Consider the following 113,883-nt stretch of genomic DNA (forward strand, 5'->3'; position numbering starts at 1 on the left):
TATATATATATATATATATATATATATATATATATATATATATATAAGCATTAGGTAATTGAAACAATCTAAAATTAAAAATATTTTGGAAACGAAACGTAAATTATTTCGGAATCGTAACTAAAAAATTATTTCTGATTCAAACTAAAAAAAGGACAGAAAAAGCACCAATGTATGTAGAGAGCGCAAATGCAGCTACACAGATGAATCAAGACGATAGTAATAAAAACCAAGTTAATAAAGAAAAAAGTATCAAAATTAAACCAAATAAAATAAAAATCCGGCCTGAAGACTTTCACAAGGGTCACCCTCAGGCAGGGATTCAAAAAAAAGAGGTTTATAATTGGTTTGAGTGTTATTAGATGATTATTTTATTTTATTGTATTTTTGCTTATTAGTGGTCGTATTTTTCTAATTTATTGTTTTCTTTTCTTTTCTGTAAAAATGGTGTATCTCTTAGGCCTAATTTCAGGGGATTTTCGGGTCACGAGGAATCAATAAGTTGGACATTTTATATTACTCACAGAAAAAATCCTTTTTTTTTTTTTTTTTAATCCCTGCTTGAGGGTGACCCTTGAGAAAGTCTTCAGACTGGATTCTTATTTTATTTGGATTAATTTTGATCTTTTTTTCCTATTAACTTGGTTTTTATTACTATATATATATATATATATATATTCTTTAGTGTAAATAAGGATTCCATACTGAACAGATATCTTTTCTGTACTTATATTTAAAAAAAAATATTTCGTTTATAGAAAAAGATTTTTGTATTCATTGAATTTGCATAAAAAAAAGTAAATAATTTTATTTTGAAATGCACTTAATACTACTTACTAGCCGCCTTAGGCTACCGGTCAATTCGCTATGATTAAAACACGCGAAAATTTTCAATTAAGTATTTTATGTAATTTGGTCTTAATGGCTTTCTCAGTAAAATATTATTAAGCTTCTAATTTTGACAGTCATATAACTCATTGCATTGTAGAAACTTTACGCCTTTCTGCTCATTGAATAATGCATTCTCCCAGTTTTCTATCATCTCCCCTATAATTTGAACTTTGCTTCGTAATGGAAAGAATTTGATTTCAGTTAATACAAAACTTTTTTCTTAAATTAAACATTTTTTTAAAAATATCTGTAGAGAAAACAGAACATCGGTATCATTGTAGTCTTCGTACCGCAGAATATTTTTTAATAATTTATAGAATATTCCAAAGAATTATTCAGTATAATTTTTTTCAAATTCATCATAAAATTCAGTTTTACTTTCAAAGGTATTTAAATGGTGTAACTAATATTCCATTAGTTAATTATATTTTTGAAAAAAATATGAAATCTAGATTTTATACAATCTTTTGGTTCTTTGAATCATATTCCATATAATTCCAGAAACATATTTTTGGAAAAATATACATTTTCCAAAACATATTTTTGGAAAATGTCTATCGATCTGTGACTAATATTAGTGCAAAAAACTTCGAGCTGGGATGAAACTTGGTATACAGTCTTTACACCAAATTTGTAAATTCCTATCAAAATTTTGAGCAAAATCTATTAAGAGGCAGACAATCTGTTGGGCTTGGGTTGCTCGAATATGAGTCAATACTTTTATGAATACAAAACTAAGAGAGCTAGATGGTTAAATCTGTCATCTCATACATCTCTTATCAAGTTTTGAACCAAATTCAACAAGGAATTAAACGTTTGGTGGTCTGTACTTTTAGAAGCATGTAACCTTTGGTATGCGATTTTGTAATTGCAATTACAGTTCAGTGTCAAATTTTGGTTTCAAAATTGATAGTGGAAAAATGCATATAAAATGCAAATTCTCCTTTAATAGAAAGTATACAAGAAAGTTTTGGGAGCCCTTTCCCGTTGTGGATTTTTCCCTCCTTCTTCTTCTCATCACATTCCTATTAACAAAAATACCTAGACAGACAGACAATCAGAAATTATTACAAAACTGTGTTTTATGATCTTAGAAAAGTCTAATCCTCGAAGATTGGTACAATTCCCCAACTTTCGAAATATTGTGCAGATAACAATATTTCTTCTTATAAGAAAACGGAAGAAAGGTGTTTTGGTGTTAAATGCCTGGACACCAAAGTTCTTAGGTATTTCGCTTTAATTAGATTTTTAAAAATTTAGATATTTAAAAAACATAAAAATTTTAAATTCTTCTTCTTCTTCTTCTTAAGTATATCCATTTAAAAATGCTAATTAATTTATAACACGTCTGAAAATTATTTCTTATTCTTCATGCCATTAAATGCATTTCCGACACATAATTTTGATTGCTATTATAATCAATTAGCAGCACACAAACGGCTTTGTCAATGACATCATGATTGTAAACCAATCAAAAAATTACAGCATGAATTAAAATTTTTAAAAAATAGAATTGATTTTGTATGTTTTCTTTATCATAATAATGGTTTCTTACGATTGAAATAAATAATTGAAAATAAAAACAAATTTATAAGACAGACAGAAAGACATAAAATTAACAAGTTAGATGCAAATTATTCAATTAGAACTTAAGTTGTGCGAAATTAATATTCATGATTCTTAGAGCATTGATTCTCATTTTGTACTTGCCAGTTCAAGGTTAGGGAGACATGTGGTACACTGAGGCAATAGGAATTGAGTAAGAACGAAAATTTAAATTTTTTTTTTTTTTTTTTTTTTTTCTTTCTATATACGAAGTATGTAGAAAGTATTGTAATCTCAAAAAATTCGAACTTGTGATTTTGAAGAATCTTCATGTTTCAGACATTCTTGATTTCGAAAAACGCATTTTTGCCTTATATTTGTCTGTAAAAATGATTACTCGAAAACGCTTTGAGCTGGATGGATGAATTTTAGTATATGGTCTTTGCACCAAATTCTATAGTAGTTTTGTGTCAAATCTTGAGCAAACTCTATTTAGAGGAAGTCTGTCTGTCCGAATGTAAGTTAACGCGATAATTAGAAAACGAAGAGAACTGGATGAATAAAATTAGGTACACAGATTTAATATCTATAGTGTGAGTAACTATCGAATTTGAGCTTAATCCAACGAGGAGTTGACTTCTTTTGGTGTGTACTTTCTCATTCATGTAAACTCAGTGACCTAAATTAATGAAATTTGGTGTTTGATCATGGTGGGAGGAAATAAAGCTCCAGTTAAGCCTCAAAATATTTGAAAAATATAAGGAAATTAGAGTGAGTAATCAAAATTAATTTAAAATTTTTCAGAGAAATTGACTGTTTCTTAAAAGATTTCTCAAAATTCAGCTAAGCAAGTTAGACAATCGAAACGTATTTTAATTAGAAAGATAATTATTTGTTTCATTTGATAATGCATTTGGTGCTTTAATACTTTTATTAGCACTACTGCGGGAAAATGTTTAAACTAAAATCATAGAAAATAACACCAAATATTATACGAACGTTTTGCATTAAGTTTTTATATTTGGGTTCCAAATATGTTTTCAATCCTCTTTATGAATGCGCGTGTGCTAAATTTCATGACAGTAGGTGTGATAGAATTGTTTAAACACGCAGACATAGATACATGCTAGCATGCACATAAACATTCATAGTTTAAGATGAAAAGCAATTTTAGTACAAAGATTCAGTAAATATATCATTCAATTTTATATCATTTTTATTATTCATTTCAAATTTTCAGATGTCCATGTGTAAAAAAGTATAAAAACGAACAACACAAATACATGTACTGACAAAGTATATATACATTATGTGCGTCTGAAGAGACTATAGCCATATTCAGGAAACAAAAGCAAAGTAGCATCAATTAGGAATACCCGAAGGGCTTATCTTTTCCCTGATCCGCAATAGGAACGCAAGGTGGAGAAGCTGCAAGGTCGGTGGCAACACTCGTCGGCTACACCCCTCTGCACCCTCAATTGTCGGTCCAGAATATATTCCACTGGCCTGACGATTTTGTCATCGAATATGAGTTCATCTGAAACAAAAGTTCATCGGTCATGAATAATCAGAAATAAAAGTTGTCAACACAGATATCCATAAATTAAGCCTTTGGCGACCACCTCGTCCGTACAGTTTATAGACTTTACGGACTTTTTAGGTTGTTAAATGATTAATTTGTTATTTGAAACGACTGAAAAACATGAATTGAATGAGTACACTGCACATTAAAAAGTATATATATTACGAAAGGAAAGCAGAAGTGAAAATCCTAGTGCTGACTAGTAAAAATACGCGGTTGATGTATAGTCTGAATTCTTTCATGGCATTTAAAAACCTTTTTTTTTTTCAGATAATGTATCAAATTGAACTAAAAATATTATTTCTTTTAAAGAGGAAATTGTCCAGAAATAAAATTGATATCATCAGAAAAATAATTTTTTGAGTCTTAAGATAATACAAAGATAATTTTTTGTAAGATAGTTGTTTTTGAAAAGATGAATATCATTTTCAATAGGGAAATCATTGCGATAAGGGTAAACGCCAAAAGTGAAATATTTCGAGGCGATTTGTCGCCAATTTTTTGCGATCTTTAAAAGCCATTTATTACCATTTCTGTTAACCATCCAGAATAACAGTTTTTAGGCGTGATTTTAGACGAATGGCACGATTTTTATGTGCTTGTGGAGAAACCATTAATTAATCTGAAATTTTACCGTCATTACTTATCTCGAGATGGTTAAGCCTATTTATGTGCTCGATTAAACTTTTTAAAGTCTATTTCTTTATTTCATTTGTATGTGTTTTTTTAACCTGACTGAATGTACTTTTTGATGAGATGGCGAAACATCTCCAGAATATTTCTAGTAATATTTTGCAGCTCCATTAATTGTCTGGGCGAAGCATTGGATTTAATACATCTATAAAAATATTCATTTGTCAACCGATTCATGGAGAGGGAAGTGCAGCTTCTGTGAGTCAAAAGACTGGAGCACCAGGAGGCAGAAGACTGTCTTAGCTCCTTCTGTTAAAGCTGCCTAAGAAAAAACACCGTTTTCTTTCGCTTTTTATATTAAAATAGAAAAACGATATCCCACCGGTAAAAAATTCAAACTTTGTTTATTCCATCTTGGGATTGATCTACAAGTTGCCATCTACAAAATGAGACAGCAAAAAATATTTCTTAAATAACGTTGCCATTCTAAAATAAACAAATAAATAAAATAAAATATTAATACATTTTCAACATCCTCCCACCTTTTGATTATAAATAATAATCAAAATATAATACTATTAGTTAAACACAGTTAAGAGATTCAATAAATGGCAACGTTTTACAAATTTTCAATTAATATTTAAATATAAAAATGAAAATTAATGTGAAAATGTCCAATCAAAAACAAAATAAATCACAAGTTCAGTCTCTCTGGCAATTTAATTCTTCTTCCGGCTCTACTAAATTTCATCTCGTTGCCAGAAGTACTGTCAGAAGTTTTGGTGATGTCATTTGACTTATTCAAATCATCTGGTGTCATCGAAGTGGAGAAGTCATCAGAGGATGTTAACTCTAATGGATATATTCTTTGAATTGGTCGCAGGAAATTCTGCTGTGAAGTTTGCACTCGAACAAGTCGTACATGTCCATCTTTACCTGGTATGATTTCTGTGATACGACCTAAAGGCCAGACAAGTCTCTTTTTATTATCTGCTCCCACCATAACAATGTCACCAACAGTAACTGTACATTTTCTTGATTTTTTATTTCTCCGCTGTATGAGAGCACCCAAATACTCAGATCTGAAGCGATTTCTTAAGTCTTTAAGCACTGCTTGTCTGTATTTGAATCTATTGCTCACAGAATTTTGCTCTACAGCATCTATATCAGGAAGATTGCATTCATGCACATCTTGTATGAACATCGATGGAGAAATTGGTTTTATAGCTTCCTCTTCGCAAATGTAAGTTAGAGGTCTTGAGTTGATTACACGCTCGCAGTCTGCCAAAACCGTTATCATCTCCTCATAATTGAGACGTGCCTGTCCTAACACTTTCTTCAAAAGATCTTTTAAAATTCTAATTAATCTCTCCCACCATCCGCCCCACCAGGCAGCAGTTGGAGGATTAAACTTCCAGTCAATAGAGTTTATTGCTCCATATTTTTGGATGCGGTTCCAATCCAGTTGTTTTAAATAGTTGGCTGCTCCAACAAAATTGGAGCCATTATCGCAGTATATTGTTGTGCATCTTCCTCTGCGAGAAACAAATCTCCTAAAGGCCATTAAAAAAACATCAGTCGATGCAGCAGTAACAAGCTCGAAATGAACTGCTCTGTACACTGCACAAGTAAAAATCAGAACCCAGCTCTTCTTGTCTTTAAGGAATAAAGGTCCAGCCATATCAACGCCAGTTATCTGAAACACCGCAGCATCCTTTACTCTATTTTCTGGAAGGGGGGGACTTATAACTTCTATGTTCTTTGAGCTATATCTTTTACACGTAATGCAATTGGCCACCACATGTTTCACCGCTTTTCTTCCATTTAGGATCCAGTACTTTTCTCTAAGTGCATTCAATAGTATCTGGACTCCAGCATGACAGTTCTTAACGTGAGCATTATAGATTAACCGCTTTACCACTTCATGATTCGGAGGAAGAACAATAGGTTTAAGAAAATCTTCACTGTCCTTGCGATAAATAATTTTAGTTTTCAAACGGATGATGCCAAGATCGTCTTTAAATACTTGTAGGGTTTTAATCTCTTTTCTTCTTCTGGGAGAAAAGACTCATTCTGTATCATAAATAAAACCTTCATTTCTGCTTCCTGAAATTCTGTAGCGGTTAATTCACCATGCTTCTTCTCAGTTATATTTTTGCAGTTGTTCATGAAGCGGAGGATCCATGCAACAAGACGAACTATTCTATCATAGTTCGAAAAATATCTGTAGTACCAGTTTGCAACACCACAGGCTTCATTATTTGATAATATAAAAGTCGTCTTAGACTTTTCCTTTCTAATCTCTTCTTCATTCCAATCATGGTTGGTGGAACCCATAATGTTTTGAAATTCAAAAGCATTTTTCATCCATTGTGGACCCTCCCACCATCTTAGGGAGACTAGATGTTTTGCCTTGCAGCCCCTGGAAGGTAAATCTGCCGGATTCTTATCACCAGGTATGTGTCTCCATGATGTAGGATTACTCAACTTCCTTATCTCTTGGACTCTGTTCCTAACGAAGACAGACCAATTTTCTTCTCGTAATATCCATGCAAGCACTGTTGTAGAATCACTCCAGTAATATATCGTAACATTTTTCCAACCAAGAGCTTCAACAACTGAATTCGCTAGCCTCGCTCCAATCACCGCCGCAAGAAGTTCCATTCTTGGGATAGTTGTGCCTCTTAAAGGAGCCACTCGAGATTTCGCTGCAAGTAGAAATAGCTCGATTCGACCATTATTTTCTATTCTAAGGAATGTAACAGCAGCATATGCATCTTTGCTTCCATCAACAAACGTATGAATAGTGCAGTTGCTTATATCTTTTGAAGATGCTTGAACACACCTAGGAATCTGTATGTCAGACAAATGCTTAAGTTCTTGAAACCACTGTAGAAATTCTTTACGAAGCTCACCAGTTACTTCTTCATCCCAACTTGTACCTAATGTCCATGCCTTTTGTAGCATTATTTTTGGACAGAGCATCACTGGTGCAGTGAATCCAAAAGGATCAAATACTTTATGTACTGTAGATAACATACTCCTTTTAGTTACTTTTTCCACATTAATGCCATCCAGCCATTTCATGTTAATTTTCAAAGTGTCTAATTTCTTATTCCAAATAAGACCTAATACCTGAGTTTCTTCCTTTGAATTAGTTTCACAGTCGCCAGACCATTCCCATTCTCTAAGATCAAAACCACCTTTTGCCATCAAGGTTTTAGAATTGTCAATGAATCGATCTAATTGGTCTTTACTGTCGACACTAGTAACGACATTATCAATGTAGAAACTCTCCAAAAGTCTTTTCTTCAAAGATTTTTCAAATCCTTCACATTTTTGAATATGGTACTCAATTACCGAAGCTAAAAGAAAAGGGCTACATTTTACCCCAAAAACAACTCTTGTGTGACGAAAAACTCTCAATTTCTTTTCTTCTCTATTTTCCCACCACAAAAACCGAAGGAAGTCTCTATCCTCTTTACGAATACTAATTTGCAGAAAAGCTTTCCTGATGTCAGCTATAACGCCAAGATGTCCCTCTCTGAATCGAAGAAGAATATTTGGAATAAGCTCAATGAGATTAGGACCACATTCCAAGCACTGATTCAAAGATGGATAATTTGCTAATCTCGCTGAAGCGTCAAACACCGGACGAATTGGAGTAGTGCTGCTGCTTAGTTTTATCACTGCACGGTGAGGTAAATAATTACCATAAGAGTTCATTTCGTTGGTAGGAACTTCCTCTATTATGTCTTCATCTAACCAATTTAGAAGAATATTTTCATATTTCTCATACATATTCATAGCTATAAGTTTTGAGGTAGTGTAGTCGAGCCTTTTCCTCGCCAAATCCAAGTTGTCGGGCAAAGGTGACTTATCATCAGACCATGGTAAACAAACCTCATATCGACCATCTTTATTAATTGTTACCGTTTCTAGAAAATGCTCCTTGGTCCGAAGATCAATCTCGTTCTTAGATTTTTTCTCAACAGGATCATTGATTCCGATTGAATCTAATTTCCATAAATTTGTGATTTCAGCTTCATTTACAAATAAGGACAGCACTGTTAAAGCCAGGTTTTCTTCCGAAGATTCTTCCTGTGGTACCTTACCCATTAAGGTCCATCCTAAGAAAGTTTCTACAGCGACAAGACCTGAAGATAAGACTTTTCTTTTGCCAGTTAACATTTTCCCCATAACGTCAGCTCCAATTAGAATATCAATGCCTTCACAAGTATCGCTAATATCAGTCAGATTAATCTGATTTTCCTCTAATTCTTTTATCCAGGGACCTTTAAAAACAGGTCTAATATTGTCACAAATGATAGATTGATCCAGAACTTCAAAATTACAGCCGAAATTTCCAATCAAATTTCTCAATTTTACTTTATAACAATTATGTTTAAATTCATTAGTGATAACGCCACCAAAAAGAGAATGTACCAATTTTTCACATCGAACGGGTGTATAATTCATTTCTTCAGCTACACTTTTCAAAATGTAAGATTTATGTGATGCAGAATCAAAAAGTAACCTCACAATTTTCTGTTTATTATCCGATACCACTTTAGCTTTGAGAGTTTGAAGAAATATCTTAGGGCTGTGTTTATTAAAATTAGCCATATTAACATCTAGTGCGGGTTTATCTTCTTTTCCCTCTACAGACATCTTTTGCGAATCAAGCACATCACACATTATAGGAAAATGTTTTTTAGAACATATCAGGCATTTTAAAACTGCTCGGCATCTTTTAACTGCGTGAAATGGCGATAAACATGCAAAGCAGCATCGTTTTTCCTTGACTATTTTTTGAACAACCTCTCTAGCACGAGAACCAGAAATTGTTGCTTGAACTAGGTACTGAAATTTGTCTTCTGGTGCGATATCCTCATCTTTATGTATTTGCTCAAATTGACTCCAAAATGGGAGCCAATCTTTAATATCGTCGCCAAATTGTCTAAATTCTAATCTAGGCAGTGTAAACTTTCTCTTATAATTATTTAAATCAGCAGTAGAATTAGCAGAAAATGACTCACCTCTATTTTGAGATTGTATTCTTGCCAATTCTATTTCTTTTTCAATTTCAAGCTGCAATCTTCTATCTTCCTTTTCAGCTTCAAGCTGCAATCTTCTATCTTCCTTTTCAGCTTCAAGCTGCAATCTTTTATCTTCTTTTTCGGTTTCTTCTTTTAATTTCCTTTCCGAAATAACATTACTTAAAAGTTCTTGAACGAATTCTGGATCATTCTTATATTCACAACTTTTTAAAATAAGATCTTTTAATCCAACTATCGTAATATTTTCTGATACGTCTTCTCCAATTTCAGACGCAACGTATTTCAGATCTTCTTTTTTAAAACCTTTTATTGCTTGAAACATCTTGATTTATTTTGTTTCGAGAAAGTCCTGTCGCGGACGCCAAAAAATGTTAAAGCTGCCTAAGAAAAAACACCGTTTTCTTTCGCTTTTTATATTAAAATAGAAAAACGATATCCCACCGGTAAAAAATTCAAACTTTGTTTATTCCATCTTGGGATTGATCTACAAGTTGCCATCTACAAAATGAGACAGCAAAAAATATTTCTTAAATAACGTTGCCATTCTAAAATAAACAAATAAATAAAATAAAATATTAATACATTTTCAACACCTTCGACTGCAGATTTTAGCTGGGCATAGTGGAATGGCCTTCACGCCTTGGGTGACGATTTTACAATGTACGCCAAATGGCAATCAACTCACTATGAATGAGAAAGATACTCCTTGTCTCTGCTAACGAAACGAAACTTCCTTGAGAAAAATGCTCATGACCTTACCACGTTTCAAACGAGTGTTGAATATAATAAATATAAAGTGTGAGAAATTTGCTTTAAAAATGTATTTATTAAAAGGAATACGTTTATAATTTTCCCACACGGAAGACATTTATAAAAATTATAATTCTGATGTGCATAATACAAATTTAATCTAATAAAATGGATTATAATTTTTACTTTTATGAGGATTTAATCTTTATATCTCTTACATTTTAACTTTATTTAACAAAATGAAAAAAAAATACATAGAAAGGGTTTTAAATTCAAATTTAAATGGATATCAATAATGTTTAATTCTTTCTATATGTATGTATGCTTTTATGTATATACATTCCACAAACTGATACTTGAAATGAGCTGATGTATTTTTTACATTAAAGCTGTTCAAATAAGCCTTTTTTTTTGGCTGGCTAAAATAAATGATAGGAATCATATTAATAATTTTAAAAACAGCTGCTGGTTAATTCTCGGGAGAAAAAAAACACATTTTCAATAAGAAAATGTTGATAATTAATTTAAATGCAACATCTAAACGTGCTACATTAAAACGCTTAATTCTTAAATACAGTATCATGAGCTTAAATTTTATTCGCAAGTAGTGTAGTAGCAAATTTCTGCCTATTTTCTTAAAAGCGCTGCCAATGATATATTACTAATTTTCAATTTGTCTTAAATCTATGCACGAAAGAAAGCTAAAAATAAAATATATTACTTTATATTTTATTCGTTCTTTTCTTTTTTTCGCCCCTGAATTTCTTGCCAAAAGTATAGACTTATATAGATTGGACCTTTATCGTAATCAAAATTGAAATTATAATGGTAAATATTTAAATATTAGGCCTTAAGATAAAAACTAATTTCACAACTATGTAAGCATGGTTTCTAAAGTCACTTTTTTTTTTTTAATATTGCATCTAAACATACTTCGAATTACAAAATTTCATTAAATAAGATAGGCAATTGTACAAAAATTGCAAAAATTAAATTTTTTTATATCCATCATAATATCAAGAGTGAATTAGTATATATTGATTCTTATTTTCATCTATACAAAATTTCACATTTCTATCTAGAACATTTGTAGGTATATGCTTAGTTTTAAATTTCGAAGGACTAGCCACAAATGTGGAAGAAAGCGTTTATTTCGGAATGCAATTAGTACATCATCAAGTCATTATGGCTTGAAAAAAATTTCATAATAATAACATTGTTCATTTTCACTCTTCGGCAGTTGCACTATCATCTTTATAAAGAAGGGAAGAGAAACTTGGGGAACTGAACATTTAAACCCTCTCAAAGACTTACTGGAATACTCAGCAAGAAAAGCATTGTTTTTGTTGCAATGCAAAATCAAAACTTTTTTTTTTCTGAAAAATGTTATTTGGAGAGACGAATGTTGTTTTAATCTAGATAGAAACATTAATTTGAAAAAATTTCACGTTTGGAAAAGTGAAGACTATTTTTCGTGCAAGAAATTCATCATCACTCGCAGTTTTCTGTTCATAAGTTACAACTGCCGTTTTTAGAAGTCCTTGAGTTGGTCTCATTTTCTACAAAAGTATATTGTATGGTAACCATAGATTCAGTTAATTTTTATTGGCACTATGTCTGAACTAAGAAATGAATTAACTTTATCAATAGATATTTGATAAATCTTTGCTGACTAACTCAAAAAGCCAGTCCTCATGTCACATGAACTCAATCACATATGCTCAAACATTATTAAGTTAATGTAATTCTGCATAGGTGTTGTAGGTGTTAATTTGGAACCAATTTTTAAGCACTTTAATTAATAGAATATCATTCTATTTTTTAAAAAAAATGTAATGAAAGTTAATAAATGTTATGTTTTATCAAAGGAAAGATAGAATTTCAACCGCTTGAAATTAAGCATGTTATATCCTTTGAGAGTAAATTTTATTGACCACAGTTTAGTACATATTATAGTATAATTTTATTCAAATACTTTAAAGATAATGTTAGGTTATTCTTTTTTTTTGGGGGGGGGGAGGTCCTCCTAAAAGGGCTTAAATTGGAATTAAAATTATTACCTGAATTTGAAGAGGTCTATCGTAGCTCTCAGAAAGCAGTTATAAACATTATCATTAATTGAAATTGGAAAATTCTAAAGCAAAAAAATAATAATTAATATAAAAAGCCACCAATCAATAGAAAAATTAAGGCTGTATTCTTTTATATCTTGAGGAACAAACGAATAAAAAAGGAAATGATATCGTTCATAAAATATCAAACTTGAGTTCAGATTTTATATGTTGATATGAGCTTGAAAATCAAAACCTATTTTCCATTATTGAGCTTAAAAAAATTAGTGATGTAATTTGTGGAATCATTTTCTTTAATTGATCCGATGAAACGATTTTAATAGGCTATATTTTTTTTCTACATTAAAGCGTATTTCTCAGAGTGTTTATTACATTTTTAAACGTAAAACTACAAAAAATTTACTGTTTTTCCTTTATTGAAATTATTTTTCTGTCAGATTTCATTAAAAACTATTTTGGCGATTCAAATATGACAAACTTCTCTTATTTCTACTATTTTGAAAATATTCCTATTAAAGTAAGCAATATCAAACTAATTTTTTTTCTTAACCAATAAATATAATTACGAAGGAAACAAATTCTATAAAATGATGTGGAACGCACTAATCATTCTATTTACTGGCCAATTACATTAGATTTTTTGTTTTTGTTGTTGTTAATTGATATAGTTGTATCACTAAAAACCGAATTTGAAGTCAAAACTTATGTCTTGTCGTAGCCTAAAAATTCAATTCCCTGTGTATTAGATATCCTATTCTATCCAAGATATAGTATTCAAATTTCGCATGTGAAAATGTTCTCTTTAGGCATCTATTTTCTTTATCTTTTTTTGTAAAACATAATTATTTATCAGATATAAGACATTTCTTTGCATAAAAGCAGAATTGATTGTGTAAATAGAATTTACATGATTTAAAATATTTTTTAAGAGAATATTTAACAAAAAAGGGAGTTGAAATAAACAAAAGTAGGTTTTTCCAAACTAATGTATTGAAAGAAAAAGGCAAAAGAATTCTTGAAATCTATAATATAAAACTGGCAGATAATTGGCAGAATCCTATGTTCAATTTAATCCACTTATGTACATTTTTTTTTTTTTTACTAAAATTTCTTTTCCATTACGAATCTAATTTCAATAAATGTTAAGACAATTTTACTTTATGACATAAAACATGAGTACTATTGAGATTAAAAAACATAAAATTGCTAAGTGAACTATTGTAATATATATACATACACATACATTTTTTCCCTTTTATGAGTAAAGATAATAGCAATTTTGAAGAAAATTCATTCAGAAATATGAGATTGTTCAAATATTAGTAAATAAAACAGCTATAGATTCTCTTATATCTTACTTCTTTTTAAATGCATTTCATTCCGCTATTTATTTTTCTGATAAAAACAGTCTTACTTTTCTATTAATAATAGAATTAATTATCATTTATTGCAAGATATATGAATAAGATAAATGTATGTACAAGATCTCATAAATGAAAGATCAAATAAAATTTTTACAAAAATTATCGCCATTCCATTATTACCAATAAGCCCGACCGGAAATGCAGCTATGGAAAACTAAAAACTGTCACCCACGCCAAGTTTTTTTGCCAAAGGTCTAAATCCCAGTAAACCTATGACAGCAACAGGGGTAGGGAATGATTTACCGAGCGCAAATGTTCCGATGCCCTTCACCCATTCCGCCCAGGGACACCCTCCCGCCACGATGAGGCAATCTAACACTTGCCTGTCGCGCCTTGCCAGTGGCCACCTTAAATGTCTTTTCTTTTCTCAGGGCGAAAAAGTTTACCCTCTTTGCCCAAATGCTACCAACATCAGGTCTCTGCTGAACATATTCTAGACTGTTTAAGACTTCATTGGGGAAAAATTTATTCTTCTCCCTTTCTCGTTTTTGACTTTCTTCTTGTCAACGGATTTTTGGATTTGTCTGACTAAATCAGACCATGGAGATTAGCAACAACAACAACAACGTCAATAAAAATATTCAATGAATAAAGCAGTCTGAACTTTGTAGGGTGGTTTGTTGAACGCTGCTATTCCACGGTAAGTAATAAGCGCGATTTCTGTGCCACGTACATTAGAGTTTTATGTGTATAAATTACAAATTTATTTTATATAGATAGATAGATATATTTTATATAGATAGATAAAAATATTTTATATAGATTTATATAGATAGATGGGTGAACCTGAGTTTAACCCCCTTCTTCGCCAAGTTAACTGATTGGCCATCTTTGGGTCATTATCGCTAACTTGGCGAAGAAGGGGGTTAAACTCCGGTTCACCCTCCAAATTTTTCTTGTAATCCACACATTCCATAGACATCGTAGTAGAGAGGCAAGAGATCGTTCGTAGAAGAGGCAACGAAAAGAAATGCTAGGCTTGATTTTGTTAGATAAGATTTGAAAAGATGAAATTTTTTTGAAAGAAAAATTTGTAGAAATGAAATTTTTGTAAGATTTGAAGTTTTGAAACTATCCAATCACAGAGTAGATGTCCAATCTTAGCTGACAGCGGATCACGGGAAAGATAACAGGGTTGCCAGAAGAAGGGCCATAGAAAACGGGAGGTTGCCATCCTTGGGTCATTATCGCTAACTTGGCGAAGAAGGGGGTTAAACGGGTTTTATACAGATGATTTATGTTTGTTCTTTCGATATGACTATTATGGTTAATGTGATTAATCATGTGATTATGTATACTAAACTTATTGGTGATTATGAATAATCACCGGTGATTGCACACAATCAACAGTTTATTACATTTACTGTGACATAGCAAATGAATCAATCAAAAAGCACGTTTAGATTATTTTACACAAGGCAGAATAAGGATTTAATTAAAAAGAAAAGAAAAAACATTCAAACAAAGACGTTTTCAACGTATCCAGAAATCGCCAAAAATGTTAGTGGACGATTGAATAAAGCATTTTATGGCATTGGAATGGTTACTAGATATTATAGTTCTGGTAACTGGTGAAAATTGTAACAATTCGGGATCTTTATTTACAAATAGGGCAAGAAAAATCAATTGCTGTTGGCTTGTTCATCCATCCACCGATTTTATGTATTTCAGGAAGTATTTTCAATAAAACGATGTGACATGAATGTTGGCTTGACGCCAACTAACTTTGTAGTGGAAAATGTCTGTTGGTGCAAGAAAATGAGTATTTATCATCAGATTAAATTCTTTAATACATTTTGCATGAGCTTGGACAAGCATATTTTTCCATCAACAGTTTGTACAGATGACGATTTACAGTTTGTGCATGTATAGTCTTAATATGGAGTAAATGACTTGAAAGGTGAACTATGAACTTATTCCCAGAATACTACAGTACCACTTTAGCGCAGTGTTTTAGACGCCATTGCTTAGTCAAATATTTAGGGCCCAATATTTGAATTTTGAACCTTATTTGATATGATAGTAACAGCTATTAAGCAGAGGTGATTTCCCGAAATTTACTCTCATACTCGCTAGTAAAGGTCATAAACTCGTATACAGCTCGTATGAATACCACGAGTGTACAAAATTCTCAAATGCAATGAGAGTCCCGCTCATGACAGTCACTTGTTATTAACTTCATGCAATGGCGAGGACTGGTTACGAATGGTCGGTCTTTGCCGAGAATCTAGAGATTTCACTAATTATAATTTGCAACATTTGGCAGTGTTTGGGAGGGGGAGGGCAAGTAACAGGAAATTAAATGTATTTCTTTCGATGTCTTTTTTTTTTTTTTTTTTTTTTTTGCCAACAAATTGAAACCAAAATTTAACTTACCACTACAATTATAGCCGAAAGATCAAATACCAAATTCCACTTATTTAAATCATTACATTTTCGAGTTATGCACATTTGTTGCACATTTTTAATTAGTTTTGAAAGTTTATTTAAATTTAAAATATATAATTGCAAATTAAAAAAATAGAATTATTGAATAGAAAAATTGCACAGAAATGTAACTGATATCACTAAAAAATGTAATGTGTTACCATACTAAATTTTCAGATATTAGTACTTTTTTTAATTTTAAGATGACTTGAAAATAATCTTCTTCTCTTTATCTTTTTTTAGAGGAAATTAGCTACTTTTTAATAATGTTATTAATTCTACCAGGTTCTAAGGAGCATACATGCTAATTTTTTTTTGTATCTATCAAAGGGAATAAAATTGCACATGGTTAAAGCAAAAAAAAAAAAAAAAAAAAAAAAAAAAGACATTCAATTCTATATAGAGATATAATTTAACTAAATTCGGATTTCATATCCGTAACGCCATCTAGTAGCAGAGTTGAAAAAATTTATTTCTAGATTTCATAATATTACTAATAATGGTTGACAGATTAAAAGTTAAAACATTGAAAATAACAAAAAAATTTTAAAAAATGCCTACATTTTAGCAAACTAATTAAAGTGTGTTTAAAAACGCTTTTTATTAAATTTATTCCTTCATTTTTATATTGCAAACTTTGAGGTATTAACTCAAGGATTTCCAGTAAGATGCATATATTTCGAATTATCATATTTTTAAAATTAAATCATTCGTAGACATTTCAAATTGATACAAAAAAAATGCATGAAATCCGAAATAAATGCGTATGTTCTCAAATGCTGTATAGTTTCTTCATCCCATTCTCAAAATGGAAATTATTACCTTATTGAATTTGGGGAAAATAAAATATTTTAGAAGCAATTTGCATTCTCTGTTGCTTAATATATTGAAAGTATTTTTTGATATATTTTTTATTTCACTCTTTTTTACTAATTTTTTAAGTTAATTTTTTAAAACATTCTTTTTTCTCTCTAAAATTCAACACCAGAATTTCTTAGAGGAAGAAATCTTATCTCTATCCTTTTTAATTTCTAAATAATTTTTATAACTGATATACAGCATCTTTTGAAAAAATAACGCTTCATTACATAGACCATATTCTGTTTAATCATTAGATAATATTTATGAAATATGCATGTTTAATTTTTGTTGATTTAAATTCTTGCTTTAAAAACAGTTTTTACTAATAGATCATATTTTAGTAAGCAAGACGATTTATCCTAAAGCTAATGAAATCAATCACAATGAAAAATTATAATTTTTCAATTAAAACCTGAACAGAAGATTTAATATAAAAGTAAAACAGCCCGAGAAAGCTTTACTTTTCTTTACAAGACTGTTGTTTCTGATAGCACTTGCCATAGACAAGCCGCTGATTTCGAATTCAGCGATTTTTAAGCCGGGAGAGAGCGTCTCTTGTCTGTAGTAGCTCCAACTAGGGCCAAGAGTACGATTTTGCTATTCACGCATCACATTCGCTTGCACAGACCCTTTTCACAGGGGGGCACATTCACACATCTCACAGATTTACAAGACTGTAAATCTAGGAAACAAATTAACGTATTTACGCAGAGAAATGCGGAAGCTTATGTATTTAATTAATAATAACATATTTTGTCTAATGTTATTCTCGAACACAAATCATTAGATGCTTCGGATTCAGTCTCATTTAAATTCCAAATCAAATATTTGAATTGTTACTTTTAAAGAATTTGTCTATTCAACTAAATCAATTTCATTTTTTTTCCTAGCAAAACAAATGTGTACAGAAATTTGGATGATGAATCCTTAAACACACTCAAGTACTTTTGAACTTCAGTTGAAAAATGTGACTTGAAATTTTTTTTATTATATTAAAATGAGGAAGAAAAATTAATAATTACCAATAGAATAGTTATCAGAATTAATTGGGGTTAACAACCCGAGAATTAAGCAAATCCAAGCAATTTAATAATTGAAAAAAAAAAAAAAGAGTAAATTTTAAGGGAGGAAGAAATTTGCTTAAAGCAAATGAATTTTATAATTGCAAAAACAATATTATTAACGTTTTGTGTATTCATATACTGCATTAAAATATCACAGCTTGAATATATTAGTCTAGGTCATTGACTTCGTTGTCTATATTCTTTATCACTCAGAAAGATTTCGTTTGCGTCCAACCCCCCTTCAAAGCGATACGGAATATAAGATCCGAATAATTTAAATTGATTATTGAAATTTTACTGTTTTGAAAAGAAATTCACAGCACTAAGTTGAACGCAATGTCACTATTCCGTATTTAATAAATAATTGGAACTCCATCCTCTGCTTGTTATTACTTATTAACAACTTAAGATTTGTTAGTGTTTTCTCTTCTTTTCGTTTGAGAATTACAAGCAAAGAGGACAGTAAATGATATCGCCGATAAAATATTTACACAAACCATTAATATCGATCATGTTTAACGGAGAATATTCTTACACACTAGAAGATGTTCTTATGTAGACGGGTTCTCATCTGGTCTACAGTATCGTGGACGGGATTGTCATAAATTAATAAATGAAAGTCGTAATTAATTTTAATTATAATTATCGCCATTAAATTTTAAAAAGTTGTTAATAACCAAATTTTTATTTTTATTCTATCAGTTTCGAATTGTCCAGATTCTACTATAATAAATGTTGGCTCTTCTCAAATTCTAAATTTTTTTTATTAAAACTGTAGAATAGTAAAAGAAAAATCATTGCTAACTTTTTTTAGTTCCAGAATTGACATTCTCTCTTGTTGAGTTGCTTTTTAGACCTAGCTTTCTTATTCGAGTTCTAGATAAATCAAAATTTTTATTTCAATCCTCTCGGCTTCGAATAATTAAATTCTTTAATAATAAATTCAAAATGAAAAGACTATTTGGAATATGAGACACTACGGAATCTCATATATCGAACTCCAAACATCGAAGATACCTTTCATTCAAATTTTATTCTGGAAACTTGAATTTTCAACCGTAAAACCCCTTCAGTATTTCAAATGAAATTTTGATATATCAAATTAGAATTTAAAAAAAAAAATTCTTCTACTTATTGTGATTAAAATGCGCCCATTCATTCCGTTCTTTAGGAGGAATATAAATTAAGTAAAAATTAAGTAAGAAAAAGCCCTGCTCCACTTTTTTTATTATAACAGATATTCTCCGAAGATTGGAGGTCGTTTATGATAAATTAATAAATATTTGCTAGGAGGTCACATTTTATTCTTTTCTTCTGTTCTACGAATTATTTTTCTGCGCGATTTTCTTTTAAAATTAATTTTAACTTCAACTTTTAATAGTTTATAGTTTAGGACTATACTTAGTCTTTAAATAAAAATATACAGTTAAAGAAAAGTTTAAAAGTGCGGATGAAAAAAGAATTTATGAAACTTTAAGTAAATTAATCTTTAATACTAGCTAACTCGGCAAACGTTTTTCTGCCTTATAAATTATTTCTATTGAATATTTTGGTTATTAACAAATGTATTGTACGTGTGTAGGGATGGGATCTATGACAGAAAGAGGAATGGAGCACTGTAGACGATGATCGCCGATAAAAACTAAAAAATACCAACCATCATTTTCTCAATACAATGTATTTCATTAACGTAACGAACATATACATTGTTTGATCTCTTAAAAGTTAAACGTAAAATGAAAAAAGCAATATATTTTTTGTCCTAAAGTTTAAAAATGAAATAAAGAAAATCAATATTCATTTCGAAGAGCAATTGAATGTACGATATTTTTTCTCAGTCCGCCTTTAGCCAACACAAATAAGCTCGATAGTTTGCCTACGCGAGAACATGTCACATGTGAAAAACATGGTGTGCCCAAATCTAAGCCGGAAACAGACATCGTTTGGCCTTGCGACTTATTGATTGTCACTGCGAATGCGAATCTAATAGGAAATTGAACGCGTTTGAATTCGATTGGCACGTCTGTGGGAATCACTGGAATTCGTGGCAGCAAAACATTTTCGGATCGGAATTTACCATTCAAAATGGTGGCTTGGATAACGTTTTTCATCCATTTTTTAATGACCAATCGCGTGTCATTGCACAGCCATGGTGGGTTCAAATTCCGAAGTAAAATAACCGGAGATCCAACTTTCAGTCGTAGAAGGTGTGGACATGCCTGGCAAATCGAGTAAGTTCAAAAACTCTGTTGGATAATTTACAGCTTCGTTAGCATCGCAAACTGTATCGATCCATTTGTATAATACCAAGTCGCTTGGCAACGATTGCTGTATCTTGAAGTTTAAATCGTCTACGTTCACATTTTTTGCAGCCAAAATGGCTCTTTCTGCCAGCCACGCATGTTTTATGTATTATGTGCATACATCGGGAAATATGCGGTCAATGAGAGCATTTTGAGAATCAATGATAGTGCAGAAATTAGTGAGCAATTTTATGCATCCAGTATTTTCATAGACAGCAACTTTTCCATCACCGATATTTAACAATTGGTCCGAGAATGTGTCAGCAGATGGATCTTGTAGCATTTGGACGTGCATGTTTATTTCTAGCTGGACTTTTTGAACATTACGTCACAGTGGCGATGATTTCAAGTAAGCGTTGATCTCCTCAGTATACGGTGAACATGGATAGGAACACCCTAATTAGCCAGCGTTGTGAATTATACTTTACGACCTATTCTCGTACCTACCAAATACACATAAAAAATTTCATGAAAATCGGTCGAGCCGTTTGGATGAGTTCGAACACAAACACCGTCGCATGAGATTTTTATACATTAGATAATCACTCACACCGCTTGAATCGCCGGACGGAGTTAAAAATGTTTCCACTCTTTTGCTCTACGTCTTTATTGAATACGAAACATTTTCTATTAACAGCTTGATAGTAATTCATAGCGTTTATAGTATCAGTAGTATATTCAAGCAAAATTTGCTCAAACATATTGCAAACTCAGCAGTTTTTCGCAAATTCATGATTCTGTTATTAAAACTTTTGTAAGTAGTGAAGAAAATCGTAAGCGTCCTTAAATTGCGATGAAGTCAGTGAAACAGTATTAAAACAAATAAGAGTGATCTGTCGAACATCTCTATGACTGGAATATTCAGTAAGGATAAAGCGACTGCATAAGCCATAAATTTAGGAATTTATAATTGGGGATGAGAAAATATTTGCAATATGTATTCTTGCGTATTGGACTATTTTATATAACGATTTTTTCCTGCTGATTAAATTCGATACATAGAAAATCGAATGTATTTTTCTGTTTAAAAATTTCGACAACAGAAAACAGAAGGAAAAAAAGAATCGCATTAAACGTTATTACGAAAGGTGCCTCGGCAAGTACTATATTCAGTTTTGGTTTACTCCTGCTCCTACATTCTGTTTTGTACTATATTCAGTTTTGGTTTACTTTACTCCTACATTCTGCTATATTTTAAACTGATATTATATTTTTAACAACAGGCCATTTTGAAAAAAGCCTTTAATAATCTTACAAAAGTCGAAAATTAAATGATGTTGAAAATTTTGCTTTTAATTATGTTTAAAATCAATTTTAAATTCTTCCATTGCTCTGTTATTTCCAAAACTACTAATCTATAACAAATATCTTATTGATAACAGCTGATACTACCCGCCATTATTAAAATGACTACGAAATAAATGCATTTGTATTAGAAACTCTTAGTTCCGTTTTTAAATTGTTTAGAATATTTATTTTGAAATGCTGAAAAAACAATTGATAGAGTGAAATTAGGGGAGGAGGTGATAAAAAAGTTATACTTACGATCACTTCTCTTCGTTCCGCTGGGTTCATTATAATTTCCATGGCAGACAAAACTGAGAAGCTCCGACAAAGACCGACCGCACGCCCTCACCGTCCCTTTAGTATCACCAACGGCATACCCTACGCACAGCAACAGGACAACCAAAACAGCGAACTGAAAATTAAAAACCTTATGTATTATTAAAGAACTCGCTATATTGAAAAAAAAATGTAACGTTTTTATTTTCGTCACCTTGGAATGAAATCGTCACTACTGGGAACACCAATGGAAATATGCAGTTTGTTTGTCTCCTTCAATAAGATTTGAATAACTTATTAACAAAAAATTCTGCTGGCTACCACCTCTCCTTCCCTTGGATTTTTTTTTTTTTTTTTTTTTTTTTTTTTTGTGGTTTGGTCGCATTTTTATAAAAAATAAATTTGAATCAAAGTGCTTCAAAAATTACTTGCTGAGTGAAGACAAAATGTCCTCAACTACTTCAAAGTTTATGGATAGTATAAAGTTTCACCTTCTTCTTGAATATGCGGGATATGGTGAAACACCATGTATTCACCTTTTTCACCATGAATTCACCATGGTTGATAAATGTTTATTTGGTTAAGTATGTCTTCTCTTCCCCATTTTCTTTCATAACAGTTAAGACTAAATAGTGAAAACTACTTATTTTGTGAATTTTTATCTCCTACACACTTTCAAATTAATATCTTAAAAAATTATTTTTCTCTATTTCTACTATAACAAATTGAAAGAGATAACTGGGAAATAGGAAAATCATATATTTCGAAATTTGCCCTACACATTTTCTAATTAATGTCTCTGTTTATTTACTTGTCTTCTGTTTTACCTCCCCTCATTTACTCTCTAAGAAATATGCCTGTGAAATGTTAATCGCATGACATTTTCAGCAATTACCACACAGTTACTAAAAAACCAAATATGTATTTTGGACTCTATTTCCCGAAAAATTAAAATTAAAATTTGACGCAGAATTACAACTGTAATTTTAAATCACATACTAAATTTCACTTATTTATGCCATTGCTTTTTTTAAATTGTCGCCTTCATAGGCATGCAAAAATACAAATCGACAGATGGTCAAAACCTTGACAGATTTGGTTGCAATTTTGACATAATCTAAACTTAAGATAATGAATCTATGCCTCAAATATTATCATTCCTATTTTTTTTTTTTTTTTATTGAATTGTACCAGGACAGCCAGGCAAACTTCCTGTGAATAAATTTCGTTGAATATATAACGGAAATAAAAAAAAATTTAATATAAAGATTACACATCGCATTTTGTTTGCGTAGCTTAAAGCGTTTCTGAATACTGACTGATTGTTCACAGACTGACTTCATCCCAAAAATGAGTTTTTCGAATTCAGGAAGGTCTGAATCATGGAGATGCGTTAAAATTGCAAGTTCGAAATTTTTGACAATTACAATATTTTATCTTTATGTACTTCGTATACGAAAAAAAGGCTTTAAAAATCTATTTTGCTATGAGTAAAATCCTAATATCGCAAAGTGCATTATCCTTTCTATAGACCTTCTCTTTATTTCTTACTATCTGCGAAAGTTATTGCGATAAATTTTTAGCTAAGTAACTGGTAATTCATTTTAAACTTTCAGATTTCAAAATAACAAAATATATTTCCATTATAGAGAACGAATTTCGCTGGTTAATGGGGAAGCAATGGAAATTAGCTGCTTCCTACAAGGAAAATTTTGCCATATGATAAGAATTATTAAGGGAGAAATGTACATAAATTAGTCTCTTTAGATTTTGAATATAATAGAAAATTATCATCTTTCTGTTGCTGAAAGCAAAGAGAAGGGGTAGAATTTAGGATCAAATTTTTATTGAGCTAAGTTAATCGTGATATCGTTTAAAAAATACAAATCTTGTTCTTGTACTTTGAAAACCAATTATCCGTTTTTATTCTCTTAAACCATTTACCGTTCACCGTTACCACCAACCCGGTTTTATTCTCTTCTCCATTTATCATTTGGATACTCTTTTTTCAATTCCTACCATTAGTTCATACTCTCCCTATATATATATATATATATATATATATATATATATATATATATATATATATATATATATATATATATATATATATATATAACTGGTAGTGAATGACACTTGATATTAATACAATTTTTTTCAAATATTAATTAATTAATTAAATATGTCCAGTAATTTCTATTTGGTCTCCAAAGTCGCCAAATCCGTTCCCATGTCACCAAATGGTCCCCAAGTTTGTTGCCAAGCTCTGAGATTACTGACGCGACATTTGATCATAAATAATATAAGATATATATAAATAATATAAGAAAATAAGAATAAATTGGTTAAAAAAAATTTTATATATATTATTTGTTTTTCAAACAACATACAGCTCATAGTAATATCTTTAAAAAAATCGAAATAATTATAAATTGAATGGGATTCAAGCAATATTATTCGATGCGGATAAAGGACCATCTTTAGTTCTCTATCAAAATAAGGAAATGCAAGAATAATTTTGATTAAGAAAGTCTTGGTTCAAGCGGTGTAGGATTTATCTGTTATGCTACGAACAGAAAATATTGTAAAAAGTGCAGTGAATCTCCATAAAAATTGATACTGTTACTGCTGCAAAGCAGAAACAAGAATATAAAGAAAAGTTAGCCGCAAAATAGTTTTTCTTTACTAGCTATCTATACTACGATATTTTTTTTTATAAAATATTACGAAGGAAAATAATTTGAAAGTAAAGTTAAAAAAATTTTAATTTTTGAGAATTTTATAATTTCTTGATTTAAAAAAATGTGTTGTTTGCTTAGTTCCGAAATGGTATCACTCGATATGGACGAAATTATAACAATTCAATGTTATTAGAAATTATGAATAGTTATTAAAATGTAATGAGTTACTTTAGGATGAAACATTGATAAATGAGGATGCAGTGTTTTACTTTGTGTTATAATATGAATACTTTTAAAATAAATAATTGAAATGAGAAGATTTACTTCTACATATACAAAGACGAGAGGTCAATGAAAAATAAACCTTCTTGCGAGAAAGTTACTACGATATATATACCTTTATTCTGAAAATACGAAACGCCAAAAATCGGAGAGGAGAAACTGTTAGATAATTTTAAAAATTAAATAGAATGTTACTTTCAGTTGGATATATTATCCTTCGACTTTGATAGGAAAGTGAAGAGGCCATTGATAGTTTGCAGCAAGTGAATGAATTTAACGATAAATTGTTAAAATGCAGAGAACAATGTTGGATACCTGTGCAAGTACTTTGTGACAATTTTTTTTTTTTTTTTTTTTACATTTATCTGCTCAATGGTACATTCTGAGTGTTCAAAATTCGCAGAATTCATTGAAGAACCGCCGTATAAATGTGCTTAGTTCGTGGTCAAGTGTCCTCTCATTTGCGAGGAGAAGAATGGTGAATAAAGGGCTGCTAACTCGGCCATCCTCGTCTTCTGATCATAATGCAAAATTGCAAGGTCTGCCATGAATCAATTGTCTTATAGCTTCAAAACGGAGTTAATCTAACAAATTGCTTTGTCAGTAACAACAGCAAAATGAGGTTAGATGCTTTCTTAAATAGTTTAAACGTCGTTGTTGTTCTTTTCTCAAAAGAAATTTGGAGAGCAAAATTTACTTATGTTGGTAGTTAGGTTCTGGTATGGAAACGTAATAAAAATAACGGTATCGCTGTACCCAAATATAAGCTAGACGGCACCGAAATCGCATTATTTATATTTGAACACAGCGTGTATATCTGTGTGATTGAATGACAGAGATGTTTTTAAAACTAACCTCAATTGCTTGTATTAAATTTTATTACTTTGGCCGAAAAATAATTGAAGAAGAGCACTGTTTCTAACATTTTACACACGGTGATTCCAAATCAAATTAGTTACCCTACTTTTCTGATAAATAAACAAATTTTTACTACAGAATTTTACAGATTACAGATTTTTGGACTAATGATAAGTGGTTTTCGGATTAAACCGAAAAACACTGCAAGTAAGAAGAATTGATTGATTCTTGATTTGAGGCTTTTGCATTAGTTTATAAATTATTTATAACATAAGTAAATTCTGCACCACTTTCCTTTATTATTATCTAAGTATCAATCCATCTCTAATCAATTACATACTAATCAATTCAAATATTGATATTATTAAGTAGAACTGAGCCAATATCAATCTCTCGAGCAGCATTTTGGTATAATATAATGACTAATCTTGATACAATAAAGAACTTAAATTTTTTCTTTAATATCTGGCGGAAACATCTGTATCTCAGAATGAATAATGAGGAATTTGCTCCTCGTCACCTAACTGCGTTAAGGAACAATTCAAAGGAGTTCAACCAAAATGTTACTTACTTTCATCATCCTGAGAAGTGAGAACAGATTTCGGTGGAATTCGGCGATTTCTTTCATCAGTATGAGATCTAGTGGCTTTTATAGAGAACGAACCCAGCAAAATGTCAGGAAGCATGACAACTTCCAATGTTTGGACGAAGGCTGATGAACTTTTAAGTTTCACCATCTGACGCTTTCAGGATTTAAAAGACTCCCCTCCTCTCAGACGAGATTAAAACAACTTTCCACCCCAGGAATTAAAGAGTGGACTTAATCTCTTTTTAAGAGTTGCGCGATCCCCCAAAACTCGCGCCTTCTGTTGATGAAAGTTCTTGTAGCAGATTTGACCAGCACTGACGTAAGCGGCAGAGACTCATCTTGGACAGATGGTTTTGACATCAGATGATAGATTTTTTGCTGCCGCTCTGATCGGATGTCGCAGGCTGGATTCGAAACAAATTCAAAAAAAAAAAAAAAACTTATTTTGATGTCAGTGTTCGGCCTGAATCCCAAGCCAACAAAGAAAAAATGAATTGTAACATTAAATTAAATCACTTTTTTTTTTCAGATTTTAAAAAATCTAATTCCAAACTAATGGATATCAGCACCTAATTTAAATTTTAATTGCTTTTATTTTGTTATTTTTATTATGAAGTGCAATAGATACAATTTTTCTATTTAAAAAATGATTTTAGATTAACAGATACAGATAGATTAGATTAATAGATAGATTCATATCCAATTCAACATTTAACAATTTTTAATTGCAATTAAAAGTAACGTTAATTTTAAAAGTTATTTAAAAAAAGCAAAAGTTGTCATTTGCGAACATTGAAAAACATTTCTCATCTTAAGCTTGGGAAAATCTTACGGCAGACTATCGTAATAGCTAATGAAGGGTCATTCTTTTAAAATAAATGGCGCAAATTGCCGATAAGAGGCTATATTAATAATGTATCCCATTTTTATACCAGTATTAGGTTTAATTTTCATTTACAATGAAGGAAAAAACTGCAAAAAATTATTCTATTATTAATTTTTATAATCAGTGTTAATAATTGAGATAATTAAATCAAAAGCAGTTGCACATTTTATTTAAATAAATGTGAAATTATTTGGAAGTGTCCATGATACATGAACATTATATCAAATTTTTACATTGCAAATGCATAAAAATTGTAGAGAATATATACAACTCATATCAGAATGCAATTGCATTCTTTTAGCATTTTAAAATTGCAAGGGACTTTAATTTTCTCTTCACTTAATCATGCTTTGAAATGTAGAAAATAAGTAGCTGCCATTTATATATTCATAAATCTTATGTTTCGTGAGCATACTTCATAAAAATTCAATCAATCAATTTCTCATAATCCTAAATCTTTATTAATGCATTTCGCGGAAGACAAATCGAGACCTGTATGTGTATGTGTGAATTTTTTGATAAAGATAGAAATTCGTTTAAATTTTTACACTTTCGCCATTACTATTCCAATGCATTATTTATCTTAGCAATATGAAGAAATACTAATATCAACTAAATTGAATTTTTTATAAACAACATTTCGCAATGTCAGTAACAAATACATGAATTTCTTTTCAGTTTACCTCCCAAAACATGCAGAATTTGAACAATTTTGTAGCGTTTATTATCTTTAAATTTGTAAAAAGAGTATGCCTAACTCATTTCTAAAATAGACGAATATCATCAGAGTGTTTTGATTTTTTATTTACATCACGAGCACAGTTCAATTTTTCCCTAGCCAAATCAAAACTTATTTGAATAAAAAATTACAAGTATATGTTTAAGGGCTTTCATTTAGTTTGAAATTTTAATATTACTGAATTAGCTATCAGACAAATATTGAATCATGTGTTTGTTACATAAAAAAATTTTGTTTTTGTTTTTTTGCAATCATTTCAGTGCTTTCTTCAAATTAAATGAAGCAAAGAGAAAACATTAGCGTAAAACTTAAAATAATCGTAAGTTAATTGTTTCCAGTAGGGGAAAAAAGCATTTAAATTAGAAATGAGAAATATTCAAAGATCTTGATGCGAATCTTCACTGACAAATCTGCATGAATAAGTGGTTATTCTAGCTAATTTGAAATTTATCTGTCTGAAGGATAATCTTAATATATATAAATTACGTGTCACGTTGTTTGTCCGCGATGGACTCCTAAAGTACTTGACCGACTTGAATCAAATTTGCACACCGTGTGCAGTTTGATCTAACTTAAAAGATAGGATAGCCCTTTTTTTGAATTTTTAATTAGAATTTTAATTATTAATTAAAAACTAACTTTCCCGCCAAAAAAATCGTTTCATTTTCCCCACCGCCAATCTTATCTTAATATATATAAATTACGTGTCACGTTGTTTGTCCGCGATGGACTCCTAAAGTACTTAACCGATTTTAATCAAATTTGCACACCGTGTGCAGTTTGATCTAACTTAAAAGATAGGATAGCCCTTTTTTTGAATTTTTAATTAGAATTTTAATTATTAATCAAAAACTAACTTTCCCGCCAAAAAATCGTTTCATTTTTCCCACCGCCAAATGAGTACGGCTTCAGCTTTTTTTTCCCAACAGTCATGAGGCTAGGCTTAAGATTTTTCGGCTGATTATTTAAAACGATTTTATTTATTTTTTTAATGTTTGATGCATTTAAAATTAAACATTGTTAATGAATCGATCTTTCAGATTTATTCTGAAGTACTTTTGAATTAAAATAAAACAGAATAAAGGAAATTAAAAATTTCTAATCTGCATAACGTTACCCCAACTGGCGTAGAAAAACTCACGCATTTGCGTTACGTTTCGAATCCGAATGTTCGAATTATTTATGATCCTATCCGAAAACGTTTCTCAGGAATAAGATATCATTTTCCACAATTATTTTTAATGCATACAATAAATTTGATACGTTGTAACGGATAAAGTATCACGATCTTATGTTTGAATTTTGTATTACTGTGCACGGTGGCAATTCTCAGAAATAAGATATTTTATTTGAAAATGATTAATTACAAACGTTTTAACTTATCACTTATTAATATAACATACCAAAATTCTGCTTTTTTTTAATTATAAAGAAGTTTGGAAAAATACTTGGAAGTGCACACGGATAATTATTACTTTTCGTTTTGAATGAATTCCGATTCTTTATTTGACTGTTTACTAAGAAAAATGTTGTACGGCAATAGCATTTGTTACCTTCATTGAATTTTCAATCAAATGATTTTATTTCTTTTGTTAAGCATATCGTAAAAAAGGTAAGTGAGCGAGCCAATAATAAGTTCCTCTAATCGGATAATAAAAAAATATTAACTCATTTGTATGCTAAATGAAATTTAATCTTTTTTATATAAATTATTGAAGATATGATAATAAAAAATGGTTACAATAATCGTTTCAGTTTTTCATTTCTTTACTAATAAACTGCATGTACGTATCAAGTTATGTCAGCTATCATCAACTCAGCTATCATTCACTTCAGCTACAATGCTTATCATTATTTAATAAATGTTTCTGAAACTGATTTCATTTTGTAAATGAATTCTGAATTATTGCAACAGACTAATGTATCAATGACGGAATAAATCTCATGGCAACTTCATGTGTGGAATATAGAACTTTTTTTTTTTTTAAATCTTTCCTTTAAGCTGAGGAAGCCAGAATCGGTATCACTGAAGTTAGAGGATTTATTATACATCATAAAGGGTTTATACTAAGAAGGAAGGTTTTAAGAAGGAACAAATTATTTGTTCATTATTTGACAGTCACAATTATCTGTTAGCTCCAAGCGATTCTAACAGATGGCGGTATCTGTTGACTGGATTGAGTAAGTATTCTAACAGATGGCGCTGTGTTAAAAGTACCAAACTTTCACATAAGCTACAATTTAATGGCATAACCACCACGTGTTGCTGAGGCTAAAGTATAAGTTAAATTTATTTCGTAGTAAACGCAATACAATGAAATTCAATTGTTCTTACTTTTTCAATTTTTGGTATTAGCATAGCCGACCACGTGTTATTTAGACTGAAGTATAAATTGAATTCATATTATAGTAAAAGTAATACAGTGCAATTCTTCTTGCTTTTTAATTATTAGTGCTTCATTGTTCAACAATCTTTAATTAAAATGCATGTTTAAAACAATCATTCTTATGGCGAAGTGTTGAAACACTTCGATTGGCCATAAACATGCGCGTACAATTGCAAAATGATCCATCAGCACAAATATTTTCTGAACAATTACTAGATATTGGGAACGGTAAAATAGAACTGCAACCAAATACGCAATGCATTAAACTGCCAGACAATTTCTGCACTGTTCTTGAGGGAAAAATGAATTGATTCAGAGTATTTTTCCGGATATACAGAGTAATTACTTGAATCATAACTGGCTCAGTTATCGGGCTATTTTGGCAGCCAAAAATGTGGATGTTGGCGAAATTAACCACATAACCTTCGATTAAAGATTGGCTCACCTATTATTCTCCTGCGTAATTTGAATCCATCTCGATTATGCAACGGTACGCTTTTAGTCATCAAAAAGATCACCGGAAATATACTTGAAGCTACCATTCTAACTGGAAAGTTTAAAGGAGAAGTGGTCCTGTTGCCACGTGTTCCGATGATACCATCAGAATCTACGATACCCTTCAAAAGGTTACAGTTTCCAATTCGTTTAGCTTTTGCCATGTCTATAAATAAGTCTCAAGGTCAAACAATGTCCATTTGTGGTTTAGATTTGGAAAATCCATGTTTTTTCATGGGCAACTATATGTTGCATGTTCACGTGTAGGAAAACCGTCAAATCTATTTGAGTTAGCTAAAGACAGGTTAACCAAAAATATTGTGCACCTATTAGTGCTAAATTAAATTGAAATTAAAAGTATTTATAATTCAAAATAATAAACATTAAGATAGTTTTAAATCTTTTATTAATAAACATTAATAAAAGATTTAAAACTATCTGCCCTACCTACCTCATTTATAAGTTTAAGTGTTACGTGTTTTTTACTAACAACTTTGTAATGTACTCATTTGTTACAAACTTGAAAACAAAAAAATAAAGAAATTTAAATTTATTTTTTTTGTATTGATTTTTGCTCAATATCAACGGTAGTAGAAAATCAATCATGGAGGTCCCCATGTTTTTTTACAAATGGCATCTGTGTAAAAAAGCATGGTGGTCCCCATGACTGGTGTTCTCCTACCGTTTCCCTTGAATAGTTTACTACTATGTAATATAACAAAAACCTTAGCCACAGCAACGAGTGGCCGGGTCTGCTAGTATATATATATGAAGACTTATTTTTTATCTCAACTTTTTAAAACTTACAAGGCATTTTACTGCAAGAAGTATGAAAAATTGCATTACGATTTCCATGTTCGTAATCATACCGGTGCGATTGAATTATACCATCCTAAAATTCTGGAGTACGTATTTGAAAATTTTAAATAGTTTAAATTTATTATATTTTAATATACTTGGATTCTGTAGTTATTCCAGAAAAATATTGTGTGTTATTCGTTTTTAAGGAGACAGTGAACTCTATCAAGACTTTCGCGAATTATTCACTTAGGGTTATGATATTTTTTATGCATTATATTAAAATATAAATACGTCAAGTTTCTTAAAAAAGGCTTTTCAAAACATAATATATTGGTTTTTTTTTAAATTAAATCTAATTTTTAGTAGTTTTGAAATATTTCAGTAGACTTAGTTTTTAATTTCTTCTGTTATTTTTCCCTATTACCTAATATAAATTTATTTAGAATAAATCTGTGTATGATTTTCCCAATTCCAGTTATATGCCATTTTTTAAGAAAATTTTTATGCACACTTACTGAATTTTAATAATTTTATTTTTTCTGAACTAAAATGCCTTTTAACTATCTAAAATAGCTCGAAATATAAAATGCATATCCTATTTTCTTTTAATGTTTAACCGAAATCTTTATTAAAAATTCTATTTTAATTTCTTCACAAATTAAGGCACCTGGAACATTTCAAAGATATTTAATACTAATTGCTATAAGAAGAAGAAAGAGAAGAAAGAAAGAAACACATCTTAAGAAAGAAACACATCTTAATGACTTTTAATAAAAGTCATTAAGATGTATTTTTCTTACCTCTAGGCCCTTCAAATACTTATTTTATTGTACAATGCATTTTATAAGCTTATTTTAGTTAAGTATATACATATATTTAAGTGATGAAATGATAAAAATAAAATTTCTTGTTTTTGAGTTCGTGTTCATTTCAGAGGTTCACTGTCTCCTTAATGTCGATTCTGGTATCTTCTGGAACTCAGGAACTGGAGGAATTATATCACAGCATTTTTATTTCTTTTCTCTAAGATGGTTAAGGTGGTTTCTCGGTGGTTTTAATATTTTTAATGTTGTTTTATTAATAAGTGACTATTATTTGCATTTGACTTAAGAACAGAGTATATACCTAAACCGCTTGATTGTTTCATGTTGCACGAGAAATAATTGGCAATGTTCGACTTAAAATCTGCAACAACCGATGTAAAATCTTTTTTTTTTAAATCAATTTTTGTTGAGACTTAACATTAGTAGACCATAAGTGAAAAGTGAATAAAAGGTTGTAAAATTTAACTTTAGATCAAGGTAGCGATATTGCAAATTCACATCACAGGAAACCGTTTCCCTAGCTTAGATTCCAGAAAATAAAATATTTCCTTATCACTGGTCTTATTTTCCAACGCGGCATCAGTCTGCATCTCTTTCAAAAAAGCGAGGCGTTAATTATTATTTTTTTTATGTCGTTATTTTCGAGCTGCAGAATGTGACACAAATTACAGACAGTGGCGCCACAAACACCACAGGCATTATCTCCCAGGCATTCGCTGGAGTTATGCCTTGCAATATCTTGATCCTGACCGATCAAATAAGAGAGTAGCATAACAAAACTTTTATTTACAGCCTTATATATGTACCAAAAAAACTTGTTATCATCTAAGTTAATATTATTTACTGAAATCAAATAACAGTTCAATCACGAAATAGTTCCTGATCAAATCGGTGAATAAACCACCAAAAAAAAAAAACGCTGTTAGTTCTAAAAGGTTACTCCAGGGCCACTCCAGAAATTCACCGACCTTTATCGAGAGGATCCTAACACAGAAGCTCGAATCACACGGAGCTTCTCAAAAAATCAGAAACAACTTCACCATACACCGATGTCTCTCCGAATCCCAATTCGAAGCTTTTCTCTCCTCTTCTCTGGAAAAAAATACCACATTTTATTTCCATCAGATATATGCCTCTGGTTTCTCATTGGTGAACTTGAGTTCCCTGTCACCCAATAGCTGCTCATCAATGCTTCCTCAATGGTCTCAACTCGATCGAGGGAGTGTCTGCTAAGGATCCATCTTTCTGGTCAATCCCTGTTGAGTACGTTTCAATTATAATAAATTCGCAGCTAACATTGGCTGCAATGCACTTGAGTTTGAGATTTAATAACAACGGTGGCTGGTGATTGATCACTTCTTGATGACTTGGGGAGTCTTTTTTTAAGGGAAAAAAAGTTTACCAAAAGTGAAAAGTGAAAATCAGAATCATTGGAGAACACAAAGAGAGAAAACAGATTATGATCGTTACCTCTAGAAGCTGGTAAGCTATTCGGAAAAATAAAGGACACTGCTTCATTTCTCGACTTATGTATTCAGTATGTAAATCTTGAAGTTATTCGTAAAAGATGTTAAGTAGCTGAACTTGTAATAAAAAATTGAGCACGTCATTGCAATTAAAGTGGGGAATATGTGTTGTCTTGTAAAAACCAAGAGCACGATACAGAACATAAGTGTGTCAAGATTAGTTTAGTTATATTAACGCCCCGTTTTAAAGTAACACTAGGGCTATTTTGGGACTGACCACGCAATTTCGAACCGCAGTCAGATGACGAGGACGTCATCTCAGCTGACACCCCTGTCTAAACTTCCACACCACGCCAGAGAGAGGACATTTCACCCCGACGTATTCAACGTGCACCAGACTCGCTTACACGACGGTTCTTCAGGGAAATGGGCTTTCGAGCCTGAAACCATCCAGTTCTGTAGCCGACCACCAGGCCACTGCGGCTGTCAATTGCCAAGAAGAAACCATAACAGCTTTTCATTATTTCATTTGTGGATATCCAAGCTACACAAAAAACAAAGGCAATCGTCGGTATTAAGATCCAAAACGTAAACATGAAATTAATTATTACATTTCTGATAGGCAATTCTCTCTCTCACTCACACTTTTTGAAAATTATTTATCTTCTGATGCTGAATAATCGAATTTCTGATGTGGTTTCTCTTCGCCACCGTGCCGTACCACAGTGGTAAAGAAAGAAGGTTTGCAAAGACATAGGCAAAGATTATTTCGGAATCTAGCATTCCACAGTAAAGAAGCATAACACCAATATATAGTAAATATATCTGAGAGAAAAATAGTAAAAATGGAAATAATTTTAGAGCGATTTTGAAAAATTGTGTCTTACAAACCCAACATTATCATGAAACTATACAGTTGTCTTTAACTATCAGGCAGAGAGTAGTAATCATCCATTATCCTTTTACTTTCTGGATAGCATAAAATTGAAGATACTCATTACAATTTTTGTCTTATAACAAACCAAGCTCAAAGCTTCTGAATGCTATCAGGCTGACTATTCCGTTTATTTCTTAATTTCTCCGTCCAATTCCAGATATTATAAATAATATGCTATCTTGCTCTAATTTTGGCTCTTTGTAAGTAACTAGATATTTAGTAAATTCCACATCTATATAAGAAACAGAATGTGAAATAACAGATAGTGAATATCAAATATACTCATACAAAAAAAAATATTGCCTTTAAAATTTTTTTGCTTTAAATCTATTATTTGAGCCATTTTTCCACAATTTTTCTCGAAATTTTAAAAAATTCTACGAATTTAATAACAAGAAACACATCAAAATTTAATTTTTTTATAAATATTCATGTTTAAAAGAAATTTGCGCAATCTTTCATCAAATGGGTTTTATAAATCTGATAAGTCTGTCCAGCAACTTCTACGAAAATCAAAAATATCGATTTGAATCTTTTAAGTAAAGTTTTTTTTTTTTTTTTGTCTTTTTCATTAAATAAAATAATGGTTTTTTTATATTTAGAAAGTATACTAATTTCTAATGCTTGAAAAACATGGCTAAAACCTTTTCACTGCTGTGGAGTGTGAATACGATTGCTCGATCTAACGTTATAACATAAAAAAAAGATTGTTTTGAGTTGTTTTTCAGTAAATTCTTAATAAACCCAATATTAATACTCATTAAAAACAAAAAAGAATGTTTATTGTTTCAATTTTTAATATATTTTATGTTAATTGAATGAAAATATTTATGTTTTTATGTATATTTGTATTGAATTAAACCTTCTCATGAAATTGTATTTTACATCGATTTACCCACTTATCAGCCTCCTAAATTGGTTAAGTGATCGATTTAAGAAAAGAAACGAAAATTAGATTTTTATTTTCTTATTCATCATAACATTTAATTAATGTGTTTAAATTATTCCATTCCATTCTGAAATTCCTGCAGAAAAAAAGAACAGCTCCGGCCTACTCTATAAAGGGGAATGAGTGCAAGAAACCATTTGAGGCCCTAAATTTTTTGTAAAGTAAAAAAAAAAAATTACAAACACGAACTTATATTACTAATGCATGTTTATTTAATGCGTGCTTTTGTTTTTGCTAATACATCAATTACTTCAGAAAAATTACAATTTTTTGCATTTTCTTTTTTGATACTTAATATAACAAGTGCATTTAAGCTTTCTGCACACATACTTGAATGGATAATTTTTTATTAATTTTCTAGGGCATTACAATTTTGTTCAAACTGTGTTCACATTGCTTTAACCGAATCTATTTTTACCTTCCCAACGAATCTCGTATAATGATTTCAGAATAATTTTTAAATACTTTTGTAGAATTTCCTATCTTTTTGCAGATGCAGAAAATATGGAATAAAAACACTGTAATATCTCAAAAAAAATTTACAGAATATATTACGGGAAGCGATATCACAAATTAGTAGATTAAAAGAGTGTAATAGGAAAGACATACAGTTTGCATGAAGGTGGTTTAGAGCAATTATTCTAGATTGTACATTTTTATGTCGTTTGCCTGTCCTTTACAGTCCATAACATCTAAATTAAGATCGCTTAATCTTTTCAATTGAGTTTTTGCTAGTCCTTCTTTAGTCGCATGAATTACTTAAATAAACCTTATAAATGACTCATTTATACTTAATTTTTTCTCTACTTACATAAAAATGATTGACGTTTGTTTCTTGTAGGAAATATCGGGAGTACAATCCATTTGGATACTATAGTACGTGGCTGCTTTTATATCGTCTTTAATTTTGTTAAGGATGTCCTAACGATATCAGAAGACGCTCAGCCGGCCACGTGGAAACAAATTAATATGCATACTTCCAGAACATTATTCTATTATTGTTCAGAACATAATTTTAGTTCTTAATAAAGTTGGGGGATTCGCAATCACGGGCCCCCGGTGCATTGCATCCGTCACACCCCTTAGTTGGCCGGCCCTGAAAAAGAAACAGACATTTATGAGTAACATTAGACGAAGTCGAACTGCGCTTTTTTCTGGGAGGTAGAACTGTTTTATTAAACTGATGAACCATCCATCCAAAGCTGGCCTCTAAGTTCGAACTCGATGTTACCGAATAAGAATTGCATAGACTTTTCGAGTTTAAATAAAGTGCTACTGAGCTTAGAGGGAAAGTGTTAACTAAAATGCTGCGTGCATTATAAAGTGAAGTATAAAATGTAATGATAACTAACTTAATAATGAGTAAATTTGAAATAATTGAAAAAAAAAAACATTTTTTAAGCTTTATTTTTAATCTGAATTTTTAATATTCCAGCGCGTTATATAGAAAAGAATAATTGATAAGAGTTTAAATCGGTATCTGCATCAGTTTTCAGGAAATTCAACTGTGATAAAGAAAAACAGGGTTGTAAGAAAATGCTTATAAATACTTTTTTTATCATTCGGGATCCGATGAAAAAAATTCCATTCTATTCTATTACAATTTGAAATAGTATCATAATGGGAAATTTTCATAATGTGGACAAAAAAGGAGCGAAAATTGAAAAAACTAATTAATGATTTAATGTTTAGGCAACAAAATAAATGGAGAAAAATTAAAATTCTTTTATTTTTACTGTTTATTGTTTGAGCTTCAGGTATCATAGATCGATAAAAATTCGAAATCAAGAACCCGCAAGAAAAAGAAAAGAAAAAAAAAGAAAAGAAAGAAAGAAAGCATAATAAGAATGTGTTTGCAGTTTCTTCTTTCTGGATATTTTATATAATTTATAATTCTACTTTTTTATGTATAATTCAGAAATTAATGCTACTTTATTTCCGTTTTTTTTTGTAAATATTTTATTTGTATGATTTTGTTTTTATGCGATTTGCTATATACGTTTATTTAAATATCTTATTCCTATATCTTGTAATAAATGGTAATTATTTCTATTCTTAATAGAAAAATAATATTGTTTTTATCAGAAAAAATATAGAAATTAAATACATTTAAAGAAAAATAAGGAATGAAAAAATCAATAGCTTCTTTTATTTAATATTATTTGAGTACTCTCATGTTTTTGAATGAATTTTCTTCAAAATCGAAATCATCGATACTTTTAAAAGCAATTGTTTGTGTGCATGTGTTACAATAGTACATTAAGCAATATACTTACCACAAAAAAAAAAACATGTAAAATCCTTATCTTTTAAGTGTTAATGATTGATATACTTTGATAGTTTAATCTTATGTCTTGTGGTTTTGATTTTGCTTACATTCACCGTCACTGAGAACGACGTGCAGATACTAATAGTAATCTATACTACTGATTTGGAAGCTATCTTAGAATACTTAAATAACGCGTTCATATAAATTTAGACATGTTGTAATTATCAGAATAAAATTTCAACAGAAATATTTTTGAGCAAGACAACGAAATAATGTTTTTTAATGTGCGTTAACATTTGTATACCAAAATATTTTACTGTTATTCTTCCCTGGAATTCGTGTATCTACATTGGTTATATTAGAGAAATCAGGAAATCATTGGGTTATAGGGAAAAGGAAAAACATGAAGGCAAGCTCATAATATCATTTCCAAGATTTAAAAAATATTAAAAGAATTAAAGCACATTCAACTTCTAGAATTTTCTGGCCAATTTTTACGTAATGTTGCGAATAAAAGTTACTGTTCCCTTATCTCTATTTATTTATCTATCTATTTCTATTTCTTTCAAACCATTAAATTTTCGTTAACGTGTGTTTAATAATACTTGAAATGATAAAATTCTATTATTTATTTCGTTATAGTTTTCATTTTTATTTTTTAACATGACAATACATACAGGATATCACTCTAATCGTTGCACAACATCTAATTCATAAAACATTAATAATAAGCTCACACATCTAATAAGAAGAATGGTATACATGAAGCAAATAATTATATTTTATATAGTTTGAGCCAATAAATATTCTGACCACTTACAAAACTTTTATTTTTATACAATTCCTTGGTCCCAAGAATCTTATTTAATTAATCATTCTTGAAACACTAATAAAAACAGGTTTTTTTTTTTTTTTTTTTTTTTTGTAAAAAAAAAAAAAAAAAAACTGATTTGAGTTATGAAAAACTGAGTATCACCATTTTATGAAAACTTTCGATTTCAAACCATTGCAAACATTGATATGAGTAAAAAAATAAGGGAAATTATTAAAAATTAATTAAGAAAAATTAAGGGATAGAAAATTAATAGAATCCATAAGATATTGAATAGAATGGTACAAAATGTTATAATAATACTAGTTACCTTTGGCAATCAGTCGGTTAGCCAGTATTAATGCTTGCTAAAATTTTTAATTAAATGTTTTATGTAACTTTGACTCATAACAGGTTTTTAAGCAAAATATTGTTAAGCTACAAATTTTGATAGTCTTTTTAATTCACTTATACTATTATATAAGACTTAATCGTTTTGTTCATTGTATTACATATCTCTCTCTGATTTTTCTATCAGCGCCCATAAATTCAATTTTAAATTAAAGTTGAAATGATTAAAACTGCAATTAATATAAAGACATTTTTTGCTGAAACCAAACATGTCTTAAAAAAAATATGAGAACTGAAAGCATAGTCGTGCGGCATTGAAGTCGCACTTGCACTACAGACTCATTTTCATAATTTATAATATCTCAAAAAATTATTCAACAAAAATTTCAGGGATTCAACGTAAAATTCAGTGTTTAGTTTTATTTTCAAAAGGATTTAATTGATGTCAATAGTAATATTTTATAGTCTATTATTTTTTATGGTCTATAAATATACTTCAAAAAATCACGAAGTTTAAATTTTAGACAGTTTTTTGGTCTTAAGGATTCATATTCTGCAAAATATTCTTGTCACTCCAACTTTTAAATAAATAAATGAACGTTCCTATTTTATGTGATCAAATTTTATTGATTTATGAAGCATTTATGAAATGAAATAATATAAAATATAATATTCAATAAAGAGTAAAATGCAAAGAAAAATTTTTTATGTTATTTTATAATACATATAAAAATAATTCAATAAAATAGTTTTATTTAAACTCAAATATGGTTTAATATATACATGATATCCATTATAATCAGAGTACAACAATTAATTTGTAAACCTTTTGTAATAGACATGCATCTGCTAACAAAATGGTCTACATGAAATAAATATTTTATATAATTTAAATCAATAAATGTCCTGATGAATTACGAATTAAAATTTTTACATATATCCTCTGCCCTGTGAATCATATTTAATAAAATATTCTTCAGACGCTAATATTTTAAATAAAAAGAGTTGCACTCCAACAACTAAATCAATCTCTAATACTGACCGATTTATGAAAGTTTCCTACATCACTATTCTGTAAAAAAGGGGATTTTTGACTATTTCAATGACCGTCAATCAATGGCAAGGTTTCTCAAGAATTATTCGCAAGGATTATGAAAATATTGATTGTTCTGTACTATTCTATTCAAACTTCATAAATTGATCATATTTGATAACAGAAGATAGTAACGTTTATTTATTTATTTAAAAGTTGCAGTGTCAAGAATATTTTGTAGAATATAATTTCTTACGATCAAAGACTGTATAAAATTTAGATTTCATAATTTTTGAAGTGTATTTATAGACCAAAACAAAATAAAATATTGTTTTAACGTTATTTAAATCCTTTTGAAAGAAAAAAAAATGAATTTTATGATGAATCTGAAAAATTTTTGAAGTATAATTCTTAAGATATTACATAAATTATGAAACTTATTCTGTAACGCACATAAAAGCTGAAAGATTCCGTTTTCAGTACTCAATTTTTTTAAAAAAATGCTTGGTTTCAATAAAAAAAAAAAATTTTATATTAATTGCAGTTTAATACTTTCACTTTAATTTTAAGTTGAAATTTTAAGGGAGCTGACAGAAAATTAGAGAGTTACATAGAACATTATGGCTTAACCCTTTCTAGGGCCGTGGGAAGCATGCTTCCCACCAAATTTATCAATCTTTGTATGAATTTATGTAGGTTGACATCAGTTCTGACAAATTTTTTTAGAAAGACAGAAACTTAGATGCTTCAGTTCTTTATCTTACACAAAATGATGTGTCTTGATTTTTTACTTAATTATTAATTAACCAAATTAATTAATCAATCAAATTAAATCTATATAATAAGCTAAATGAATCCCTTTTCTTATTCTAATTTCAAGCCTAAAAATATTTTAACTTAATATGACTAGAAAAAAATGGCCCTTTAAAGGGTTAAGGCCTTTATAATAGCATGAGTAAATTATATGACTATCAAAATTTGAAGCTTAAAAATATTTTGTTGAAGAAGATATTAAAAGACAAGTGACATAAAATATTTCATTGAAAATTTTCACGAGCATTAAGATTGGCGAACCGACTGGTCGCCAAAGGTGGCTAATATTCAATATGTTTAATTTCTTTTAGTTAATTTATTTTTTAATTTGAGCTTATGTCAATGTGATGGCAACACATTGATAAAAGCTATTTTTTCCCATTGATGCGTAACGTGCTCATACAACTGAAAATTTATTTATTTTTTGTGCGGAATAAATTGTTGAAGAATGTAACTAAATTATTTTTTAAAAATTCATTAAAAATAGAAATTTAATTTATATATTAAAACATTAGTATCAATGAAAATATTATTTTTTGAACTTCAATGTGAAGTAAAAATCAATTTTGTGCTGTAATATTTTTGGAAGTTATAGCGATGCCAAAATTTTGATTAGTTTTTAATTTATTAAAATTCTAATTAAAAATTCGAAAAAAATCACCCCGATATGCACATTTCCGACCTCCAAGGTATATATGTGCCAAATCTAGTAGCTGTAGGTCTAGCCTGCAGAACGCCAACACACACACACGCACATTCTGCTTTATTATAAGTATAGACATAGATATATATACTTAAAAATCAGCATTTGAAGTTTAAAAATATTTTGCTGAAGAAGGTATTAAGATACAGTTACATGAAGCATTTAATTGAAAATTTTAGCTACTCAGCAAACTGACTGATTGCCAAATTTTTCAAGCAAATAAATAAAGCAAAACTTATTCAAAAACAAGAACAGTTTCTGCTAGGAATAAATCAAAAGTGTCTTTTCATTTTATCGGCAGCATATGCAGGATGCAAATGTTGATGCGACTGCATCGCAATTGATAAGTACGCTAACTGGTATGATTCTAATTAGTATATCATTAAAAAAGGTGTAGTTTTTTTTCTTATATAGCCACATATATAAGATGGTTATAGTGATCTGTTAATATGTTGGATCTATTAACATGTTGAAGTTGAAGAATGTAATAGTATAGCAAACTGATACGCGTCTTTGTTTATTGATAAGTACTTTTTTGGCGATTTGACGTATATTCTCATTCCCTATTCACGAACGAAATCCCACTGTTTTACATTTGGCGGTGCATCTGGAGAATGAGCAACGAGTTTATTTCACCACGTCGAATGTTGCTCAACGAGCTGAAGCACCTCCAGCGACATCATTGACGAGTTTCTTTGCGACTTGCCAAAGCGATCTGTTTGTCCGAATGTTGTTTTATTCAGAGATACCACGTTATTACACTTGGAACACTTCATCGAAGATATTTCAACGTTGGAAGCAAGGCGATGCGGTTCCTGGTCATCCGGATGTGCTTCTACTGATGCTCTTCGCCGTATTTATACAGTTCATCCGAAGAATAATGAATGCTTCTGTTTGCGGTTGTTACTGGTGAATGTTCGAGGGCCAACATCATTCAAATAACTACAAACTGTTAATGGTATAGAGTGCCCAACATTTCGTGCTGCATGTCAAGAGCTCAATTTGTTTGAAAACGATAATCATTGGGACACGAAAATGGCTGAAGCAACTATTTCTGCATCTCCAAGTCAGATACGCACATTATTTGCTATCGTCCTTTTGATATGCTTCCCATCCAATCCACGTGACCTGTGGAACAAATACAAGGATAACATGTGAGAAAATATTTTACATCGAATTCGTGTAAAATATGCATAACCAGGCTTTGCTGTTGATTGAAGACATGTGTTACCTCATGTATTATTAGTGAAGTTGGGAATGCCAACTCCAAATCGTGAAATGAACAACGCATTTAATCTAGAATTGGAACCATGTTCCTATCGAGTGGATTAATTTCATTTCCTCGGAATTTTTGCAATTTCGTTTTATCGAAAGATGAGCTCATCAACAAAGTGTTACCGAACATCATTGATAACCACAAAAATCACAAATGGTTGAGTGAGCGAGTAATTTTGGCGGCTAAGAACAAAGATGTGGATGACTTAAAATTCGTAATTCAGAATCAAATCGTTGGTACTCTGCATTCATTCAAATCTATTGACTGTGTTACAAACAAAGACGAAGTCACCAACTATCCATCTGAATTTTTAAATTCCTTGGATGTGTCTGGCTTACCACCGAACAATTTACAGCTGAAGGTTGGCTCGGTGGTCATGATACTTCGAAACCTAAACCAACCGAAACTATGCAATAGAACGCGTTTGAAGATAAAAAAAAAAAACTGATGATCAGTGTGATTCATGCGCCTATACTCAAAGGAAAATTCAAAGATGAGGAAGTTCTCATTCCAAAGATTCCCATGATCCCAAGCGATATGCCCTTTGAGTTTAAACGAATTCAATTTCCAATTCGTGTTGCATTCGTGATGACGTTTAACAAATCACAAGGCCAGTCGTTGAGTGTTTGTGGTCTGAATCTAGAAAACCCATGTTTTTCTCATGGTCAGTTATATGTGGTATGTTCACGTGTTGGTAAACCATCCGCTTTATTTGTTCTTGTGCCAGATAACAAAACAAAAAATAATGTTGTATATCAGAAGGTGCTTGACTCAAGAGAAAAAACCCGAATGTATATATAGATTGAATAAAGAAAATATCTTTCTGACAAGCCATTGTAATACTTATTATTGTAGTTTTATTGAATTTTTTTTCCTTATATTATTATAACAAGTCAAATATAATTAAAATCGGAACAGCTGTTCTTAAATTATAAATGGTGTAACTAAACTGTTCATTGATTGTTAGGTGGTAAAAAATTCGCCGGGTCAGCTAGTCACGTTATAAAACAAAAACTCTATAACAAAGCTTTCTCAACTATCTATCTTAATATAGCCAAGGATCTTCGGTTTTTGATTGAAGACACAACAAAAGGAAAGATAGCATGGAAATAATTTAGAAATATTTTCACCCAGAAAGTAGAGCCCGTATAATAAGTTTAAGATCAGTTCTTTCTTGAGAATCTATGTAAATGAGAGAATTGGGCTTTACGCAGCCAGACTACGGAAGATCGTTGCTGATTTACTAGATTGTGATGGAAAAATCCCTTTGAAATGCCAAGCGTTTTAGCCAATCAGATTTTTAACAGATTGCTTCGTGGCAATTGTCCAAGCTATTTATAGATGGCCTGCTGATAAGTTTACATATGATAAAGTTCTGAATAAACTTATAGCCATAGAGGCACCTTTGGAGCAGTGTTAAAGGGATCACGAGCAATTTTCACTATAAAATGCCACCTTACCCCCTCGCTCAAAGGTAAATCATCCTCCCAACAAGGCTGTTAAATATAATATATCAGGGTAGTTTTTGAGCTGAGCCGGATCATTTTATGCGCAGTGAATAAAGTTGAAAAATTAAAATATGTTGTTTCATCTTTGTTCCAAATAAAAATTATTTTAAATAACATGTTATTTGCTTATAAGTAAAATTCAAGAAAATCGGGGACATTTAATTAAAATTCGCTAGTATTAACGAATTATTGAAAGGAAGAACTAAACCCGTAACAGGGTGCCAAACTAGGAGTGCAAAATTAATAAACACAGTTATAAAATCAAACTTATATCAAATAAAATATAATAAATGCTGAATTATTTGTTTATTCTTCCTAAATTATAACATCTTGTAAAAACAAATAAATTTTATAAAGAACAATTGAATGCATAAAAAAATTATAAACTTCAGTCATAGCTATAATTTTTATATTTTAAAGGCTCATCTTCTCTAGCATTTGTTGCAGGACAATTACAAATATTTTTCTGCGCAGTTAAAATACGAAGCATCAAATCAAAAAGTATCTTTTTTCAAAATATCTGCGTGATATATTGTTTACAAACAAAATGGCAACATTTTCCATGTATTGTTTTCTTTCAAGGATACATTAAAAATAATTGTAGGAAATGAAAGAGGACACGGATTGAGAAGAAATATCAACCTTTTTTCGGACGCATAGTTCCTGAGGAAATGGGACAAGCATATTTTGTTAGTTCTCGATGAGAAGCCATCCAAACGGCAACATTTAATATATCTCGTTTTCTATTAAAGGTACATTAAAAATGATAGCAGAAAACGAAAGGGCACTCAATTACGCGAGTTCGCAAATTGTACAGACTAAGTCTATGGCAAAGGATACCGACGTGCTCTGATTGGTTTAAGCCTTGGCATCTTTTTGGCAATGTTTTGCACTCATAATGGTGTAGTTTTCGCTTATTTGGCTCAAACCTTTTACCTTTCATTAGTTTTATGAAAGATACGAGTGAATATCAACACGCTTCAATTTTTATTAATATAATTGTTTTTTCCAAATATTATTAGTAATATTACTAATACTAATTATTATTATTAATAATAAATATTACTAGTAATGCAAGTAATTAATGTTGTTTATGTACAGAAGTATAAAAAGTAAATGAAAGTAATTACTCAACATATGATGCAGCAATTAAATAATTCTTATTTTTCTATGATTTGAGTGCCTTTATTAGATAATTTATGCAGTCATTGAAACTTGTTATTGAACATTTGTTACTTTCCCATCAACTAAATATGGGGAGATGATTACTTAATGCCCAAAACATATAAATATGTAAGCTTTAACGGAATATGTGATTTCGTAGCTAATTTTTTTAGTTATATCAAAATAATATTAAGAAGAAACACACAAAAAATATTTTAATAAATTGCAATTTTTATATTTCCTGAATTTAGCTTCCAGGATCAGCTGTATATGTGTTTCAGATTAATATTACATGTAAACCGTAAAAAATAGGGGGGGGATAATTTTATATATTTTATTTATTTTTATAAAAATATATTTCAGAGTAATAAATAATATTAAGAAATTTAATATAATTTTCAAAACTTTTATTAATTATTCCAAAATTTTTATTAAGAGATGTTAAAAAGAATTGTTTTAATATTTATTTTTCAATAACTAAAGTCGTATATCCCCAACTCCATTTGAAAACAATTTCTTTGGACATTCAAACAATTAAAATTTTATAAACATGTGTCTTTAGTATTTGTGACAAATATATTAGTTAAGTTCTTACAATATTTTTTCTATTTCGACAAGCGAATACAGTTTGAATTTTATCTAGAGCAAATAATATATCTTCATTCCCTCAACAATGAAAACAGTTTAATAAAATTACAAAAAATGGCATAACATGTCAAATCATTGCTATGTACTTTAAACTGAAAAATAAAATTTTTATTTTTTAGGAACTTTTTTAAAAACTCTTTTCAATTGGAAATTTTTTTATATTTTGCAATTTATTAATTTCAGTTGGAGTAATAGTAGATACTAACTATCAAAACAAAATAGATTTAGTACAGATTTTACTGTTCACATAAATTATTTTATTGAAAAAATATATGCTGACTTCAAACATGAAGATTCTAAATACTTAGTCTATTTTTGCCTCCTTTGTGAACTATATTTATGGAGTATATCTAAAAACCTCAAAATGAAAAACTTATTTAGGACATGATCTCTTTTTACAAATAAATTAAAACTTTCATTATAGTTTGAAGACTTTTGTACCCATTTATGTTTTTAAAAATGATTTTTTTTTTTGTATCTCTCAGTAAAAATAATTCATATGTATAAAATGTTGATGGTAGACTTACTTTTTAATATTTCATAATAATAGCATAATACTGATTATTTTTACAATTCTTAGAATGAAAGATTTTGTGGATTAGGAATACATTTTTCCTAATGCTTTTTCTCTCTTTGTTTAATTGATAGATTTATAAATGATATAGAAATACAGGTTTACAGAAGATAATAAAAACTATAAATACTTCATATATTTCTTTCTCTTATATTTGAAATTTTAAAAAAAATAATATTCTCGATATTCTAATATAAAATGTTCTTATCATTTTTAAGTTCAGGCACTGTGTTAAATCCCTTCTTCACTTCACTTTTCATCCGTTGGCATGACTAGTCAATTTAATTATATGGATAAAAATTTTTTTAAAAAAACTCTAACCAATTACATTAAATAGATTTTTAATTGTAAATATCTAGTGTTTTATATTTTAAATAAGTACAAACTATGTTTTATGTAAATAACTACTTCAATTTTCAGCAGGAAAGGAAGATGCAAATCCTTTGAGGCTATGTGCTTCCTAATGCTTTTTAATCCCTAGGAACTAATTTTTCAACTTCTATTTTTTATGATAAAAATTAGTCTTTTTTTTTCTTCTATACACTGCTTAAAATCATGTACTTAGAAAACAGTTTATTCCAGAAGTTTGAAGTATTGCAGAAAAAAATAAAAACTAAGGAAAAGAAAGTGCAGGAGAAGAATGAGTAAGTTTGTGAATGAGTTCAATACATAGGAGTAAGTTTTAGAATGCGTATGTAAACAATTACTTTATAAAAAGTTTGATATATAATAATTTTATGAAAAGTTTGATATATATGAATACATATAACATCAATAAAAAAATTCAGGACTCTTTGGTTTCAAAGGTATGTTTTATTCATCTTCTAAAAATGTTTCAATATACAACAGAGCAACTTGTAAATACTTTTTCAACTTCTTTAATTTTTAATATATAATAAGCTGAAAAATATTTAACATACAACAGTTTCATGGAAGTGCTATTTAAAACCATAATAGCATTAAAATTTTATATCATACTAATTATTTTAACACCATACAAATCCTGTTAAAATGTTCTAATACATTTTTAAAGCATGTACAAAAAAAAAACAAGGAACATATTTTTTTTAAATCATGATAGTAATAAAATAAATATAAATTAATTTGGAAGAGATACATTCTTTTCAACACAAGGCGTCAAACTATGTTTTGTTTTTCGATGTTTTTTCGGTAACTCAGAGAATTCTTTTAGGGCAGGTGGTAATGTTCGTTTAACTGGCCTTCCACCAACTTGAGTTTTCCTACCAGAATAAATAGATTTTCTTCTTGCAATTGCTGTAGGTTGAACAGGAATTTGATTGCCTCTCCTTCTGCTGCACTTCAAAACTCTGCTTGAGTAGTTAAGGTTTCTAAAAGGAAGGGGAAACAAAAGAAGACATCTAAGTAAATTTCTGCCAACATCACCATACAACCGAAGAGTTTAGTGGAAGAAAGTCCTACATGACATTTTAATAAATTAAAGAAATTTAACTTTAGAATGTATAAAAATACAAGAAAGCTACTTACAAAACCCCTTTTCATACTGAAACTCTCTTATTAAATTTTCTATAGAAAAATATCCTACCATATTATAAATGATGAATGTATAAGTTTTTAAATTGCTATTTGACACTTTCTTTCGCTAAACTCTTTAAATGTGGTGTAAAAAAAAGTTGTTAGTATTAACCCATAACATAAACATTAATTATACTTTAGAGAACATTAAAATAAAATTAATAAAAACCCATACACTGTTTAGCTAAAATTTTAACAATACATTTTTAGATTCTTTATTGAATGTATATTGTAGTAAATGTATCACTCTTTCAGTTTCAATTTTTACAGCAATAAAAATTAAAAGAAAAACATCAAACAATTAAGAAATCTAAAGCTAAACACACTTCAAAACTGGATTTAAAAAAGTTTAGTCTTTAAAAATAATAAAATTAATTTGCTACATTATAATATAAACATTAAATTGTTACACATTAAATCTTATTTTCTATCTTGCGAATTTTCTAATGTAAACTTAACAAGCCTACAAAAATAAGTTTAAAAAAGTACCTTCCAAAGTTATGCAAGGCAGAGACACCAATCCAGTTTCTTTTCCAAACTTGTTAGCATTCTTCACCATTTTTTTTTATTGCTGGCTTAAAAACATCAGGATTATTTTTGTAACCGGATTTAATCCGATTAATTATATCATCAAATGTTTGTAAATAATCACCATCATCATCATCTGTTTCACTGTCTGAGTTTTGACATGTAGCTGCAATGGGCTGTGAAGTAGTGCTTATAGTTGGTAGAACCATGTTGTTATCATTGCAAGGCTGTGAAAATGTATCAATATCTCTAGGTGAAAGCGTGTCATTTGAAGAATGTTTAAGTGTATTATTATTAAATTGCGAAAGTATATCGTTAGATGAATGTGGAAGTACCGTAGAAGAAAATTGTGGTTGTAGAGCATCATCAGATTGAGAAGAAGGAAAATTGTGTGATGGGTTAAAACTTAAAGGTAGCAAGAGGGTGCTATTTGAATCCAATTTTTTTCCCAGTAGCCACTTCATACATTAATTTTCTACTTTCTAGAGAATAGACAAATGTTGATTGTTTATTTTGTTTCAGAATCACAGCACTTAAATGCTTGCAAAGCTTTCCATTCATGCCAACAAAGCAAGTACAAATGGAACTTTCCAAATCAACAAAATGTTGATCAATTTCAAAATAAGTGTTATCTTTATTTAGTGATCTGATGTTCTGAATTATTCCTTTATCATCAGGCAAAAACCTTTTTACTAGTTTTTTGTTAGAACGACCAAAACTAAAATCTAAATATCTACTATGTAGATACTTCTCAAATTTTGTGACAATGAAGTCCAATAATTGAACTAAACTAAATGCTTTCACTCGTCCAAGTATGGTCTCTTTTAAAACTTTGATCAAACTTTCAACATAGTTTGTTGTATTGTTTCCCCTGGTTAAAAGCATTTTTCTATGACAAGTGCACCATAATTGCTTTTTGGAGAACAACTTGCTCAAATATATGATGAACTTGTCATATTTCCTGATTGTGCTATTCTCCAACATATTTTGAAGCAACTTTTTCAGTTGCATTTCAGTTTCTGCATACATCAATGATTTAAAGGAAAAATATAATTCTTGACGGTGCTCTTTTAGAATTTTATTTTCACTGTTCATAAGCCATCGCCACACTGCTTTTAGCACATGAAACTGACAGAGTAAGTAAGTAGAATTCGGCCATATTTCACTCAGAACTTCTCTTTCCTTCAGATCATCATCTATCATTACAATCAGTGGCCCATTTTGCAATAAACAGCATTTCTCAGGGAAACACTCACAAAGAAGTTTCACTCCTTCACGAAAAATATTAGTTTCTTCTGCATTTGTGATGATGCAGCCAATAGGTATTCCACCAGCTACACCTGGAGAAATAAAAAAATAAACACGATGATTTAATCTGTCCATGTGGCCAGATGCATCAAGCATTATCATTTCTTGAACGTTGCTAAGTAAATCTATACTTCATTATCGGCGTCACTACAGCAATCGCCAAACTGTTCTTTACTTTTGAAAAAGCAGCTTTACAGAATGGCTGTTGATTGTATGAGGAAATATATTTTTCAACTTCCCTGTCAATATCGCTTTCTCTTCGAGATCCATAGATTTTCCTAAATTCATTATTTAGCAAGTGATTTACGACAGATAATGAAGGTAGCTTAGAACTGTCCATGCATGCTTCTGCATAATCTTCATTACTCTGAAGTTACAATTCCATTTGCAACATCTGTCTTGCAGTAGCTGCAGTATGTCCCAATTCAAACAATTCTATCAGACGATTTTGTGTTAGGTTTGATAATGGCCTGAACTTTTTAACAGCAGCACTGTCAAGCAAATGATTATGCAAGTACAGAAGCTCACATAATGCAGGAAACTCTATAACTTCTGGGAGTGGATCTTTGTGTTTTGGCAGTGAAAAATACCTGTAATCAAAATAATTTGAATATTTTACCATGCATATATTAAACATCTAAAATAAAAACAAAGAAAATTTAAGCTTTCCAAAATATGATAATTCATAATAATATTAGAAATAAAAAATTATTATTGAAAATATAAGAAATAATTATTGATACTGAAAAATAAATAAGTAAATGAAGATATTAGGTATTGACACATATAAAGAAAAATGTAATCTATTTTTTAAATTAGTTTTATAAGTATGTAAGTGACAAATAAATCCAACAATCACACTAAATAAAAATATTTGATTACACATTATTATATATGTTATTTGTTATTATTATTAATCAAATTTAAATAATTAAAACTTACCTTTGAATAGTAATTTTAAGAACTGCAGGGCATCCAGTATTTTTACTTTCTTTCACATGTTTTGATACCTGTAAAAATAATCTTTATATAATTATCAATAATGAGAGCACTGTGCCGATGAATTTCAATAGAAGAGAATAAATATTATTTATAAAGCTATGAAGTACTGCTTTAAAAATTTTAAATAATAATAAACCAATCTAGTCTTTATTTTTTATTTGAACAATATTTAAAATGTGTTTAAAGATCATAAATTTATTAAAATTATAAAAAAAAACAATATTTTATTTCAATTCTTAACCCTTTATTGGGTGCAACTGGCTTATCAGGTACAGCTTTTAAATTCAAGTTAAATTAGTGCCAGAACTGTAATTTTTTTCTTAACATAAAATACGATCTTATTCATGGAATGTGTGTTATAAAGATCACAAATCAAATTACACACACACACATACAAAAAAAAGATTTTCTTTTGTTTATCAAACTGGTCAGAAGATTGAAAAGAGAATAAAAAGAACAGATATTTCTATACTAGGAAAATACATATAAACTATGCAATATTTGCTAAGTGCTTTGTAACAAGGCAGCCAAAAATATCAGTCTTGCCTTAAGCAAAATGAACTTTTAGATCACACCTTAGTTAAAAATACATGTCAATATATGATACAGAGTATGGAAGCTCTAAAACTTAGTAAAACAATTTAGCAAAACATGTATAATATAAATACTTATTATAATGGAATTTGATACAATTAAATATATTTGTAGCTAAATAGATATAAATATGTCTCTTGCCACATGCTAAATAAACTTTAAATCTAACCTTGTCATTATATAAATGATAAAACATAAAGTGTCTAAAATAACACACATAATGCATTTGAAGCAGTAAAATATAAAATATTAGTTATTACCTGTTGCACATTGTGCTGCCATCTAAAGTCACCTTTATAAACATTAAGGCGCCCAGTTGATTTATGTGTTCTCTGAACACGCCAAACTGTTTCTGATCTTATCATATTCTTTAATCCATTCCTAAAATATGTGTTACAGAAATGCAAGAAATAAGTATTCAAAAGAAATGTATAAACTATTTATATATTTATAAATCTTAATATTAAGTTAATAACAAATATCAAGATTAATAATTAGATTGTTAATAACTATATGAATCTAAATATCTTAACAAATATAGCACATTTCCAGATAGACATCTTATGGTAATAATTTGAATACAAAATTAAAAAATAAATATCTCCTTGTGTTATTTTATTTTACATGAATATTCAATAAGAATTATAATGATTTCTATTCTGTTTAATGTCATCTAAATATCTTAATAAATATAGTTTATTTGCATATAAATATTTTATGGTAATGATTTTAACATGAAAATTTAATTAAAAAATTGGCCAATCATTTCCCGTAAAATAAAAGCTTGATTTTCAAGTCTTATTTTAATAATACTTCACATAAAAATTGCTACCTGTGCTGATTCTTTATTTACAAGATCAGAAATGCGAAAAATAGCTCTATTCTCATCAATCTCAATTATTTTATAATTGTATTTCTCTGGAAGATTTAATTTCTCCATTTTGAAAAATGGCAGGCAAAAAAGTACGTACAAGTAAACAACAATGCAACAGGGTTACTACAGCATAGAAAGTCTGTGCGAAAGAAATCGACCAATCAGAGCACGGCGGTATCCTTTACCATAGACTTAGTCTGTACAATTTGCGAACTCGCCTCAATTACGTTTACAGAACAAATATCAACCTTCTCGAACACATTGATCTTAAGAAAATATGACAAGCACATTTCGTTAGTTTCGGCGAGAAGTGATCGAAGTGTGAACATCTAGCATATCTCGATTTTTAGGATGATGATGTCATGTCCGCTTTACAGAGGAAGAGGGGAGCAATAGCTTCTGAGGGTAAAGACCTCTCAGAACCCGAGAGCCGACGTTTGACTTCTACCTTCATATGAAGATGACACTCACACTGTCGTGTGCACAACCCCATTTTATAGGGGGCTCATTTACACATCTCACAGAATGAACACAAGGTAAGAAACAACCATAGTAGAAACCAGGACACGAACCCAGGATGCCCAGTTTACCGGGAAGACGTGCTATCCCTAGACCAGGACGCCGGCCTCGATTTAATGGTCAATGATACATTATCAAACATACATTAAAAAAATTATGGTAGAAAATGAAAGAGGATACTTAATTACGCTTACAGGACAAATATCGGTGAGATGATAGTGTGCACGAAAAAGAGACAAATATCGATTACTGAATTTATAAAAAGAATTATTATACTCTGTTTCACCCTAACTTGGCAGTATTGTAAAAGGTAGAAAATGTGACGCTCCGCGTTGGGAAAGAGTTCCCCATCAATTCCGACTTTAAAATAGTTAAAATGCGCAGAAATTTATCAAATAATATCATAAATTACAGAAATCCTTTTTTTATCAATATGTATTTAAAATTATTCTCAAGTTAGAAGTGCTTATTTGTTAAGTATTTTGTAAATAAAGCGAACGAATAAAACTAAAAGATTGACATAATGAATTCCACTTTGGTTAGAACCGGTCTTCAAGGTCAAATATTTGGCGCACTTTTCTTTTACATCTCCGCCAAACATTCAGGTGTTGTAAAATATGATGATTTTACATTATTCTGTATTTGACGAAAAATCCATGCATATTTTCGTAGAAATGAAATCCCAACATTAGATAAAGTTTTAAAAGATGTGAATGATTATACAGATATCTTTTCGAAAAACATTAGCCGAACTACGCTTTACCGAATATTGAAAGATTTAGGGTTTTCTTTTCAGAAACGATGAAACGAAATGAAATAACATTAATGATTTATTAAAATAATGTATCAATAATATTAAAAAAATAATGAAAATAAGGAAACAATTAATTCTCCGATAAAGTGATAATATAATAAAGTAAATAAATATTTACTATTTGGCGAAAAATTTGCGAGATAAAGTTTCGCCAGTGATTTGCATTTCTAGTAACTTTGTACTTTAAAGTAACCCAGTTCCCCTGATAACGACTGCGATTCGGCATCCCTAGAATATACACTACTGCCAAGTTATGGTGAAACAGAGTATAATGCTTAATTTTAGCCTGATAATATTTATAATCTGGACACTTCCTGTAAAATGCATCTTGTGTCTTGCGAATTTTTATTATTATGAATTTGGAATTCTAAATAATTCTAGTGCGACTATATTGAGAAACTTCTGCGTCACATGATCTTGAAATCCGACGCTTCAACCAATCAAATTTATACAGTTTTAACCTAACAGTGTGCAATCTGCGAACTCCAAGGTTAATAATAATAATAAAATAGGCGGCTTGTAAAATGAAAAGGATCAAATGCTGTCTATAACGAGAAGTGTAAAGTTGTAATCGCTATCGGCTACAGCTTGTATTTATCGTTTGCATGTGTTCGCGGGAAATTGTTAAAACGCGGTTTACATTTGATTATCACATAAATTTTGTAAATTGTTCATGCTTATTATAAAAAGTGATGATATTCAGAAAATCTGATGTAATTTTTTGTGTATATGTTTCATTTTGGATTTCTTTTAGTTCTCAAAGATATGTTCTGATTGGATTAGTGACTGATTCAGATAAGTAAAATGTAAGTACATTTCTGCAATTTTTTTAAGTTATTGTAATTATGTACTCTTCATAAAGATCATCATTTTTTATGTAAATTTGATGTTACTGGATAAATATAATAAATTGAATATGTGAAATAAAATAAATATTGTGAATTTTAAGAGGGATGTAAATATTCCCTCATGAATTAACCTTCGAACCTAATCTTAATAATGATAATTTAATTTTCGCAATTAAGTATTTTCACATACATAATTATTTTGTATCTAATGTCATGTTGATTTTGATGATTAATTCATATTAATGACCATTTCTTCAATCTCTGTATATAGATTTTCCTCTCTTAATGGATAGATAAATGTGGATAGTATGCCCTAAATGTGATTAGTTCTAATTATTCTCTTCGTGAAAATTGGTAGAAAGAAAGAAATTTGTTTTATCACCATTGCCATTTGTTAATAATTTTTCCAATATTATTAAAGTTGAGCGAATACTATAATTGGTAAATATTCATTACTTATTGGGATTAAAAGCGAGAAAAATTTCTTAAAATTTTCTTTGCGTAAAAAAACAAAACAAATGAAATGTGTTGATTTTTATTCGTTATAAAATTATCAAATTTTAGTGTATCTAAGTTAATAATAAAATTTCATTTCACTATTAGTGCATTTAAAATTGATAGCTAATTGCTGTCTTCTTAAAGATACAACATTGTTGGTTAATCTGTAACTAGAGACATGAATTTCTTTATGTGGTCAAAGACATGGTGTTTAAATGACTCCATTTTTATTTTTTGTCTTTTGTAATCAGCTTTGGAATTTATTTTGGAAACACATTATATTCTGAAAATCATGTAGTTATCAAAAATATTAATATTAAAAATGTTACATAACTGTTAGAATTTCACAAACAAAAATGAAGAATACAATGTTTTAAAATATTGTATTAAGAATATTTCTTTATTCTTTGTGAATTACTCAAACTAAAAGCAATTTCTGAGGCATGGAATTAATAACTCCATAAATAACAAAAAAATTTAAAAATTATATTTAATATAGGAGAAGTACAGAAAATTTTAAGTTCCCTAGTTCCATTTTTTTCTCTTCCATTTAAAAAAATTGACAATCTAAACTTTGCAAGAATAAAAGATTGTAATTGTAGCTCCAAAGATGAAACCATACCATTTGTAATTGATGTAATCACGGAAGTTCACCCTTTTTCTGCTTGCCTTTTTTTTTTTTTAATAGATCAGTCAAATTTCTATTTTAGAGACAATTCTTTTCCCATAAGATTCCCAAAATGCAGCTAATGAGCATAAATGAGACTACTGCTGCGTGAGAGGATAGAATACATTTCTCTGGCAGGAAGAGAAACATTAAATTTGCTGAGATATTGCTTAGTCATTTACTCATGAATTGATTGAATGGTTTGTTTATTATTTGAGAAACTGTGAGTTTTTCAGAATAGATAAGAATTATTTTAAACAATGGGTTGCTCAAAATCTGTATTTAATTTGAATTGGATGGATAAAAATATCCGTCCTGATTTTGCTGAAAGAATTAGAAAAGTTTTGCAAAAATCCATTTGCAGCATTTGTAAGAAGATAATAAGCTTTAGTAGTATGAGAAAACTAGTACTTACTAGTCAAGCAAAAAGAGAAAAACATGAAATTGTCTGACATTTCAAAAAAGTCATCATTGATATTTGATTTGTATCTAAAAGAAATACAGAACAGGACATATGAAATTTGTTGTTAAAATATAAACCAACTTTAAACTTTTGAATTCAAGAGCAATAATTCGAAGCTGATATTTTATGGGTGTTAAAACTTGCTGTGTCACATTCTTCCTTTAATGCATTCAGTAATAAATTGAAATATTTCCTCATATTCACTGATAGTGAAATAGCCAAAAAATGTATTTTAGGTTGTACAAAAATGCCATACATTATTTGTTATGGATTAGCTTAGTTTTTTTCAACAATCTCTTAAAAAATGTTTAAACAAACAAAAAAAAAACAAAAAAAAGAAATTTTGTATCATACTTTGATGAAACTTTGAGCTTCATTTCATTAAAAAACCAACTGGATTTTATTGTAAGATATTGATATGAATTAACCCTTTGAATCTCCACATGTTATTGGAATTCATTATCTTTAACGCATACCACTGATCAAGAATTTTAAATAAGTTTTATCAAATTTGGACATATAGTTACTTTTACAAATTAGTATGGATGGACCAAACATAAATTAAAAAATTTTAAAACACTTCAAAGAAGAACTTTTATGTGAAAATGTCTAAAATTTTAATTCTTTGTACTTGTAGTCTACACATAATCCATTGAGCATTTCAATATTACCATAAATTTACTGAATGGAAAATAAATATTATTCTAAGAGCAGTAAATATTTAAAGATTGTTCAGGTAGACATGCCGATTTCCTGGAAGTTAGTGGTTCTTCTGAATTAGAAAATGTCTATGTCTGCGAAAATACTTTAAAACTTTTTAATAACATAAAGAAATGCATAGATTTCAATTAAAAAAAAACTTTTTCTCTAGCTGTCGTAAGTGATAATATTTTAAATGCTTGTTTTAATAAATTGATTTTGATTAAAATTAACTTCTTTTATATTGTTAATATTCTTCAAACATTTTTTTAAAAATTTCAGACATCTGAACCAATAGTATCTTATCTGAAAATATTTTCATGCATGTTGAATAGTTATTGGAAACAATCAAAAGAATCATAATTGAAGAAGCAAAAATATGATAGAATTTATTTTTGATAGAGCTTGATGGTGCTAAAAATCTAAGGCTGAGAAGGTTCGTCTGATCATGAACTTTTGTGGAAGTGTTTTAAATATTCCGATTTTGAAAAATTTGCTTCAGCACACTAAATGAACATGTTCAAGGTATTATGAAGCTTTGGTAGAGCAGGAAAAAAAAAAAAAAAAAAAGGAGTTTAACAAACAGAATTTCAAATAAAATTATTGCAAAAGAAAAAAAAATTAAATTGATGCCTGGAAAATCTGTAGAAGTTGCGAAAGCTGATGCCCAAATATATGAATTGGGAAAAATAAATAAATAAGAAAAAAAAATAATCTTGTTTCTTAATGTTTTTAGTTGGGCAAACATTAAATGGGTTTGTATCATAATGGTAAAAATGTTATTTTGCGTTTTATTTCATCCAAGTCCTTAATTTTATGTGACTTACAATAAAGAGCATGGGAAATGATCAATATATTTCTCACCTTTAATGTGTAAATTTTGTCTTGCTAAATTCTGGACAATAAATAAAGAGACAATTTTTTTTCTATATTTAAATATAAACATTCTTTTAATATATCATTATTTTGAGTAAAAGTTAAATTGTTCAATCTTTTCCTTTGATTTTTCCACTCATTAAAACTATGGAGTATTGCTATTCTATTATAACTAGCACATAAGTGCTGTTCACACATTTTTTCTTATATTGCATGTATGTACAAGGAAAACATGGAAATCTTTTTAAAAATCTTGATTTGAGTGGCAACCCTGCTGCAGTAAGTCTAAAGAAAAAAAGAGAAGGCAAAATCAATTTTCAAAAAAGAGTTCAGTAATATTTCTTAACTGAAAGAAACTTAACATAGAATTTTTTCTTCATTTTATTTTTTTATTAAATTAAAAAAAATATGAGTGATTAATTGAATGCAATGAAAACTTATTTCTTCATGTATTTTTTGTAATCTCTTTTTTTCTCTATACTGTTTCAATTTTATGTGCTAAAGCACTGTCACTCTATATTAATATTATACTATTCTTATAAAATACTTTATTTTTACTTATAACTATTATACTTTATTATATATTATAATATCCTCTTTCAGAAAGTACTGGAAGATGTCTGAATCAGTGAATGTACAGCCAGACCTTTTCAAGGGTTTGAAATTCTGCTTAATTGATGAAGGGGATGTTGTGGATAAGGTTAGTTATTGTTACTCCAAATCTCTCTAATAAAATGAAATTTGCATTCCTGTCAACTTTCTTACAAATTTTATCTATGTTTGTTTATTTGAAATATGATTTAATTCCTATAGTTCATTATTGAACTGTAGGTATAAAAGCCATACAAAAATTGTATCTATTATGTGAAACAGATGTATTTTCTTAATTCAATTCACAATCATGAAGATCAAAAATAAATAAATTTGAAATTATATATATGTGTGTGTGTGTGCGTGTGTTGCAGTTATTTTGTTAAACGTTTGTAGTTTGTAAAACTCGCTATAACTTTCCACTTTCTTCATAGTAAAGTAGAATTAAAAGAAATTTTTAAAACGATTTAAAAAGGAAAATTGTTGTTCAGTTTATATATATATATATATATAAATTACGTGTCACGTTGTTTGTCCGCGGTGGACTCCTAAACTACTTAACCGATTTTAATCAAATTTGCACACCGTGTGCAGTTTGATTTAACCTAAAAGATAGGATAGCCCTTTTTTTGAATTTTTAATTAGAATTTTAATTATTAATTAAAATCTAACTTTCCCACCAAAAAAATCTTTTCATTTTCCCCACCGCCAAATGAGTACGGCTTCAGTTTTTTTCCCCAACAGTCATGAGGCTAGGCTTAAGATTTTTCGGCTGATTATTTGAAACGATTCTATTTATTTTCTTAATGTTTGAAGCACTTAAAATTAAACATTGTTAATTAATCAATCTTTCAAATTCATTCTTAAGTACTTTTGAATTAAAATAAAACAGAATAAAGGAAATTAAAAATTTCTAATCTGCATAGCGTTACTCCAACTGGCGTAGAAAAAGTCACGCATTTGAGTTACCGTAACTGGCGTTGAAAATTCACGCATGCGCATTGTGTTCTGATTGTTGACATGACAACCATTATCAACAGATGATTTAAATTATTTTTAGGTTAGTTGCATGTTTTTGTAATTAAATTGTATTTATGTTAGTTATATATTTTTTGTATACGCTTATAGTTTTAAGTACATCGTTTTTTTAGTTTTTTTTTAACCTGTTTTCGACCGATTATTTTAAACGATTTATTTTATTTTCTTAGTGTTTGATGCATTTAAAATTAAACATTGTTAATTGGTCATTCTGGTCATAATAAATCTGAGAAAATTTTGTTGACAAATTCTTGAAATATTACATAAATTAGGAAAGATATTCTTTAGTGCCCATAAAGTTTAAACGCTCAGTGACTGTTTTCAGTAATCATATTACAAAAAAATACTTTGTTTCAGTAAAAAATATTATTATATTAATTGCAGATTAATCCTTTCCACTTTAATTTATAGTATAAATTCTACGGGAACTAACAGAAAATTAGAGAGATACATATTACGTTATGACTGAAGATGTTTATAATATTATGAGAGAATTATATGACTATCAAAATCTGAAGTTTTAAAATATTTTGATGAAGAAGCTATTAAAGTAGGAATTGCATAAAATATTTAATTATTAAAATTTTAACGAACATAAAGATTGGCGAACCGGCTGGTCGCCAAAGGCGTCTAGTATATATATATATATATAAACCTTCTGCTATATGTAGAAAGCTTTATTAGTTTTCATATCAACCAGAGTAAACTATATTTACAAAAATATTAATAATAAAATATAAAATAACTTAAATAGTTGTCTAATATAGGGACTAAAACTTCTTTTGTTTCTAATCATCGTATTCATAATAGAAGATCAATTTGATATTGAGGCATTATACTCCAGTGTATGTGAAAGAAAAATATTTTTAATCTTTGGTTTCTTGATGATACTTAAAAATAATCTTTGGTTACTTGTTTATATATCAAGCAGATCTCTCTCTCTTCCTCTTAAAAAACATCTTTTTGTTTTTATTTTTGCATGTGTTTGTTAAATAGAATATTATACATCAATTTTGTGTTCTCTTTCATACTCTATGTCCTATAATTGTTTCTTCCTTACACACGCATTCAGATTAAAGCTATTCTGTTGGCTGGTGGAGGTACTCACAACAGCTACTTGTCTGACATGGTGACCCATGTGATTTGTGATAATCCAGATAATCCGGGTGTGAGTGAAGCACAAGAACTGTTTGAAAAACCAGTTGCCACAGTGAGTATAATTGAAATTATACCTTATTGCAATAATTTGATTATAGTTTCTCATATGAACAGAATTTTGAAACATTTTACTGTCCAGAAATATTGCTATTAACCATATTAATAACCCAAAATTCACCTCTATAGTTTATTTATAAGTCGATCATTTAAACTTTGTTTTGAAAAATTTTAATTTCCCCACTTTTTTTTAATTATTTGATAATTTTCTCCCTTCTTTTACTTCACTTAAAAAAAAATTACAATTTTTTTGTGATCATTAATGATTTAGTATTCAGACATGAAATTAAAAAATAAAATTTTCCACTTATTTATTAAAATAAGTTTTGCTGGTTTTGTTCAGGAATTAAAAATTTGATCTTTATATTATATTATTTCAGCAAAATAGGAGGGATCAGATCTTTTTAAGTTTATGTTTTGATCTCTTGTGTAGAGTCACACAGAAAGAACTATTAAGACTACTACTATTAAGAATGCACTATTAAGAATGCAAAAGTTCTAGCAGAATATTCTTCTTCAACTCGTAAGAAAACATAGTTTTAAAAAAGCCACTTCGTATTGATTTAAAAAAAAAAAAAATTAAATTATTAGCTTTGGTTGGATTTTTTTTTTTTTTTTTTTTTTTTTGTACTTTTCCATTATACCGGCGCAAATCTCGCCAAGTAGACTTTTTGGAGATAGCATGCAGTCACCAGAACAAATCGCAGCAAGCGGCAAAAGGTTACCAGCGGCAATATTCCATTTGGCATTGGTTGCATCATTATTGGCAACTTATATAATGCGGTATAATGGAAAAATATTTTTTTTTTTATAATTACTTACTATTTTCTTTTCTTTTCTAACTTTGAGATTCAGCAAAATTTAAATGAAAACAGAGTTATTATTCAAAAGGACTTGCCAAGTCCTTATTTTTTACTTACTGCCTTAGGTGACCAGCTAGTTCATTGTGATTAATGGCAACTAACATTATCAGCTAAATATTTTATGTCAATTAATCTTAATAACTTCTTTGGAAAAATATTTAAGATTATTTTATTGATTATGATTTATAAAATTGAAAGAATGTATAAAATGTTGACTTCAGAATTGTTTTCAGAATTATTATATTATTTTCAGAATATTATTTATCACATTTAAATCTGTTTGAAACTAAAACTGAAGTTTATGATAAATCAGATAAATTTTTATTAAATAATTCTTTGAAATATTGCATAAATTATATATATAAAAAAGGAGTATTCTGTTGTATACATAAGATAGCAATGCTGAAAGATTTAATTTTCTGTTGTCGTATTTTTAAAAAAAAAAAATGGTTTAGTTTCAGCAAAAAAAGTTTTCATATTTATTGATCTATTTCTTCCATTTCAAATATAAATTTTACAGCAGCTGATAGAAAATTAGAGAAATATTTAGTACAATGAACTAGATATCACAAGCTTCTAAAATAATATGAGTTATGTTACTATTGAAATTTGAAGCTTAAAAATATTTTGCTGAAAGAAGCTGTTAAGGAACAAAGATATATATGTATATTTAATTGAAAATCTTAGGGAGCATTACTCTTAGTGAACCAGTTGTCACAATAGCTGGCTAGTCGTTATCATAAATAAAAATATGTATTTTAATCAAAATTAAATCTCTTAAATTTTATGATGTAGTTATAAGCTGTACATAGAGTATTGACCTAAAAAAATATCTCCCCTATGAAAAATAAATATTTTTATTTTCTGTATAACATTAACTGTTTGTCAACTTACATATTATTTTGTTTTATCTCTGTCATTTTCTTATGAAAAAAAATTCATGAAACAAAATTTAAATGCTTGATTCTTCTGAGTGATAAAAGTTCAATGTGTATGTTCAGTGATCTTATATTTATTGAAATTGTAATCTATATAATCTTTACCATTTTCTTAAATTGATTCTTTTGTTAGCTATTAATAATTTTTTTACTTTATTGTATGTAATATTTGATTAATTAGAACAGAGAGATACAAATAAAAATGCATTTCAATATGGGTAATAATTGGATGCATAATAATGGATTATAATTGGATATATTTATGTAATGGAAAAAAATCTCTGAAATATAAACTTTGAAATTAGTCATTTTTATGAAACATATTGCAACCAATTCTTTGCGACATTTTTTAATTCTAAATTTATTACTGCAATATAAATAATATATCCAACTGCAAATTAAGATTGATTCAATTCTGCACAGCTAATTATACACAGTTAGGAATAATTTTTAATAATGAATCCCATATCCCATAACATAATTGTAGTCAATTATCCTCTACTTTATTTCTTTTTAGCATCTGAATTTCATGAGATATTGTTTTTCAGCTTCTGTTTAAAAGAAAGGCGAAAAAGTACAGTTTTAATTAAATATTGTATCATTAAGCCATATTATGTAAAATTCCAATTGTTTCTTTTTCTGAAAAGTCTGATCAAAACTATATTTTAAGTTTGTAAGAAAGTTTCTGGGCAAATGAACATAATTTTCATTAATTTTGTTTTCTTTTCATTGCAACATAAAGCATTTGTTAACTCATCTGGCTTTTAAAAAAAATTGATCTTGGATGCAAATATGTGTTAAATTGATAGATTACCATTGAACCTTCAAGTGAAACGTTTTGAATATTATCAGCATAAAACATTCAAAGGCAAAAAAAAAAAAAAAAAAAAAAAAAAAAATCATAGACATGTACATATGTTGGAATATATATATTTTCTAAATCAGTCATTTTTAATTGTGTTTGATCTAGTTCTAAAATTAGAGTAGAATCTATGTCATATATTTTACAGCAAATAGAAATAAATTTAGTGATGACTTTATGCTTTTTTGTTCTTAATTAATGAATAATTTATGTAAAATTTCATTTATTTATTCAAGCAATTTAAGCTTATTATTTTCATCTTCTTTCTTTTTCTTATCTTAGAGTCGCTGGGTTATTACATCTGCAAAATGCAATAAGCTGTTACCGTATCCTTTGTTATAAAATTGCTACTGTTCTGGGTGAATATTTTCTGTCTCTTTTGATCTTTTTTATTTCCCACATTATATAATATTTTTCTGATTATAATTAATTTTACATCAGAGTAATGGTCTTTCCTAAAAGCTCATATTAAAAAATGCAATGGCCTAATTGCTTTCTAATTATCTAGATTATAAATTGAACAATTTGTCGATGATATTTTCTTTAACTTTAATGTAGTTTATCAGGATTTTCAGCTGTTAAAAATCAGCTTTTTTATGGCCTAGTTTTCTGTGCTTCTCAGGTAAGTGGTTTATTTTTGAAATAGCATTCTGTATAATTATTTTTTGATATTATTAATCTTTAAATCATGAAATATATCTACCAAGATCTAATTACGGTAATTCTCAAGAATCAAAGTAAATTTTTATTTCTCAAAATATCAAAGCTTAGTTACCTAATGTTGATCTGAAATAATATACAAATTGAGATTGATCTAATCTATGAAATGAAAGAGGCTGGTAGAAGATTCCATGCCGAACATAAATCATTGTGGCAGTCTTGTCCTATCTCTTGCAATTTGCAAGTTATTTCAGACAAATGATTATGTTGCCATTCAGGGGAAAAAATCCCAATTTAAAAAACTTCTGACAAACCTATACATATTAAAAGCACATATTATGAAAGCACAAGAAAAATCCTATAACACTACTTTCATCAAAATATCTGGATTTAAAACAAATCTACATACTTCAAAATCTTGATAAAATGTACAATTAAATTTTCATCCAAATTTTTAATGTTGAATAAGGCAAATACCATTCTATCTACAATATGTCAAAATTACCAAAAACTTGTCTTTTTTCAGAAAAAAAAATTAAAAAGATATAGTTAATTAAAATTTGAGCAAGTTTCGCTTTAACATCATTGAAATGAAATTAATGCAGAATCATGGTATGACAAAAGCAAAACATTGACTATGAAATAAATATGCTAATTTTGTTTACAAATCTGATATTTCTTCTTTTGCAGTGGTTAACATATTAGTTTCTAATTGATTATTTTACCTTGCTTCTTGTTTTTAACAGATACATCATAAATAACATTTTCTTTACAAATGAATTTTTGCAAACTTTTTTCTTGGCCTTCATTATTTGAAAGAAATGTTTTCACTGTTTTCAAAGATACAATGGATTTTTTTGACAAAGGGAATCCCATTATCCTACTGTAGCCTTTTAATTTATTGTGTATATCCTCAGTTGCAGATGGCACAAATTTTTTCAGATTTAAATTTATATGTATGTATATATGAGTGTGTATGTTAATTCATCTGTCTGCTGTGAAACTTTTTTATGGTAACTCTTACTGCAAGATATCGAATGATTATTTATTTTTCTAGATAAGTGTTGCAGATAAGAAAAAATTATGGGCTATGGTCACATTTTTTGGGGGCTCCTTTCAGCTGAATTTCACCAGGTCCTGTACTCATTTAGTAGTAGGCAAGCCTGAAGGGGTAAGTAGTGTCAAATTGATAGTTTTGACATTTTTGTTTATAAATTATAAATTATTTTTTTAATTCAAAATGTCATTTGAAATAAAGTGTAGTATTTTTTATAGAGTTATTTTTGAAGTGATAATGTATTTAATTTGTATGGTAAATGTTTTTGGTCAATTCCATTTGTGTCTGAAAACATCAATTTTCAGATGACTTTCTTGCTCAATTTTAAATACTAAATATTATTGTATTTCAATGAAACTTGGGTATCTAATGTATTTATATCTTTGATTTATAAAGTAATATAAAACTTTTTACCCAAGAATGAATAATTTGCATTTATTAGATTAAAATTCACTGTGACAGACATGATTTTGAGTGATCTTCATATAATTGCACTAAATTGCAACATTTGAAATTCAAAAATTTTAACTTACACAAACAGAATTTCATGATATGAAATTTTTAAAAGAATAAAGAAATCATTAATAGTGTGACAGACATGTTGTGTGCAAAAATTTGAATCATCTTTGCATATTCTTTTCTTAAATCTTTCATTAATGATGTTCAAAGATAGATATATACCTAATGTGCTATATTTTTCGTATAAATTTTCAAACTTTATAAAATTAATTATGTGTACCACAGTTAAGTAAACCACACAAAATTGGCTTTGCTTTAACCATGCCCATAGAAATATTAATTAACAGTGTAAAAAAATAAATAATATTCGGTACTTTTCTGTTAGCCAGGTGCAAAAATGTCGCCAATTGTGAACCAAACTCGAATTTGGCGGCATTCTACATTATTTGGCAATTTTTCCCTTGCGCCCAGCTAACGGAAAAGTACCTAATATTCTTATCATTTCTATAAAATATTAGAATCAAAAATGATCAATCTGCTTGATGTGCAGAATAAATTTCAAAAATATAGCACAAATAAATTTAAAAGATGCAGTGTACAATTAATGTGGTGTTTGTATTTAATAAAAATTTTACCCTAGAATTTTTCTTTTAAATTATTTGGGAAGAAAAACAGAAACTCTTCTGTATATGAAATACTGACAGATGGAGAATATTGAAATGAATTAAGTTTTAACAATGGCCAGAATTTTAAATTATGCATTTGTGAGATTTGAAAAAAAATTATCATAAAAATTGGTAATAAATCTAATAGTATCTTCATATTTCTCTATATATGCTATGACTAAACAATGTGTATAGTTTGTGTTAAGTTCCCAAAGATGTTAGATGTGGTCTAGTAAATTCAATCATATTATTCATGAAAAATATTCACTACAGCTAGATATACTCTATTTGAAACATTCATATCCTATACAAATGAAATACAATATCAATATAATATCAATTTGTTTATTTAATATAAAATTATTATATCATAATAAAAAAAAAAACCAATGCCATGCTTGTTCGTTTGGAAAATGTGTGTGTTATTGTGAGGCTAAGGAGACAATTAATTTTAAACTTCCAGAAGTAAATTTTTTAATTGAAACACAAGGTATTAATGAAATTTGAACATTTTTTTTCTAAATATCTTATTTTTGTCACATTTTACAACAGAATCAAGAATAATCTATGTTCAGAACTTTTTCTAAAAATTTTGCAATGAATTTGTAGAGGAAAAAGTTATTTTATTGACATACTGTACTTAAAATGTATTATTATAATTTTCATAAACTAATTTTTGACTATTTTTCTGTGCTGTGTGTACACTTGTTTTCTTTCAAGCATTTATCATTTAGATTTGCTTTTTGTTTTCTATATAATTTTCCTTATCAATTTAAGTCACTTCATTCACCTGAATGCATTATAATTTGTTATTTTATTTGTATTTATGACACAATTATATATATTTAGTATTCCTTTTTATTTTGTATTTTATTCATTTTAAGGCAAAATATGAAAAGGCTCTTACTTGTGACTTAAAAATAGTAACTCCAGATTGGATTTTAGACTCAGTTCGAAATAAGTATCGTTGTGATGAAGACTTATATCATCCAAGGCTTCTAATTCTTCCAGAACCTGAAGTACCTGATATACCATCTCCTGGTTCTCCATCATTAACATCAGCCCTCATATCTCTTGATAAAATAAATATTGATCCAAGCATTGTTACTTCTTCTCAATCATCAGATCAAGTCTTCCTACAAAATTTTCCTCAACAGCTTAAACTCTCTGGCTTGGACAACAAAATTGCTGATGACATCCTCAGTAGTTTGCCTTCCGTAGAAAATATAAAAACAGAAGCAAATGCTCCTCAGTATTCTTCTGAACAAACATTTACTCCCAATAGAATAGTATCTTTGTCATCATCTTCATCTCAACAAATAAATATTGCTGTCAGACCTCAAACATCATCACCTGCTCAGCAAAATGCATTATATCAACAAAGCCTACAACATCAGCAGATGTTACAGCAAGGGGAACAAAAGCTACACCAAGCTCTTCAGCAAATACAGGCTCAACAACAACAGCAGCAGCAACATCAACAGCAGCAGCGACCTCCTCTACAGTCACCTCAAGCTCAGATTTTACAACAAAAAGCTCAGTGGCAGCAGCAACAACAACGCGTAACTTTTACTCAGCAGCAACAAATTCAACAGCATCTCCTTCAAGTACAGCGCTTACGTGCACTTCAACAGCAGCAACTGCGAAATAGACAAGCAATCCCAGCTGCTCAATTTGCCCAGTTGCAGCAGTTACAACAACAACAGCAGCAACAACAAACACAGCAGCAACCAAACCCTCAAGCTCATCTCCAAAGACAGCCATCCCCTGCAGCTTTATTACAAAAACAGGCACAAATCAATACTCAACAACTTCCTCTACAGCAGGCCATAACTCAACAAAATCAACAGTCTGTAATGCAATCACCACTTCTTCAACAGCAATCTGGAGCACAAAATCCTCCATCTCAAATACATATTCAGTTGCAGGCACAGATGAGACAGCAGCAGCAGCAACAACAACAGCAGCAGCAGCAAACTTTATCTCAGCTGCAACTTCAGCAACAGGCTTTACAAAAACATCAGTTACAACAACAGTTACAGCAGCAGCTTCTGAAACAGCAACATTTGCAACATCTTCAGCAACAGCAGCAATCACAGCTTAATCAGCAAAGAGCTTTAAGTCAGTCACCAAATATGCCTCCATCTCCTTTACACATTCAACAACAAAATATTTTGCAACCATCACCTCGACAATCACCTTTGCAGCATTCATCTCTTCAACACTCACCTCAGCAACAAGTTCAAAATCAATCTTCAGGTGTTCAGATACAGCACAACCAATCTCCACTTCCTTCTCAGCGTCCTCAAACACCGCTACAACAAGCATCTCCACAACAATCTCATCATTCCCAGCTCTCTGTTCCTCTTTCTCCTCTGCAGCAAGCTCAGCAGATAGCATTGGAAAAGGCTCAGCAGACTGCTGTTGAAAAACAGCAAACTGAATTGATCAAAGTTCAGTTAAAACAGGCTGCATTGGAGCGAGCTCAGGCCATTGAAAAGGCTAGGATTCAACAGACATTAGAAAAAGTACAATTGCATCAAGTTGCTATGGAAAAGGCTCAGTTACAGGCCGGAATAGAATCCGCCCATTTACCTCAAAATCTTCTGCAGCATGCACAACTTCAAAGAAGTGCAGGACATCAATTACAACTTCAACAACAGCTACACCAAATACAGTTACAAAAAGCAAGCCTACAACAATCTGTTCAGGCTCAGCAATCATCTCCAAAAGTAGAAATTCCTTCAAATCTTCAACAAACCCAAATATCTCATTCTGTTTCTCAATATACTGTCCAACAAACTCAAATCCAGGCTGCATCTAAACCCTCTCAGCTTCAAGGATCTGGACAACTTCAACAAACATCAGTGCAACGATTGCAGTTACAACAATTGTCAGTGCAGCAATTACAACAGCGATTACAAATGCAACAGAATGCTCAGAGGTTGCAAATGCAACAAGCATCTCAAACTCAGCAATTGCAACAGTCTGGAACATCTGTTCATCAGCTTCAACAATTGCAGTTACAACAAGGAGTTTCCCTTCAACAGTTACCACAATCATCTTCTTCTCAGCCTTTGCAGCATACAAACTCGCAACCTATGCAACAAGGTTCTCCTGCACCTCAGCTTCAGCAGTTACGAATGCAACAAGGTTCACCAGCACAGCAAATCCAACTTCAACAAGGATCTCCTGCACAGCTTTCACAGGGGTCTCCTGCTCAGCTGCAACAGGGATCTCCTGCTCATTCTTCTATACAGCTTCAAGGCTCACCATCTGCACAACATGTACAACTACAACAAGGTTCACCTGCGCAGCATTTACAACTTTCTCAAGGCTCTCCAGCATCACATGGGCAAACATCTGTTCAGGGATCTAGTCAATCTATTCAAGTTTCTACCCAACAAACTCAACTTTCACAAGTGCCTTCTCAACAAACTCAAATGCAAGTGCCTTCCCAACAAATAACACAGCATTCCCAGCTGCAATTACAGTCTCAAGCTCAGATGTCTCCACAGCAGAATCAAGTGCATCAGTCTTCTCAAATTCAGCAGATTGTTTCACAACAAGATTCTTCACAACAGGCTACAGTACAAGCTTCTCCTCAGGATGTGCATGCACAGTCTCAATTGCAACAAAATCTTAAACAGTTACCTTCTCAATCAACACAGTTATCACAAGTTTCATCACCATTGAGTCAGAATCAGCTGCAATTAACTCAGAACTCTTCCCAGCACTCAGAAATACAACAAAATCAATTACAGTTACAAATGTCACAGGCACAGAATCAAACATCATCTCTTGAAATGAATCAGTCATCTCCATCAAACTCCATCAGACAAACTTCTCCTGTCCAAATGCAGTTTCATTCTTCTCAAGCCCAGTTACAAAAGATACAACTCCAGAGAGTTCAGCAAGCTCAGTTGCAGCAATCTTCAGCCCAACAAGTTCTATTAAAACAAGTATCTTCTCAGTCACAATTACAGCAAGGAATTTCTTCTCTTCAACAGAGCTCATCTCAAAGTAGTGGCCAACAAATTCAATTGTCTCAGCCTGCAGTTCAACAAGTTCACTTGCATGTCTTACAGCAAGCCCGCTTACAAGCTCTACGTCAGCAACAAGCTCAATTGCAACAATCTATTACTCAAGGATCAAATACAGTTTCTCAGTCGACACCAGGGAACAGTACTCAGTCAAACAATTTACAACAAAACCAGATCCTGCAGACTTCACAAGATACTCAGATGCAACCTGGTCAAGCTGTTCGTCAGTCCTTGCAGTCTTCTCAAAACTTGCAAAGTCAACTTGCACAGAACAATTCTCAACCTGCAAGATTACCATCTCCGTTACAACAGGCTCAACTGCAGCAGTTAGCCCAATTACAACAAGCTCAGTTACAAAAGCCTGGATTACCTCAAACTGTTTTACAACAAAACCAATTACAGACACAGTTACAACAAATTCAGTTACGGCAATCAGCTTTGCAACAAGCACGGTTACAGCAACCTTCGGCTGGATCTGCACAACAAATTCTTTCTCAAGGCCATCTTGCAAGATCTCAGCAGCAACCTCAAGTACAGACTCAAATCGTTACTAAACAAATTCAGTTGCAACAGCAGTCTCCTCAGAGTGCTAGTACTCCTTCACAGACACCACCTTCTCCTCAGTTACAACAGCAACCTCGTTTTCCACATCAACTTACTCCTGCTCTACGAGCAGTGCAAAAACAGTTCCCTGCAAATGTACCAGCTGCAAATCAGCCTCCAATGCATGGTCAACCTCCAGTTCAAGGTATTCACCAACAACAGCTGTTACAGCAACGACAGTTGCAACAACAGTTGGCTTTGCAGCAGCAATTACGCCAAAGACAACTGCAGCAGCAACAACAACAACAAATTCAAAATCCCCAGCACCCACCTCAACAAGCAGTTCAACAACTTCTAACTAGTCAACCTCCCGTGATGATGAAACCCCCTCCACAGTATCCTTATGACCGCCAACAGCTTCAAGGTCAACCTCGTTTACAGTATCCTGCACAAACTAGACAAGTTTCACCTCAGCAGCAGCCTGCTCAAAGAGTACCATGGCCACAAGTTCCTAATAAGCCAGCCCAATTTCTTAGACGTTCCCCTGGAGCAAATCCACCACCTTCTCCCTCTCAGTGGCAACAGGCTTCTCCGAAAGAAGAATTGACTCAAAGCCCTCAACCAGCTCAACAGCAAGTTATGTGGGCTCAGAGACCAGTGTCTGCTGAAAATCGTGAAAATACTACTCCTGTTGCTCAGAGTGGATCTCAATCAGTTTTATGGCAACCAAATCAGCAACAATCTCAATTAAATCAACAAAGAGATCCTAATCAGGTTGTACAGCCAGCTCAATCTTTGCAATGGCAGCAACTGAAGCAATTGGAGTTGCGCAGACAGCAATTATTACAACAGCAGCAGCAGCAAGTTGCAGGACAACGACCCAATGCCCAATCCCAGTTTGCTGCTCAGGCTGATCCTCTAAATCAGGTTTCACCTCGATTGACAGTTCCAACTTCACCACATCAAACTTTAGCTGTTCCTGCTCAATATCAACCTCAGAATGCACCCAGTATATTGTCCCAGACATCTCCTGGGTCAGTTGCACATGGTCAACCACCTACACAAGTGACTCCAAAAACAAAAACTGCTTTGGCAAATTTATTAAATACACGTTTGCAGACAACAGGACGAGCAGTGGAGGGTGAAATTGTCCAACCGCCTCTAAGAACTTCTCAAGTTATTGCGGTAACTATTTCAGTTTTCTTTTACTAGGTCAGTTTGAATTATTAATTATTGAAAGGACAATTCAAATATATTTTTTCCATTCATAAACCTGTTACAGTCCTTAGAATCATCTTCCTAAAGTATGCATACTTATAGATGTATAATTAATGAAAAAATATTTAGCCTATTACACCAGATCAAAGTTTGTCTGTTGATAAATTGAATCTTATGCTGATATAAATTATAAATGAGTGCAACTATTTGCTGCCAGTTTGCAACTATTAATTTGAAAATCTTGTCATATTATTAAAATAAGTTGAAATAAAAAATACAATTATCTCTATAATTTGAGCCAAATAGGAGAAAACCAAAAAATAATTAAATAAAATTGAAAAATATCTATTTACGCAAAAAAAAGTATTTAAATTTCTTTAATTTGAAGCTCCATTATCCTTACCATTCTATTTATGTTAATCTAATTTAGTTAATTGAAAAATTGTTTCAGCTTATATTTTAAATCAGAACTTAAAAATTTGATGAAATCTCATAAAAAATGTCACATGATATTATGTTTAGTATCGGTAAAAAAGATTACTTTCTATACTTAACAGAATCCTAGAAAACTCTTTGAATTTTATTTTGCTATAATCAAGACCTCAAAAAAGTGTTTGATTTTTTTTCATTAGGTCCTTGAAGAACAAACAAACTGTGCATCCACTACTTTTAAGGAACATAAAAAATCATGCAACTTTGTTTTGTTTCAAATTATACCAACAGAAAAAAAGATGCTGATATATGAATGCTATTAATCATCAATTTTTCTGTCTGTATAGTTTAGAGGAAAGGGAAAGGTGGAAATAAGCAGGATTACTATCACAATTGCCAAGGAATATTCAGCTAGCCCAACTACTAGAGATAATACTACCATGCAATTTTTGTGTCCTTGCAAGGCTTAAGTGCAGAAATAAAGTTGTTTTTGGAGTGTTATTATTCATATAACTTGCTAGGACATGTCAAGCGAGCTCTAAGGAATGTTCCTATACAGATAGATTTGTTTAAATGCTCTCTGTGGGCATGCTCTTGCTAAATTTCTCTTCTTCATAAGGGCATTTTATATAAAATCCTTTCATTTTGATGTCATAGTCTAATTTTTGATGAAGAAATCAACATACCTTTGCAAACAAAGTAGATTGATTTAGATATTCAGAAATAAGTAAATTGGGATGAAAAAGAAAGAGTGGAGGTTATACCTAATGTGTAATTTTAGTTTTCAAGAGGCATTCTACTACCAAAATATTTCACAATAATTTTGTGATTCCATGGAAAAATTGGATTTAAGTAAGATTTTCTTTCTCTCTCTCTCTCTCTCTCTCTGGAAGAATTGAGTTGTTGAATGATGAAATGCAAAATTATTTTAAACATTTTTAGTGAATATGGGTAGTTGTAGCCTATATATTATCAATAATTCATATAGACACAGTAAGATAATTTCCAAATGAAATATTGATCATTTTTTTATATTTAGTGGGTACTGTCTGATCAAAGATTCAGTAGCGAGAAAGAAAAGCTACTTATAATTTTTAGAGTGTAGGATGTTTCCCAAAAATGTTTGCAAAACCAGATGCAGCTAGCACTGAACGAGCAGTCAATAATGTTGAATGATTTGAATATATCTGCATTGTCTTGGATATTATAAAGGATATTTTGAGAATGGTGAAGAAAAGTAAGTTTCTTACATCAGTATTTAGATCATATAAATTTTCTTTCTGGGATCCGATATTGTGAAATTGAGGCTTTTCCTGTCAATATCTTGCTCTGCTGGTACCTAACTGACTTTTTGCCATACGCAGGTTATGGAGGAAAAAAAGGAAGGGAAAAAAAAACTCTAAATGTCTAAAAAATCATGTTCTTGAAAATCTGTTGACTGTAACAAACATTTAAAATCAAATTTTTATTGCCCGTTTGCTAAACATAAAGAAAGGTTTCTTGATTTATATTTGCTTCTTGCAATTTTTCCTTCATTCTTGTAGGATTAAAAATATTTGTAGTGTATTTTGTTTTGATTAAAGTCTAAAATATGTTTGCAAACTGAGCACTCAGAAATAGTTTGTGCAAAGTTAGCTTCGTATTGTGGTTATGTGGTGGCTAATAATAAAAGTGCATTGGCACTGTGTTCCTATTTTAAATTGTAATTTTTAGTTTATCAACAGCAAGATTAACATAACAAGTATCCTTATTACTCTTCAGTTTAGTTTAGTTATATAAATGTCCCATTTTGAAGCAACACTAAGACTATTTAAGAATGGACCTTGTAATTTTGAACTCGGTTAGATAATAACTCTAGTACTGATGTCTTGTTCTACCCATACCACATCTTTTCCCTTATCAAGTTCCCACTCCATACCAGTAGGAAGACGTTGAATCTCCTATATGTTGCTTCTTCTGGGGAATTAGGCCTAGAACCTTCAGAACCTAGCTGAGACAACCTTGGTCTCCTGATATTCTTCATTTAAGTATCAAAAAGTTTTAAGCACGAAAGTAAAAATGCAGTTGAATATTAATGATATAAATTCTCAGTTTGAATTTATCATTTGTTATTATTTTTTTTTTTAATTCATTGAAAACTTAACAAATATTTGGGGAAAAAACTTTTTTCTGATTTTTGAATTTCTCCTCTTCAAACGTACATCCTGATTAGCACTGTATAACTTGTCTGTTTATTCTCTACCTTTCCCTTTATCAAGATGAACATAGCATAATATTTGTGGAATGATTTTGACTGCAGTTTGCAATAATTAAAAAATTTATGAAATGAAAATTAAAACCATAAATACTTAAAATAATATCATTAAAAGATTAATTTTTTTATATATATATTTCAAAATGGTATAGAAGCACATTTATATTAGAATTTTTGGAAGTAAATGACAAATTTAATTTTTCAATTTTATATAATTAAAAAAAATTGGCTCTAAAAATCTTGTCTTCATCATCCAAAATATACTTGTGCCAAAATTGTTGGTTCTATTTTCAATTCTATATTCTGTAGATCATTGATAGACAGGCATATACATCTTTATTAATATTAGAGATTAAGTAATAAGGAATATTTGGTCTGTGAAAGTTTTATGATTCTGAAATTATGCTATATCAACGAATACAAGATCAAACTATAGTTTAGTTAAAGCCATAAACTCATCTTGTGGTATATAATTAAAATGGAATTTTTCATGATTGGCTTGATATATTATCCCTTTGATTGTATAAGTTATTCCACAGTTATGTAGTTTTAAATTGTATATATTATCCTATGAGATATCAAATTATTTTTTGTGGGAACATGTTTTTAATAACTTACTATAATAATTAATAATTTACCCCAAATTTTTTTTTTTATTTCTATACAGTGAAAATTGTGAAAGTTAAAAATTGAAAATAAATAATAAAAAGTTAAATTTTATCTATTTGAATTTTAAAAAAATATAGCAAAAAGAAATTTAAAAAAACAGTCAATGTTACATAAGATTCAAAGGTAAGGGGAAGGGATTGACTCATTATTATCAGCAATAGTTAATATTTTTTGAGGAAAAGAAATCTGACACAATCTCAGTTTATGATAGCAACTTTAAATTGGTGCATTGAATATTGAAATTTTTTCAATGAATATGCACTGCATATGTGGACCTGAATATATTAATTTATTTAGGGTTCAGAAATTATCTTATTCTAATGGTGTGGAAATTTGAAGAGTGACATACTTGTTTATGCATCATCTGTTTGTTCTTTAGAATTATAATCTATAATCATTTATTATTAGTGAAATATGGTATTATAAACAAAATATGCATTTTTCAATAATATTTATTTACCTATAAAGCAACCTGCTCAAGCAGTCCAGAGAAGAGCCAGTTCTGATGGTATAGCTGTTATACATCCTCAAGCTCAGATGCCTGATCGGTCAGTTATACCACCAATTCCACAAATCATATTTTATGGACATGATCCAAAACTAAATAGTAAGTTTGTTTTTGTTGTTTTACTACCATCTTTTTTATATATATGATAAGTTTAAAATGAAAGCTTTTTAAATTTGCCTTTTATACTTGTTTTATACTTGTTGCCTTTTATACTGAATTTCTGAATGATAATATATAGTTATATACTTTGTTTATTTTCTATATTGTAAGCATTATTATGTACTGCAAGTGAAATATAAGGAAATTTTTAAGATTTTACTTAACAAATGTAAAACAAATTACTAGTTGTATAATATTTTTGTTTTTTGATTCTGTAAAAATTTGTATAAATAATTTAGTATTATCAAAAAAATTTAGAGAAATAGAAAATTATTGTCTTATTGTTATTGTTATTGTGTCTTTTTATATATTATTATTATTTTCTATTTTAAATTTTGTATGAGTAATTTTTTTAACAAACTATGCATATCTTTTCTTGTATATGAAAATTCAGTCATTATGAATGTTGTAGAATTCAGATTTATTATTATTTAATAATAGTATTATGAAATAAATAGAATTGACAATTTTAAAATCAAATTCCTAGTTAAAAGATAATAATAATTTTTTTTTTCTTTTAATACATGAATTTAAAATCTTATAAACTTTGTTCCCAGAATTTTTACTTGCTAATAATTTTTGAATAATAGATCATTTTGTTAATTGTAAATATATTAATTAAAGTAATAATTAAATTTTGCTGGATGTAAGTTAATTAAAAGCTTTTTTTTTTTTTCTAAATTTTTAGTTCCTCCTGATCTATGTCTTTTGGGTTGTATATTTTGTATTGTTGATTATGACAAATCAGAAGATTATGATCCAGCCGTGTGGATAAAAGTAAGTTTCTCTCTAATTGGAAATAATTAAACTATGAATATAGTCATTTCATGTGACATCACATTCATATGACAAATTTTTCTGTGTGTCATCTAGTGACGAACTTGACATTGTGTTACATATACTTCTTCCTTTTGCAAAATGTTAAATGGATTCTAAAATTAAATTAATATACCCAATTTGGCATGTAATTGATGACAAATCCACAATTTATATTAATGGCTAGGCCTTTTGAAGATAGGCTATGGACATTGGGAAGCCTGTAGTGCCTTTCTATCATGTTCATGTTTTTCTCTTATTTACGCAGTATATGAATTATTATACTTGTAACATGTTGTAAAATATTTCACTCTGTTTATTTTTTTGTCTTATGTATGTGTTCAATTTAAGATTGTGCAATGTTATTTTCAATGTCTGAATACAAACCGTCCACCTATAACCTAAGAATTATTTGTTTTGTTTTGATTTTGCTTGTACTGTATGGCAACATCTTGTAAATAGTGTAGTTTGTTTTGAATGTGTTTGTCCGTTAATAAAGAACTGTGATATGCAATCAGGGTTGTTAATTGCATTTAAGAACACTGATTAATACACTTTTCTGTGAGTATATCACTCATCTGGAGATCTTTTGATCATTTGAGTGAATTGTAATAGAAAAGGCGTCCACAACGATATTTTTACTGACATTGTTTACATTTCTGGCGTTACGCGACAGGACATTGTTTTTGAATACAAACATGTTTAAAACAGCTAAGGGCTTCTTGAAAGAGGACTTGTTGTTTGTAGCAGAAGAAATTGGAGAGACAGTGCCTGATAAGGTAAAAATTTCTGAACTGAAAGATATTATTTTGAATAGCAAAGAGTATTTGGATGATCCAGACTTTGTGACAAATATTTTAGTAACGGCCGTTAGCCAACGAAATCTAAAAGAAGAACAAAAACAAAAGCAAACAGAATTTGAAAAAGCGGAAAGATTAAAACAGCTAGAATACGAAGAAAGTGGAAAAATAAGAGAACACGAACTGGAATTGGCGAGAATCAGAGCAACGTTGCCAATTACAGGTGAGTCTCAAAATACTGTTATATCTGGTGCTAAAAAGAAATTTAATCTGCCAAAATTAGAATTTAGACAGTTTAATGGCGATATTAAAGATTGGCTACAATTCTGGAGCCAGTTTCAACACATTCATAACGATGATGAAATCGCGCCTGAGAACAAATTTCAATATCTTGTGCAAGCTACTGTAAATGGATCACGAGCCCGAGAAGTAGTAGAAAGCTTCCCGGCAACAGCAGCCAATTATGCCAAAGCAGTTGAAAGTTTAAAAGCACGATTTGGGAGAGATGAACTATTAGTAGAAGTTTATGTTCGGGAATTATTAAAGCTGATAATCTCAGTTCAGAAACATGAGAAAATATCGATGACATCTCTCTATGATAAACTCGAATCTTATTTGAGAGCCTTAGAGACTTTAGGAGTGACTACTGATAAATGTGCTTCAATTCTTTATCCCATGGTGGAGTCTTGTTTTCAAGAGGACTTTTTGAAAGCATGGAATAGAAGTGCTTCTTCAGCAGTCTCAACTGATGCTAAAGACCGTTTAACCAACTTGATGACTTTTCTTAAAGCAGAAACGGAGGGCGAAGAAAGAATTAATTTGGCTATGGCTGGTTTTGGCTTGGGTGCAGATGAAAATCGCCAATCTTTTAAGAAAAAAGTAAGAGATTTTCCAATGAAAAAGGTACCTACAGCTGCCAATTTATTTACTACAGCTTCAAAAGAAGTGAAGAAAGAATGTGTTTTCTGTACTGGGAAACACTCGAGCCCAGACTGTTTTCAAGCTCAGAAGATGAGTTTGGCTGAAAGGTATAATATTTTAAGAGAGAAGCAATGTTGTTTTGCTTGCTTAACACCAAAGCATACATCTCGTTCCTGTAAGGCATTTTTAAGATGTGTAATATGTGGGAAAAAGCATGTCCCACTTATGTGTGAGTCTCTAGAGGCTAAGAATCAAGATTCATTCAAGAGTGAGAATAAGAGTCCAAATGTTGAAATTAATATGGCCAACAACACTTCTAGTCCCAGGGTGTTCCTCCAAACGTTGAAATTAAAAATGGTGTGTGGTAACAAAGAAATCCCAGTTAGGGCAATTCTAGATTCTGGGTCACAAAAGACTTATGTATTAAAGAATGTTGTTGAGAAAATGGGATATATCCCACTCAGAAAGGAAATTCTGATGCACTCATTGTTTGGAGGCATTAAATCTGACAAGTGCGAACATAATTGCTATAGGATAAAACTGAGAAATCAAGACAACAGTGTTACATGCAACCTGGAAGCATTAGACCAGCCATCTATATGTGACAAAATTTCATCAGTCACTCCAGGTTCATGGATTACAGAGCTCCGTGAGATGAAGATCAGGCTATCAGATGTAGGGGAGGAGCCACAATCTGTTCAAGTGCTTCTTGGTTCAGATGTGATAGGGAAGCTCATGACTGGCCAGCGTAGAGTTCTATCCTGTGGGCTTGTTGCCATGGAGACACTACTTGGCTGGACTCTGTCAGGTAAAGTTCCTAAGAATGAGATGTCAACATGCAATGCTATGCTGGTGGCCTCCCTATTTGTGAAAGAGATGGATATCGCCCAATTATGGAGATTAGATTCCTTGGGGATCCAAGATCCTTCAGAACAAAAAACCAAAGAGGAGCTTCATAAAGCGTCGATGGAGCACTTCTTAAGAACTGTCAAGGTCGATGAAGAAGAGCGATTCCTTGTCTCCCTACCTTGGCTTGACGGTCATTTGCCTCTTCCAGACAACTTCAATTTGGCACTCAAAGGGTTGCAAGTGACAACCCATAAGCTGAAGAAGGAAAACTTATTTCAAGAATACGGTGATGTCTTTAAAGAATGGGAACGAGAAGGCATAATTGAAGAAGTTCCCCAGGAGGAAATAAAGTCTGCTTGTCACTATCTGCCCCATCGACATGTGGTGAAGCCAAACAGCACTACGAAAATTAGGCCCGTCTTTAACGCTTCATCAAAACAAAAGGGAGCGGTCAGCCTCAATGACTGTTTGGAAAAGGGATTAAACTTGATTGAATTGATCCCTTCCATGTTAACAAGGTTTCGACTGTATAGGTTTGGCATTTCGGCTGATATACGGAAGGCCTTCTTACAAATAAGTCTATATAAGGAGGATCGAAATTTCCTGCGATTTTTGTGGCACAGTGAAGAAGGAGAACTCATACATTGCCGAGTGGTGTTTGGTGTTTCCAGCAGCCCTTTCTTGCTTGGGTCAACAATCCAATACCACTTGGAGAGAAAGTTGGAAGAAGCGCAGCAAGGCCGTGGAAGATACCCTGAGTGCATTATTCAAAAGTTGATGAACAGCTTTTACGTGGACAATTGTTTAGCAAGCGTCAAAACCCAGTCGGAGCTAGAACGATTTATTGATGTAGCCACGGAGATCATGGTTGAAAGAAAATTCGACTTACGAGGGTGGGAGCACTCTAGCCCATCTGATCCAATAACAAGTCCTACAATCATCCTGGGAACGATTTGGGACAGACATTGTGATACTCTTTCAATAAATATTCCGGATTTGAGAGAACTAATGGAAGAGGTTATCACGAAAAGAAATATTCTTGCTGCTTCCCACAAAGTGTTTGATCCCTTGGGGATTACTAGTCCAGTGTTGCTACTACCAAAACTCTGGCTACAAAATTTGTGGAAATCTAAAATCGGTTGGGATGAAGAAGTAGATCTAAAAACACGTCAAGAATTTCTGAAGTGGCTAATGGAGCTGGAATATTTGAAGCATGTTAGAGTACCAAGATGGTTACACTGTGATAGTGGATTTGAGAATATTTCATTGCATTTTTTTTGCGACGCGAGCAAACTAGCCTATTCTGCGGTTGTTTTCCTACGAGTTGATAGTGGAAACTCTGTACACATACAACTGGTGCAGAGTAAAACTAGAATTGCACCTTGTGGAAAAAAGGAAACAACTATTGCAAGGCTGGAACTTCTTGGTGCTGCTATATCTGCTCGTCTTTCTTCCACTGTCTTGAAAGAGTTTCCAACAGACAATGTTTATTTCTGGACAGACTCTACTACTGTGCTGGCTTGGTTGAAGAGAGAAGAACCGTGGGGTGTATTTGTTTACAACCGTGTTCAAGAAATTCGAAAGCTGACACCAGTCAAAGCCTGGAGACACGTTCCCGGATCACTGAATCCAGCGGACTGTCCGAGTAGAGGGTGTTCAGCGAAGCAGCTTTGCAGTTCGAAATGGTGGGAAGGTCCCAGTTGGTTGTACCTTTCGTCTCATGAATGGCCTGTTAGTGATGTGGTAGTAGATGTCAATGAGGAAAAAGTCAATAAAGAGAGAAGAGCTATCGTGACCTCTCTGGTGAATATTCAAACAACCGTTATAAAGAGTGAATATTTTTCCACCTATAGTATAAACATCAGAGTAGTGGCATGGATTCTACGTTTTATTCATAACGTTTCAAATGCAACCAAGCTAAAAGGAAACTTAGTCTATGAAGAATTCAGACAAGCAGAGATTTTGTGTTTCAAGTCCATGCAGTCAAATGCCTTTCAGGATGAGAAACTCCTTGCTAAAATGCAAGCATTTAAAGATGAAGATGGGCTTCTGAGAATAAGAACCAAACTAGCAGACAGTTGTGAGAAGGAAGGTTTCAAGTTTCCAATTCTCTTACCTGCCAATGATGTTGTAATAAAATTAATTCGAGAGGAGCATATAAAAGCGATGCATGCAGGCTCTTCAATATTACTCGCCCGGCTTAGAGAGAAATTTTGGATAATTAGAGCCAAAAGATTAGTAAAGAAGGTTCTTTCTGAGTGTGTGATTTGCAAGCGTTATAAAGCTAAACATTTTGAAGTGCCCTTCGCTCCACTGCCTAAAGATAGAGTTACTCAGACAAAGGTATTTGAAGTAACAGGTGTAGACTATGCAGGTCCTCTTTATCTTAAGTCGAAAGGAAAGGCCTGGATTGTTTTATTTACTTGTGCTGTCTACAGAGCAGTGCATTTTGAATTAGTCCGATCACTCACTACTGATACTTTTATTCAAGCCTTAAGACGGTTCATTGCAAGAAGAGGCAGGATTTCAGTACTTTACAGTGACAACGGTACTAATTTCGTAGGGACAAATAATGCATTGCGAGCATTAGATTGGGATAAAATTTCTGTGTACTCAACTGCTCAGAAAATCACTTGGAAATTTATCCCGCCCACAGCAGCCTGGTGGGGTGGATGGTGGGAGCGTATTGTGAGAATGCTCAAAGAGCTTTTACGTCGAGTGTTAGGAAAATCTATTATAAATTATGAAGAACTCCTAACCATCTTATGTGACTGTGAGTCCATAATCAATGCTAGACCGTTGACATACATACAAGATGATCCAAATGAATTGCTACCTTTGACCCCATCAATGTTTATTCACGGAAACAGCAACTATGAAACGCCAGATTTAGATAAAGTAGATCGATCTTCGTTGGTAAAGCGCACCAAATATTTGCAGAAGTTGCGTGAAGATCTTAGACAAAGATTTAGAAATGAATATCTTGCTCTTCTGGTCCACAGAGGGACAAGGAAAAGTGATGTTTTAGAAGTGGGCGATGTTGTACTGATTGGTCATGACAATATTCGACGCATTGACTGGCCTCTTGGTGTTATCTTGGAGGTTTATCCTGGCAAAGATGGTGTCCCTAGAGTAGCGAGAATTAGAACCTCCCATGGTGAGAGGTTCCGTCCCTTCCAAAGGCTTTATCCATTGGAAGTGTCAGCAAAAACTGAAATTGATGTTTTGAAGGCCTCAGGAAAAAGTGGCTTATCTGTTGAGAAAACTCCTGATTTACCTACTGACCATGTTCCTGATTCACCTACTGATCATGTTCCTGATTCACTTGCTGATCATGTTCCTGATTTACCTGCTGACCCTGTTCCCAATTCTCCTGTTGAAAGGACTGATATTTCTGAGGAGATACACCATACCAAAACCAGATTAGGAAGGACCATAAAAGTTCCTCGTAAATTGGACTTGTGAACTCCTTTGAATTTTACAGATTTCACGAGGAATTAAGTATTATAAATTTCAATTTGTTTATATTGCAAAGTTCAGTTTGTAACCCTTCACTTTGCAAGGTGGGAGTATGTAACATGTAAAATATTTCACTTTTTTTTTATTTTTTTGTCTTATGTATGTGTTCAATTTAAGATTGTGCAATATTATTTTCAATGTCTGAATACAAACCGTCCACCTATAACCTAAGAATTATTTGTTTTGTTTTGATTTTGCTTGTACTGTATGGCAACATCTTGTAAATAGTGTAGTTTGTTTTGAATGTGTTTGTCCGTTAATAAAGAACTGTGATATGCAATCAGGGTCGTTAATTGCATTTAAGAACACTGATTAATACACTTTTCCGTGAGTATATCACTCATCTGGAGATCTTTTGATCATTTGAGTGAATTGTAATAGAAAAGGCGTCCGCAACGATATTTTTACGGACATTGTTTACAATACTGATAATATTGTGGATATTAAATTATAGACATCATTTTATTTCAGTTTATGATTCTATCGGCAAGCAGGGGTGTTTGTGCTCCGGGGAAACCCCGGAATTCCGGGGATTTTGAACTTCGATACCCGGAAATTCCGGGGATCGTCGTTCAAAAGGAAGTAGGAATAATAATGAATTATTTATTTTGATCTGGGTAATTTTGTTTGCTTTGAAAGCAGAAAGCGCAAGGTCAGTGTGTGTGGTGAAAATTTTTCCTTTCTTTCTCCAAAGGCAGTGATAATGCGTGAAAAGGGGGGAAAAAACTTCTTTTTTGTTCTTTCCTTATTGCGAGTTATGACTCATTCCCCCGGTTCTCGGACATTCTCTTCTGGATTCTTTTCGGCAAGTAGGCGCGGCAGAAAAAAAAGGGAGAGACTTCGTTCGACCAGATGTGCGATCACGTGACCTGGGTTCAAAGGTCTTAATTTTGCAAAATTAATGGTTATTAATTTTGCAAAAAAAGTAATTCATTGAACTTTTATAATTAGGTCATTCAATACTTAATAATCGTAATTTTTCATTTCTCTCCCCCCCCCCTTCTCGAAACTGCAAAATGTCGGTAGTAAGTCCGTAAAAGTTTCCGGGGATTTTTTGGGGTCCCACAAACACCCCTGGGCAAGTGTAGACTGATTTAAACTTTGTTCTTTATTCAAACATTAAGCAATAAAGAAATCTGTATCTTTATTTTATTAAATTGATATTAAATTTGCATTATAGGCTTTAACTGGCATGTATCTTAATCTTTCATCTGTTGGTTTTACAGGGGTTTTTACCTATCCATAATTTTTTTTCCTTCCTTTCTCTCTTTACTTAAAAGCAATTTAGATATCGTACCTTGAAAACACTGAAATTTTACTCTTTTATTTTCTGAAGAAAATAAATACTAAAAGTAATAATTCATTTAAAATGGCTGTGAAGGAAAGACATTCTTTTTTGATGTCCAAATTGGGCATTACTCAGGAAAAAGTTTTAGATCAGGTTAAATGACATGTAACTATTGTGGCCTCACACATCTGTAGTTTAGAAAGAAATGTTTTGATTATATTTGAATGTTTGTGATGCTAGATTTCTTCTAAACAAGAACTGTTCCATTAAAGCCTGAAGTAAATTCATGATCTGGGAACCAATAGTATCTTTGTTTAAATAAAATTTTAAACTGGCTACCTTCTGCATTGTTTGATATAAATTAGATGGGAATTCTATTAATTATATATTGTTGAAAAAAAACAATACCAAATATTTTAATTTCCTTAATTTTACAAATGGAAGAAAAGATTGAATTTTTTACTGCAAATAACAGATATTTCTGAGTTCTTCCCCCCTATCCGTCAAAAAGATCTAATATGAACACATGATTTTTTTCATACCATACATGGGAAGGGAAAGTAATCATATAATTGCTGTTGTTTATGGGCGAAAAAATGAGATTAATAGTGTTGCTTGTTTAGTAATGATTTGTTATTTTTGATGTTTCATGAAAATCAATCTAAGTACAAAGTATTTCATTAAATTGAAATTCCTTTTCAGATCATTGAAAAACATGGTGGCCAAGTAGAAAGCTCGTACAGTAGCAAGTGCACTCATGTAATTTGTGAAAATACAAAATCGTTAGTTGTCCAACAGGTAAATATAATTTTTATATCAAAAAAGTTCAAGATAATTGAGACTTTCAGTCTATCTAATTATACTTGCACAAATTCATAGTACAATAAGAGGTTTATTTTTGTCTTTTTATGTAAAAAGTAATGAGCATTGAGTTGCTTTGTTTTCCCAACAATCAAGTAAGAATATCAAATTATATTAATCTTTAATTTGATTAAAATATTTTCAGGAAGCCAAAAGTCTTATTTTATTTTTTTCTGTGATTCTCTCTATTTTTTATTTCAAACATCATGTTTTCTTTTTTTTTATAATAATCAGTATCAATAAAATATATATAATATAGCTATTTTATATGGTATATATAAAATAGCATCAATTTTTTTTATAACAATTGAAGCTATTTTTTTTTTATTTATTTATAAAAATGTGCCAATCATACAGAAATCTGCATTTAGTCCTTTGGGCTTAAAGCTACCATATTTTGAACACATATATTTTGGAAGATAATGGTATGTACTTTTGAATTTTCAATTAATTTTTTTTATTTAAAAATTTAACTTATCATTCTTTTTTATTATAACTTAATAAATAATCTCATAAAAAATATTTTTTTACTGTCTTAAAATTACAATTTTAATTACTGCAGTATGATTATTGTGATTTTGCCCCTAATTTTGACATATAATTAAAAGATTTTTTTTCTTTTTAATATAGTTTCTAATTCTTGCAGTGCTTTTCTTTGTTGTAATGAAATAGACTTTTAGTTCTCCTTCATATGCTATGGATTGAAGTAGCCTAGTATCATTGGAAACATATGGTTACTGTTTCCAGGATTTTTCATAAAATCTATTATATTGCTAAAAAATGATTCCTGCAACATGATGAATCTGTCAGTGTCAAAGTTTCTTCAAATTATATATTCTGGAAAATTATTTATCTTGATTGAAAATTATAAAAGTCTTTGCAAAACAGTTCTTATATAACTTCAAAAGGGGGCTTTAATCTAACTAAATTAAATCTTCTTGTATTATATTTTAATTTATTTTTCAGGCTATAAGAGAAGGCAAACGTTGCATAACTGCTCATTGGTTAAATGATGTTTTAGAGAAAAAGAAGTTGAAACACCCTTGGCTTGCTCATCACCTCCCTACTCCATTTTCTGATGATAAGCCTTGTAAAGATCAGGTAATGAGGTTTTTATTAAATTTGAAGTAGATTATGTGTAACTTTAGAAACTTTCTGCAAACTACATTTTATAACTCTGTATTAGATCTGTTTTAAAACTAGTCCCCGCCCCTTTTTAAAATTTTTTTTTTTAATTTGTCTAGTATATATAATATCTTTAAAGGTCCTTAAAATCTTATTTTTAATGGTTCTTATATAACAACATTCTAAGTACTTATTTTTTAGTCTAGATCTTTTTTTCTTTGTGATGGGGGAGGTGGTATTTCACCTAATCACACAACCTCTCTAGATTTATCAAGTTATATTTGTGGTGTCTCATTGAATCCAGAACTCAATGGAAAGGGTTTTTATCTTTGTTTAGGGAATTACTGATGAAGGGTAAAATATACCTTTTTTATCAACTTGATTTTTCTGACTAGAAAATCTAGGTGAAACTTGGTGAGATTTAGCAGTAACTTAAGCTCATTGTTGCTTTTCTACACATAATTGCTTGTTTGTCGAGCATATGTTAATTATATACCATCATTTAGTAAATTACCATGAATGAATTATGTAAATATTTTTACTGCAAATAAATTCTACACCTTTTTTTGTACAAAGGTGTTGAATATTTTTAATAACATGCCAGCAAAATGTGTGTTTAACTTACTGTGGTCTTTCAAAAATGAATACACTGAATGGTCCGTAGCCTCAAAATGTGAAATGTTTATGATGCTCTGAAATTACTTGCAGGTCATTTGTTATTTGTGCCATAGCATGTCGAAATTAAATTAATGTCAGTAAAATTTCTTTTTTACCTTCGTGAGTTTTCAGGGAGAGAGAAACTGTAATATCAAAGAAATTCAAACTCAAGATTTTCCCCATTCTTTACGGTTCAACCTTCGATAAACTCATTTTCGGATTTATACCTGTCTGTGAACATGGTAACTCAATGCTTTAAACTAGAAAGATGCAATTTGGTTTGTTGTCTTAATGTTGAATTCGCAATTGCTATTAAATTTTAAATGAAATCCATTTGCAAGAAATTTATCCATCTGTCAGCTGTGCAAGTAAACATAACTTCAGAATGCAAAGAGTGACATCAGTATTGATATTAGTTCTTATTTTTACTCTAAAAGTTCTTATAAAATGCTTATTATTTTTTTAAATAAAATTCATCAATTATTTTGTTTTCTGCATGAAAAAAGTTTCTATGTCTTTTCTTTTAAATGTTGAATAATCAAGAACTGTTCATACATGTCTGCATGAACAGTTCTTACTTACATACTTATGTCATGCATACTTACATGTCTGCTTTTTTTTTTATTTATATGTACATGTAGTTAAAAGCATTTTCTATTCAAAGATTTTTTTTAAAAAATTAGAAAAGCAAATCTACTTAAAAAAAAATTAAAAATTCATGCAATGAATCTGAGTTATATGTGAGAAAGAAAAGCTTTTTTTTTTTTGTTGTTGTTGTTAATGTTTTTGATAAAATGTGTTTTTTCTTTCTCAGATAATTACTATTACTAATTTTGAAAACGAGGAAAGGATAGCACTGAAACATATTATTACCATCTTGGGTGCCAAATATACCAATTATATGACTAGTCACAATACAGTTATTATTTGCAGGAAGTAAGTTTTTGCTTATGTTTATTAATGATTTCTCTTGTAATTTTCTTGCTGAAAGGTAACTAATATTTAAAAATTTTAGGTGATAGTTTTTACTGTTGTTGCTGTATTTCTTACTATCTATATAATTTCTCTTGTTCAGAAATTTCTAATTCAGATTTTTAACTTCATTAATAAATTGAACATATAATTCGAAAATTTAGATTTTTTTCATAGATGCAGTTTTATGTATTAATAGTACTGATATCCTAATTACATGGTTAAGCTATCTTTAAACTTGTCCCTGGAATTGAAAGGGTTTTATTTAATGGAGAAATAGTATTGAACTTTTAGATCTGAAATCTGTTTTTAATCTGGTATGAAAAGAAAATAATTTTGTTTACTGGAATTAAATGCTTGATTTACTTGCTTTAAATGTGCCATATTAAACGTATTAACAGTTTTATCACTAAATTTAATTTATGCTTAACTTTGGTCATTTTAATTTCTCATAATTCCTTATCCAATAAATTTTCTCACTTGTGAATATAAATTTTGATTACAGAATACTGAAATAAAATTTAAATCTATATAGAATGCAAATTTTTATATTATTTCAGTATCACCAAATTTTTTTTTCCCATATTAGATATCAATTTTATTTATGAATTTAAAAAAAAATTATATTCGCTTAAAAGAATATTGCCTGTTATTCTGAATAGTTATATTTTAAAAATAGTTCTGTATTTAAGCATTAAGTATTCCATTTTTAAAGTAATTTGAATAGAAGTTATTCTTAAGAAAATACAGTGTAACACTTCAGTCAACTAGATATTTCGATCCAATTTTTGTCTCTTAGAAAGAAGATTTTAATGAAGAAAATTCATTCTTTTTCATATTCAATTAAATATTTCAAATCTGAAGAATTTCAATAATTATGAATTTTATTACATATATTTAAATTTAATTCTCTTGGGAACTGAAAACGGAAATAAAAAGGGCAGATTTGACCTTTCAAAGGACTTAAGATGACTTCAGTGACAATTACCTATTATATATTGTAGCATGATATTCAGATGCAAGAATTTTTAACAATAAGGTATAATTTATGGATTGCATTGTTAATAGCTCTAATCTCTATTCCTACTTGTAATAAATAAATGAATGGGGGAGGGGGTAATTGATTATTAGATTATTTTAGAATTTGTTAAAACAGGGTATGAATCTCATTTGTTATGAATTTAAGTAAAACTGTTCTTGTAATTTTAATTTTCCAGTTACATCCTGCTTTCTCTTCAGTTATTTGAATCTTTTAAAGTTATAAGTTGGATAGTTACTTTCTTTTTGAAATAAAAAAAATTAACCAACCTTATATCATTTTTTAAATAAAGTATTTTCTAAGAGATTGTAATGAAAATTTATTGAGTTCTTGCAGAAATAAATTATTCTGAATTTGAGAAATCTTTCCTTTCATATGATTCTCTTTTATTTATGAATTCATAGAGTCGGATATGACTTTAATTATGCAATCTTCACTTTATTAATGCAATTTTTTTAAAGGTGTATGTATTATTATATGTTTCAAAAAATTATATATATATAGTATGAAATTTTGGTTGTTGTTGTTTTTTGCAGTGAAAGGTTGATAATAATTTTAATTCTTAGTTAAATATATGGGTATTTATAACTTCACCAAAATAATAGTTGTTATCCTATCAAATATGAATATCTTACACAGGTTCTATTTTTTGTTTATAGAATTCATTCCATCTATTTCATTTTTTTATGGTGGAAGCATTGGAAGTTTATCAGGCTCTTGATGAACTTTCAGTCACAGAAAAAAGTTTACTTTTGCTATTTGGTTTTAAATGCTTAACAATATAATTTTCAAGGGTCATTTCCAGATTAGCTTGCAAAATTCTAGTCCTGGAAAATTTTGATTAATAAATATGCTTGAAGTAGAGTCCAGGGCATACTCTTATAAATTGGTATGAAAAGCCAGGCTTACTCACAAAAGCATTAATGGAATAACATCTATTACTGAAGTGGATTGCTTGTGAAGATTCAGCTTCTTATTATCAGAAAACTTTTCTTCAAAAACTGAGTCATATTTTTCAAAATAATAAATATTGGATATGTCCTCACCTTGTGTAGGTCAAACTTTTGTGCAAAATTTGATTTTAATTTTCAGACTTTTTCATCGTCCAAAGCCTATATTCAAAAAGCTGTTTCTGATTAACGGTATCTTCATTTTCTTGTACAATTTCTGAAGTTTTTGTTATTGATTGCATCTTTTGGGCATTAAGAGATAATGGCCTTTTTGCCAAAAATTCCATTTTCATCACATTTCAATCAATCTTACCCTCAGCAATTAAGTAGATCTTGAATTGAAAACTCAGCTTATTGCTAATGACAAATCCCACTTTTTATTCTTTGCAAAATCATCTGCACTTTATGGCTCTGTTTTTACCCTTTTCTTTCTGCTTGGAATTGTTTACCCCTCTACTATTGTCAATATAATAATAAAAAAAACGTGCTTATTTTTACATATTTTTTACAAAGGAGAAAATACATATAAATATGTATGTTTGTGGAATTTGAGCACTTTCTGCAATGAAAGGGTATTGTAGAAAGAAAGGTCTTTATTCTTGATTTAAATATATGGATATTTACATCACCAAAAAGAAATAATAACTCTTATTTTACTTTATAATATGAATATCTTGCACATAACAATTATACAACAGATCTTGATAGAAAATTTAGCTTATTACAAGTAGCAAAATCATCTGTGTTTTATGGCTTTATTTTTTACTCCTCTTCTCTGCTTGCAAATTGCTTAACTTTCTGTTACTCTGTCTGTCGAATCCAGTTTTAATCTCTCTCATTTCATTTTTAGCCATGGAATGAATTGTTATATTTTTATCTCTGAGTTTCTCTTATAAAACTTGGTGTGCCAGCTAGCTACCAGTACCAATCTAAATTGTATCACAAACTATGTTACAAAATTCAGTTACTACTACAGACATTAAGACCCGAATCAGTCTTAATGCCTTTAGGCATGTGCTTCATTATCAGATTTAAGTATCTGAATTTCCCAAATATAATAATGCTTGAAAATATAGCAAGGCTGCTGTTTATTTGAAATTCTATCAGTTTTCTGTAGGGTCTCACTCTCAAAATTATTTAATTCAAATAAATCATTTATAATATTAAAATTTATGTAAATATGAATCTAAAATTTTCACTTGCTAATATTTTAGAAATAGAATTTTATTTCATTTGTTGCTCTAACTTAATTGTGCTTTTTAATTTTTAGGAATGAAGGTAAGAAAGTGAAGAAGGCTCGTGAATGGAGAATACCTGTTGTGAATGTTCAGTGGCTTCATGATCTTATGTTTGGTCAGATTGATGCTTTGAGACTATCCATGGCACACAAATATCAACAATATGATATGGAAAATCCTTTTGCTATTGACTATGCACTTGCTCCCCACCTTATGGGTAAGTTGTTATAAGCTTAAATAATATTAACACTTCTTTATCTAAAAAATCATACTCAATAAACAAAACAGAGTGTCTCATAAGTCCTTTTGATGTGGCAGTTTATAAGATTTTAATATGACTTCTTCCAATTGCTTTTTGTATCATAATACCACTGAATGCTCTATTTACTTATTAGTGCCTGTTTAGAATTATATCATTTTTGAGAAGGATTATGAGAGGTATTACTCATCCAGATTTCTTGCTTTGTGTGTCATATGAACATAATTCTTAATGTGGTTTTAAAAGAATATTACAGATGTTGAAATTAGTAGAAAGTTCCAAATCCTTTGTCTTCATATATTCCATATATCAATTAAAAAGCTTTTCATTTAGGAACCTTTTAGTTTCTGTTAATACTAATGTGGTCGCTACCTTATTATCACCCTCTAATTGAGAGAAAAGACATTATATCAACATTTCTTGATAAGTATATCAAATGTTGGGTCTCATGGTTGCTTCTAAACATCTTTTGAGACTCTATGAAGAATAAAACAAAATTTGGTAAACTATTCTTTTTTGTTATGATACAAATTGCAATCAATAGTTGTAAAGAAAAAACACTTTGAAATCATATAGAAAACTTAATACAACTTTGTATTCTGAATATTTTTTATGATCAGTTTTCTTTTTTGTGAATTTCATTTTGCAAGGTATAGGATTTATAAGTCAAATTTTATAGAGAATTTTAGGCCATAAAAGCTATTTTATTGATTATAAAAATTTAAATCTATATTATCATTTAACATTATCTAATATAGCTTATTTTCCTGACTGCGTCGAATTTTTTTTCATGTCATGCCTAAATCTTTTACTTTTTTTGTAGCTGCTTGGAAAGTCCCCATTAAAATCACTGAAGAATTGATTAAGGTATGTAGATTGTATTTACCTCAATATTTTTATTGACTTATCTTTTTAATTTATTTATGAATTCAATTGTTGGCATAAAAAGTATATTAATATTTTGTCAAGTAAGCTATGATTAAGTAATAATAATAATAATATCTAAGGGAAGTTCAGAATTCTCTTGCGAAAAAAAAAAGCATTTATCATTTTGGGACTGTTTTATAAATTATTAGATAATAAAGAATATAAAATATGTTACAGTATATAAAGTTCACCTTATGTTAAAAAGAAAAATTGATAATTAATTCTTTAATATACTCTCTTCTAGAACTCTTATCTTCCCTTGTGTGTGGGCTAAATACTGGGAATATTATATTAGATTTAAAACTGAAATTTGGCTAAATATATTAGTATTGCAAAAAGATAAATCGTAAAACAAAGATAATCTACTGGTACACCATCTATTCTGTTCATTATAAACTAAAGCTGTAATTTTTTTCTCTTAACTGTTCCTTGTTATATCCCAGAACACACTTTCGTGTTATTGTTCTTATTGCAATCATTTATGCAATGCCAAATCAGCATATACTTCTTTTCATTTATCTGATTAAATCAGTTTTTTTTTTTCCCTTTAACTTTAATTCAATTAGCATCTTTGCAGTCACCTATATTTTTATGTGCTTCTTTTTAATCTTTATAAAAGCTCTTTTTGTAAAGAAATTCATCGGTTCCTCTATAATTTACATCATAATAACATAACAATAATAAATGAATTTTTATTTTCTTTGATAATGTAAAATTATAAATGAAATTTAAATTATGAAAGGAAACAGAAGTTTTTAGAATGAAACAAAACTCCATAAAATTTAAGCAATTTAAAGATAAGTAAATGTTAATAATTTTAATAAGTGGCATTACTTTTTATTTGAATTTAATGAAAAGCTTTATTTAATTCGTATATTACCTTTAATAACTAGTTGTATATGTCATAATTGAGATAGGAAAATTAAGAAAAATCCTGGGCAGATTCATTGAAATCATTTTAGAATAACAGGATATTTTTGTCAGTAAATGAAAAAAAAAAAATTAAAAATTTTTAAGAAATGCATTTAAATTTTGATTTATATATTTCTTAACAATTTTAAAAACCTTTTTTTTTTTTTTTTTTTTTTTTTAGAAAAAAAAGATCCTAATTTTTGCAAAATTGTGATTTCTTTCTTTGAATTTGATAAATGATCTTATCTACTAAATATTTAAAAAGATATTTGCAAGTTCTAATTTTATTAAACATAATGCTTTTATTTCTAAGATTTTTCCCCCCATTTTTTAGAAGCACAATATTGAAACTAAAACTCCAGAGTCAGTAGCTAGTACTGAAAAAGTAAGTTTATAATAATATGTTTTATATTTGTATATTAGAAAATAATCAGCTTTTTTCATTTTGTCCTGTATAATGTTCCATTTCTCCTCTTAAGGAATCTAAGAAAAGAGAGAATGAAGAAAATATTGAACCAGAAGCTAAGAGGATAAGGTAATCTTCTTTTTTTAAAACTTAAATGTATTGATTTGTCAACTATTGTAGGAGTTCCCTAGTTAAAAGAATGTAAGTATAGTTGGGAAAGGACAAAATATTTTGCTTATGAATTAATTTTAATGTATATTTTGGTTTGAAAAACTTTATTCAAAATAACTACATTTGAAATACTCAGAATACAATATGTTCAAATTAAAAACACTGCTGCAAAATACTTCTTTTATCGTTATTGTATAAGATTTATATAATAGCTAAATTTATTTTTATGAAGTCTTTAACTTGCTCTTACTCCTTTTCTTAGAGTTGAATCCCCTCCCCTGGAGGAAAACATTCCACTTACCACTCAAAATCCACCTGATAATGAAAATAAACCTCGAGTTCTATTTACGGGTGTTACAAAAGTTAATGATTTAGCAAAGGTAAATATGTTTTTCTTGTGATTCTTTCTTTTTATTTGATGATGTAACTTTATCTAAAGAAATATTTCATAATTCTGACCTTAAGGATGAATTCATAAATTATTTATCTTGATAAAAAGTTGTATTTATCTATGAAATGTGCCGTATTTGACTAGGTGGTGTTACAACTTGGAGGTTGTATTGCAAAATCAGAAACAGAATGCACTCATCTCATTGCCAGTCGTTATAGTCGCACACAGAAGTTTCTTTGTGCTATTCATGTTGTAAAATATGTAATTACACCAAATTGGATTACTGAAAGTGAAAAGCAAAATCAGTTTGTGGGTAAGTGAGGCAATACATTTTTAATTTGTTACTTCTAATTAATTAAAATTTGTGTATATATAAAGACTCCAACTTCAGTGCTTTTCATCAATTTCAGTATTGTTGTTACATATTATTTATATAAGCATTATATGTTTTTAATTATTTTAATAATAATTGCTTTTCAGTAATTTTATTTAAAAGGAAAAAATATATATTATCTGGTAAAAAAAATTTTTTAACAAAAATTAACTTATTTCAGATGAAAAACAATATATATTAAGAGACACTGAAAGTGAGAAGATTTATGGTTTCAATATGGAGACAGTATTAAATAGAACAGATAGAACTCTAATTTTCAAAGTATGATAATCTTTACTACTCACAATTACATTTTTGTCTTTAATTATTATCATTTGATATTTTTCTTGCTTATGTATTACTGACATTATATAGTCAGTAGTATGAAAAATTTAAGAGTTGTTCCTTATATTCCAGTGTCTTACAATTATATGTTCCTTGTAAATTCCTAACACATTTATTGAGTATAAAATGTAACATTTTAAATTACTATAACAACAATTAAAACTTTTTAAATTCTTTTAACTGAAACTTAATGGGGGTGGGGGTTGACAGTATTAAAAAATCATTTTTTTTTTTTTAAAGAAAGAAAAACTATTATTTACTTGTTACTAATAAATCTTTTGACATTACAGGATTATATATTCTTTGTTACTGCTGGTGTAATTCCCAAGCCTGATATAACTAAAGCCATCATTGAAGCTGGTGGTGGAATACCTGTATATAAAAAAGCCCCAACTTTAAGACAGATTAAATCTATTGAACAAGTAATTATTATTTTTATAAAATCTTTACTAATAATAAAGATTACAGGATGGAGCCATTAAAAATCTACCAAATTCGGCACAGATATATTATGGAAGGTGTGGTGTATACCCCAGAGCATTTTAACTTTTTTTTTTTTTTTTTTTGTTAATTCCCCATAAAAGTCATTTCTCAAAACTAATTTTTATGTTGTTTTAAAATTTAAAAGAATTATCTTTTTAATGGTAATAATTTAAATATTGTAGAAATCTTTCCTGAACTTAGTAGTTTAATTTTTTATTATTTTATTTATTTATTTTGCATCATTTTAATCATTGAAGTTCCAACTATTTTCTTTGTTCATTAAATGTTTAGTTGCACAATTTTCTCATATTATTAAAGAAAGGGAGGAGGAAACTGTTCAACTGCTTATGTAAATCACATAAATATTAAAATTATAGTACTATATAGAGAGTTATATTTTTAATAGTACTATAACATAATGGAACTTGACTCCATAAACAAGGTTCATATATGTAAAAAACAGAACACGTGCTAAAATTACTTAGCATTACTTTAGTGTCTGCCACAATTTAATGTTTCAATATTTTTCTTTAAGGGAATCCTGAACATCCAACTAAGCATAAGAAATCTAGTTAGCAACATATTTTCCCAACGAACCAACTGGTCGAGAAATTCAGCAAATTAAATAATAAAATTACTAATTTAGTCTCATTATTTACATATACCATCTCTTCTATATAAAATTAATTACTTGTCTTATGATCATGATTAGTTTCAAAAATAGCTCTAAATGGGATACAGATCAGACAAACAAAAGAAATTAAACTGTTAACAAATATACTATGAAATATTTATGCATACATTGCAAAAATTTATGTATAAAAAGATATTGCATTTACCCAAATGATTGATTTCAAAATGAGTTCCCTTTTCATAAACTGGACAAATTTACATTAAAATTTTTCAATAGCATAAAACTATTCAATAATCCATAACTTCAAAGGGAGAATATTTATTTAAAATTGGTAAAAAATATTTTTATGACTTGTTTTACTTTAATTTATTTATTGATGTTATCCATAATTTTTTACTTGTGTTATGTAAAGATTTGTTTGTCTTAATTTAGAATAATGGACATATAATAATGTTAAAGAAAATATCATTCTGCACCATAAGATCTTATTTGCATCAAAAAATCTACAAAACATTTTGATAGAATTGATTATATTCTGTTTAGTAAACTTTTAAATCTTATTTAATTGAAAAGTCAATCAGGTTACGGTTCAGCTGTAAAGTTAATTTCTGAACTGTGTTATGAAGTTTTAACATTTACTACTCTTTCCACATATTACATTATACCAAAGAAATTAATATATACATTTAATCTAACAAATTTGCCTTGTGTATGAATAATTTTTATCAATAATCAGACTAAATTGTTAATATATGTACTGATAATTTTAGAGTGGGCGAAAGTTTATCATCATCACGTGTGATAATGATCTTCATCTCTGCAAAATGTATATGGAAAAAAAAATCTGTAAGTTTTTTTTTTTTTTTTTACTGTATTCACTAGTTGATATATTGAGTTTCGATTTGAATGAAACTATTTCCATATTTTTCATTAATGAAAAATATTTAATTATCTCATCCTCTAAGTCTTCACTAAAACATATATATATTGTGCATTAAGATTGGCATATTGGCCTTTGCACCAAATCTTTAAACCGTATCTTGAAAAAGCACTTTTTCAATTTTTAAGGCACATTGCAGACTTCTTTCCTTTATTGTTAAATTTCTTTTAACAAATTTTTGGTGAAGAGAAGAAGTTATTTGGATTGTTATGTTTACCCAAAAATGAAACAAGGCTTATCTATCTGATAATTATCTTTCATTTTTATAAGCAAAAAAGTTTTTAGAAACATGCATTTTTTTATTATTATTCTACTTAATTTTTGATAGCAGCCCAAAGAAATGTAAAAAAATTTTATGGTGAAACAGCTATACAAATGCTTTTTGAAAGTGTTCTGCATCTTTTATACTCAAAATGAAATTGGAAATTTTTATTAAAAGATATTATGTTTAAATACTATTTACAGCCGATAGGGCAGAATTAACAAAGCAATTGAAAATATTTCTTGTTATCTACATGACTAATAATATTTTCATTCCAAATTTGAGATCTATTTCAAAATAGCCAAAGTTTAACTTGTGAAGTACTTATAGCTTATATAGAATATTGATTTTAAATTGTTATTTTTCAAAATTTATAGCACCAGATCATATGTGGTTACTAATTTTTGAAGGATGATAAAAATAGCTGTCTTTCAGTAGGGGAAGCTAAATTTTAAAACTTGACTATTTGTTTTAATTATTTAATAGATTCAAAGTAACAGGAAATTTCATAACAATGTTGAACAGTAAAAAAAAAAAAAATCTTTCTTCCAAGTTTTAATCCAACTTATTTAACATGGTGAGAATAGCACTATGCTGTTTGCTATAGAACTTTATAATTAAAAAATATTGTCTGAATTAATTGTCATAAAACCTTTACTAAAATCTTCTTTATACTTCATAATTCAACCCTAGATAAATAAACAGTTGCCTAACGTCAGTTTTCAGTAACGTCAGTATCAGTTTTCCTAATGTATTTCATGACTTGTATTCTGATTGAAAGATTATAATAAATCTCTTAAGTTATGCTAATTTATTTCAAATACAGAGACTCCTGAGCATCCGGCCTCTGGAACGATAGGCCGGAGTTCTATGAACTCATTTCCTTGCCCACTAATACCAGAAGACAAAGTTTTTATATCAAAGCATACTATTTTAATACATATTTTCTCACTTCTTATTGAGTACTAAATCCTCCATTTATAATGTGAACGCAACCCGGTGAATCATAAACGGTTGCCGGTAACATGTTGAGTTAAAACAGAAGGGTCTGAACAGGTATAATTTATATACAGCACTGCATGCTTCAAGAATTTATTACAGAAAAAGTAAGTTAAAAACTAATAACTTTTTGACATAAAATCTGTAATGCCTAACTTAAATGCAGGAAGCATAAACAATATTGCCAATGCAACACCTTGCTTTTTTCATTTAATTATGATGAAAGTTAACTAGGCCTGGATAGTTGGGAGTATACTGTAAATAAAGGAAATGTAGATTTTGTTTTTTATTTGGGGTTAAAGAAAAATTATTCAGTGGTTTAGATTGCTGTTGGGAATAGAAATTTTGCTATTTTAGTTTTATTTATATAATGTATCCTGATGTTTCTAATCTTACAGGTGTGCAGAATATAGAATTCATTCTAACTGGCAGTATAAGGCAGGAATTGGACTTGAGTTCCTTTGTATACACTTTGTAGATTTACAGATTATATTTATTTTTTTCATAAAACATATTTTCATGCTGTATATATATATATGTTGTGCAATAATTATTCATTATTATAATTGCAGATAGTTACTAAAATAAATATATTTTAAAATTTTATTTTTGTATTGTTATATATAATTAGAATAAAAGTTTATTTCTAAGATAAATATTTAATTTTACATGCCTTTATTTCAACTCTAACTTTACGTCTCAGAGTATTGTTCCGAAAAAAAAGTGCTAGTAATGGCATAAAATATGATTAAAAAACAAACATAATAAACATTTTTTTTTAATTACTGCCACTATAATAATTTACACAACAAACAAAATTTCTTAATAAATATATTAAACAATATCAATCTGTTTCCATATATATATAAACAACATACATTGGAATGGTTTTAGTATTTACAATGAAAAAAGTCACACTCATAAACCTTTTTATATCTCATTTTACTATCAAATAAAGATCTTGGTTATTGCTGATATATGACACAACCTGAAAAAGAAAATCTTTTAGCATCTTGAAATAAACTACAATTAATTTTTCTGCTGTAATTTTTTAAAACTTACTGAACAAAAAATTATAAATGGCATATCTATACATAGTATAAAATGAAATCTCCTGAAAGCATCTGTATGTTGAAATCCAAAAAACTCGAGAAATACTTAACTCATTTTGGAGATATTAGTACCATTTTGTAGAGCATTTATTGGGAATATTTTTAGTATATTGAAGTCATATCAAAATGAAAAAAGGAGTTTTATAATTACGTTTTAATTATTTTCCTACTACGATTCGTGCATCCGTAAAGCAGCAGTATCTGTGCTTTGTACTTCTCTCAAACAGCGAGAGCTGTAGTATTTGTATGCAATACATTTCTTTGTTTACACTGATTTTAAACAGCGATTCAAATCTCATTATCCCCAAAAGAAGAAAATTCAGCCTTGTACAGAGCACATTAAATGTCAAAATGCTTAGTTTGTTGCATGATTATGAAAATGAAGAGGAAAGAAACATTAGGTTAGCGAATATCAGAGAAAGAATGTCCACACTTTCTTCAAAGGAGAGTCTTCTGTTGAACGAAATAACCGTCTCTCTTTAAAGACATTTAAATTTGAAACACAGGAGAAGTGAAAACAAACGTTTTTCATATTTTGTCCAAAAAGGAGTACTCTGCTCTGATTTTCGATCCATGTGTGGATTACAGAAATGATGCCTCGGTTTCAATAGGAACAATGTCTATAGTCTGTCAATATTGTTCAGCTTTAGGAACAGCTTTGATATACAGTCATTTTCACCCAAAAAATAGTTTATCGTCAAATCCTAGCAAAATGGTCGAATGTGGCACGAACAGCAGCAATAGCGTTTCCAATCTAAAGGTTCTGAGGAAAGCTTCAGCAAATTAACGGAAATATAGAAAAAAAAAGTCAATAAATGCAGTAAAATGAAATGCATTCAAAAAAATTTAATTGGAAATAATAAAATGAAACAGAAGAAGTATGTGCAGCAGGAAAAAAATCAAGGGAAATGAAGAAGGAAAGATCGAAGTATAGTAACATAAAAATAAAAGGAGGCAATGACTGTATATCACAACCTAGCCCTAAATATTTCTGAATGTGTGCTATAAAAAATTGTTCTGTAGTTATTTTTGATGATTTCTAAATATCTTTTTGATCCCACATGACATTCCCATGTCATATCAGGTGGTGGCTAGTCTAAAGCTAATTTTTTCTCTTAAATGTTATGCCATGGGCAATGCTGTGCGGGTTCTGCTTATACATATATATGCAGAAAAATAATAATTCAATAAGATAACAAGTCTAGTACAAAATGTTATTAACACATAAACAATGGATAGAAAAAAATGCATCTTTGATATTTTTCATAATAATTTGACTGAACTATCAGTTTTTGACTTTTTAATTCAATCAATGGAAAGGGGGAGTTAATATGGGAAAGTTGTCAATTTCCAATCTTTTCTTTCTGTGTAGTCTGGAAAAAGGAGAAAGAGGGTTACAAAATTACCATACAAGAAAGTAATTTTCAATATGGCCTGCAGGTGAAGATAATATTATGCCTTAGATGCAGAACTGAAATGGTCTGTGTAATGTAGGGAAAATTATTTGTAGAGCTTTTATAAAGATGCTTTTCTGTTTGTCATTTTGCCATACATTTAGGATGTTCTGTTTAAAAATCTAGCTGATCTTAATGTATATAATCTAATATTTGATAAACATTCAACCAATCCTTTAATTTTGCACTTTGTTTTATAATTGGGGGAGGGGGAAGGAGGTTGAAATAAGATATGTGGCTTCAATTTTAATGTGCCATTCCATAGCCAAAGATATTTTGTGTTCGATTAAAAAATTGGATTTGAGAAAGATTTAATTTATTCAACCTGTAAATTGGAAATTTGTAGCTTATTGAATAAATACTATTATCATCTATATACATATCTGTTAATAACTACCATCATCTATTTCTATCTGTATAATCACCGAGATTATTTCTATAACGCTGATGTGCATACCATAGGTTACAAAACACTGTATATCTAAGAGGCGTCCAATTTTGAAGCTCTATAATGAGTTCTATTGACATACAACTTAGCAACACTGTCAAATGATGAGATAATATCATTTGCATCACTCAAAAAATTTATAATAAATGAATGAAAAAATTATACATTATTTTTCACATTTTTCTTACACCATGTCTAAATAGTTTAATTAAGTAGGAGTACTCTTACGAAATAAATACTATTTCCAAACTTCCTTCATAACTGCCAAAGTAGCTGTTGGTAGCTGAGGGCCAATAAGGGGATTCATCTGTGCCATGTAACAACACAGCCAACTATAAAAGGAAAAACACATTAGCTACAATTATCAAATCTAGATATTAAAGAAAAAAATTACAATTATTTTTAAACATCAAAAGAACTGTGGTCCAATACAGGCTAACTAAAGTATACAAAAGGGTATACTAGGATCTTTCCTCAGGAATGATGTATTTGTATGTATCTTACAGCAGTTATTCACTTTTAGACTTCACCAAAAATAGCAGATTATTATTATTTTTTTAAATTTTGTGTGCATCAAATCTGTTTCCATGTCACAGTTTCAAATGAAAAAGCTGTAAGGTAAACTGGATATTTTCTCTCCATTTATAATTAAAGTACATAATCTATGCATTATGAAACAAAATAATGAAATCTGAACATACAAATATGACATTTAAAACTGCATACAACTGAATATTTTGTGAAAAAATATTCTGTTGATTATTCCAACTATTCTCTCATATTGTTATCTTTAAATAAAGAATACATGAAATGTTTCAATAACTGAAAACAAAATTAGATTTAAAATATTTAATTTCAATAAATTTGAAACTACAAAAAATTTTTAATAATGCATACTGTAAGCATTTTAATTCTCAATATGGTATGTGCATTATATGTTTGCATTTATGCTAACAAAAGAACTGCAACCTATATTCTATTTTAAATATTTTTCATTAGCTTCATTATCAATTTAATGAACACATTTTCACCTTAATTTGTTAAATTTAGAATTGATATGCATTTTAATACAAAAGGCAGCAAGTCAAATCTATAATAAGAATCAAAAACAAATATACAAAATTAAAACATTTATATCGAACTATTATAATATTCACATTTATTAAACAAATTAATTATTTTTAAAATATTCATTCATTGCAATACAAACAACAAAATTGTCATTTTAACATAACATCTCCTTTTAAAAAATCAGTAATATTAACACTTATGCTATTAACCTGGCCCTACCAATCCTGCAAATTCTATACTGACAGGCCAGTTAGTTTCAAATGAGTAAGGCAGGATGTAAAGCAAGGAATTCCTCCACAATTCTTTCCTCATTTTACATCCTGCACCCCTCATTTGAAACAGTAATTGGTCAGACAGTAAAGAATTCATCAGGATCAGTAATGAAAGAGTTAAAGATCACCATACTTTATTAAAATGTATAAGTTGTGAAAATATTTTTAAAAAGAAAGTTATTACTCAAAAATTGATAATTTTATAGAATTTAACAATCTTGTAAAATAAATACTGGCAATTTTAGTATAAAATCCAATTAAATTTAATGTTTAGTTTAAAAGATTTAATTATTATGAAAAAAGTGAAAGCTAAAAAATTTCTGTAAAAAAATCTAAAATAATCAGTATCAAAGAATATTTTTTAAAAAATTTAAGAAAGCTCTTTTTTTCCTAACAAAATAAGAATACATCTTATGCATAAGCGAAATTTTAAAAAATACCTTATGGCAATCATAATAAAAGAAAACTGAAAAATTATATTATTTGATAATAAATTAAACTTTTCTTTCCTAAAAAAATAATGTTTGATTTAGATAATAAAAATCTTTGCTTTGTTGCAACAAAATCCCTTCACAAAACAGAATGTCAATCACAAACAAAGGACTCAAAATCCAACAGGGAACATCCGTGTAAAATAAAAATGATAAATCTATTCACATGTTCTAAATAAATAATTTGTGGTAACATCAAAAATGATGAAATTCTGAGAAATGGAATAAAATGATTTCCCTAGAAAGCATTGGCAATCATCAATTTTTGCAAAATTTAGGTACAAGATGGAAAAAAAAGAATATATGAAATTAAATAATATCCCATTTGAAAATAGATTTTTCTTACAGAAAATACCTGCTAAATATATTTAAAACAAAATTATTTTTTAATGTATAAACTAATAAAAAAATTCATTAGAATTGTTGACAAATTATTTTACTAGGCATACTGATGCACTTCACAGTTTTTTACTATATGGCTGAATTAATTCATTTTGGAGTATAAGCAGTTCTATAAGCCAAGTTTAAAGTACTTAACTATTTGACAAAAATAACTAAAAATAATTAGTAAAAATTATGACTTCTGAAAGATCTCAATTTTCAAACTATCATGTTTTGTCCTTTAATATGGCAGGTGCTTTGAATAATTAGGTTGCTAACAAAAGTAAAAAGGTTGCTTAAAGTTTCTTCTCTTTGAATTTTTACTTACAAAAGAAAAAAATTTAAGGAAAACATCTGTATTTTAAATTAAATCAAAATTTACTGCACAATATTTTGTATTAAAATTTGTTAAATAACCATAAAATTTATTAAATAACCATTAACCAATAACCATTTTTTATTTATAATTTATTAATGTTTCATTTTCTTACTTAATTACAATTCAAGAGGTGTTATAAAATATTTAACAGAGAAATAGTCACAATAGAAAATTTGTTTCCCTAATTAAGAAAGATTTTCATGTCTCTCATATTTTCACACAAGAAAATTGCCATGAGCAATTCATTAAAAATTTATAAGAAAATTAATTCATTAGGTAGAGAGAAAAGTTTTAAAATCTTACAAAATCTCCAACATTTATATTTTTCTAATTACTTTTGGAAGTCTAAAATACAAAATCTCCAACATTTATATTTTTCTAATTACTTTTGGAAGTCTAAAATACAAAATCTCCAACATTTATATTTTTCTAATTACTTTTGGAAGTCTAAAATGAAAATACAATATAAAATCTGAATAATATTTTATGAGAATTTGTATTAAAAAAATCTCTAATAATATAACAATATGCAAAATATAATCAGAATAATGAATGAATTTTAATGAATAATTTTATAATGAATTTTAATGGCTATTTTCATATACTGTATTAATTCTATTTAATGAAATTAGCAAGCTTTTAGTCGCGAATGATAAATCCTTTCAAAACCCGGATTTGGAGACCAATAATCTGCCCTGAAATAGAATCATGCAGGGTGATTAAGAATGATGATCTTGACAAATGGGGCAGCATATGCCACTTTTAAAGCCTCTAGAGGTAGAAGAAACACTTTCTCACATTTTGAAAATTATTTTCTAATGTTTATTTCAGTTACAACTATGCTTAAAAAAGTATGGAACCAAAATTTTCATGTTTCATTATACAATGGTTAAATGTAAGATAAGTTTTTAATTTGCATAATCAGTAAGGCACAACAGTTATGAGGAAATTTCAATTATCATATATGGATTTTCTCCCAAGAAACATTTTAGTGTTCTCAATTATCCTGACAATTCTCAACACAGTGTAATTGGAAATGGATTTTTAAAGTAATAAAAAATTACATTTATCACACATTTGGAGAAATTTATTATATAAGTATTCAATTGCACCAATAATATTTATTATTTTATGTTAAACTAACAACGGATGTATTTAAAAAATATATATTATGTGATCTATACATATTTTGTACTTAAAAATATGTAAATTGATTGTTAATTATCATACAAAGCCCTTTATCATTAAGTGTAGAAGAAAATGAAATTGATAACAAAGAGAAAGAAAATATGATGTTGATGGAGAAATCTGTAGACAACATTTCTTATCTTATTCCACAAGAAATGAAGACTGCAAAGGTAAAAGAAGTAAATTATCTGCTATTATCAATGGCTAATTTTTGAGGAAAAAAAAAATGTATATTTTTAAGTATATGTATAAAATATATGTATTGAAGGCAATAGAAAAAAGACAATTACTCTTCTTTATCTAGAATTAATGCAGTTGATGATTAATCATATGCAATAGGTTTCAAGAGCCCTAATTTGGCTAAATCAAAATTAGTTTTAGTCATTATTGAATAGTCTACAATTTTGGAGTCAGAAGGAAAAATTATCTTTCACAATCTTACTTGTATACTTGAAACATATTTTTTTAGCTAGTGCGAATGTTAAAGAATAATAAACTGAAGTAATAATTGCTGCTGATTTCAACAGTGCATTTTCAAGATTTAGATATATTTCTTGTGTGTCATAATTTATAATGATTTCAACTTTTATAAAATTTAATTTCAAAAACAAAACTGGCAATACAATATTATGGATCACTCCAAAGTGAAGATAAAGTAATTAAATTTTTTCTATGTGAAATCTTATGAAATAGAAGATTTTATAGAAAAACTCTAAAATACACAATAATTTTGGTAACAGGAAACAAGCAATAAAATACATTCTGAGCCTATATGTAATTATTTCTCATCATTTTATATATAATCTCTTTAAATCATTTCATTATTAGGATCAGAAGTTGAAACACATTTCTCAATTACTTCATAGTCTCTAGAGTAATTATTAAATTAGTTAAGAAAAAATACATTGTTTAATGTGTACTGCAGAATGTGATTATAAAATCATCAAAACATGTAGACCTATTCTCCATTTCATAAAATCATTTCATTTTTTTTAAAAAATAAACAACATTTACAAAATTCATTCTTAATCAGCTGAACTGGTTCTACTTAAGACACACTGATACTCCAATAAGTAAGTCAAGATGATATAACACTCAATAATTAATTGGATATTAAGTAACTGAAAGGTAGCATAAATAAGAAGGATATTATGAATTTGTAATGTTTCCCAGTACAGTAAATCTCCTGTTAAGAAAGATACTCTCATGAATGCTGGATCAATGATGACCCCCCCCCACCTCAGAAACAAATTTAGCGATCATTTGGCAACAAAAAATAAAGATTCTAAAAACAATAAGAATTTTGGCAATGGGTCTGTTAGTATGCAAGTTATAGTAATCCTTCAAAAAGTTTCTATACCCTATTTTGAAAACTATCTCAGAATTGTCAAAAGACAGATTATTGAATTAATTTATAAATTGTGCAGTCAAGGCGAGAAAAAAATAGTTGAATTCTCTTTGAGAAATGTCCGCTGTTATGGTTTTTTATTGATTTGTGGCTTGTGTGCCACTGCTTAATTAAATGATATTCTTATGTAAGTGTTGTCTGTGTTTTTTTTATCTATGAACTCATGCATTCTTGTAGAATATTCTTTGTTGTTAATTGTGTTGGACTATTTTACTATATACTCACTATGCTGGATGCAATAATTTCTGGATTTCAGATTTTAAATTTTCTATAACAATATGGGTATTTATTTTATACTTAACTAAATTACCAAATTAAATTTTTGATATAATATTAAATTCAATAAATCTAAATGAAAAGTTTTAAACTTCTAACTTAAAAATAAATACAGTCTAATAATCTTGTTTAAAAATGAATATAAAAAATTAAATCTTTCCCTAAAGTTGTAATTTAATTTACTTAATTTTGAATATTAGTATAATTTGATTAATTTAGAATAATTAGAATATTTTATCGATTTTTTCAAAAAGTACAATGCAATGTTTTTAGAGATATAAACTTAATAAGCATACTGGCATACCCTATACAAAGTTTAACTTTACATATGGATAAAATTGGTATTTTTCAACAAAGAAAAATTTAAAAGGCAATAGTTAAAAAGGCAAATATTTGCTTATTACAATAAGAAGAAACTGCTTCTCTAATGCTTCATAAACTTATCCATTTCCAGAAGTCCCACAGAGAAAAACAATTAATATAATGCAAAGAGCATCAGAATATCTGAACTAGAGAGCAAAGAGAGACAGTTCTATTCACTGAATTCTAACCATTTCAGCCTAACCACTGGTTCTTTTTATATCTGGGAAAGAAAAAAAAAATCCTAATACCTGTCTTCCAACAACTGAGAATAAAATGATTAGGGAAAAGAGATTGATGACTTTTGTAAACATCATATTAAATATGTGCTCAGATCTCCATGTTTTTAGTGAAGTACAAGGATGAGATCGTGAAGTCTTATTTTATCAAATAAGATATTATTGTAGACAACAGATTGCTCATTTGGTAAAAGTATTTTTTAGAAATAAAAATATTCCATTCTTGGGAAGGTAATCATAAATTGCCTTTCCTCACTTACAATGAGAAGAATCACACCAATTTCCAAAGGAATTTATTTTTCTGCTACCTTTAAAAAAAATTTATATTGAAAGAAATGTATATATCTTCTCCACCATTATTATTATTTTTTTAATAATAATTTCCATTTTAGATAAGCCCCTACTTTCAACCTTGATGAGTACAACTATACACAATTATCATAACTATAGTATAATTAATTTATTAGCCATAATATCTACAACTTTATTTGTGTTTGTTTTATTTGTTTACAAGAAAAGGTAAAATAATACATTTTTTTAAAAATGTTTTTACAGTTTTTGAATTCTTATTCTTAAATGCTTTAGTATTTATAGGTCATTTAAGTCTAATAATAATTAAATACTCTGAAAAATTTGGGATAAATGACAGATTTAGATTTGCCATTTGACACATAATATTGCCATATATATTAATAAACAAATAAAATAAAATCCTAATCAGTGAACTCAAGCTAATAAACTAGTAAAAAAAGAAAGACATGATATGCCAAATAGTTGCATTAAAAATCTTAAAACTGTTAAAAACAAAAGAAAATTAGATCAAACAGAATTACAACTTTAAAACACAGTGTTTAATTACTGTAAGGGCCTACTAAAAATTTTGCTTTCACTCTACATATTAAAAATATCTAAAGAAAGCAACTTCACATGAATACTGATAGAAGAGCAGAAATGATATATCAATTAAACAAAAAGATAGCTTTAATGATTAAACAAAAAAAAATGATAAAAATTGTTTAAATTAACTTTGAAACTATCAACAAAAATAAAATAAAATAATAGTATGAGAATAAGATTGAAGTCATAATTACTTAATAATCATAATAAAATGATTTTTTTTTAAGATAACAATTTTTTTAATGCAGCAATTTGCTCATAAATTATAACAGGAAACATATTTCAATTCTCATTTTGCCTCCTTTAGAATGCAATAAACTTTTGGATAGTGCAGTTAATTCTTCTAGGTGCAAAATAATATGTATGCCATTTTTTTTTTCAAATCTATTGAGGGGTGCAAAATTATATAAAGTTAAAACAAATAAACTCTCAGTTATACATATAAGGAGATAGTACCATATCATTCTATGCATATATTTAAATTTATTAAACTACTCCAATAATTCTCAACAACAGACTCAACCAACAGTAATAGCTTTCAATTTTAAACATCAATACAGATGGTATTTCATAACTATTTAAAAAGAATATAAAAATCCATCAAAAATTACAAAAACTTTTGCAATAATTTTATTTAAAAAATGACGAAATGAAAAAAAAGAACCTAAAACTCATCATATACTTACAATAAATAGCAACAAACTGCTGTTAATACTAGCATTGTTTGAATAACCCTAAAGAGGAAAAAAAAAGTTATTTTAAAAGAAAATAAATAGAATATATTTAGAAAAATTTTAATCTCACAAAATGAAAAAAAAAAAAAAAACTAGTATAATTAAATTTAAAGATAAATTCAAATTCCACTACTTTGCTATTAATTACACAGAAAATTAGCATTAAATACATCTTCCATTGATTCATTTAACATAATTTTTGCTTTGCAAGTACACATATTTTAGTGATTTTAAAAAAATTAAATTTTGCATCATGCTTACCAATAATGCTTTGAACTGATGAAAAAGTATTTAAAATTGTAATTCAGTTACAACACTAGTCAAAACAACACAAAAATAATATAAAACACTGTAACAAAATAATAACATAAATTATTGTAAAACAACAAAAATATTATAAAATACTGTAAAAACAATATAAAATACTGTAAATGAATAAAAGCAATATAAATAAATCAAAGAAGCCAAAGCCCATCAACTGTCAATATTCACAAAAAAATATATTGATGCTGAACATGCAGAAACTAGTTGTATATAATTCCATATTACAATGATTTCAAATAGCTCTTTTTTTATATATAGATCTTATCCATATACTTTATATATTTTATTAAGAAGATTTTTGCTTCATATTTAAAATCAAAACTAAGGCCCTGTAAGAAACGAGAAAATACAAATGAAGAAATATATCAAGGTAATATAATAATATTATACCAAAAGAATTCTAAGGTGAAAATTAAAAATTTTAATGAGTAAACACACATTTCAACGAAACTTTGTCTTAAAATCTTTTTACAATACATACCCTCGGTTAACACCTTTCGGAACAAACCACGGTAAAATACCTCCAATCAGAAACCAAAATAGAGTCATAATAACGAAGGGAACAGCAGAAGCCCCCATTTTCTAAAATTCAATTTCACACCTTTAAAAAATTATATTTTGATCTAAAGCAATAGCTCATCATGTGAGTTTCCAACGGTTACAGTTTAAACATCAAGTCCATATACTTCATTAGTCAAATCGGGCAACCAGTTGGTTAACCAGTAATGTTGGTTATACTTGTTTTCAGATAAATCATTTAGATTTATTCTTTAATATCCAGGATTCCTCCAAACTGTCTCACGCCAACGCCTCCTTATTTTTATAATCTTAGTCAAATTCTGTTTATCGTGTACATGAACCTTCGTCATAGCTCTATTTCGCTATTAAAAATCGCAAGTAGCAAGTTTATATATCTTCTTAATTCCACTGTACTGTAACTTCACATTTTTTTTATCAAGTTACATAGAATATTTAATCGGAAATTTGAACAACCATTAATCCTGGCGAACTAGTGCTTTATATAAGGATGAATGTACGTGTTGGTATGTTTTGGCGCTCTGGAGGCCAAATCATTTGACATGCGTCTGCCAAATTCGCCCCGTATATACTTTATAGCAGCTTTTTTTAAAAATTACAGTTTTACTGGAGCTTTTTTTTTAATTACAGTCAATCACCCCGTTACCACATAACTAAGCCGCTTAATAGACAGGGCTTAAATATTGTACAGCTAGAAACTATTTTTTACTTCTTCATCCGGCTGATCGAATAAAAATTAACATAATTACAGAACGATTAATAGATGGATTAAATTCGCAACATAAATTTAATATCTATAGTATAGACAAATGTCAAATTTGTCTACACTATATTTCCCCAAATTCAACTATGGGCTGTCGGTCTCCACTTTATATAAATATGATAATTCAAAGAAGCAATGGCTAAAATATATTAAATTTGGAATGGGATTTTGTAAGTACAAGTACAGTTTTGTGTCAAAGTTTTGTTTTAATCGGCTGAGAAAAACGTGTCTAAAACACAAGTTCAATTTTTGTATACTATTAACGCATGCCGGAAATTAATCGCCAAATAACTTACCAAGGATGGCATGATAGATTCAATAAAAATGCTAAATTCATGCCAAAAGTTTATATTTCATAATCAATGACCATGTAAGACATTCTTTGGCATGACAAGTTTATTAGAGAGTATGTTAGAAAGTTTTGGGAAGACCACTCCCACTGTTTGTTTGTTTTTTATTTTAATTCATTATAAATCAAGCTTAATCTTCGCATTTTTTTCCAATAATTTCCGTAAATATTATTGTACAAAAAAAAAAAAAAAAAAAAACACTTTTTCAAAATTTAAAAATATATCTTTTAAATTATACCAATTAAATGGGCATGCAAATATTTCCTGTATTTTGGTATTTTTAATATATATATATATATATATATATATATATATATATATATATATATATATATATATATATATATATATATATATATATATATATATATATATATATATTGCCTATTTTCTAACAATATATTGCATTGTTATCCTAAAATTCAACTCATTTCCATCATTATTTCCTTAAATGTTTTATTGTGTAATTTTTTTCATTGTTGAAAAAAGATTCTGTTTAACATCTGTGTAGTTCACAAGGCAAATAAAAGTGAAGTACCACGAGAAATTCAAAGACAAATGCCCAGAAATTCAAACCATTTTCCTTGTTACATTAGATATTTAATGGGATGTTTTTCTTTCATTGTTGAAAGCTAAGGAAGAAGAATTCTGTTTAATAACTGCGTCGTTTACAAGACAAATTTTTAAAAAGTTACAACACTGCGAAAATTAGAAAATCGATGTAATGCACATGTACACTTTGAATAGAGCCATGATGTCATAGTACCGTTACTAGAATGGTTCGTGTACACAATAAACAGAATATATGTAAGAAAATTAAAATAGACTGTTTTAATGCTTCATAATTTGACAGAAGCTTGGATATGATGCTATATCTAATCGATTTATCTGAAATTAAACCTAACCAATATTCCCCACGAACCAACTTTTCGAAAAAGACAATTAGTAGATATAGTATATATAAATAAATGTTTGCTAGTTTATTTATTTGAAATTTATATGAATTTGAATGAAATTTGTCTTCCTTAATATTTAGAAGGTTGCATGTTCTTTAATATATGAAAGGATTAACTGTGCTATTAAATTTTCTACGATTTTCTAACCGCTCTAAATGAAATGAGGATTTAAAAGATATTACTTCTTTTTCCATAATTTCGGAGCAAATCATCGCACAAAATTTACTTTTTCATTGTCTTAAAATTCCAAAATTAGTTTTATAGTATTATTAATTTCATATATCGTGTTATTTTTCACTGATTTTAAGTATTTTTTCAAAATTAAATTTTTATAATTTTCATTTCTCGTCAAAATATTAAACCTATTTCACTAATTAATCAAATTTATCCTCAGCGCACTTTTGACAATTTTAAAATTAAATAACTTTCTTGGAATTCCTTTTGATTTGAGTGAATTTTTACGTAATACCTATCGATATGCGCCTCGAATTAATTGCTTTTAAATGTTGCACTCTTTATTGTTATGAATTTCTTTTAATTATTTGACTTTTAAATTTGAAACAAAATAATATACAACAAAGAAAGAACTCATATTTTCACATAAAATTCTAAAGATAATCTGCACATTAAAGATCTACATTTTCTGACCCAAGTAGTATATTTGATTATATCTAAACTACTCTTGATTATATCTACTCTACTCTAAACTCAGTGGCCCGACAGCCCATGTGGGCCAAGGCCTCCGAGAAGAGCGCTTTCTTTTCTATATAAAACTTTTATTGCTCTCCTCGTTCTTGGAGGCCTCGACAGTGCCCATATCTGCTTTCTTGACCGACCACCCTGGGGTGCAAGGCATATATCCCGCTTAGGTGGTCAGTCTAAAGCGGAATCTCCAGTGTTTAGTTCCCAAGCATGCTTGGTCCTCAGTTTATCGGCCCACTGAAGGGATGAAAGGCTGAATCGAACTTGCCCAGCCCGAGGATCTAATCTCGGACCTGCGTGTTGAGAGCGCGAAGTACTACCCCTACACCACCGGGCTTCTTGGTTATATCGTGCTAACATCTAAATTTGAGCAAGATTTTAAATATAAAAACTTTAACCAAGAAATATATTTAGCCTTTTGGGAAACATGTATTCCAGGATTGACTAATGAACAGTTGCAGATTATAAATCTTATTTTCTTTGAAATTTCAGTAATTTTTTCTAAAAACTGTTTAGTACTCTGCATTTTCATATATAGAACTGCTTTAAATTTTCGATAAGAAAAATAAAAGAAGCTAGCATTTTACTTGGATATTCTTCCTCATGCACAATTGGGAATCTTGCAGAAATCAAATCTATATTTTATAAAATCAATAAATAATATTTGTAATACCATTTAAAACGTTTAACTATTAATTTTCTTTATACTGAAATCTGGAAGAGTATAAAAAGCTAGTTAACTACCAGTACAAAGATTAATTAAGAGT

At 29.4% G+C, this 113,883-nt stretch overlaps 4 protein-coding genes across 5 annotated transcripts; 1 reads left to right on the forward strand and 3 right to left on the reverse strand.

Moving 5' to 3' along the window:
* Positions 1 to 3,821: 3,821 nt before the first annotated feature.
* On the reverse strand, positions 3,822 to 26,624 carry LOC129985083 (bombyxin F-1-like). Its single transcript, XM_056094998.1, has 3 exons — positions 26,568 to 26,624; positions 22,158 to 22,311; positions 3,822 to 3,973 (listed from the first exon to the last, which is right to left on the reverse strand). Exons 1-3 carry the CDS (start codon positions 26,622 to 26,624, stop codon positions 3,822 to 3,824), a joined length of 363 nt encoding a protein of 120 aa, XP_055950973.1.
* A 21,591-nt stretch (positions 26,625 to 48,215) lies between these two features.
* LOC129984261 (uncharacterized) lies at positions 48,216 to 53,405 on the reverse strand. Its single transcript, XM_056094107.1, has 5 exons — positions 53,038 to 53,405; positions 52,466 to 52,586; positions 51,552 to 51,619; positions 49,263 to 51,199; positions 48,216 to 48,568 (listed from the first exon to the last, which is right to left on the reverse strand). Exon 4 carries the CDS (start codon positions 50,709 to 50,711, stop codon positions 49,728 to 49,730), a length of 984 nt encoding a protein of 327 aa, XP_055950082.1. The 5' UTR covers positions 50,712 to 51,199; positions 51,552 to 51,619; positions 52,466 to 52,586; positions 53,038 to 53,405; the 3' UTR covers positions 48,216 to 48,568; positions 49,263 to 49,727.
* A 940-nt stretch (positions 53,406 to 54,345) lies between these two features.
* Positions 54,346 to 99,361, forward strand: LOC129984393 (PAX-interacting protein 1-like). 2 transcript variants are annotated; one of them, XM_056094274.1, is made up of 23 exons: positions 54,346 to 54,678; positions 55,167 to 55,218; positions 59,067 to 59,163; positions 61,165 to 61,302; positions 64,253 to 64,296; positions 64,529 to 64,592; positions 65,688 to 65,801; positions 67,696 to 72,582; positions 76,439 to 76,577; positions 77,326 to 77,414; positions 85,533 to 85,628; positions 86,658 to 86,792; positions 88,288 to 88,409; positions 91,705 to 91,889; positions 92,755 to 92,798; positions 94,105 to 94,155; positions 94,250 to 94,305; positions 94,610 to 94,727; positions 94,883 to 95,051; positions 95,293 to 95,393; positions 95,747 to 95,878; positions 97,344 to 97,419; positions 99,173 to 99,361. In XM_056094274.1, exons 3-23 carry the CDS (start codon positions 59,080 to 59,082, stop codon positions 99,250 to 99,252), a joined length of 6,924 nt encoding a protein of 2,307 aa, XP_055950249.1. In that variant the 5' UTR covers positions 54,346 to 54,678; positions 55,167 to 55,218; positions 59,067 to 59,079; the 3' UTR covers positions 99,253 to 99,361. The 2 variants fall into 2 exon arrangements, with proteins under 2 accessions (XP_055950249.1, XP_055950247.1); XM_056094272.1 differs by lacking the exon at positions 54,346 to 54,678 and having other exon boundaries at positions 54,734 to 55,218.
* Positions 99,362 to 99,536: 175 nt separating this feature from the next.
* Positions 99,537 to 110,469, reverse strand: LOC129984394 (V-type proton ATPase subunit e 2-like). Its single transcript, XM_056094275.1, has 4 exons — positions 110,290 to 110,469; positions 109,437 to 109,484; positions 102,017 to 102,120; positions 99,537 to 99,762 (listed from the first exon to the last, which is right to left on the reverse strand). The coding sequence occupies exons 1-3, from the start codon at positions 110,385 to 110,387 to the stop codon at positions 102,027 to 102,029; spliced, it is 240 nt and encodes a 79-aa protein (XP_055950250.1). The 5' UTR covers positions 110,388 to 110,469; the 3' UTR covers positions 99,537 to 99,762; positions 102,017 to 102,026.
* Positions 110,470 to 113,883: the final 3,414 nt, after the last annotated feature.

This window comes from Argiope bruennichi, chromosome 9, assembly GCF_947563725.1.
Source record: "Argiope bruennichi chromosome 9, qqArgBrue1.1, whole genome shotgun sequence".
Classification (NCBI taxonomy): domain Eukaryota; kingdom Metazoa; phylum Arthropoda; class Arachnida; order Araneae; family Araneidae; genus Argiope; species Argiope bruennichi.

What these genes read in the sequence shown, in the direction of transcription:
- LOC129985083 (XM_056094998.1), bottom strand. Translation starts at nt 26,624, where the DNA reads ATGAAAGAAATCGCCGAATTCCACCGAAATCTGTTCTCACTTCTCAGG. An exon ending in CACTTCTCAGGATGATGAAA is followed by an intron (nt 22,312 to 26,567) that starts GTAAGTAACATT and finishes TTTAATTTTCAG; the next exon opens with TTCGCTGTTTTGGTTGTCCT. An exon ending in CGGAACGAAGAGAAGTGATC is followed by an intron (nt 3,974 to 22,157) that starts GTAAGTATAACT and finishes CTTTTGTTTCAG; the next exon opens with ATGAACTCATATTCGATGAC.
- LOC129984261 (XM_056094107.1), bottom strand. Translation starts at nt 50,711, where the DNA reads ATGATAATGCTTGATGCATCTGGCCACATGGACAGATTAAATCATCGT.
- LOC129984393 (XM_056094274.1), top strand. Translation starts at nt 59,080, where the DNA reads ATGTCTGAATCAGTGAATGTACAGCCAGACCTTTTCAAGGGTTTGAAA. An exon ending in TTGAAAAACCAGTTGCCACA is followed by an intron (nt 61,303 to 64,252) that starts GTGAGTATAATT and finishes TTCTTATCTTAG; the next exon opens with AGTCGCTGGGTTATTACATC. An exon ending in ACAGTTATTATTTGCAGGAA is followed by an intron (nt 88,410 to 91,704) that starts GTAAGTTTTTGC and finishes TTTAATTTTTAG; the next exon opens with GAATGAAGGTAAGAAAGTGA.
- LOC129984394 (XM_056094275.1), bottom strand. Translation starts at nt 110,387, where the DNA reads ATGGGGGCTTCTGCTGTTCCCTTCGTTATTATGACTCTATTTTGGTTT. An exon ending in CCGAAAGGTGTTAACCGAGG is followed by an intron (nt 109,485 to 110,289) that starts GTATGTATTGTA and finishes TTTCCTCTTTAG; the next exon opens with GGTTATTCAAACAATGCTAG. An exon ending in GCAGTTTGTTGCTATTTATT is followed by an intron (nt 102,121 to 109,436) that starts GTAAGTATATGA and finishes TTCCTTTTATAG; the next exon opens with TTGGCTGTGTTGTTACATGG.